General features: G+C 37.8%; 1 protein-coding gene across 3 annotated transcripts; it reads left to right on the top strand.

Annotated features, from left to right (window-relative positions):
* Nucleotides 1-51,304: 51,304 nt before the first annotated feature.
* DEUP1 (deuterosome assembly protein 1) lies at nucleotides 51,305-132,762 on the top strand. Of its 3 annotated transcripts, XM_036028691.1 has the most exons (15): nucleotides 51,305-51,425; nucleotides 52,547-52,619; nucleotides 71,106-71,277; nucleotides 72,613-72,708; nucleotides 79,971-80,105; nucleotides 85,553-85,666; nucleotides 87,661-87,906; nucleotides 95,538-95,683; nucleotides 98,835-98,940; nucleotides 104,658-104,855; nucleotides 106,463-106,549; nucleotides 114,046-114,069; nucleotides 116,937-117,133; nucleotides 125,528-125,642; nucleotides 131,478-132,762. In XM_036028691.1, exons 2-15 carry the CDS (start codon nucleotides 52,573-52,575, stop codon nucleotides 131,652-131,654), a joined length of 1,860 nt encoding a protein of 619 aa, XP_035884584.1. In that variant the 5' UTR covers nucleotides 51,305-51,425; nucleotides 52,547-52,572; the 3' UTR covers nucleotides 131,655-132,762. The 3 variants fall into 3 exon arrangements, with proteins under 3 accessions (XP_035884584.1, XP_035884585.1, XP_035884586.1); XM_036028692.1 differs by lacking the exon at nucleotides 85,553-85,666; XM_036028693.1 differs by lacking the exons at nucleotides 85,553-85,666; nucleotides 87,661-87,906.
* The last annotated feature ends 11,417 nt before the right edge of the window (nucleotides 132,763-144,179 follow it).

The raw sequence follows: 144,179 nt of genomic DNA, 5'->3' as shown, positions 1-144,179 counted from the left end.
TTCCCTTAGCTACCCAGACACTTGGGTGAGGAAGCCAGACTGCCTCCATTTACCCTACAGAGCTCAACTAGGGTTGGTTTATTTATTTATTTATTTATTTATTTACTTTTTAAAAAGTTCATCCTCTCCTCCGAGCATGTTTTTATAGATAAGATGCATTGGGTTCAGGTATTCTCAATTAGAAATTACCAGTGTGTTCTGAACATGAGGGGCAGACAAGCAGCCCCGGGTAACCTGCCATAGCTCTGAGTGGCAGGAAGAGTCCTGACCTGGTAAGTGCAGCCTGCCCAGGCTACTGCCACACCCTGCTGTTGGGCAGACATCCATCATCCTTACCAAGGAGATGTCTCCTCTGAGTGATATGTTCCAACCCCTTCTGAGGGCTCCATGTGAAGATACACTCATTCTGAGGGGGATCCCCGTGGGGTGATTTAGACTTTTGCTTCCTTTTGTTAGGTAGCAGCCGCCAGAGGGGAAATAAAGTCAGAGCCCTCACCATTACAATCTAACATAACTTAATACAAAAGGCTAAAAGCAAAAAGAAGATATGTCTCACCAATTAACTCAGCAGTCCTGAGATTGGTTTGATAAGATGGCCAGGTGTCCTGAGCAGCACAAGCAAAATACCACAGGAGGAGGGGAGAGTCCTCGAGACTGTGCTGAGAAGAGGGGGCTTCTGTAACAATCTCATTAAGATTGCCAGAGTTCTGAATGTCACCAGTGGGCATTGCACAGGAGGAAGAGGAGGGCCTATGCTGGGTAAGGGGACTCTGTAACAATTCCACTAAGACAAAGAGCCTTTACTAACTGAGAAGGAAAGCCTTTGTAGCTGTACATTATTCCAAAATTTACAAGGGGGAAAAGGAGAATAGCTCTGGAAGCCAGCTAAGGTACGTCCCTTGAACCCTAATAATTGGCATTCTTAGACTAGCTAAGAACCCACGTGTATCCTTGGCTCAAGTGTATAGAACGAACTTGCTAACAAACTTAGTAACGACTTTATTTCTTTTATATGTGTGGCATTTAGACTAGCCATGTGCCCACTTGCAGCTTCTGGTTTGTATGTGTTTCACAAATAAACTTGCTATCTCATTTCCACTCTACGTACGTATTATCTCTCACTTGGATTATTCTCTTGCGAGCAAGACAGGGACCAAAGTCAGGGAGAGGGGCCCCCTGACTCAGGTATCTCTCTCCTCTGCAGAACACTTTCCCTGCTCCTGGCCACCAACAGGCTTGAATCCCAACAGTAATCACACACCAGAGCAATGTCTATAGTGTGGTCCATGGACCACCTAAGTCAGAAAGACTCAAGTGCTTGTTGAAAATGCAGAATTGTAAGCCTAAACCTGAATATATAATATCACAATCTCTGGGGTAAAAAAAAAACATTTTCATAGGCTCTCAAATTATTCTTGTATCCGGTAAGGTATGAGGTCCATAGCTTTAGTTTTCAAAATATTTTCATATATACAGGGGTCGCAAAAATAGTTTCACAGCTGTTTATATGTAAAATAATACAATTAATGAATAATAATACAAGAATAAACTGTTTGGCCTACTCACAACTGTAGATCTGCCCTTGCCTACTCCCTGTGTTATCCCTTTTAAAACTCACCTCAGTGCTGCTACTAGCCTTGTTCTCACTAACCTCATTTTGCAGGCTAAGAAGTAGAAACATTGTATTAATTTCCTAAAGCTGCTTTAAGAAATCACTGGCACACCTAGTAGATTAAAACAACACAATTTATTCTCTTTACAACTTTAGAGGCCAGAAGTCTAAAGCAAGGTGTGGGCAGGGCTGGCTGCTCCTGGAGGCTCCAGGACAGTCCGCTCTTGTGTCTCCCAGCTTCTAGAGACCAGCCTGGCTGTAGCTGCGTCACTCCAGACTCTGCTGTTGTCTTCACATTTCCTTCTCCCACTCTATTTTCATGCCTTCCTCTTCCAAGGATTCCTGTAACTACATTGGGCATACCTGATAAATCCACAGTCTCCCCCTCTCAGATCCTAATGTAATCACAGCTGCATACAAGGAATCACATTTGTCATACAAGGCACCACTCTCACTTAGGTCCCAGCGGTCAGGATGCAGACATCTTTAGGGGGCATGACTCAGCCTACCACAGGCACTAAATGACTTGCTGAGATCTATATCTGGTGAATGCCAGAGCAAGGTTGCAAACCAAAGACTTTTGTTTTCAAGTTGAAATTACCACATAAAACCTGGTTTTCTACTAACACATTATTGAGCATGGATTGCTCAGATTAGCTTCAAGTGGGAATTTAAATTGATTGGATGCCTGACAGGACAACATGGAGTCCGGGGCAAGGCTGTGCCCAGGTGGAATGCCACAATGAGAATCCTGGGCTTCCATGAGGTGCTTCACAGAGTGCGTGTGGAAGGATGGAAGGGGCTGGAGAACCACCAAAAACTTCAGCTAACCTGCAACACTGCTCAGAAGCGATGCCACCAGCCTGTGGAACTTTCACATTTACTAGAGATGGGCCCTCTTCCAACTACAAATTAGAAAACTCAGAATACCCAGGACTACACAAGAGGGCTTACAGTCTTTCTGTTTCCAGACTGGCAGCACCAGCTATACCTGGTTAGAATGCAGAACCTCAGGCCCTGCCCCAGACCAAGTGAATCAGAATTCACTTTTTAACAAGATTCCCAGGTGACTTGCATGTAAATTAAATTTTAAGAAGCATTGCCCTGGCTGGTGTGGCTCAGTGGATTGAGGGCAAGCCTGTGAACTAAAGGGCCATTGGTTCGTATTCGCAGTTAAGGCACATGCCTGGGTTGCGGGCCAGGTTCCACAGTGCGGGGCATATGAGAGGCAACCACACATTGATGTTTCTTTCCCTCTCTTTCTCCCTCCTTTCCCCTCTGTCTATAAATAAATAAAATCTTTTTTTAAAAAAAGAAGAAGAACTTGCTTTTATCACAGCCTATTTGCCTCATGCATATGGGAGAGTAAATGTGTTGATGCATTTCAGGCTCAGGGCATCGTTTTGATTTTAAATTGGTCATTCTTAAAGGATGCTGTAAACTCTACACAGCTGACTGATGTAAAACAGAAGAAAGCTCTATCAAAATGCCCTCAAGGTTATCTGCTGTAGGATTCAGGTAGATACTGGGTTCATTAAAAGAAACAATTCCAAGCCAGAAAGGACAAGAGTGAAGGACTTCCTTTGAACATAGCTTTTGTTCGATTTGAGAAATCTGGAAAACATCCAAGTATGATCTTAAAGCTATAGCCATGCAATGCTGAAAGCCACTGCTGGGTCAGAATACACACACACACACACACACACACACGCACAAACACTCACATATATCACCTGAATATAATATAAGAATGTATGTTATCCAGCGATTGGCACATAATAGAAGAAAAAGATAAAAAATACAAGAAGTCATTATAAAGCTTTATTTACTTATTTTTAGAAAAATCAATTACCTAAAATCAGAAATAAATTATGTTCTGATTTGGTTAAGCCAGAGATTGATACATTTATTCATTCAATTGAGCAAACATTTGTTGAATCCCTCTTCTGTGTCAGGTATAGTGAATATAAAGATAAGCAAGACACAGTATGTGCTCCCAACAAATTCACAGGAAAAACACACTTTTTTTTAAGGTGCTACACAGATTAGTTAAGCACAGGGTAATAAGGCACAACCTGTGATGGAAGCAAAGAGGAAGAAGTATCAATGTTGGTGAGTAAATTAGAAGTAATAGAAAATAGAAAAAGCAGAAGGAAGAAAATAAAAATCTTATATAGCCCCACCACAGGATCTCACCATTAAAATTTTGCCACATGCCCTTTGGGACAGTCCCTCATGTGCATATATTCATCTTGCATTTACTTCTGATTTACAGGTCGAACCACCTGGAATGGCTCCTTTAAAAATTATTGACCATTGGCAACTCAGATGTTTCGAACTAGCACTTTCAAACATCTGGGGATAATTTACAATAATAAAATATACCAAAGAGTTCACTTTTTTCAAAAATGAGAATGAAAAGCACTTGAAACAGCAGATACATGAATGGTCCCAGGCAGCTGAGATCCATTAGTTACTGGCTTTACACTTAACACTGTGTCTGCGAGTTTCCTGGCAGCTAAGAAAGGCAGAAAACCTATTTTGTTATTAAAATTCTCTTTGTAATTAAAGGAAGCATATGTTCTTCACCTGGAAAAACGAACTTTTCCTCCCAATGAAACAAAAGGAACTTATTATTTTAAATGATGCCCTTTACATGACTCCATTAGAGCAAAAACTATAATACTAAATCTTTACTCAATGGTAATTTAAGCCTAATTTAATGCTGGAAGAGAATTTCAAGAAGCTGAAGGTCTAGAAAAGTAATAAGTCTCTCAGACTTAGTCTTGGAAACTGCTTCAAGTCAGCTTTCAGCAGGTCTCAATTCATGGTCAGATTAGTTCCTAAATTCTCTTCAAGGGCTGGTAATCTATGTCATTAATTAAAGAGTACTCCATGTGGCTCTTTAATTAAGTGCCAGGAATGTTGTCAGAGTTAACTTTCTGAGATGACAGTTTATTTAGGAACCTGATTCCTGCCCAAGCAAAACATCATTTCCGTGGTAGTTAGGTTTGCTCAGGGAGAAAGAGCCAGAGAGGAAATGTCACATCATCAAGCCTAATGAGAGCTGGAATGTTGAATATCCTTTAGGGTCATTTAGTGTGTCCAGCATTTCTGTGACCCTGCCGTTAGTCCTAGTGACGTAGCCATCACCTCACCCTTCCTGGTCCTGCTGATGCCCATTCTCCTGAGTCTCTTCTCTCTGTTTTTACTTTTATATTTCTGCGCTTCCATCCTCTGTCTCTATAGGTGTCACATTAAATACCCTTCGAAGGGAGACGATTGGATTGAATCATAGTCATGCAATATGGAGCACCTTAATAAGTGAATAAGGTGACCACGTAGGCTGTGGGTTAAAAGTAAGGGTTCTAGAGTCAGGAGGAAAGGAAGACCCTGGGTTCAAACCCCAGCAACTCCTCTTATTAGCCTGTGACATGTGACCAGTTACAAAGCCTCTGTGATAGTGTGAGATGGTCATGAGATACATGGTTAACCTTGGGTGATTATTGAAAGCTTTTCTCATCCTGTCAGGGTATCTCTGTAACTGTATGTGTATTATTACTAACATGTATTTGATAATATTCCTGCCAACCTCATAGAACTGTTGTGAAGATTAAATAAAACAATCAAGTAAAGATAAGTGCTCATTAAATATTTAGATTTTATTACCACGTTCAACTTTTAACAGTTACTTTTGACCCCAATTTCTGGTTCAATGAATTTTGGCCGGGTAACAGGGTTAACATAACAGTAATCCTGGTAACTTTGTATACAAGGAACCACCTTTCTCCTAAAAGGACAATGAACATGGCATGTGCTTAGTGGTTTGCACATTGTTCAGGAAAATCTCATTTCTGCATAAAATGAGATGCAATTAGCATCATAAACCTGGAAGAAATGGTTTGAGCTTTAAATGATTAAAGATGTTATTACAAACTGTCCTCTTTGACCATAAAAGAAAAGAACCACTAAAATACCATCCTGAGAGACTTCCGGGATTTATCTAGTTTTCTTTCCTAATCATTTCCTAGATATAAATCTTGATGCACAGCTGCTAGATTGGGAGCTTGAGAGTAGAAAACCATGTGTTTTAATTTCTTTCTTATTTCCCCAAATTCCTAGGCAAATAAATAAGAGACTCTCAAAAAGTATTTGTGACCTGTCTTGTTGAAGACAAACATTTACTCAGTGGTCAATGGACATAACCTGCATTTTTTCTTTTCTTTTCTATTTTTTTTACAACTTTCAAGGTAGGACTGAAGGAGAAATTCTCTTGGAGTCCTTTGGAAATGCTGTGCTCTCCTCATTCCATGTGTCTCTCCTCACTACATCCATCACAGTGGTGTAGCAGATCTCTACGGCTGTTTGGAAAACAAGAAGGGCCCAGGTCATTGCCATTTGGGGGAGTTTTCTGCATTATTTGTAAGACAATTAAAAGATATATACAGATATTAATTAATGGAGCAAATGTGAAAAATAATTTTAATGGTCAGTTTACAGTCTTTTTATAGTTTAAGTTTTCTCAAAATTATAAAAGGGAAAAGAAAAACTATAGTAAAATAAACACACTAAGTCTCAGTGTCCTGCAGATGGTGCGGTGTGGCAATGAGATGCACATGTTTAGACTGTACGATCTTTGACAACTTCTCTGAATCTTGTCAGCATCTCTGCAACTACATGTGTGTTATTTGTAAACAATGTTTTGAGGTCCGGCCCTGACTCCCAGCCAAGTGCAATCATTTCACCGGTTGTGATATGCATCGTGTCTACTTGAAGATGCTCAGAATTTGAAGGTCCTTAGAAATCGTGCCCAGTCCCCATTCTCCCACACAGCTTTCTTCTCCCTCCGGTCCTCACCCTACCAACATCTGCTTTTAGTATTCCATGAACATGGGTCAACATTTTTGACAATTAGCAAAGTGATCTAAAATGTCTACATCAAATCTATAATATGATCCCTCCTTGTATTCCAAACACTGTGCAATGCAGAGGGCTTCTGGTCCTACAGGAACATATTCTAGGAGGCCTTCAAGCTCCCATACGATTCTTAATCCATTTTACCTCCCACACCAGAAATCTTGGAGTCCTCTTTCTCCTACTCCTTCTCCTTTCTGCTTCTCATTATCAACCTGACATTAAGTTTTGCCTATTCTTTCTTTAAAGTACTGATTTTTATCTTTTGAGTAATAGACCCTTATAGAATTTTTTGATGGGTAATAGGCACTTTACAGTATACTTGTTAATTTATTATCTTGAGAAGTTTAAGGAACTTGTCTATGTTTTGAAAGCTAGTGATAGCAATGATGTTTGAGCCTAGATTATCTAACTCCATTGTTAGTGATCTTAAAACACTCACCCCTGTTGCCCACACGGAGGTTGGTTAGTGAAACATATAAAACTTATTGTCCATAGAAAAATACATAAAGTTTACATTTGAGGGTTCAAAAAGCCTAACGTTTATTCTTGTATCCCCAGATGGACCCATGGTCCACACGTTAAGAAATTTTGCTTTAAAGTATTTCTTGGTTCTACTTTTTTTTTTTCTGTTCCCATTGCTGTCACCCATGCCCAGGCTCCTCACAACATTTGCCCTTTTCACTCCATCTGCTGCCAACATGATCATCCTCAGCACTGCTTTCATCATATCGTGCCGCCATTGAGTCATCCACAGCAATAGTGGAGATGAATCTTTGCACATTGTAATCATTTACTTAACAATTTATAATTTTTAGATGCTGTTTTATCCACTGCAAAATCCATAGAAAGCCGGGATAATATCTCTTTTATTTACCACAACATAGCAATTCTTAAGCACACAATAGATATTTGTTGCTTGACTGGATTTTTGAATGCTCTCCTACATGATGAGTGAGAATATAAATTGCAGGAAAATTTGCCAGTGTGTTTATATGCATAGAAAAACTGCTGGGAAACACACAAAAATGTTAACAGTAGATATCTCTAAGAAGTGAAATTATAGAGGGGGTTTATTTTCTGGGTCATCAAAATAAAAACCCAGCTCCCATGTTTTCCCTTAAATATATATTTTCTTCCTTCCTTCTCCCCTCCCTTGGCTTGTCTTTTAAAAGGTCCTTCCATATCTGGTCCCATTTCACTAGATCTTCCCCTGCTCTCTCATTAGAAAGATTTCCTCCAGTTAATTGACCCAACCAGCCATGCAAACAATATTCATTGAGAGCTCACGACTTGCCTGGCACTGTGGAGTGGGGAAATGGATACACAAACAACTCCTTGTGCTCCAGTGTGGCTAATGCTGCCTTATAGACACACACAAAATCTGGGACTGTGCAAAGCATCAGTCACTGACTTGTGTCCAGGTGCCAAAGGAGTAGGGAAGGCTCCAGAAAAGGAAAGCATATTTGAACTGAACCTTGTAAAGGGATTTAGCCAGGAAGAAAAGGAGAGAAAATAAATTCTGGACTGAGTAAGGAGACCATGAATAATTTCATGATGCTTGTAATTTCACAGGAAATACACGTGTGTACTTCACATGAAGTGAAATACTGTGTGCCAGGATCACAGGAGTCTGTGTGCAGGACTGGCTGTCCAAACCCAGACACCTCAACTCCTGCATCCTCCAGTGAGTCTTTCTGGATGCTTTTGGTATGCTGGGGGCTTCCAGGGGTGCCCAACCTTTTGGCATCTCTGGGCCACACTGGAACAAGAAGAGTTGCCTTGGGCCACACATTAAATACATTGCTGCATGTAATCACAAAAAAAATCTCATAATGTTTTAAGTAAATTTACGATTTTTTGTTGGGCTGCATTCAGAGCCATCCTGAGCCTGATGCAGCCAGCGGGCTGTGGGTTGGACATCCCTGTAAGAACTTTTGCCCAGTTATTTGGCACTTGATTCAAGACTTCTTTTATTATTCTCTTATATTTTCCCATCTGGTTTGCATCCTTCTTAAGAGTGAGAATATGGCTTATGTTTGTTTCTCCAGTATCCACTTCAGACTAATTAATGTACTCTTTGCTGCATAGTCAGTTCTTAAAACTCATTGCTGATTGATAGACAGGTAGTCTTTTAGCTTCTCCACTTTCAGCTGCAAGGCTCTCTGAAGAGGCATACAAAATGGTTAATCCTAAAGATGACTGCCTGGAGCAATTTGGTAAACCCTTGGGATAAGTACTGATGTGCAATCACCCCAAACTATCTTCAAATTTTCTGTCGCAGTAGAAATGGCAGACTCACCACTGGTGCAGAACCAGAGTTTCTCTAAGTAAGGCTTGCTATGGCCCCATCAGACCTTTCAATAATGACTGAAGAGCTTGCAATGTTTACAAAACTCTTGAGATCACTGAAGTCTGGAGTAATCTCTCATGCCTCATTAATCTCCAATGTTTGAAGTAATCGCTAATGTGTAATAAATCTCTAGTCTCTGAAGGTTTAAACCACACAGATGTGTTTTCAGATGAATAATGACAGACAGGATTTTGCCGTTTAGTCATCCAACCCACACTTAGGGAAATCTACCACGTTCTAAGCACTAAACTGGGTGCTTTCTCTGTTCTATGCCCTAGCTGCTCTGTCTCCATGAAAAATGGCCTATCTCGCACACAAAAAAACCCCAAAAGTTCTGTGAATGCAAATTAAAGGATTTTTTAGTAATTAAATATATCAGAACTTTACCCATTGGTGTAAGGATAAAGACTTGGAGACTCTTTCCTTTCTTCTTTCCTCCTTTCCTTTCCCACCTTCCCTTCCCTTCTTTCCCTCCTCCCTCCTTCCCTCCCTCTCTCCCTTTCTTCCTTCCTTGTTTCTTTCCATCCTTGTCCCTTCCCTTCCTGTCTTCCTTCCTTCCATCAATAAATGTTTATCAAGAGCCTCTAATGTATCAGATACTGTACTGAAGCTAGAGAAATAATGATAAAAAAAGATACAAAATATACACATTTCCAGTTATAAAATAAATAATTGTGGGACTGTAAAGTACAGCATGTTGACTAGTTAATGATAATGTGTTACATCTTGGAAAATTGCCAAGAGAGTAAATCTTAAGTGTTCTCATCACAAGAAAATTGTAACCGTGTATGGTGACAGATGTTAACCAGACTTATGGTGATCATTTTGCAATATGTATATGTATGTAAATATCAATTCATTATGTTTTATATATGAAACCTATATAATGAAAGATATATGTCAAAGATTATGCCTCACTAAAAAGAGAGAGACACACACAATTTCTGCCCACATGGAGCAGAAATAGCTTGTGCATGGAAGGCAGAGTCACCTAGAGTTTTACATTTTACCATTGTTTGCTAACTACTCATTTTATTGCAGGCATTACATGATACAGATATTTTGAGTGAATTATATTATGTCCATTATGTTAAAGTATGTCTTTTATTTGGATGATGGCAAGTGTTTAAAACAGGGAATATGAAATTCAAAGGCCTGAGGTCTACTTTGCCTTGCGTTAGGTATATAACTTGAAAAAATCATGTTCTTCCTTATGCCTCAGTTTCCTTATCTATGAAATTGGAAGAGTGTTGAATGAATAATTTTTGAGAGTTTGGGAAAGGCCTGTAAGACACGAGGGGGGGCCCCAAAAACAGAATTTACTTATTAAAAATTGTGTATTTATTCTTACATTAAACTCCAGTCACCTTCAAAGTCCTCTCTACTTGATGCAATAAAACTATTGAGACTTTTTCCATTGCTCACAACAGTTGTTGATGCCTTTTAGTTCTTCTGCCATTTTTTGTTTCACCTCTTCCACAAGCAAAAATAAACATTTCCCTTGGAGGAATTTTTTCATCCAGGGAAACAAAAAAAGATCACTTGGGATGAGATCAGGTGAATGGGGAGGGTGGGGCACAGGGTCATGCCATTTTTGATAAAAAATATTGAGCACTCAGCATGGTGTGGGCAGGCATGCTCGTAAATCATCCAGCATGAAATGGGCAAACACATTGACAGGGCCTTCAGAAAAATTCACTGAAGCCAAATAAAAGCCTCTCACAACAATGCCAGCTGGTAGACTGACACAGATAGGTTCCTAGAACACTCACCTAGTGGAGGAAGCCAGTTCTACAAGGATCTTGCCCTCTGGAAGATAATTATAGTTTTTCAGGGTGAGGGACGTGGGAGGTAGTTTCCCTCATAACTCTCTGTACTTTTATACATGCATTTCTCTCTCCCTAAATTGTCTTTCCTATTTGTCTTACAAACTCCTGCTTTTCTTTGAAATACTGGCTTAAGTAAGTATCACTTCATGTAAGAAGTTTCTTCTTCTATCCCTGATGGTACTGAGAACTCTCCCCTCTCAGCCATCATTGTGCCCATCCAGATTTCTATATTGCAATAACCACATGATATGGCTGTGCAGAAAGGCAGAGCCTGTGTCTTACTCACATGTTCTGTACCTAGCATAGCACTTGGCCCATAATGAGTGCTCAAAAATCTGCTGAATAAGTGAATACAAATATGTTGGGAAAATGCTTCATAAATTCCAAAGTATTAAACAAAAGTAAGATATTCGTGTCATCATTGCACTTCTCACTCAAGAGGGACTCGATTCATTTTTACAAAATATAAAATTGATTTTGGCCTAATTCTAATGTGTAACTGTGGTGGACACTATGCTGTTCACTCATATATCAGTTCTTTCCCTCTGAACTTATAGGAGAACTGGACTTTTTTGAAGGCAAGAATAAACATGTGATTTTTCTTAGCCAGTGAAATGCATGGCATGGTCCCTGCCATGGGGGAGCATTTTGTTGCTCCTGTTTGACTGTCCAGCTCACTGTTCCCTACACTGGTGATCACAGAAGGGCATGTTGACACTGACATTGAAGCAGACCAGCATGGTAACCTTGTATCACATGGAGAACGTGAAACAGAGGCACAGTCTGCAGAGGCACAGAAGCCAAAACAGACTGGCATGACTGAGCAATAATGTGTATTCTATTAATCCTCTAAGATTTTTACCATTTTTATTACCATAGCATAATCTAATTGACCTGTTTGATAAAGTCACCAACTATCTTCTGGGAAACAAAATATGTCAATTTTCTGGGAATATAAAAATGATAATAATCAAAACCAAAATGCATGAAGAAAAAAAAACTTGTCTAAAAAGTATACAGCTGAGACTCAAGCCATAATACAAGGAATCTGGTTTACAGGGGTGTTAAACCTCTCTTAACTTGAGTCTCCTCAAAATCTAGAGAAATTTCTTTCCTAGTCAGCATGGAAACAGGGGCCAAATCTCATACTTATACCAGAAGGAAATTATATGCAACAAAATATTTTTAAAATAAGGCATTTGGCATAACTTGTTTTAAAGAAATGTGCTTCAGATCCTCCACCAACATGATCACTGCTAACATGGTTCATTCGCTGCACCCCATGTATATACTTCACAATACCTGTAGGTATGTGCATCATTTAGAAGCATACAGCTCAGTGAGTTTTACAAGTTTCTCTACCTATGTTAGCATCGACCCAGTCAAGATAGAGAATTTCTATCACCCCCAAAATTTCCTCAGGTCCCTTTGCAGTAAAGCCCCCAGTCCCAGCTCTAGGCTGCCACTAATCTGCTTTCTATCACTATCGGTTAGTTTGGCCTTCGGTAGACTTTTATATAAATGGAACCAGACAGGATATACTGGCTTCTTTCATGTAGTATAATTTATGTCTGAGTTTGAGCTGAATATAAACAGAATCATAATGTATGTTATGATTCTTTTGTGTCTTGCATTTTTGTTCAACATTATGCTTATAAAATTCATCCACAAACTTCCATGTACCCTATAATTCAATTCATTTTTATTGCTGTATATACACCATTGTATGACTACAGCATAATTCATTTATTCATTCTGTTATTAATAGACATCCAGGCTATTCTATAGTTCCACTGCTGCTATGTGTTGATTTGGTAGAGTTTTTATGTCCAACTAGCTCGTTAATCCTTCTTATTAATAACAACCCCCTCTGTAGATTCTTTTGGATATTCAGGGCATATATTCATATTATCTGTGAATTTTTAATCCTTAAAAATTTCTATATTTTTATTTGCTTTATTTGTTTAACTGCTCTCCCCAAGACCTCTAGTACAAAGTATTGACAGCAGCACCCTCGTACTGTTCCTGATTTCAAGGAAAAGCTTTTTAATCATTAGGTGTAATTATTAAGTATAGTGTTTACTGAAGATTCTTGTGGTTATTCCTTATCAGAATATTCAAAATAAAATTATTTTTAATCTCTGAAGTTTTAGGAGGAAAAATCATAAATTATGCAAGTTTACTAATAGTTCCAACATGATTGAGAAAGGAATTTTGTCATATGTTTTTTCCTCATCTATTGAGATGATCATATAAAGTGATATTCTATATTAGATTAGTATCTTATTCTTTTTTTATTGGTACAGGGTATGTTTTAATTTTAATTGTTGTTCAAGTACAGTTTTTTGCCTTTTACCCCCATCCCAGCTCACCCCCCAGCCCTCCCCACCTCCCTCCCATTTCCACCCCTCCCCTTGTTTTTGTCCATGTGTCCTTTATACTAGTTCCTTCAAACTCTTCCCCCCTTCCCCTGAAATTCCCTCCCCTCTCCCCTCTGGTCACTGTCAGCCTGTTCTCTGTTTCGGTGTCTTTGGTTACATTTTGCTTGTTTGTTTTGTTGACTAGATTCCTATTAAAGGTGAGATCATATGATATTTGTCTTTCACTGCCTGGCTTATTTCGCTTAGCATAATGCTTTCCAGCTCCATCCATGCTGTTGCAAAGGGCAGGAGCTCCTCCTTTCTTTCTACTGCACAGAATTCCATTGTGTAAATGTACCACAGTTTTTTGATCCATTCATTTACTGATGGGCACCTACGTTGATTCCAGCACTTATCTATTGGTAATGGCATAAAAACAGGCACATAGACCAATGAAACAGAATAGAGAGCCCAGAAATAAACCCAAGTGTCTATGGTTAACTAATATTTGACAAAGGGGGCAGCAACACAAAATGGAGTAAAAATAGCCTCTTCAACAAATGGTGTTGGGAGAACTGGACAGCTACATGCAAAAAAAAAAAAAAAAAATGAAACTCAAGCACCAACTTACACCATACACAAAAATAAATTCAAGGTGGATAAAAGATTTAAATATAAGCTGTGACACCATTAAAATCCTAGAGGAGAACATAGGCAGGAAAATCTCAGATATTTCATGCAGTGATATTTTCACTGATAAGTCCCCTAGAGCAAGGGACATAAAGGAAAGAATAAACAAATGGGATCTCACCAAAATAAAAAGCTTCTGCACAGCTAAAGAAACAGTATTAAAATAAAAAGAGAACCAAACATATGGGAAAACATTTGCCAATGATACTTCAGACAAGGGTTTAATCTCCAAAATATAAAAAAAATAGTATTTTATTCTTAAACCAATCTTCCATTCTTGATATAAACCAATGTGGTAATAATATTTTATCCATTATACATTTTGCTTATTTTTGTTTACATCCAGCTTCATGAGTGAATTGAACTCTAATTCTCTTATTTTATTCCCTCCTTGTCAGGTTTTGGTTTCAAAGTTTTGCTAATCTCATAGAACCATAGGGGAGTGTGCCTCCTTTTAATATGCAATCTTGTGTAAGATTAGACTTATTTTTTTTCCTTCAATGTTTGGTAGAACTTACCAGTGAAATCATCTGGGCCAGCAATTATCTTTGTGGGAAACTTTTGATCACACATCTAAATTTAAGTTTTTAAATTTTGTCCTATTTTGAGTAAGTTGATATATTTTTCTAGGAATTTCCTCATTTTTCTAAATTTTAAAATATATTGGTTTAAAGTTCTTCATAAAAATGCCTATATTAACACTTAATAGCTATAACATTCTGCAGTGTTCTATATACTTTGGTTAGATCTAGTATGTTCATTATATTCCACAAATCTGTATTCTTGTTTTTTCTGTTTGTTGATTTATTTATTTGTTTATTTATTGAGATAAGTAGATTAAAATTGTCCACTCTGATTGGAGTTGCGTGTATTCTCTGAGTGTTCCAATTTGAGCATTATTTATTTAGAGGATATGTTTGTTGACCAGCCATATACTTTTATAATTGTTAGATATTCTGGAGAACTGAATATATTTATCAATATGAAATTACCCTCTATCTTTAGTAGTTGTTTGGCTGAGTAGTTGTTTAGTAGTTGATTTTTAGTAGTTGTTTTAGTATTTTTAGTAGTTGTTTGGCCATAAAGATAATTTTTTCTGATATTAATGTAGCTGTACCAACCTTCTTTGGTAGGTAATTTTGCAAAGTATAGATTTTCCCAAATGTCTGCCTTAGGCTTTATTTAGATTGCACCCTGAAAATAATAGTCTGAATATCTTTGCTTTTCAGTGCATTCTTTTGTGTATTTATAATTAATACAACTACTGATATATTTATATTTAAAAATGTTATTTCTCATTTCTAATGTGTATTTCCTATTCAATGCTTCTTTTTTCTTTCCTTCCTTTCTTACATCTGTTGATCAATAGAATACTTTTTTTATTTTATTTTTCTCCTACTAGTTTTCAGTTCTTACAGTTTATTTCTATTCTGTTCCTGATTAACTTAGAAAGGTGTTCTCCATACAGTAGCCACTAGTCATGTGTGGCTATTTATATTTTAATTAATTAGAATTAAATAAAATTAAAAATTTAGTACAGTAGCCACATTTCAAGTACTCTAAAGCTATATGCATCTAGTGGTTACTGTACTGGTCTGTATAATGGAACATTTGCATCCTCTCAGAAAGTTCTGTTGGAAAGAGTTGCCTTAGAAACTTCAATATACACACAATATCCATATATATCAAAGTCTAAAGTCAATCAATACCTTCATTTACCTCCTAGATAATTCAAGGATTTTAGAACATTTTAACTTAATTAAACATATCCCAATTTGTATGTTGTGGTTGCCTCATATGTTAATTCATTTAAAAATCTCACTAGATCACATTATTATAGTTGTATACTGTTTATATTTTTTAACATATGCCCATATTCTTCACTTTATTTATTCTTCATCCTTGTATGGTAGTGATAAATTCTGTTTTTGTTTGTTTGCAAATATCTTTTCTTAAAGATTTTTATTTTATTTATTCTTAGACAGAGGGGAAGGGAGGGAGGAAGAGAGTAAGAGAAGCATCAATGTGTGGTTACCTCTTGTGAACACCCAACCGGGGACCTGGCCTGCAACCCAGGCATGTGCCTGATTGGGAATCAAACTGATGGCTCTTTGGTTCACAGGCCAGTGCTCAATCTACTGAGCTATACCAGCTAGGGCTGCTTGCAAATATCTTTATTTTATCCTTATTCTTATTTTTCTAATCCTCATCCAAGGTTATGTTTATTGATTTTAGAGAGAGAGGAAGGGAAGGCAAAAGAGAGAGAAACATTAATATGAAAAAGAATGTCCTGTACACTCCCTGACCAGGAATCAAACCTGCAACCTGGGTATGTGCCCTGACCAGGGATTGAACCTGCAAACTTTTGGCATATGGGTCAATGCTCCAACAAAGTTAGCCACCTGACCAGAGCTACCTTACATATAAAAGGTTTTTTTAGTGTTCTAGGTTGTCAGTCAGTTAATTAATAAAAGAAATATTTTCTTGGCTGGCATAGCTCAGTGGATTGAGTGCAGGCTGCAAACCAAAGCATCGCAGGTTCAATTCCCAGTCAGGGCACATGCCTGGGTTGCAGGCCACGGCCCCCAGCAACCGCACATTGATGTTTCTCTCTCTCTTTCTTCCCGCCTTCCCTCTCTAAAAAAAAAAAATAAATAAAATCTTTTAAAAAAAGAATGTTATAAAAAAGAAATATTTTGCTAACTTTTTGTCATTCTTCAGGCATGGTTCAACAAAATTTGTGTTTTTAAAATACTGTGACTTTGCACACATACATCCCTAGCATTTGAACACTACCACAACTTTTATGCCATATGAACAACTTAGCCGCTCAAAGCCACAGCACAGAAGGAAGCGTGACAGAAGAGAAACAGGACAGGAAAGAGACAGCAATCTTATCAGCTCACAGTCAAAATATCTTTTGCAAACTGCACAAAAACACAATCACATTGTCAAAGAATGAAACCACCACTCAACATGTGAAAGAAAGCACTCACACATACACACACACACACACACACGAGCTGAATTTATTGCCTGCTATAATCAGGCACAGCCTCTCCTAGCGGAGCAGAGACAGCTGATGGATAGGGGGTTCTGGGAAGGGTAGAGTTCCAGTATTGGTGATTTTCAGGGGACAAGTGGATTGACATCATCTTTAGAAGCTGTTCCTGGGTGAGTCTTGTTAATCGGCTGACATTCAGAGGCATGTTCATTGGCATGAGTCTCCGACTGGCTCACCTTCAGGAGTGAGTGGCTGACACTGTTTGGCCTACATTCAAAAGGGTGTTCATTGAGACCAGTTGACCTGGACCTATTGAATAAGGGTTTAAAACCAGTTCTCATAACATCTTGCTTCTAAGGCCACGGAACAACCAAGTTTTCCTTAGAAGTATGGAAACCTTTCTTTAGTCTCAATTGCAAACATTTCCAAGGCCTTCCCTGGGCCTTGGAAGACATTGATATAAATGAGGAGCCTTAAAGCTTAAGTTTCATTAACTTTATGGTAAATCTATTTCAGAGGCCAGGATGACAACTCTTTCACCTTTACCCCAAGAATGTAGCCTTTCAGGTCCATATTTATGTAGGGGGAGGGGCATCCTTCAGTTTCCCTAGCTCAATAGAATACATTTAAGTCTATCTCCATTGGAATTCAAGGCAAACAAAACCAAGGCCCATTTATAAAACAGTGCTGTAACAACTGCACATTCACATAAAAAAATGAATTTAGACACAGATCTTATACTCGTCACAAAAATTAACTCAGATCAGATCATAGATAGATGTTAATGTAAAATGCAAAACTATAAAACTCCTCAAAGATAACATAGTAGAAAATCTAGATGACCTTGGGTATAGAAATACTTTTTTAGATAAAACACCAAAAACATAATTCATAAAAGAAATAATTGATAAGCTGGACTTTATTAAAATTAAAAACATCTGCTCTGTGAAAGACAATATCAAGAGTAGTAGAAAACAAGCCATAGACTGGGAGAAAATATTTGCAAAAGACAATCTGATAGAGGACTGTTCCCCAAACTATATGAAGACCTCTTAAAACTCAACAATAAGAAAATGACCAACCAATTTGAAAATGGTCAAAACATCTTAAAAGATATGTACATGACATACAGAAGACATAAATGACAAATAAGTATATGAAGGGATACTCCATGAATGTCTCTCACCTATTAGAATGACTGAAATCTGGAACACAGACAACACCAAATGTTGGCAAGGACATGGAGCAACAAGAACTCACTCATTGCTGATAGGAATTGAAAATGGTACAGCCACTTTGGAAGGCTATTTGGAAGTTTCTTACTAAACTAAACATACTTGTACCATGTAGCCCAGCAATCACATTTCTGGCATTTACCCAAATGAGTCGAAAACTCATATCAATACAAAAACCAGCACATGGATGTCGATAGCAGCTTGAGTCATAATTGTAGCTTGATTCATAATTGGAAGCAACCAAAATGTTCTTTAGTAGGTGAATGGATAAATAAACTTTGATACATCCAGACATAGAATATTGTTCAGTACAAAAAAAAAGAAAAAGAACTATCAAGCCATGAAAAGACACAGGAAGCTTAAATGCATATTACCAAGCAAAAGAGCCAATCTGAGAAAGCTATATACTGCATGCTTCCTACTATATGACAGTCTAGAGAAGATAAAACCATAGCATGAAACAAAAGTACATTTGCAGTTGTGAGTATGAACAAACATGGAGTTTGTTCTTGTGTTACTTATTATTGTATTAATTCCCATACAAATAACTGTAAACCTAGTTTTGCCCCACACTGTGTAGAAATGACGAAAAGATCAGTGGTTGCTAAGGTTGGGGCGGCAGGGAGTGAGGGTGGTAGAGAAATGAACAGGCATACTACAGAGGATTTTTAAGGCAATGAAAATACAATATATGAGGAGGACCCCCCAAAAACAAAATTTATTTATGAAAATGTGTATTTATTCATATGTTTAAACTTCAGTCACCTTCAAAGTATTCTCCACTTGATAGAATACACCTATGGAGACTTTTTTCCCACTGCTCAAAACAGTTTTTTAACTTAGTGATTTTGATGCCTTTTAGTGCTTCTGCCATTTTTTTTGTTTCACCTCTTGCACATTGACAAAACATTTCCCTTTGAGGACTTTCATCATCGGGGAAAAGAAATAGTCACTTGAGGCATGACCTGGTGAATATGGAGGGTGGGTCACATGGGTCATGCCATTTTAGCCAAAAGGTGCCTAACATTCAGTGCAGTGTGGGCAAGTGAGCTCGTAAATCAGCCATCATGAAATGGGCAAATACCTTGGGTCTTCAAAAATTTCACTGAAGCCAAATGCAGCCTCTCACAACAATGCCAGTTGGTACACTAATACAGATGGGTTCCTAGAACACTCACTTAGCAAGGGAAGCCTGTACTATGAGGGTCCTGACCTCCAGAAGATAATTCTGGGGGGGTTTTTTGGCGGGGAGGGGTTCCCAGCTCATATGATATTATAATGATAAGTATATGTCATTATATATTTGTTCAAACCCATCGAATATACAACATAAAGAGTAAACCCTAAGGTAAACTATGGACTTTGAGTGATTATGATGTATAAATGTAGGTTCATCATTGTTAAAAAAGAAAGAAAGAAAAGAAAGAAAGCACAATTCTGGTAAGTTGTGTTGATAATGGGGGAGGCTACGCATGTATGGGAGTAGGGGGCATATGAGAAATATCTGTACCTTCCAGTTCACAATTTTATTGTAAACTTAAAAGTGCTCTAAAAATAAAATCTTAAAATTAAAAAAAAAGAGTTCTGGGAATGGATGTTGGCAATGATTATTCAACAATATGAATATTCTTAATACCACTGAACTGTACATTTAAAAACACTTAAGATGGTAAATTTTATATTGTATGTATTTTACCACAATTTTTAAATATCTATGGGTGAGTGGGGGAGGGCCAACCCTAATAGCCTAGTAGACTATTACCAGAAATGGAAGTTGAGAACTTACATTTATATTAAAAATACCTACTGTTCCAAGGATGATGTCATGTGTTTTACATTATTACTTCATACAATTAGTATTAATTTAAGTACTACCTACTTGCTTATTTGGCAAGCAGTCACTAAGCACTTATTATGGACTTATTATGCAGGCATTGTACACTGTACCAGAGTTTCAACAGTAAACATTAGCTCAGCCCATGCCTACAAAGGGCAGACCGTCCAGGGTTCTAGTGCAGGGTGCATACACTGTCACAGAGCAAGTGGGTTGGAGCAGAAGTAGAGCATCGACCCTTGGTTCCTATGTTCTAGGCTTCCTGAGAATCATTTACACATGTTATCTCATTTAATTCCCTCAACAACTCTAAGAGTTAGGAATTATTATTCCCACTTTACAAAGAATGACTTTAAATCTCAAATTTAATTAACCTGAGATGGCTCAGCTGCTAACTGGTAGAGCTGAAAGGCAAAGGCTGAGCCCTCTCCTCCGAAGCCCACGTCCACTACAGACATGCGCTCCCAGAGCAGCTCTGAGGGCCAAGCTGCTGCAGGGCAGAGCTTCACCATGAATAAAGGAAAGGAAAAAAAAAGAAAAACAATATAGTGAATTTTCTATTAAAACAAACTGTACTCCATTAGTAGGCTGCCCCGTATACTATAATTTGTCCTCTTTGACAGTTTGGTGCTAAATGTTTACTTTTATGAACTGAGGGGTATAATAGGTGGTAGTTGTCACTCTCTTTTAGGATCCTGATATCTAACCCAATTCCTAAATCTGGAAAATTCTGCACTTGCTAAATCTTGGTGGGAAGCAAGCCTGTCTCCAACCCTGGAAACTCAATTTCCCACCTTTCAAGGATATGAGCCTCTAAGCCCCACTCCACTAACCAGAAGTTCACCCTAGACTATGAATCAGAAAGCAGCATTAAGAAGAAGCAAGGATTGCCCAGAAGCCATTGAGAGGATGAATGGTGGCCATGGCAATGGCTGTATCTGGTTCCCAGGGCAACGTGTCAGTGGAGCCATCCAGCAGCAGTGTTGGTGATGCTAGCAGGTCACCTAGCATAGTCACTAAGCATAACTTTGTATTATTTAGTTGTTAACATGACCAAAGTTACAAGACTAACTCTTGTAACAAGTCTATCTTCTTAGCAAACAAACCTGATTGACTATGTGTCTATGTAATCGCTTCCTCAGCGGTTGTGAAATATTTGATCCAGTTAACAATATGGATCAGTTCCTCTTTCTAAAAGATTAAAACAGCATGTAATGAATTAACTAATTAGTTTATTGATTCATTATATTTACTTGCTGAGTACTGCTGTAGGTTTCCACCAAGCAAGGTGCCTGGCACGCACAAGAGACAAAGCTTACGATCTCAATTACAAACATTTCTTTCCATCTCCCCTGCAACCTCCATTAGCAGCCAACCGCTGTGACGTCTTGTCTAGGCTTTTGTAATTGCTCCCCAGACAGTTCCTTTTCTGTGAATCTTGCTTTTCTGCAATTCAGTTTGCACTGAAGAACCAGGGTATTCTTTTAAAACATTCTTTTAAAACAGCAGACATATTACTGCTCTGCCATACATCCTTCAAAAATTGTCCAATATCTTTAACTTTAAATACAATTGTTTATTTATTTATTTATTTATATTTTTATTGTTGACAATATTACAGGTTTTCCCCCCTTTCCCCTCCTTCCTTAGCCCCTACCCCTGCTGGCCTTCACCACATTGCTGTCTGTGTCCATGAGCTATGCACATAATATAAGCATAGATGTTCTTTGGCTAATCTCTTCCAGCCCCTACCCCCACCTGTAAATCCAAGGTTCTTAACCTGGAAGCCCCCGCATGATCCGCCTATATTTCTAACTTTCTCTTACTCCTGCAGCCAGCCCCATGCCACAATGCCTCAGACATATTGTCCTCTCAGTATCTAAAATGCTTTGATCTTTTTCCTGACTCAAAGCCTTTAAATACATGATTCCTTCTGCCTGGAATGTTTTTCCTCCTACTGTGCACCTGCCTACGCCCTACTTAATGTTTTCTGCTTCAGATTTCACTTCCTCAGAGACACTTTCTCTGACCACCCAACTTAAGGTGGACCCTGGATTTACCCTCTGAACACATCTAAAAATTTACTTTCATAGCTCTTATTACATCTTGTAATTCTATATTTACGTGTTTGTTTACTTGCTTAATGTCTGTCTCCTCCATGCTAGTTGGTAAGCTTTAAGGAGACAGAAACCATGTCTGTCTCTTTTATTATTTACCACCTAGCACCCAGCAAAGCATCTTCTATGGGTTCCTTAAACATTATGGATGAATGAATGAACAAATTTGCAAACAAATCCAAGGCTTATACAATTGCATGTGAAAATGGTGTTCTGGCTGTAAACCACAGAAAAGAGGGAACTCAGAGAGGCCTGGAGAGCCAAGGAAAGGAAAGCTCCTGGAAGAGGTAGCCCTTCAAGGGGGGCGCCGCAAAGGATGGGTAAGGTGTGAACAGGCTCTGATGAGACCTGTGGGGAGAAGCTTCATTGCTCAAGGAAAGAGCAGAGTCAGGGGAAAGATAGCTACTTAGCAGGAGACAGTGAGTGGTTACACCTGGGTGTCGCCTGGATCTATAGCTAACTCTTGTATGTCAGTGAGTAGTTGGCTCCCAAATGTACAGGAAGGCTGTAAGACAATTTCCTTATAATCCTATCTCCTGAATAAACACACTCATGCAGTGAAACTACTCAGGATATAGAGCTCCCAGGTGTGTGGTGTGGGCACTGTAGCAGATACTGCAGGCTGGCTCCCTGGATTCCATGACACTCTCTGACAAGGGTATGTTTGCTGCGTGCCTGAGCCCAGACAACTAAGGCTGCATTCTCAGACTCCCTTCGGTGCAAGGTCTGCACCTTATTTAGATTCCATTGGGCAGATACCCCTGTGCCAGATTTAGGAGGAAGGGAACATTGTATGCAAGAGGCCACACTTTTGTTGCTGCTTTTTGTGTTTGCTTGTTTGTTTGTTTGGAGGCAGCTGTGCCAGAGAGGCCCCAGAGTCCAGTCACAGTCTTCCCGGTTACAGAAAGGTATGACACTGAGGACCCCTTTTGCTCCTGCAGATCATGGCCAAAGTACAGTGGTTCCAGGTGAAAGCTTCTGAAAAGCCTGTGATTTGGGATCTCTTTTAACTAATACAAAGTTCAAAAGTCACTATAGAATGCAAAGACAGTGTCAGTTCTATTACTGAAAATGCTTTTTAAACTTCATTTCAACTTAAAATCTTCTCCTTTCCCACAATGAAACAGGGTCTGCTCTAGACTGACTACTTGCAGGGGGTAAAGGATGTGGTCCTTCTTTCTGTCCCTGCTGTTCTGTATGCAGCTTGCTTCCCAATTTATGATTCCTGTGGGAGTGGACAGCAGAGAGGCTGGAAAAGAAAGGGGAGAGCTTTCATTTGACCAGTAGTGTGGTAAGATGACTTCACACTTTCTGGGTCTGGCAGATATTTACTGTATTTTTTGGACTCTAGGATGCACTTTTTTTCCTTCCAAATTTGGGAGGGAAATGCAGCATTGACCCTGCTCCTGCCTCCTGTGACCCCGCTTCACCACTGCCCCCCCCACCCCCACCACAGCAAGCCAGGTAAGCTATATTCAGGCTATAAGATGCACCCCCTTCCTTCCCAAATTTGGAGGGAGTGTCTTATAGTCCAAAAATACAGTAAGTTTGACTGACTTTGGGAGAGTTCTGTAGAGACCTCAGTATCCAGTAGTCAGTCTTGCATCTGCAGTTTCTATGATCTGGGCAAATCCATGTTATTTGTGTACTCCCTTCTTCTACAAGCTTTTCAGAGTGGGTGATCCACCTCACCTTCCTTTCTGTTGAGGTCTCATTGTTCTTCCCATGATCCTAATGGAAAAGATCTAAGATGGTTCTCCTACTGACTCTCCAGTTCACCCATATAGCCCACACCCTGGCCCCAGGAAACATTCACACATTTATTGTCCCCAAAACTCTGTGAATGCAGATCCATCATAGTATAGCAGCAACCCTCTTCACTCAGCCACCAAAACAGCCTGCCAGTCCACCTCTAGATTCTAGATTTCAGGGACAAGAGTCAAGTTACATCCATGCTGAGTCCCTAACTGTAGGGGAAACAGCAGGCTCCCCAGGTGATTCCTTTGCAGCCCCTCTTACTCAGCTTATTCTAAGAGTAGACACCCTGCCCTTTAGGATGCAGGCTCCAGACTCACAGAGCACCAGTGTCTCTTTCTTTTAAATCTTTCACACGTAATCTTCTCTTCATTTCTACCCTCTACCATTTTCAGTCCTTTATAGGAGAGGTGCACCTAATCAGTTCCCTGATACCTTTGCTACCTGCTTTGAAATATCTGCAGAGTATCTGTTTCACGGCTCACTGATCATGTTGTCACCCCAGCTGATAACATGCATATCTTTTTGTGCCAGCATTCATCTCTCTCCACCTCTAAGAGGTGTTCCTAAGAGCACATTGCTCTTTTTTGGGTATCCATCTACTCTCTAGGTCCTCGCATGGATCCTGACTAATATAACCCAATCATAGTACTTTTATTACTCTTACCAATGATTGAATCAGGACTCAAGCTTAAGTTAATCAGAAAAATATTCTTACAGTCTGTTATTGGCTCAGGTTGAGCATATGACCTAAATGAGCCCAGTTGTATCAAAGGGCAAGAGGCTTCCTTTCCATTTCACCCTCTTAGTCTAAGACAAGAATGTGTGTCATCCTAGTTGCTGCTGGCAGCCTTCTTATGGTCATGAGGAAGGACATCCTGAGGACAATGCCAAGCCATCGGAGAGGGAAAAGCTGGGACCAGGGGCATTATGATGCTATGGCTAAGATGGCTCTACCTTTAGACTTCTTACTGTAAAAGAAAGTAAATTTCATTATTTTAGCCAAGTTAAGTCAAAATCGCTATTGTTAGTAGGCAAAAGCTAGTGATCTTCCATAGATTCCCTGTGTCAGGTCGTGAGTCCTGAACCATTCACTGTGGAAATGGAAACATTGGGTGATGGAAAGCAAATGGAAACATGGAGTAATGAAGAGCATTAATTGACATAACATGGATCACTTGTTTCTTCCATGGAATGGGGGTGATTTTCCAGGAGTCAAATACTCCTCCATACTTGGGGGGAAATAAGATAAAATGAACACAGAAGAGGCAAACACCTCATTAAGACTATAGGCAAATGTTTGTTTGTTTTTTATCCTCACCCAAGGACATGCTTATTGATTTTAGAGAGAGGAGAAGGGAGGGAGGGAAGGATTTGTTGCCTCTGGAATGAGCCCCCACTGGGGACCAAACCCAAAACCTAGCCATAAGCCCTGACTCGTAATGGAACCCATGACATTTTGGTTTACAGGAAGATGCTCCAACCAACTGAACCACACCAGCCAGGGCAGCAAATGCTTTTTAAAGGTCTTGAAACCATTCTCCTTAGTAGCTAAAGTTTCAACATCCCAGTGGCTTGGGCACTGTTAACAGCACCTGAGCAATTAGTGTTTTTCTAGATAATTGCTTCACACACATTACAGAAGTCCACTATGCCTGATTATTTCCTCCCCAGTAAAATACTTAACTTAAATTTTATTAATTTATGAGGCTAGTAGGTATTTTGAAAAACAACTACAAATGTATTTTATAGAAAGATACAAGCAGATCAACACATGAAATTATGACTTTCATTTTAAATTAACTGTCTTTATGAGTAGTTGCTGTTTCCAGCCAACAAGTCTCTAGTTAACCACTTTGTTCTTATTCTATTAGAGAATTTCATTCTATCAGAGAATTTAATTCTATCTCTTTGTGAGTATTTTAATGTATTCAATGTGAAGAAATGTGATCATGCTATAGCAATACCACTTTGCTTCTAGGTACCTACAACAACAATGATGAAAACAGACAGAAATGAGACACTGAGAATGGCATCATCTGCATGATGGGTGGAGAAACGATCGATAACCTCCTGCATCTTCCTCCTCTACCAGTTTCATTCAGGCTTTCATTATCTTGCTGGATTACTGCAAACCTGCTAAAGTAAAATCTTTTTAAGTGCATGTCTTTCCCCTCTTCAGATTAGACTTTACACTGTCTCCAGGTAAATCTTGCAGGCACACAGTTCTCATCACATCACTGTCTCACTCAAGAGCCTTCAAGGACCCTCCACTACTGGCCAAAGTCCATGGCATTCAGATCCATGGTATTCAAGGGCCTTATATATGACACAAATGCACCTTTTAAGCTTTTCTCCCAGTCTTTCCCTGTGTGTGCTCCATAACTCAATCAATTGGCTTGTTTGCTATTTCCCAAATACCCCTCATGCACTCACTTCTCTGAGTCCCAGCTGCAAAGTTTTTCCTATGATGACTGTTGTCTTCTGTCTGTTCAGGCTGCTATAACAAAAATACCATAGACTGAGTGGCTTAAACAACATTTACTTCTCACAGTTCTGGAGTCTGAGAAATTCAAGATCAAGGTTCCGGCAGATTTGGTGTCTGGCAAGGGCTTGCTTTCTGGTTCATAGATGGCTGTCTTCTTGTAGTGTCCTTATATGGATAACACCTGGACAGGGATGCATGGGCAGGGGAGTCCCTGACTGCATGAAAATGTCCAGTGTGAGGGTCCCCACTCGGGAGGAGAAGATCACAAGGAAAATCCAAAGGAAGAGAAAGGTTGGAGAGGAGGCTTATGTGATAGGTCACATGTGTCTGGGTCAGAGAGCTACAAAGGACCATCATAGCTTGGGGTCTTATAACCACAAACTCTATATTATCAATGACCAGTGGATATAGGGTTAAGTTTCACAGGGCATGAAAAGCAGGTAGTCTCCAAAAGGCTAAAAAATATGCTTGTTTAGGATATTTTTTAAATAATTGGATGTGTCAAATTTTGAGTTGATGCTGGTAGGATTTTGAACTAATAGATCTCAAACTTCAGTGAAGTAATAAAGAACCTAGGGGTCAATACCAGAAACCATCTTTGGCTCATTTATATAACACAATGGGTGGGAACTAGCAGCCAGTGCTACAGCAGCCATTTACAAACTGCATTAAGTATTAAACATGCACAACATAGGAGACACTCCAGCAACAAACAAGACAATCTTCAGAATTACCAACTAGGAAAGAACAAAACCAATTTGATTGCTGACGGCAGTACTTGGGAATGGAGGGTGGGGATGCACTTGTTGGCTCAAATAATAATGTATGAAGTCAGCCTTCCTGTTCTACTGTGCTTTTATTTAGAGGGAAAAATAATCACTCACCCTTCCCCTTTTCTCCCAAATAAATACATGGGAACACTAATCAGTGCCCAAGCTGAACATTGGCCATGGTGACAGGGAACAGAGGCCTCTAGTGTTGCAACTATGCGAATGCTGCCCTTTTGTGGCTGCTGTGTAGGTTGTTCTCATGCAAGTATTTCCCTCCCAAATGGAAGAGGCGAAAATCTTGGTTAAAATGTGTCATTCTTCCATGGGGCACTGTACTCCTGGAATTGTTTATGTAATCACAATTAAAGCGTCCCACAATTTATATTGTTCCCCTCAGAGCCCATCTCTTTTGTTTTAATATAGGAAGCACCTACAGCTTGGACTCATTTTCTACAGTCCAGAGTTAATAAATATCCCTCAATTACTTGTTCATACATAAATCCAAAAGCACAGAAATTCTTTACAAAGTGAGAGCTCAGCATATTACAAATTCAGAAATCCCTTAAGAAGTTTCTGGGAAATGAGTCATGATATAAGATTTTAATTACTGCTTAATACTCCCCAAGCTGTTTCCTAAGGTAATTCAAATCAGTAGTTTTAATCATGTGACCCTTGATATCTATGTTTTTGTTCAACAAATACTTGTTGAGTACCTGCCATGAGCTTGGCACTGGGCTGGGAAGTGGGAACACGGCAGGGAACGAGCTCAGTGTGACTGCTGCCCTAATGGTGTGGGGGCTGATGCAGTGTCATGGAGCTGCCCCCCGCCCCAGTTGAAGATTCTGACAACGAAAGACAAAAATAAGTTGTTTTACACTTTTATTTTCTGCTGGTCTGGGCTCTTCTGAGGCTGAAACTGATTAACTTCAGTTACGAATCCTACTGGAGAGAAAAGTGCTTTTTTAAGGGGAATTAATAGCTATGTAAGCATATCACTGGTCTGAGGGCCTGAGCTAGGCTCCAGTTTGCTTCACCAAGGTTCCCAATCAGCCTCAAAGAGGCACGTTCATGGAATCCCACATTCTGACTTATCAAAATATCCATTTAACCCTGAAAACATTCTTCCTGGTGCTATACAGCTAGAAGACAAATAAAGTATTTGAACAAAATATTTGCATCAGTGACTTCAAATTGACAAAAACCCTGTAGGTTGTCTAGGCTGAGAAACCTCTGGAAGACTCAGTCTATTTAGTGCCTACAGGGTTTTGTTATTCTCTACGCCCACAGATGACAAGCTGCATGTTAATTAAAGAACTGACATCTTTCAATTTACTCTTTTCTCAGTACTTGGATTATTCCTCTTTCTCCCACAATGCCCACCCCCACTCCTGCCACTACCAAAGACATGTAAGTGAAAGGTTTCACAGTTTTTACATGAGTAATTTGGGGGGCAAATACTGTTCTTCTCATGAACCACTTTACAGCAAAGTCAAACTGTGTGCCCTGTTATGTCAAATTTTGATCTTTTTAACACAAGAAAATATCATTTTGATAAAGGTTAATGCTTCCTTAATATTTATACACTTGAACCATATTAAGAATGCATTTTTGGAATTCTGAAATCTTGAATTAATATCACAAGGTGAAAAGACTGTGTGACACCATTTATAATTTATTAGCACGTACTTTACAATATGTTAGCACCCAATGTTGAATGCTCTGTCAAGTCTGGCAAGCCTGTGAGTTCCATCCCAGTCTAGTCTCTAGCACTTTAGGGTTTTGACATGGATGCCCAGAGACAACTCCAAGTGATTCTTGCAGATCAGGAAGAAATTAACTTTCCAGCAACCTGCTAGGGATAATATATTACTCTGAGAAACATGCTTATCTAACAGCCATACAGCATATGTTTGTCTAGTTTTGAGTAGATTTTGAACACCAGGCTGCCATAATGTGAATGAATGGTGATGTGATTCTGGTAAATTGGGGACCCCATCTGCTGCTCCACAGCGGGCACATGTCCTCCTTGCATAGTGAGCCCGCAGATAATTGAGAGTCCCTACAACTCATTTTGAAATAGTGCTTGGATAACTCCACATGTATTGTTAAGGGGTCCTGGAACAAATGAAAATCTAATAGTGTCACAAGTGCCATAGGTTTGTCCTTTGATGATGCTAAAACCCTCCAGAACATTTACTTTAATGGCCTGATCTCCTGGGAATCTGAAACCCAGTCTCTGACTGACAGATATACACAATGTCCAAAATGGTAATTTAATGGCTATATTTATTTTGGCCCTCAACTCAAATACTTAAATCTTAGCTCTTAAAAATTTCCAAATCTTCAAAATCCTTTGGCATCATAGAATATTTGGTTCCCCTGAGTTTGAAAACTTCTGTAAGAAGCATAGCAAAAGAGTTTATGTTTTAAAATATTTGTAGGAGTGTTTCTAGTTTTATTATTATTAAAGAGAAAGCTGAATCATCTGCATTTTAGAATTAAGTCTACTTCACAGTTATTGTTAATCTCTGTAACCGAACTATTTAGAACTGTAGGACAATATTGTATAGTGTGTGCACATAAGACTGTGTGTGTGTGCACACACATACAGATCTTTCTGGAACTCAGCAAATACATGATTGGATGCATGAATGTGGTCTGTCTTTGTGATCACTATTGCCTGTGCAAGTGAAATTGTTCTCACTTCCTCCCTTTGAGCAATGACAGACTGCTTGGCTCCTAGCCTCATCCCTACCATGATGCTTCCTCCCAGGGATGGCTAATTTCTTCCTAATATGCATTTTTCCCTTCTATAGTAGTACAATGCTGGGTGTTAGCTGGACACACTGCTGCCCACCCAGATACACATATTCCAGTCTTCCTTGAAGCTAGATGTGGGGAAATAACCTCATTTTAGACAATAAGACATAAATAGAACCTCCTCAGACCAACTCTGTCAACTGCTGCTTGGAACACCAGTTCAATGTCTTGGTATCCAGCAGCCATCTCATGCAATATTGAGTGAGGTTCACACTGTGACCTGAAAAGAGCCTAGTAGTCTGACCACTGGGGGACCTCACCAGTCCCACACTGCCTATCTCAGCTATTTTATGTAAGGAAGAAATAAACCTCTATTCCATTTAAGACATTGTTTTCCCTGATGTTGTGTGTGCACACTGAAGCCTAACCAATAAAAAAGTGTCCTGGCCATTTCTTTCACACCTGCCCTAGATGCCATCTGTCCCCTGCTCTGAGCCCCGCCATCCAGGCATGTGTTGTGCTCCAGAGTCATTTCTTGATTGTCCACTTTCCTTGACACGTGAGGTCTGCTAAAATCTGAGGACTGCCTTTCTGTTCAGCCTCACATCTGCCCTTCCTCCTGACCTCCAAACTCCATGTTCAGCAGTATTGCCAGGCTCCCTCACACTTCAGGTTCATAGCTCCTCTGTTTAAAAGTCTTCTTGTGTTTAGCAACTTGAGAAACTCAACTCTCAACTCAAATACTCTCCCTCTCTTTAAAATCTCTCATGGCTCCCCCACACAGAGAAAACTCATGTGTCCTTTCTCTTACATGCCCCTGCACAGGGTTAATTAACTGCATTGAAAAACTTTGTATGTCTGTCTCCATATTAAACTATCAGCTTCTGAAAAGCAAGAACTCAGATTTTCTTCCTTGTATATCTTTAACAAGCACATTAGAGTCTCTCAATGTATATATGCTAAGTGGAAAAAATGAACGAATGAATGAATGAATGAATGGTGGACCTAAGGACCCATTTTATTAGGAAGCAGTCCCCTTACTTTAAACAATTACTTCAACTTCTAGGTGACAAAAAGCCTCAATGATTCTTTAAACCATACTAGAACTTTATAACATACTGTTTTAATTTTTGTTTTATTTTCATCTTAAATCTTTTTAGAGTAAAAAATAGCAGAGGTATAAATAAGTATTCTATATTTAATTAGTTTTAACAATGGCTATTGTATATTTAATCCCATGTTACAGTAGCAACTTGGCCTTGCCAAGCACTGTGCTAAGTGCTTTACATGCTTCATATTATTTAATTTTGGCCTTAACCCCATGAGGTAAGTGCTGAGATAAGTGCTGACTCTTTCGGTTGTAAATGATAGGACCTCGAGTCAATATAGTTTAAGCAAAAGAAATTCATTGGTTCATGAGTCAAAATATTTGAGGGTAGTTGTTCAGCTGGATCTAGGGCTTAAACAATGCCGTTAGGGTGCTATCCCCAACTCTGCCTCTAACTCTGTCCTTGACCCTATGCCTATCTCTAACTCTGCCCTTGTTTCTAGCCCTATGAATACCTCTAACTCTGTCCTTGTCCCTGGTCCTACCTCAATCCCATCCCCATCCCTGTCTCTAACTGTACTCCCATTCCTCTCCATAACTTTATTCCTTTCTCCATCTCTATCTCTATCCTCACTTCTATCTCAATCTCCATCTTTATCTCTATCCTATCATAACCTCTATCCCTCCAAAAGACTCCTCATTAGACTCAAACTTATATTCTACCCCCTTAGTAACCCAAACAGAAAGGAAGCATCTTCCCCATAGCTCTGGGAATAAAATCTCAGAGAGCTGTCTGGCTGCCTTGTGTCATACACTTGCCCGTGAAGTTGAGCTTGATTAGGGAGAAGGGTGATGTGGTTGGCCAGGCCCAGGTCATACCCAACCAGCGAATAGAGCAGACTGTTTTCAGCCTGTACCTGAACTAATCACATGGAAGGAGTGCCCCTACAGGAAAGATGGGTTCTAAGAGAAGGTGAAAAAATATCAGGCAGGCAAAAATGGAAACTTTCTAACACAGATATGCTCTCCTTACAGATGATTGAAACTGAGCTGAGAGAGATTATTTCATTTTCCCAAGAACACACGAAGTAAGACATGGAGCTAGGATTCAAATCCACTTCTGTTTATCCCTAGAGTCTATGTTTGCTAATCATTCTGCTCCATTATGTCCCTTTATAAAGTACTAAAATGTAAACACTACACCTTCAATATTTAACTGATGATTACCAGAAATAAAGAAAAAAATAATTAATTTGCCCAAATTTGTTAGGCAGGGCTAATGCTGTAATCTGCACTGCCACCCAAAATCCTACGCAACCAAGTCATGTCACCTTACCAAAAAAGTACACATTCTTTTTCATACAGTGTCCATAAACAAGCAAACAAATAGAAACATCTGAGTCACTTCATGTCTTTAGGGATTTTATCGTTTCACTTTTTTTGAAGCTTTATTTTTGGCATGGATAGTTTCTACTGAAATATTTTCTAACTGATCTTTGGCTTTTTAATACCTTTGCCTGACCACACATCATCATAGCAACCTTAAACCACCCAAGTGGATTTGTAGGTCCACTGCATTTGTCTTGGCATCGGTCTTAACACTGGTTATGCCTTTTTTTTTTGGTGTCCCTGAGAGAATATAGACTACCCCACCTACATACTTTCTATGTTTAAACACTCATCCATAGAAATCCTGAAAGAGTAAAGCTTGCCACATCAATATTAAGGGATCTGAATGCAAGAAAGAATCTTAGAGATCATTAAACCCAATCATCTCACTTTACAGATGAGAGAGATGAGATTCAGAGGGCAAGTGGATTGCTCAAAGTCACTCCACTGGCTTGACAGAATTTGAGGCCCTTGACAGATTTTCTGATGCTTTGTTTAACATTGTTCCATTACCCACATTGGCCCATATCTCATTTACCATGCACCATTAGGTCTTCCTCTCCAGGGACCTGAGTTACAACGTCCTCTGAGACTTTGTGGGCCAGAAAATTTAAGCTATAAACTTTTGTCCTTGCACACTAGCCATGTGGTTAATATAAAGATGAGGCAGAGACAATCAAATTCCAAGGAATATAAAAATGCCATTGAAAAATGCCAGGAGATTTTAGCAGCTGCTGTACTTGATACATTTAAGTATGCTCCTTGAATTTGTATAGAAACTCATTTTCATTATAGAACAAATAATCCCACCACTGTAGTAATATAAATGGAAAAAAAGAATGTAAACTATGATAAAAGAGTGACAAAAAGCCCTTGCAAATGACTGTTAAAAGTTGTCCAGATAAATGTAGTACTCTATTTCTATCACAAAGCATTTCTTTTCTCTTCCTTTTAATAATCCCTTTTATGAAGCTATTCAAACCTCATTAAATTGTCATGTTGTCATGGTATCCTCATCTCCAAATGTGAATTAACTATATGCTGACTTCAAGGAACATAATTTTCTTATTAAAGTGTTATGCCACTATCACTAGGGGAGTTATTTATGTTACTTTGAAAATTCTCAAGGACTTCTGGTCAAGATGGTGGTACAGGTAAACACTGTTTGCCTCCACACACAGTAACATCAAAATTGCAACTAAAGTATAGAACAACCATCACTCAAAACTGTCAGATATCAAGTTGAATGGAAGTCTGACAACTATGGAATTAAAGAAACCACATCCATTCAGACTGGTAGGAAGGCAGAGGAGTGGAACAGGCTGGTCCCACATCCATGTGTAATGGATAAAAATCTCAGAGGGTATCTTGGAAGTAGGAGTCCCAGCCCCACACCAGGCCCCAAGCCTGGTTCCAGTGCCAGGAAAATAAGTCCCTACAACTTCTGGCTGCAAAAACCAGTGGGGATTGAGTTGGTAGAAGAAACTCGTACAGTCCCAAGCAGTTCCTCTTAAAGAACCCACATAAAAACATATTCAGCTCACTCTTTCTGAGCTCTAGCACCAGGGTAGCAGCTTGAAAGGCACCAGTGGCACACAGGGAGTGTCTGGCATCAAGGCAAGAGCTGGGGTACAGCATTTTCCCAGACAGAAATGCAAGCAGAAGCCAATGTCCCTTTTCTCAACCCTCCTCCCACAGAGCCACAGAGCAGGCAGGCTGGTGCCAATCTGAAACTCCATCAGACTGGCTAATACTGCCCTACCTTGAAGATTTCCCAGAGGAGACTCCTTCACACCAAACTTACATGTTCACCCAAGCTGCTTTTTCATATGAATGGCTGGTCTTGGATTATTCTTCTCAACTTCCTAAATCCTCTCAAACAAGGAGCAATCCTCTCCAAGGGATTAGAATCTCCAATCCCTGTACCACTTGCTAAGTGGCCCCAGGCCTGGCACCAGCAGCAGCCAGTCTAGATTCACAGCTTGGCTTTACCTGGGAATTTCCAGGCCCAGCACAAGTAGCAGCTATCTCAGATTGCCTTATAGCTCAAGCAAGGTGGCCCTGAGCCAAACATAGGCAAGGGATGACCTTTGCCTGCACCACCCAGGAAACCCCAGAGCCTGTGCACCCAGTGAACAGCTACAGACCACATCAGAGCACCACCACCACCCTGCCTCTGCACAACTGATCCTCCATGGAGCACAGAGGTTGGTGGTCAGTGGTCACAGCCAGTCCTTGCAACTGACTGGTCTGAGTAAATCCCTCCCATTGACCAGCCAACAATGCTCAACTACTTTGTAGGAAAGTATACTCACCACCACGGGAGCTGCACTTTGAGTACCCAGCTTGGGTGATAAGAAAGGATGTGCCATTGGAACCTACAGGACACCTACTACATTAGGCCACACTACCAAGACACAGAGTCAAAGCAGCTCTACTAAACACAGGGAGGCTGCCAAAACAAGGAGACAAAGAAACATGGCCCAAATGAAAGAACAAAACAAAACTCCAGAAAAAAGAGCTAAACGAAATGGAAATAAGCAATCTATCAGATGCAGAGTTTAAAACACTGGTTATAAGGATGCTCAAGAAACTTAGGACCTCAACAGCATAAAAAAGATCCATTCAGAAATGAAGGATACACTAATTTAAATAAAGAACAATTCACAGGGAAAAAAAACAGTCAAATGGATGAAGCTGAGAATCAAATAAATGATTTGGCACATAAGGAAGCAAAAAACAACCAACCAGAACAAGAAGAAAAAAGAATTCAAAAACATGAGGATAGTATAAGCAGCCTCTGGGACAACCTCAAGAGGTCCAACACTCACATGGTAGAGGTGCCAGATGGAGAAGAGAAAGAGCAAGAAATTGGAAATCTACTTGAAAAAATAATGAAATAAAACTTCTCTAAGTTGGTGAAGGAAATAGACACACAAGTGCAGGAAGTACAGAGTCTCAAACAAGATGTATGCAAAGAGGCCCACTCCAAGGTACATCATAATTAAAATGTCATAGGTTAAAGATAAAGAGAGAATCTTTTTTTAAGGGAAATATATTTTTAAATATTTTATTTATTTTTTTAGAGAGGGGAAGGGAGGGAGAAAGAAAGGGAGAATCAATGTGTGGTTGCCTCTCACATGGCCCCCACTGGGGACCTGGCCTACAACCCAGGCATGTGCCCTGACTGGGAATCAAACCTGTGATGCTAAGAGAGAATCTTAAAAGCAGTAAGAGAAAAGAAGTTAGTTACCTACAGGGGAGTTTCCATAAGAATGTCAACCAAATTCTCAAAAGAAACTTTGCAGGCTAGAAGGGATTGGCAAGAAATATTCCAAGTCATGAAAAGTGGGGACCTACAGCCAAGAGTGCTCTACTCAACAAAGATATTGTTTAGAATCGAAAGGCAGATAAAGACCTTCCCAGATAGAAAAAAAGCTAAAGGAGTTCATCATCAACAAACCATTATTATATGAAATGTTAAAGAGAATCATTTAAGAAAACTATGAACAATAAGAAGAAATCAAAACTATGAACAATAAAATGGCAAAAAATACCTATCAACAATTGAATCTAAAAAACAAACTAAGCAAACAAGAACAACAGAGGCAGGATCATGGATATGGAGAGTATTTTTATAGTTGCCAGATGGCAGGGGGTGTGGGGGAATGGGTGAACAAGTGAGGGTATTAAGAAGTACAAATAGATAGTTACAGAATAGCCATGGGGATGTAAAATACAGTAGGAAATGGAATAGCCAAGGAACACATATGTGTGTCCAATGGACACCAACAATGGTGAGGAGATTGCCTGAGGCTGTGGGGGGCTGCTGGGTGGAGAGGGGCAAAGGGGGGAAATTTGGACTGTAATAGTATAATCAATAAAATGTAATTTAGCCCTGGCTGGTGTGGCTCAGTGGATTGAGCGCCAGCCTGTGAACCAAAGGGTCACTGGCTCAATTTCCAGTTAGGGTACATGCCTGGGTTATGTCAGGTTCCCAGTAGGGGGTGTGTGAGAGGCAACCACACATTGATGTTTCTCTTCTTTTCCTCTCTCCTTTCCCCCTCTCTAAAAATAAATAAATAAAATCTTTTAAAATATATATAATTTAAAAAAGAAAACTCTCAAGTAATTAAATTTTACTAATCATAGTAATAAAGTTTGAAATTATATCTTCATAGTGTTGAGAAACCTAAATGTTATTTTTCAACTATAGCAATTTCACTGGAATATTAGAGTTCTACAGTGCTGACTTACTTACCTATATCTTTTAATTAAGTCACTTCTCAGAATTAGGTATACTGAGGTAAATATTCTAATTTGGTATACCAGAAAACAGATTCCAGGCTTTCTTTCACTTAAATTCAAAAATCCAGGGCCAGGCCTATAGGAGATTGAGTATTTTCTCCTAAGCCAATTGTTTTCATCTAAAGACCCAACTCTGATAAACCTAGAAATAGATATTGGGAAGGATTGTGAATCTGTTTCCAGGATCTGGAGGAAAAAAGAGCTGTTATAGTTAATAATGTTTCCCAAAGACACAGAAGGAAGAGGTAGTGTTGTGGGATGCATTTACACTCTCCAAAATACAGTTTTCATTATTTGCTTTCTTTTAGTTTCAATTCTAATTTTTATGAAACATATATACATATATGTTTGTATAATTAAAAAGCCCAGTCAGACTTCTAGCCAAGATGGAGGTGTAGGTAGATACACTGTGCCTCCTCGTACAACCAGAAGAAGGACAACAACAAATTTAAACACAAAAACCAACCAGAACTGACAGAAAATCAAACTGTGTGGAAGTCCAACAACCAAGGAGTTAAAGAAACTTTCATCCAGACCAGTAGGAGGGACGGAGATGGGCAGCCAGGCAGAGAGGATTCACAGCAAGGCGGCAGCCCATGGACAGGGCAGTCCCACATTCACATGCAGATAAACCAGGTCGAGCAACTGGGGAGTGAGACAGACCACCCAGGGCTCCAGTGCGAGGAAATAAAGCCTCAAAACCTCGGACTAAAAATACCTATGAGGCTCGATGTAGTGGGAGAAACTCCCAGCCTCACAGGAGAGTTCACTGGGGAGACCCACAGGGTCCTAAAATGTACACAAGCCCACCCACCTGGAAATCAGCACCAGCAAGGCCCAATTTGATTGTGGGTAGTGCAGGAAGTTACTGAAAACCGGCAGAGAGTGGAGCAAATGGCACTGTTCCCTCTCGGTCCCTCCCCCACATACAGCACCACAATGCAGCCACATGGGTTGCACTGCCCTGGTGAACACCTAAGGCTCTTCCCCTTTCTATGTAACAGGTACAGCTAGACAAAAAAAAAAAAAAATGGCCCAAGTGAAGGAACAGATCAAAGCTCCAGAAAAAAATAGAACTAAGTGGTGAAGAGACAACCAACCTATCAGATGCACAGTTCAAAACATAGGTAATCAGGAAGCTCGCAGAATTGGTTGAATATGGTCATAAATTAGAGGAAAAAATGAAAGCTATGAAAAGTAAAGGGAAGGGAATCAGGACTCAAATCAATGATTTGGAGCAGAAGGAAGAAATAAACATTCAACCAGAACAGAATGAAGAAACAAGAACTCAAAAAAATGAGGAGAGCCTGTCTGGTATAGCTCAGTGGATTGAATGTGGGCTGCGAACCAAAAGATCGCTGGTTTGATTCCCAGCCAGGGCGCATGCCTGGGTTGCAGGCAGGGCCCCAATGGGGGACGCATGAGAGGCAACCACACATTGATGTTTCTCTCCCTCTCTTTCACCTTCCCTTCTCCTCTCTCTAAAAATATAAATAAAATCATTTTTTAAAGGAGGAGAGGTTTAGGAACCTCTGGGACAACTTTAAATGTTCCAACATCTGAATCATAGGAGTACCAGAAGAAGAGGAAGAGCAACAAATTGAAAACTTATTTGAAAAAAGAATGAGGGAGAACTTCCCCAATATGGCAAAGGAAATAGACTTTCAGGAATTCCAGGAAGCTCAGAGAACCCCACAGAAGTTGACCCATGGAAGCACAGACCAAGGCACATCATAATTACATTCTCTGAGATTAAAGATAAGGAGAGAATCTTAAAAGCAGCAAGAGAAAAGGAGACAGTTACCTACAAAGGAGTACCCATAAGACCATTAGCTGATTCCTCAAAAGAAACCTTGCAGGCAAGAAGGGGCTGAAAAGAGATATTCCAAGTCAAGAAAGGCAAGGACCTACATGCAAGATTGCTCTATCCAGCAAAGCTTTCATTTAGAATGGAAGGGCAGATAAAGTGCTTCCCAGATAAGGTCAAGTTAAAGGAGTTCATCATCACCAAGCCCTCATTATATGAAATGTTAAAGGGACTTATCTAAGAAAAAGAAGATTAAAAATATGAACAGTAAAATGACAACAAACTCACAGCTATTAACAACCAAACCTAAAAAAAAAACAAAAAACAACAACAAAAAAAAGCTAAGCAAACAAGTAGAACAGGAACAGAATCACAGAAATGGAGATCACATGGAGAGTTATCAGCGGGGGAGTGGGACAGGGAGAGGCCGGGAAAGGTACAGAGAATAAGTAGCATAAATGGTAGGTATAAAATAAACAGGGGGAGGTTAAGAATAGTATGGGAAATGTAGAAGCCGAAGAACTTTTATGTATGAGCCATGGACTTGAATGAAAGGGAGGGAATGAGGGCGGGAGGAGGTGTGCAGGGTGGAGGAGAATAAAGGGAGGAAAATGGGACAACTAGTAGCATAATCAATAAAATATATATATTTTAAAGCCCAATAGAAAGACTTATAATGAAAAAGTAGTTTCCCCATCAACCTCTTCCATTCCTGAATTTTTTTGTTAGTATTTTTTTCAATTTACATTTTTTATTGACTTTATTGAAGTGACATTAGTTAATTACATAGGTTTCAGGTGTATAATTCTACAGTACATCATCTGTATATTGTATTGTGTGTTCACCTTGCCAAGTCAAGTCTCTTTTCATCATCATTTACAACCCCCTTTACCCTTTTCTACATCCCGCACCTTACTTTCCCCCTGTAATCACCATACTGTTGTCTGTGCCTATTAGTTTTATTTTATTTTTTTAAATTTTTGCTTAATACCTTCACCTTTATCACCCAACCCTCTCCCCTTAACAACTGTCAGTCTGTTCTCTGTACCTATGTCTGTTTCTATTTTGATTATTACTTTATATTATTCATTAGATTCCACATATAAATGAAATCATATGATACTTGGCATATTTCACAGAACTAGAACAAATATTCCAAAAATTTATATGAAATCACAAAAGACCCAGAATAGCCACAGCAGTCTTAAGAAATAAAAACAAAGTTGGAAAGAATCACACTACCCATTATCAAATTATACCACAAGGCCACTGTAATCAAAACAGTCTGCATTAAAAACAGACATATAGATCAATCAAACAGAATGAGGCCCCAAAATAAACGTAAGCCTTTATAGTCAATTAATAATAGACAAAGGAGCCAAGAACATATAACATGGTAAAGATATTCAGTAAATGGCATTGGGAAAATTGGACAGTTACATGCCAAAAAAAGGAAAAAGAAAGAAACTAGACCATCTTCTTGTACCATACACAAGAACCAACTCAAAATTGATTAACAACTTAAATATTAGACTCAAAACCATAAAAATACTAGAAGGAAACATAGGTAGGAACATCTCAGACCCTTCTTGTAGCAATATTTTTTCTGATATGTTACATCTGGCAAGGGAAACAAAAGAAAAACTAAACAAATAAGACAAATATATCTTGACTGTAAGCATCTGAGAGACAGAATCACATAGGTATGCCACAAGAAAATTCATGATCCATAAAACCTTTTAAGATAATAAATGTTTGGGCTTTTTTTTTGAACAACCAATTTTGGGGATAATTTATTACACAGCAGTACATGACTAATGTATTATGTTGTTCTCCCCATTCCTTTTTTGCAGAAATAAACAAAGCTGTAACCAGCCTTTTTGCATGTATATCTTTATGTTCTGAACATATTATTTCTATAGGATAAATTCTTAAAATTGGAATTTCTGGCTATGCGCATTTTAAACTTAGATATTTTCAAATTACCTCTCCCAAATAATGCCACAATTAATGTTCTCCCAAATGGTGGATAAGAGTCTCTATGTATTTTTACCAACTTGAAATGTCTCTAATTTTTCTCAATCCTATGAAAGTAGGATTTTTTATTAATTTGTAGTCCTTATCTTTTGGTGAGGTATCCCTACTTTTTGTTTATGGTTTCAAAAAAGCACCTTGTTTATTTCAGATAAAATTTTCTCAGGCCTGGCTGGCGTAGCTCAGTGGATTGAGTGCGGGCTGCGAACCAAAGTGTTGCAGGTTCGATTCCCAGTCAGGGTACATGCCTGGGTTGCAGGCCATGACCCCCAGCAACCTCACATTGATGTTTCTCTCTCTCTCTTTCTCCCTCCCTTCCCTCTCTAAAAATAAATAAATAAAATCTTTTTTTTTAAAGAAAGACATAATTTCTTAAAAAAAAATTTTCTTTGCATTCTTCTATGCCTTGGTCTTTCTTCTACAATGCTTAGCATATAGTTCATACAACATAGCATGATAGTTTTTTGAATGAATGAACAATGAAATAAATGAAATTCAGATATATAGAAAGTCTTTATTTAACCCCATGAGATTGACTTTTTTGCCATGTGTGACATATTTTTTCTTTATTTTTATTGTGTACACTATTACAAATGTTCTCATTTCCCCCCTTTGCCCACCTGCACCCAGCCTCCAGCCCCCATTCCTTAGGCCATCACCACACTGTTGTCTGTGTCCAGGGGTTATGCATTCGTGTTCTTTGGCTAATCCCTTCACCTTCTTTAATACAGTCCTATCCTCCCTGCATACCCTCTGCTAGTTGTCAGTCTGTTCTGTGTATCCATGCCTCTGTTCTATTTTGTTATTTTGTTTGTCAGTTTATTTTGTTCATTAGATTTCAGATATAAGCAAGAGCATATGGTATTTGTATTTCACTGACTGGCTTATTTCACTTAGCATAATAATCTCCAGGTCCATCTATGCTGTTGCAAATGGTAAGAATTCTTTCTGTTTTACTGCTGCATAGTATTCCATTGTGTACATGTATCACAGCTTTTTTATCCACTCATCTACTGATGGGCATTTGTGCTATTTCCAGATCTTGACTACTGTAAATAACACTAGTATGAACATAGGGGTGCTTATATTCTTTTGAATTGGTGTTTCGGGATTCTTAGGCTATATTCCCAGAAGTGGGCTTGACTATTAACTGGGGAAAAAATCCTTAGTAACCAATGAATTCAGTTATCTTCTTCCTTCCTCTTTATCACTACTTAATTACCATTCAAGTGTTCTATGTCTGAGCTCTTTATATTATAACTTCTTCAGGCTAATCTGTTTCTGAAAGTGGCCATATATTTTTTCTATCTGATATTGTCAACATAGCATGATAGTTTGGTAACAAATAATAATTACAGTGATAATACTAGTAACAATAATATAATGTTAATTCCAACTATTATTGGATACCTACTATATGATAAGTGCATTATATATTGACTTAATATTTGCTATAGCCTTGTAAGTATTGTTATTTCCCACTACAGAAAAGAGGAAACCAATATCTAATAGGATTAAATAAGTTAGCTACAGTCATATAGTTATTAATCAGTAGAGTTGGGATTCAAACTCTATTCAAAACTCATATACTTTCTATAATGCTCTGCTGACTTTCTTGGATATAAAGCATTTATATAGTTGATTTCTCATATTGTATTCCCAAAGGAAAAGGAGGGCTCAAGAAAAGAATTCCACAGTTTAAAATAATGAACGTTGAGGTTACATGTTTTTCCTGCCTGAAAAGGATTGCATAGTACTACTGATTTTTTTTTCATAAGAATGAACATTTTCCTTTCCTTCATGATTTACAGTCTTAATTCAGTGATCAGTAAGTAAGTGACTTATATCCAATTAAAGTGGGAAAATGCAACCAAAATGTTTAACTATGAAAACAAAAAGAAAAGAAAATGTGGTTCCCTCTTACAATGATTATCAGTCTCTACCATCTAAGGACTTATGTCAAGCTGAGAAAATTCTCCCAGTCAGTTCAGAAATAGGAGTGCATAATGAATTTTAATGCAACACCAGCATAATGGGATTGATGCCTTCCTCACAAAGCAATTTAAAAACTTTCAGAGATAATGTAGATTTCTGGATGTTGAGGTCACCATAGACTGACAGTCAGTATATTTTTCAGGTGACATCCCAAATTGTTCCATCAGGATAATGTAAATTTATTTTGAAGAGACAATAACTCCCTTAAATTGTCAAAAGTTGTTTTCTAACAAGACTTATACAACATCATCACACTGTAGAATGCAACCATCAGGGCGTTAACCACACCATAATGAGGACACTGTGAACTTGAGTTCATGGTACACATTTCACTGCTGCCTTTTCTGAAACATATCTAAGAGTTTTCATCATTTGAGTCCAAGGAAAGAAAAAGAAAACAAACGTTTTCTTTTGGGTACAACAACTCATTCAGTAGCACCAACAACAGTGTTAGAATGCTTTCTACCAGGAACAGAAAGAGGCATAATGGTGGCAACACGATGAGTGATCCTGCAACACAAACCTGAGTAATGAGGGTCCTGCAAGTCATTTTTCTCACCCTGCATGTTGTTCCACATGGTCATTGAAGGGTGACATTAAAATGGATAAAACACGGGTATCTCTCTAAAACAGGTGCACTGAAGTCTCTCTTGGTGATAACAGGATGTTTATTCATTAATATTTGTTTAAAGTTCTTTTTCATATGTCTCTCGCTCAGTTTTTATTCACCCACCTGCATGTTAACCATTGTTTATAGGACAATCAGAAAACATGACACTCAGAGATGCACAGGAACTAATTCTCAAATCACAGAAATCATTTCAATAAAATTAAACATCAACAAAGTAACAATAACAGAATTTCCTCATATAAAATTCTGTGTTATAAACATATTTTTAAAGCCATATTCTCTTATTTTATACAGAGCGATATTGTGTCAGTTTTTCAGGAATATTGCAATATATAGCAGATGGGAGTCTGATCTGGAAGCATTATTTATTTAACCCATTCATAATTTTCACCCTTTCTCTTTCCAAAGGTATAGAGCTGAGGAACTTAAAAAACATTTACATATAATGGAATACAAAATGTTTTTAAATAATATAAAAAGGAGTCCCATTTCTGATGCCTTGATTAGATACCCTGAACAACACTCATTAAACAAAAATTATTATACAAAATATAAATATTTTCTGAGTTGGAACAAAAGGACTGAACCAATAGATTTCAAAACCCAGTGAAAGCAAGAATGCTAACAAGGGGGTGAATGCTAAAAATAGCTTTGCCCTGAGTGTTTCTGTTTAGACCATGATGGCTGCCTGCCGATGGGCAACAGGGTGGGAAGCCCAAGACTAGACCAGGGGAGGATCCCAACAGAAGACTTCTGTGTAAAACTGGGACCCCCAAAGGCTCTCCTCACTATAAGAGGAAGTGAGCACAAAGAGTGAGCCTTATGGTACACACATTTTAAAAAAATTACTTAGGAGGTTGGAGGATGGCAGGCAGATTGTGACACAAGAATATTTTCATTATAAAATATTTTCAGAATAAAATATTTTCATTATTTCATTTTTTTGTCTTTCCCTACACTCTGGGAATTTTCTTTTTTCTTTTTTTTAATTTTAATCATTGTTCAAGTACAGTTTTCTCCCCCCTACTCCCATTCCAGCCCACCCACCCAACCCTCCCCCCTTCCCCCCATTACCCCCCACCCCTAGTTTTTGTCCATGTGTCCTCCAAATTTGTTCCTGTAATCCCTACCCTTTCCCCCCTGAAATTCCCTCTTCTCTCCCCTCTGGCCATTGTCAGACTATCCCCTATTTCAGTGTCTTTGGTTATATTTTGCTAGTTTTTTTTGTTTTGTTTTGTTGTTTAGATTCCTGTTAAAGGTGATATCATGTGGTATTTGTCTTTCACTGCCTGGCTTGTTTCACTTAGCATAATGCTTTCCAGCTCCATCCAAGCTGTTGCAAAGGGTATGAGCTCCTTCTTTCTTTCTGCTGCATAGAATTCCATTGTGTAAATGTACCACAGTTTTTTGATCCATTCATTTACTGATGGGCATCTAGGTTGCTTCCAGCACCTAGCTATTGTAAATTGTGCTGCTATGAACATCGGGGTGCAAAGGTTCTTTTGTATTGGTGTTTTAGTGTTCTTAGGATAGAGTCCCAGCAATGGAATTGCTGGGTCAAAAGGCAGATCCATTTTTAGTTTTCTGAGGAAGTTCCAAACTGCTTTCCATAGTGGTTGTACCAGTCTGCAGTCCCACCAACAGTGCACTAGGGACCCCCTTTCTCCACATCCTCTCCAACACTTGTTGTTTGTTGCTTTGTTTATGATGGCCATTCTGACTGGTGTGAAGTGGTATCTCATTGTGGTTTTAATCTGCATCTCTCTGATGGCTAGCGATATTGAGCATCACTTCATGTGTCTTTGGATTTTCTGTATGTCCTCCTTGGAGAAGTGTCTGTTCAAGTCCTTTGCCCAATTTTTAATTGGGTTACTTGTCTTCTTAGAGTGCAGTCATGTAAGTTCTTTATATATTTTGGAGATTAAACCCTTGTCTGAGGTATCATTGGCAAATATGTTTTCCCATACAGTTGGTTCTCTTTTTATTTTGATACTGTTTTCCTTAGCTGTGCAAAAGCTTTTAATTTTGATGAGGTCCCATTTGTTTATTCTTTCCTTTATGTCCCTTGCTCTAGGAGACAAGTCAGTAAAAAAGTTTCTGCGTGAAATATCTGAGATTTTCCTACCTACGTTCTCCTCTAGGACTTTAATGGTGTCACCGTTTATATTTAAGTCTTTTATCCACCTTGAATCTATTTTTGTATAAGGTGTAAGTTAGTGCTTGAGTTTCATTTTTTTGCACGTAGCTGTCCAGTTCTCCCAACACCATTTGTTGAAGAGGCTATTTTTATTCCATTTTATGTTGCTGCTTCCTTTGTCAAATATTAATTGACCGTAGAGGCTTGGGTTGATTTCTGGGCTCTCTGTTCTGTTCCATTGGTCCATGTGCCTGTTTTTATGCCAGTACCAGGCTGTTTTGATTACAGTGGCCTTGTAGTATAGTTTAGTGTCGGGTACTGTGATTCCTCCTACTTTACTCTTCTTTCTCAAAATTGCAGCAGCTATTCGGGGTCGTTTATGGTTCCATATAAATTGTTAAAGTGTTTGTTCTATGTCTGTGAAATATGCCATTGGTACTTTAATAGGTATTGCATTGAATGTGTAAATTGCTTTTGGTAGTATGGACATTTTAATGATATTAATTCTTCCAATCCATGAACACGGTATATGTTTCCATTTGTTTGTGTCTTCCTTGATTTCTCTCCTCAGTGTTATGTAGTTTTCTGAATACAGGTCTTTTACCTCTTTGGTTAGGTTTATTCCTAGGTATTTTATTTTTCTTTTTGCTATTTCAAATGGGATTTTTTTCTTGATTTCTGCTTCTGCTGTTTCATTGTTGGTGTACAGAAATGCCTTTGATTTCTGGATATTGACTTTGTATCCCGCTCTTTTACCAAATTCATTTATTAGGTCAAGCAGTTTTTGGTGGAGTCTATAGGATTTTCTATGTACACTATCATGTCATCTGCAAACAGTGACAGTTTTGTTTCCTCCTTTCCGATTTGGATTCCTTTTATTTCTTTTTCTTGTCTGATTGCTGTGGCTAGAACTTCCAGTACTATATTGAATAGAAGTGGTGAAAGTGGACATCCTTGTCTTGTTCCTGTTCTTAGTGGAAAAGATTTTAATTTTTGCCCATTGAGTATAATGTTGGCTGTAGGTTTCTCATATATGGCCTTTATTATGTTGAGGAATGCTCCCTCTATTCCCACTTTACTGAGTGTTTTTATCATAAATGGGTGCTGTACCTTATCAAATGCTTTTTCTGCATCTATTGATATGATCATGTGGTTTTTTGTCTTTGCTTTTGTTTATGTGATGTATTACATTTACTGATTTGCGTATATTGTACCATCCTTGCATACCTGGAATGAATCCCACTTGGTCATGGTGTATGATCTTCTTAATGTACTGTTGGATACGGTTTGCCAGTATCTTGTTGAGGATTTTAGCGTCAATGTTCATCAGCGATATTGGCCTGTAGTTTTCTTTCTTTGTTGTGTCTTTATCTGCTTTTGGAATTAAGATGATGTTGGCCTCATAAAAAGAGTTTGGGACTCTTCCATCTTTTTGGATTTTTTGAAATAGTCTGTGAAGGATAGGTGTTAGTTCTTCCTTAAATGCTTTGTAGAATTCTCCTGTGAAACCATCTGGTCCAGGGCTTTTGTGTGTTGGGAGTTTTTTGATTACTGCTTCAATTTCTTTTGCTGTTATTGATTTGTTCAGGCTTTCTGCTTCCATTTTATTGAGTTTTGGAAGGTTATATTTTTCTAGAAATTTGTCCATTTCATCTAGGTTTTCAAATTTCTTGGCATACAGCTCTTTGTAGTAATTTGTTACAATCCTTTGTATTTCTGTAGTATCTGTTGTAATCTCTCCTCTTTCATTTCTGATTGTGTTTATTTGGGTTTTCTCTCTTTTTTTCTTGATGAGTCTGCTTAAAGGCTTGTCGATTTTGTTTATCTTTTCAAAGAACCAACTCTTGGATTCATTGATCTTTAGAATTGTGCTTTTAGTCTCTATGTCATTTAATTCTGCTCTGATCTTGGTTATTTCCTTCCTTCTGCTTGCTCTTGGCTGTCTTTGTTGTTGTTCCTCGAGTTCTTGGGAATTTTCTTTTGACCTGTTTTCCAGGTCACAAATTCTCTCCACACCTGTGTCAAGTCTACTGTTACACATATTTGTTGTGTTCTTTATTTTGGGTTTTAGTAACTCTTAGTTTTAAAGTTTCTACTGTTTTTTTTTTCAAATATGCTAGGTTATTTTTTATATTTAGTGCTCCTTGCAGATTTTTTCAATCTTGGGTTTTATTGCTTTAAACATACTAGCCATATATTTTTATGATCTTTGATCCAACATCAGAAACTTCTGTGGTCTGTTCCTGCTGGTTTTCCTCATTCCTCAGTCATATGTGCCTCACACACTTTTTTTTGGTTATATCCTCCATATAATAAAAAATTCACTTTTTTTCTGGACTTCCGGCCAAGATGGAGGCATAGGTAGATGCACCGTATCTCCACGCACAACCAAGATTGGAACAACAACAATTTAGAGGCAGAATAACACCCAGAACTGACAGAGAATTTATCTGAATGGAAGCCGGACAGCCAAGATGTTGAAGGGGCACCAGTAGGAGGGGCAGAGTTGAGCAGCCAGGCGCAGGTCATGGCATGGAGAGCAGAGAGAGTTGGGCACATAAGGCAACCGGGGACATGTAAGGCATCTGGGGCATGCAAGATTGCAGTGGGTGGACCCTGAGTATGCAAGTGGCAGCTGGCAGACCCAGTGAGGCAGCGATTGTGGAACAGGACAGAGCGCACAACCCAGGATCCCAGAGAAGGGACTGAGGTCCCATGGAGAACAGAGCTACCACCATTGTTCCCTCCCAAACCTGCCCCCACATACAACATCACAATCTAGTGACTGGGGTGCCCAGCCCTGGTGAACACCTAAGGCTCCACCCCTCACCATAACAGGAGTGACCAAAAAAAAAAAAAGAGAGAGAGAGAGAGATGACTCAAACAGAAGAACAAATCAATGCTCCAGGACTTATCCTTTTAAGGAACTGAGAGATAGCCAATCTATCAGATGCACAGTTCAAAACGCTGGTGATCAGGAAGCTCACAGAATTGGTTGATTTTGGGGGCAAATTAGATGAACAAATGCAGGTTACCATAAAAGAAATGAAGGAAAATGCACAGGGAGCCAATAGTGATGGGAACAAAACTGGGACTCAAAACAATAGAGTGGACCAGAAGGAAGAAAGAAACAGGAAAGAATGGAGAAATAAGAATTTAAAAAAATGAGGAGAAGCTTAGGAACCTCCAGGACATCTTTAAACATCCCAACATCCGAATTATAGGGGTACCAGAAGGGGAAGAGGAAGAGCAACAGATTGAAAACGTATTTGAACAAATAATAAAGGAGAACTTTCCCATTCTGGCAAAGGAAATAGATTTCCAGGAAGTTCAGGAAGCTCAGAGAGTCCCAAAGAAGTTGAACCCAAGAAGAAACACACCAAGGCACATCATAATTACATTAGCCAAGGTAAAAATGAAAGAGAGAATCCTAGAAGCAGCAAGAGATAGGGGGACAGTAACCTACAAAGGAGTTCCCATCAGACTGTCAGCTGATTTCTCAAAAGACACCTTGTAGGCAAGAAGGGGCTGGAAAGAAGTATTCCAAGTCATGAAAGACAAGGACCTATATCCCAGATTGCTCTATCCAGCAAAGCTTTCATTCAGAATGGAAGGGCAGATAAAGTGCTTCCCAGGTAAGATAAAATTGAAGGAGTTCATCATTACCAAGCCCTTATTTTATGAAATGTTAAAGGGACTTATCTAAGAAAAGAAGATAAAAAATGTATAGTAAAAGGACAGTAAACTCACAATTATTAACAACCACACCTAAAGCAAAACCAGAAGAAACTAAGCAAACAACTAGAACAGGAGCAGAACCACAGAAATGGAGATCACCTGGAGGGTTAGCAACAGGGAAGTGGGAGGAGGAGAGAGGGAGAAAAAGTACAGAGAATAAATAGCATAGATGGTAGGTAGAAAATGGACAGGGGAGGGTAGGAATAGTATGGGAAATGTAGAAGCTAAAGAACTTATAATATGATACATGGACATGAACTAAAGGGGGGGATGTGGGTGGGAGAGGGTGTACAGGGTGGAGGGGAGTGAAGGGGGGAATGGGACAACTATAATGGCATAATCAATAAAATATATTTTTAAAAAGAAAAAGAACACTTTTTCAGAAATAATCAGAATAATCATTTATATATCAGAAATAATCATTTCTGATTATATCTTATATCTTATTCAGACTTTGCTGAGTCCTCCAGCTCCTGTTCAGGACTGAGCTCTCACCACTACCCTGGTCACACTCATGCCCTCCTTCCCACACAGGGACTTTCTGCTCTCTTCATTAACTTCACCCCAAAAGATATAATAATAGGCACATTTCAGGGTAAAGTCCTCTTGGACATTACTGCAGGGGTGAGGATATAGGCAGGCCTTTGCATTTTAAACCTTGATTTTCATCCTGAAGCAAAAGCCTTCATTCCTATTAAATCAAAGGGGAGGTGGGGAGGGCCTACTCTATATTTTAATTTTCTTAAAATCTGTCACCATGTTCTCTTACATACTTAGGCTTTGAAAGCCCTGCCCACACCCATTCTTTCCTGTGAAAATGTAGTTTTAAATACATCTATAGTTACCTATGCAAGATTCTGACTGCCAAAGAAACCTACTCAGCAAAAACTTTGGGGACCCCAGAGTTCGAAGACCACTGGACTTGTAGTGAGGTGATCTAGGTTCTTAGCTGCACTTGAACTAGATGTGTCATCTTTGACAAACCCTTTATTCTCTCTAACTAATAAGTTCCTAATCTGCTAAAAGGAGCTATAACACCTGTTCCTCTAGAGTCACGGGGTACTTCTAAGCATCTAAGGAACTAATGGACATGAAAGTACTTACCAACAGTAAAGAGCTACACAGTGTGAATGATGTTGAGCATTCTGAAACTTCATTAAACTTTGTTCCTAGTTCCATTTTCCCTACTTTAGGTCAGAATAAATACATTGACCCATTCAATTTAGACAAGAACAAAGAATAAGACTGAAGTTTCAGAATAATTGAAAGGTTCAAGTTAAGGTAAAATGATTACTCTCTTCAATCATAATATGAGATCTGTGAAACACTTATTAGAACTAATAACTTGAGTGGCTTTTACACAATTCATCTGTAAAACTTAATTTGTCAAGAAATAGCAAATTTTTTTTGCAACCCGAGTGAAACCTGAATGGGGGGATTGGCGCTGGTTTTGAATTGATGTCATATTGAAGTAGCAAACTGTTAATGGTATGGATGTGGAGTGCAAATGAAAGATTTTAGGAATTAGAAATTAATCGATTGTATGCATTGAGAAGGAATTCTGTTCCTAAAATAGATGTGAGACTATTTTCCAAATATTATACAAAATTCCAATGCTTAAAAATATCACTCACTATATGTAATACACACAAATACACGCACATGTACATATTCTTCCTATCACTTCTTTGAAATCAGGACTGTGAGACAGCTCTGTCATCAATTATTCTTGGAATTTGATGAAAAAATGGAAAGAATTTAGAATCAGTCGCTCTGGGTTCCATCCCACTAAGGAGCTATTTCCTTCTCCCGAAAAGGGAGGCAAGACTGCTCACCTAAGGCGCCTGACTCGCAGACCTGTTCTAAGGGCCCAGTGTGCTGTATGGGAAAGACAGGTACAGTCGTGTGGGAAAGGAAAGTACAGTTTTGCTGCTGTCGCGACCTGAGTAGCTGTGCACTGAACGAAGCAGTTAAAAGAAATCAGCTCTTCCCAACCGGAAAGCACTTTAGTGAATAGAAAGGCCCCTCTTTCTACTCCAAGTCTATTTTTTTCATACCATTTCAAATGTGGGTGAGAGGAAGGAGGGTCAGGGGTGTTTTAGAACACGCGCCCCCCCCCCCCCCCCGCTGTTTACATTTTGTTATTTCGTTCGTTCATTCAACAAATATTTCTGAGACCCTTGCTGGGTGCAGGACACCGTGTTAGGCGTGGGAGCCACAAATAGAAAAGGACTCAAAACGCGGCTTCTGGGAGCCCCTCGTCCAGTCTAGCGAGCAGACACTAGACGTAGAACTTCTGGACAGCGATACCACGCTCGTGTAGGTGAAGCTCCCGCAGCAGTGGAGCAACTGCTGGCGGCTCCCGCCGCAGCCTCCCGCCACCCTCCTGGGCACCCGGCGTCCGCGTCCCCATGGCAACCAATGGGAGAAGGCTGCCAGGCCGCTGGCACTGAGAGTGAGGCGGGAACCGCCGAGGCTACGCGGGCAGGGAGGCCCAGTTGGCGGGAGCACAGCGGCCAGCGGCGGGGCCCCTGGGGCGGGCGGGCTGGGGGTGACCCCGGTGTTCTTGTTCTCCGGCAGCAGACCTCTCCAGGGAGTGCAGTGCTGTGCCGCTCAGGTAACCTGCTCTGGCCTCCCCTGACCCGCCTCTCTCCGATACCCTAGCCCCACCGACCAGACTTGCCTTGGAGGGGTGGGGGACCCCAACTAGCTGGCTGCCCCTTGGTGGCTGGGCTTGAACCCTGCGCAAATCAAGGCAGGAGGCTGGGGCGCGCGGAGGAGGGTGGGGAGAGCCCGGGACACCAGGATGGTCCTTGCAGAATCCGCAGCCGAGGTTCTAGCTGTGTAGCCTTGGACAAATCACCTAGGTTCACTGTGCCTCAGTTTCCCTGATGTTTAAGTGAGGAATTGAGAACCTACGAAATGAATTTATTCATTTGTGCATTTTTCCGCATCCCTGCTCCTTGCCCCTCTTCAACACACACTATTCCACGGCCTCTTTTTAGATCCTTTGATTTCAGAGGGACAGGAGCGCAGGGGTTGGTCGCCTTCTTCCTCTTTCTACCATCTTGAAGGCTATTTAATTGACTTTTATTCATTAATTCAGAGGAGTTGAATACCTTCTCAATACTTTATCCAATTATTCTCACAACAGCTTTTCAATGAAAACTTTGTTGCTAGGAAAAGGGTTTTTTGTTTGTTTGTTTGTTTTACTTAGGCAAATACTAATACCCCTGTTTTGTCAAAAGGGTGAGCAGGTGCCCACAGAGCCTTTGAGGAATTGTAAGATTTCTAGTTTTAGGAAATTCTTAGTCTTTTTGTCCTAAATCTCTAACAAAACCCAGATAGAGCCAAATAAATGCTTTACTCAAATAAAAGCAAACATTTCAAGAATCCACAAAAAAGTTTGAGAGCATTTAGCTGGAACCTCTCTTGAATAAGAATTCTATTTTACTTATCTCGTGTACCTGGCACAAGCTGCTGTTTTGTATACAGTGAGTGAATGCTCCAGCGAGTAAGTACCACATATATCTACCATCACTAAGTCAATGTGTAAATGCATGGGGAGACACACGTGTGTGCGCACACATGTCAAAGTTTCTACATTTTTGTAGAACCGAAAGCTACTTCACTCAGAAAAACTCTTACCAAATGGCTTGACAGAAGCAAAATTTTCTAGTTTTATAGATTAATAAATGTTAGCATTTTAGGAATCTAGACCATTTTTCCCCCTTACAGGTTAAAAACCAAGAAATATAAACCAGATGCAGCAGTTTTTCGACATGGAGAACCAAGCCCATAATACAGTGGGGTAAGTGATAAAAAAAATTCTATTTAATAAGTTGGCACTTAACTATGCTCAGAACTCACTGATGATGCCTGAATTTTGAAACTTAGTATTAATAGAAGGATATGCCCATTATTTCTGGTGAGGAAGGTGGGGGAAATTCCAAGGGACTTTAAGAATATATAGTTTAAGTCCAATTTTGACTATAGATCTACAATTGAAAAATCACCATTTTCCAACTTTCAGTGAGTTTTTTTAGTGTTGTAGGGTGAAGGATGCACACACAGGCCCCATGTGCTCTTGGGTTTCCATAGTGTCGCAACTCCAGGCCAGCTTGCTCCTTTTTCTTTTCTCTTCTCTCTCCTTTCTCTTCTCTTTTTTTCTTTCTTCTTTTCTTTTCATCCTCACCCAAGGATATGTTTGTTTATTGATTTGAGAAAGAGAGAGAGAGAAATATTGATTGGTTTACCTCCCACATGCACCCCGAATGGGGATCAAATGCACAACCTAGGTATGTACTCTGAGCAGGAATAGAATGTGTGAACTTTTAGGTGTACCAGATGGTGCTCCAACCAACTGAGCCACACAGCCAGGGCCACCTAGCTCCTTTCTTGCTGTACCAAGTGTGCGATCAACTCCACACTCATCCTTAAGACTGAACTCAACACAGACATAGCCTCAGAACAGATTTAGTTCCTCAAAACAGCAACAAGAACTGGAAATTTTGCCAAAAGTTTCATGGAGAGATAATAAATATAGTTTGTATAGTTTTTGCCATCATAAAAAATTAAATTCTTTTTCACAAATATCTGTCCCCTCCCCCCTTTCCTGCCACCTGCACCACAAAGGTTTGTCTTCCTATTGCTTCATTAGCTAACTGGCCACTGGCTGACCCCAGAGATAAATGGGGGTGTGGGAAGGGCAGTACCACAGGGATGGGACTTGCCTATTTTGACTGTCACTGATTTTGTCCTAGTCAGACCACTGCAGGTATTTCACTTTCAGTTTTTCTGCTCAGACCACGACTTTGACATCAGGCCATAAGAAAGCTGCACAAGTGATAACTCCAGCTATCACTTTTTTAAGTCCTACTGCATACTCCCCTGACCTACTAGGCATTATTGTCATTGCATAACTAAGAACTTGGGCATACTAGTTAGAATATAGTCTAAGCTCTTTTTTACCAAAAGATCTCAAAATGCAGTGGTTGAAATAAGATTGAAGTGCATTTCTGTGTCATGTACAAGTCCAGATATAAGCAGACCAAGGCTGGTAGAGCAGCTCTGCCATCCTCACTACAGGATTTCCCTCTCTGGGCCCCAAGTGATTGCTTCAGCTCCATCATCATGGGCTGTTCCCCTGCTGGAGGAAAGGAGGGAAGGGCAAGAGGAAAGAGTAGGACCGACCATTCCTTTTAGAAGTATGACCTTGAAGTGTCAGACCTGACTTCGGTTCACTTCCCATTGGCCAGAACTGAATTCCAGAGCTATGGGCACTGTGAGGAAAGCTAGGAAATCTGGTCTAACTAGGCAGCCATATGGCCAGGTAAAGCTTAAAAGCTTATTAACAAAAGGAAGAAGAATGGATACTGGTGGACAATTAGCAGTCTCTGCCACATTGAGCTCAGCAAGTTGGAAAAAAGAGAAATAAGGCAGGAACTTGCACCTAATATACAGCTGGTTAGTGGAGGAGGTAGGATTCAGACATGTCTGGCTCCAATCCCGGCATTCTTTGCTACACCGGTAATGGATGGCAGTGAGATGTGGGAGCAGCCTGCCTAGTATCTTGATAGGATTCTGGATTGAGCAGGCATTAGGTCCTTGGCACAGGCACAGAAAACCAAGATTCAGGTTGAAGGTCTCGAACCTAAGGTTGGGTACCAGATATCACCTCCCTGCTCTTCCTCTTCATTCGTTCTTTTGGGAAAAAAGTATGGAGTACTGAATGTATGCCAGGCACAACACTAACCACTATGGATCATGCAAAGATCACTGAGAAACAGACCTTAAAGAACTTAGAGTTTGGTAGGAAACCATAGAGTTTGTTTGGGTACAACATAATTAGAAAGCAGAAGTGAATGAGAATTACTGAAAGTGTCCATGAGGAAGTGCTCCACCCTCACAGCAGACGTGGGGCCAGACACTGTCCTTCGTGGTCTCCAAAGCATAGAGCCAGGCCGGCTTAGCCTCAGTCTCACATGCTACTGAGAAATATTTAAAAATCTAGATAATGAAGACAGTCTAACATCATTCATCAGGATTTGTTATGTGCTTATCAAACCATGCCACCTACATACACAATAATGTTTTGTGGAGCAACTTTCATTTAACATACATTTACCTAAAGTCTGCTATGACCCTGTCATTGGCGAAAGCACCAGGAAGATAGCAGTGAACAAAACAGAGACCACTGTTCCCAGGGGCTGACACATCAGTGGGAAGGATGGTGGGAAAAATAAATATGTTTCATACAGTGATATGAACAAAATAAAGTAAGCTAAGGAGGAGAGGAATAGAGTGTGAATGGGGTGGTCAGACTAGGATTCCTGGTAAGGTGCCATTTGAGCAGAGATTATATCTGGGCAAAGAGAGTTCCAGACAGCAGGAACAGAAAGTGCGAAGGCCGAAGCTGGTAGCTTTTACACAGGACATTTATAATGCAGGTGAATCATTATTCTCTGACGTCTGGGTTACTAACAGGGTTTGATTTTAATTTATCCATGATTTCTCCCAACTGCAGGTGTTTGTATTTATGCCGTAATAATCAATCTAAACTCCTTATAATAGAAACTAAGTATTACTTAGTCATACTTAAGTGAGTTGTGATTCGGACCCTGGCTCATGGAATCCACCACATTGTGGATGAGACATGAAACATTCACATGGACTACTGAGTCCTGTGGAGGAAAAGGACGAGCATGGCTTTTCTCTCAAGGGGAGCAAAAGCCTCGGCCCTTGCCATGATAGGCCTTTATTTCTTTTCTGGGCATATTACATGATGATTCTCATTTACTATGCATAGGTTCGCTTTAGGTGGTTACCTGTTACAGAAAACAAAGGAGTCAGTGCCACTAATCACATCACAGAAGAGGGATATTTGCAAATGCAAAGGCAAAAGTGGTTGAACCGGTTATACTCCATACTGGGGAGGTATAGCACAGACTTTAGGAAGTTACAGTAAGCACTTGCTGCCTCAATTCAGGGTGAGGGAGTTTTAGCAAAAGCAAGTCTCATAGCAGTCTAGGTAAAATGCAGGCCTGATTCCCCACAGGAGAACCTATCTGTGGGCATGGGTCCTGTGCATCTCCGAGTGGGAGCTGGGCCCACACCATGCAGAATGGTCTCCTACAGAGTTGGTCCTTTTTATTTGTTTTTAGGGTGTCTTCCCAGAACATAACTAATTCTAGCATAAATAAAGGATTTATTTTACTGGCATTTAAAAAAGACCCATCTCCACACTTTTGATATATTTTGAAAAACTTTCCAAAATTTAAAACTTTATAAAATTTAAATAGATATAGAGTCTTGACCTGGGAATAGCTGAGGTTTTTCAAGAAGGACCCTGGAACATGTCAAAAGATTTGGTTTCTCTCCTTACAAATGACAAAGATCAAACTAATCAGGCTGATTTTGGTGTGTTGAAATTAGATGGCAAGCATCATCAATAAAAAATAACACTGAGCATTCTGTATGTATTATAGTATGTATTATCAGTGTTCCAGAAATTGCTGGAAATATGTCTCTCACCAAAATTGAGTGACACACTAAAATGATTGAACCTGAGTATCAGAGTGTGGCACGTGTGGATGAAATCCATCCTGTTTTTGCGCCAAAATACCCCTCATTGCCACACTTTCTCCAGCCTGATGTTCTTATAACATGCAACAGTTTATTCTTAATGAGCGAACTAAATGGGTAAACACTGAATGTAAATTGAATAGTTGGTACTATGGAAAACCCAAGAGAGCTGCTTGGTTAACCCAGCTTCATCCACCATAGTACATTTAAGTGGGACTTCATTCAACTGCCATTTGTTGTGGGTTATCAATATGTTCTTATTTTTATGCATATGTTCTCTGGGTAAGTTGAAACTTTCCCCTCCCACAAGACTGATGGTCTCACAATGGCAAAGAAAGTTAGAAAATGTGTTTCCCACATGGGGTACACCTTCCACAATCTCTAGTGTGATTGGGGCGCCCACTTCACTGAGCAAATCATACATACCTTAGGGTTCTTGGCACGTGGGTCCTTAGGCAAGAGGGTCACTTTAGGTTACTTGTTAGCTGGACAAGGAAGTGTTTGTGCAGTGGCCAGCTCATCATGGTTTGAGTCCTGGAAAACATAGTAACTAAAGTTACTCTTTTTTTTTTTGGTCTTAAACACCCAAAATTCCCTCTCTAAGGTGCAAGGACCACTGTGGAAGAGGTAGGCATGTGAGGTAGTAAAAGCCAGGTAAGAGCAGCACAACGAGCAGGCAGATCTGACTCCATCTTAAAGCTAATCCTCCCTCTCAATTGAACCTGGACCCAGTTGCCCTGTTTTCCTCAAGAGTGAGGAATGAACAACAAAAAGGGGGGAATGCTCTTTTGTGACACGCTCCACCTTTATGACTCCACACATTTGTTCAATAGCTTCTGCTTAGTCTTGCATATAGACATGCTAATCATTAGAAGAATTCTGCTTTTGGCTTGAGTTTTACAAACAATCCATACTTCCTTGGGAGATAAGGGAAGTATACATTGTTTAACAAAGGTTTGCAGGAACCTAGTAATTAGACTCACATCATCTAGGGACAACAGACTAAGCACAACCCTCCTTGGACCTCTGCTGGCACCCAGATGTCTCCTGTAGTCAATTATCTCTTGCCACTCTTGTTTCCCCCTTCCCTTGACATAAAAGAAGCCTGCATTTTGTACTTTCTTAAGATGGATTTGAGCTACCTGTAAGTCTCCTATCCTCTTGGTTGGTGCCTTCTCAATCAATAAACAAAACGTTTTTTATAAGAGGCAGAGAGGGGGGAGGGGAGGGAGGCAGGGACGAAGGGAAAGAGGAGAGAGAGAGAACCATGTCTAGATTTTGCTTTGTTTTTATTATTCATAAATTTCTACTCATTAATTTGTTCTTTTTTTACTTTTTTACTTATCTTGTTCTTCTAATTTTAGAGTTGAACAATATGATTCAGTTATTTTCATGATTCCTGGGTTTCATGATTTCTTTAAATAATAAAAGCATCAAGCTAAAGTTCCTGCTTAGCACAGCTTTACTGTGGACTATAGGGTTAGTGTTCCCACTGTCATTTTCTACGTAGCTTTTATATCTCGTAAACAGCCACTATTTCAATTTTTATTTCCTATTTGGCTTAAGAGATGCTTAGGAGGTGTAACTCCTGGTGGAAAGGCATAATTATCTTTTTGTTATTACTTTGTAATCTCCCTACCACCATGGCTATAGAATATGGCCCAAGTGATATTTCAGTTTCATTAAGATTATTCCTGTGATGTATTGGATGATCGACTTCTATAAATGTTCTTTGGGCATTTAAAATCAAATGTATATTCTCTGTTGGTTAAGTTAAAAGGTTAAAAAGGGTTATAAATATATAATCAAACCTTTTCATTGTTATTATGTTAAAATATTTTTAAAATCCATTATTATTTTTGTCTATTTGACTTGTGAAAAGTCTTAAGATCTTTACTATAATCATGGTTTTGTCCAATTTTTCTTGTATTTCAAGCAGTTTTTGTTCTACATATTTCAATGTTCTGTTTAATGTATTGAGATCCATGGATGTTATAACTCCCTAGTATATTATATAAGTTAGCTTTATAAGATATCTCACAAGTGTATGTTAATGTTCTTTTGTTTGTGTTCTACTTTGCCTGGTACTGATATTGCCAACTCTACTCTCTTTTTAATTTACTTTAGTCTGTAGTATCCTTGTGCATCCCCTTGTTTTCAATCTTTTTTTCATATCATGTTGTGTCTCTTGTAAATAGCCTATGGTTAGATTAAATATATATATATACCTCATTTGGAGGGTCTTTGACATTAAAAAAAGAACTTTACAACCATTGATATGTTAATGCTTAACCCTTTTTACTTTTGCAGCATTTGCTAGTCTGATCTAGCTTTCTTTTTCCTTTTTTATTTTAGAAGTTCTATATACTATTTTATAAGTTGTTAGTTTACATTTTTTTCAAACATTTTAAATTTGGATTTCTCTTTTGGCATACTGAATTTTATCAGTAACTTTGACCTCACTCAACCCCAATGACACTTAAGCTTTAGTAATGCCTTTGCTTCCCCATTCCCTTATTCCACCTCCAAGAAATAATCTGGATTTCCAGGTCTGGTTGCTATTAATTTATACATAAATTATTACATATAGGTAATGTTAATTATTATTTTTTCCTCTTATATTTTAAGAATTGTTCTTTAACAGCTCTAAGTTTGATTGTATTGTTTATTACTATTACTTATATACAAAATCTTCCCTGTTCTTAATTTTTAGAAATTTTTAAATTCCTTTTTAATTGGACTGAAGTATATCCTTAGGTAATCTTTCCATAAAAGCAAATATGAGTTGTAAACTTTATAACTTTTTATATATCCAAATGCCGTATTTTTACTTTTAAACACAAACTCTGTAATATTGCTTCCATTGCCTTGAAGCATTGAGAGTTGCAGAGAGAAAGGCTTATTATAATCTCTCTCTTTTTCTTTCAAGTTTTTTCTTTCCCTCTTTCTTTTTAATGTCTAGATGCTTATTTGATTTATTTTTATTCTTAGAATTTAAAAACTTACCAGGATAACTTTCTAGCTATGGATCTTTTTTTAATAATCTTTCACAGCATCTCATAAACACTTTCACTCTAAAGACTCAAATCTCTTCAACTCAGTGAAATTTTCTTCTATTTATGTGATTGATAAGTCTCCACTATCTTGTTTCATTCTTATCTCCTAGGACACTTATATCCGTTCTCTCATAATTTCCATCATTGTCTTTTTTGCTCTAGGTTATAGAGGAATTTTCATTTTTCCTCTATGTTATAGAAGAGTTTTTTCAGTTTTATTTCAGCAATAATTACATGTTTTTTTTTTCTCTGCCTCTACTGAGGTCTTTAGTATTGACAACCATGTTTTTATTTCCAAGAACTTTTTTGTATGTTTATTTTGTTGTTCCTTTACATTCTAAATTGCTTTTTAAATCGATGCAAAATACCCTTGACTCATTAATTGTTTGAAATTATGAATAAGATTGTTTGAAATTATCTCTTGATTCCTAAAGCAACTTCTTTATACTAAGTTATTCTGTGGGTACAGCTCTGGTATATTTCTCCACATCCTTGAATTTGTGCCTCTCCCTAAACCCTAACAATTTCTCCACAGCCCCTCCTTTCTCCTAGCCTCACTACTCTAAAAAAGAATTCAGTTAGGTTTTCCAGAAAAATCTGTTGGCTTACTACTGTGCAGCTGCAACACCCTGAGGGCTCAGGCATAGCCACTGGCCAACATGTTATGCATTCTAATATATTTAGATTACTAAAGCTTATATTTAATAAATTTATCTCTGAAAGTCATTTGCAAATGACAACACCATAAATGCATTGAGTAATGCTAAGATCAATCAGACAAATACATAAAGTCTCAAAATATACAGATTCTGGAGTGTTGTTTTTCAAAAATGTCCATTTCCTTATATAAGTGGATGTACATATGATGGATTACTTCATTTCTAACTGAAAAAAGGGACATATATCCAGTTTTTTCTTTACTTAGTTATACATATACAGAGTTTTAAAAGCCATGTGGTTCTTTATCAGCTACTAAAAAAACAACAATCCCCTGTTGCCTCCCCAGAGGCACTTCTTTTGGCTGATTCTTTTCGTTTTTACCTCCAGTCTCTAAATAACATACTTATATTGCTACTTCTTGATTTTTCAGTTTTAGACATCATCTATTGATGTTCACAAGTATTATTTTTTCATGCTACACATACACATACGCAGTCACAGTTCCGATTCCTCCCCTCTCCCAGTGCATCAGGATCTTGGTTGGGTCAATATTCTGTTTGCCTTGTAATGACTTTATCAATGATCTTTACCTTGGAGCTATATAATATACTGTGTTTGCTTCTTCTTTCCTGTACAACATTTTTTTCTGGGAGTTAATAACTCTAGTAACTTAATTATAAATGTTTTGAAGTTTTCTTCTTTCTGTCTAATTTTCTTGGAAAATGTCTGTTTGCATTTGACTTAGTGTGTGAACTTCTTTCTCCAAGTGTCTGTGATTCCTGACTGCTTGCTCCTATTTAAGAATGGTGGAGTCGAAAGCTGACAGAAGATGCCAGTGTACCTGGTGGGGCTCATTGACAGTACTTTTTACTGGATGGTCATCTGACTATTCTCTTTCAGTGATCTGCCTCAGGCTGATCAGAGCCAGAAAACACTCTTCCACAGTCTCCTAACTAGAGGTTATAAGTTGGGCTGCCAGCATTTACCCCCTACTTCCAGAAATACCTACTGTGGTTGTTTCTGGGGTTTCTCCACTACCAGTTCCCATTATTTTTGTCCTTGTCGGTTTAACTTTATAAGTTAGAGATATCTGTGCATTATTTTAGTGAGATTTTAGAAGGGAACAAAATATGTATATTTATCTATCTTCAACCAGAAGTCTCATTTTTCTCTACTGAATGATTTACTTTTTGTTCTATAACTTATATCTTAGCCTTTGATCTTGTTCTTTGAATCTAGTCAAATCCTTCACAAAAAATCTCAGTACCGCTACATGATCTGCCAAATTTTTTATCTGCTATGAATGTCATATTTTCAAAGAACCAAAGCAGATGAATAATAAAGCATGACTTTTCACATCTGGATTCAGAAAAATTCTTTAAAACGCTATTTTTCTATGTATGCATCTTTTCTAACCCTTCACGTGTCCTTTTCAACTCTGAAATATATTAGTTAATAATCACAACTTTACTTCCCAGTTTCTTATGAGTTACATACAGTTTTAATTATAGTTTGTAAAAGAATTCTAATATAAGTCATTATATTGGTAGTTTAATAAATTTAGTAATGTATAATTTTTGCACACTAAAAATTCTTTTCAATTTGATCAGTGATTCTCTTGCTTTCTAGTTGGCCTAGACTATACTCTATTCTTCTCTTGCCATCATATTTTGTTCCCACCAATGCACGCATACTCCTCTCCATAGTAATCAAATTTGACAAGTTCTAGTTTCTTGTTTCTCTGAAGAAGAAAAGTGAGGTAGATCTGGGGTAAAATCCCAATCTATCAAACACTGAAGGTACATTCTGAAATGTTAGCACAGTGCTGAGTGATTGTAGGAATTCAATGAGAGATTTTGAAAGGGAGGAAAGAAACTAAGAAGGGGGGAGTAGTAGAGAGAGGAAAGGGGACAAGGGTAGAGAGAGGAAGGCAGGGAGGGAGGGAGGGAGGGAAGGCACAGATTCCTTTGAGAGACTAATTAAGCTGTCCACTAGACATCAGGCCAAGTGCCTTGAAGTGGTAAGTGTGAGGAATATGTAGGACACCAACAACAATAGCTGTGGCCCTCTTTTAAAGAGCTTCATGGCAACTTCCATTATATTCCACAGGCCAGATTTTGTTTCAGGGCCATGCCAAGCCCCAGGGGAGACTGAGAAATATAGTTGAGTTTTAAGCTGGACACATTCCCACTCTTAATGACATCAGAGCTCTGTTAGTATGGAAGGAAGGATGAATGTTGTGTGGGATACTAGCCACATAAGAATCAGATACAAGTTTGGAAGTTATCAAGATAAGCTGGCATTAGAAGGTTCATTAGAAATTTCCAACATCCGGGAATCAGTATGCTTCTTAGTTTTCTAGCATTGGGAAAACAGATTTTATCAATGTTTGCCTAGCTTTTCACTGCTGGGTTTTAGTGAAATAACTGGCTCTAGTTTTAAATAGAAAATGATAAAATTACTATCCTCACTTACACTAACATTGAAGTCTCTCATCAAATAGACCTTTTGGAAAGAAGGAATTTTAATTGTCCTAGCAACTGGCTTATAGAATCCAAGCTAGTGCATGTTTAGATGAACATTTGTTTATTATTAATTATATATCTTTATATGTATTAATATGAAGTATTTCAGATATACAAGTTTATGAGGATAGTGAAGTCACTTACTCTTCTAGATAATTGTAAAAATTACCCTGAAGAAAGGTTAATGCCTGCTAATCTTCAGTCTTCTTACCTCATTTAATCTGTAAGCCAAAATGTTACTTAGAACGTGAATAGTTAGTTACTGTAGAAATGTTTATCTCTAATGTAGGTATTTTTAACAGATCTTCTATTTTCTTTAGAACATAAAAAAAGAAATTTTAAATTTGTATGTACCTAGAATTCTGATAAAATACTGAGAGGCTTGGAAGCTATCACATTGCATTTTGTTTCTATAAATGTCTTCCTTTGATGATTATGATGAAGGTTTTGAAAGAAGTCCTTTATAAGTACAATACATTTAAGCATGCCTTTATTGGATAGGGGGATTTATACCTCCTCCATACCCCAACACTGAGCTTATTGCAAATAAGAGAGAAGAATGGACTGAATATAAGCCACCATCTCAAATATGCAGTAAAAATAGGAGTGGTAATGTTGCCCAGTCAGCAAACATTAAGGATAATGTAAATAACATTTTTTGGACAAGAAAAGTGCTTGAGGCAAAGCTACTTTTAGCTATAAATGCACCAATAATTTTGAATCAGGGCAACCATGACACTATGACCTAGAAGTCATAAAGTAATAAACCCTTCACTTTACTGTTCTAGAAGACAACTAACTGAAGAGCGGGCTGGCATCACAGACACCTCTAGGATACTGGTTCTAGGACTCCTCCTGGAGTCTCTCCCATTTGGTTTCTTTTGTGTTTCTGGTGTGATACTGTATGTACTGTATGTGATGTGCAGAGCAGGGTCTGTGAGCCACCACAGAAAAGTTAAGTTATATTTATTGTAGCTAAATATGTAGTAATATAACCCAGACAAATACACATTCATACATTTTAGAATGAATTACATTAAACTCTTTTGAAAAAGTTAAGACTCAGTGTTATTGTTCATCAGCCTTTTGGAAACTCACTTCCTCAGACTATTCCATGTTGCATGAAATAGTCCCCTCTTACTATTCTCTGTGCTTCCCTTCCTCTCTCTGTCCCTTTTCTCTGTGACAACTTCTATATTTGTCTTCTAAACTTCCTCTTCTCTTTCCCAAGCTGAAGAGCCACTTCTATTCAGTTATCTCTCACAGGTCCCAAACAGAACTCACTTTTTTTTTTTTTTGCAGACATGGTTATCCACTTCTGTTTTCCAGATTGGTGATGGGTGGGTTGGCCCTACATCCTGGTTTTCCCAGAGAAATCACTGTTAACACATATTTTCGTGGCATAATTACTATTAGAGCCCTTTTCAGTTTCAGAATTGTCCTGGTTTCAATAACAGATGATATGGTCTGCTGTAGCTACCTGCCTGATGAAGGTTTGCCCTTTTAAGAATGTACATGTAAGCTCATTGTGTTAAAAAAACAAACAAACCTGGAGTCACACACTGGTCCATGTATCTTACCCAACCCCTATTTACTCTGAATGACTCTCCACATTCCATGCCCCTGCCCTCTCCCAACATACACACCACTACTAGCTCCATTTTATCATCAGCTTTCTATTTTGCTCCCTCTTTTTCTGCAAATTTCGTATCCTAATATTTTGACTCAGGACCACCAAGCAGATGGGTATGTCACACTGCAAGTCTCAGTGAGCCCCCTCCCCTCCAGTTTAAGGCATTTAGACCTCTGGCTGACCCCAGAGTCCTCCCCTCTTGAATTGCTCCCAAGGTTAAGCCTAATAAATAGTAAGGGTCATGGTTTGTAAGTCTTAGTGTAGCGTTTAGACACAATCCACCCAGTCTCCAAAGCTGGAAGGTTCAGAGGATTTTCTTTTCTTCTTTAGCTCCTCAATCAACTTTTCTAAAATTGGAATAATAACCTACTTGATGAGATGTTGTGAGGATTCATGAGAGGAAATGTAGGAAAATATTTAGCATAGTGTTAGCATTTGACTAAAGGAAGAAATGAATATATATTAGTGTCCAGATCTGAGAAGGGGACTAAGCTAAGCCCTTTGTATTTTATTTTAAAGTGCATTAGATTTAGGAGCAAACACTGATGCTACAGAGACAGCTGCTACTATTAGTTTCCTCTAAAAAACTGAGGAAGACAAAGTGTATAAGAAGATGGGACAATTGACTTTCTAAAGGGAATATTAAATTTGACAAAAATAAGTTTGATGTGAATATGAATTTGACTAAGTCCTAGGTAAGACTCTGGAACAGATAGTCGGTGGTTTGTGAGTGCCCAGAAGAGGAAGCAGTGGCCCCCAGGACGCAGCCTAGATGCATCTGACCACAGCACACAGCCAGTCTTGGTTCACAGGGTTAATATGCTGGTGCACTAGGGCCATGCAGAAAGAGTTGTATTTGGGCTTTGGTGTGATATTTTACAGGGCTTTTCATTTTTGTGGGGGAAATAAAGAAAAATGTGTAAGTTTGTTTAAGTGCATTAGTATCTCAGTATAAGACAAGAAATAATCAATAGATCACTGTCATCCTGAAGGGCTAGAATACCATAAGGCTCTGCTCTGCATCTTGGCCTTCATAACATTTTATAACCACTTGTATGAAAACACACGTGTGTATAAAACAAGGAATATTTATCAAATGTGCAGCTGACATAAAACTGGAATGTATAGTGAATTCAATCTGACAGAAACAGGATTCCAAAAAATAATTCAGATGTTACTTCATTTGGGTAACTTCTGGGATAGCCACCCTGTCCAAGTCTGGATGCTGTACCCTGACTTCCTTCCCATTAGAGTGGCATGTATTCATCAGTCTCTTATTGAACCTGCCTGCCTAGTAAGTCTCTCTCTGTCCTCAGGCAGTGGCTCTTGTGTCTCACAGTGGCTCACTGTGTCCGTCCCTCACACAGTGAACAGCAGCCACTTAATGAATGTTTGCTTCATTTTACAACCAGTCATGATGAGCCATGTTCAAAGGCTGAGACTAACCAGGTAAAATTTAATGAGAAATATAAAGCCCTGCCCTTGGTACACCCCCAGAAAACTAAACAAGCACAAGATAGTGGCTAGGTGGTTTTACTCATAGCACTTATGAAAAAGAAATGAGGTGTTTAGATGAGAATAAAGGCACCTTGAGATGGTATGATAGCACTGCTTTGCCCTACCCCTCCCCAATTCAAAGTTGATCTTCATCTGCTTCAATAAAAGTGTCTAGCACTTAAAACAAAGAACGTGACAGTATTTCTCCAAGATGATTAGGTAATACCTAGGGTATTATTATGTTAAAGTTCTGAGTGGTATATTTTAGGGGGGAAATCGACAAACAGGAGAATGTCCAGAGGAGGGCCACCTGGATTATGAAGGGTCTGAAAATCTTAGTCACTCATGCTTTCATTTATTTAACATGTGTATATTAAGCATCTAGTATTTTCCAGGCAGTATGCTAAGTAGTGAGTGGTAGAGAAAAAAATTTTCTATGATCAATTGAAGGAAATAAAGATACTTATAGAGATAAACAAAGACCAGCCAAATGAGAACAAATGAAGCCTATCTAATTCGGAGCTTGCTACAGCAAGGAAGACAGCAACCATCACTTGCATTTGGCAGAGATTCAAAGGCAGGCAGGGGAGTAGAAAAGCTCTATAGTGAACAAAAGGCTTCAGGTGTGCTCTAATTGGAGGCTGCTGGCACAGAGAAGCTGGAGGCAGGATATTAGAAGCAGGGAATCTTATGTGATTGATTTGGGAAGCATATTTGGCTTTCTCTTTGGCTATGTCCTGATTTGGAAGTAGAGGCAAAAATTAAGGAAGTTGTCAGTCATTGACCACTCTATGATTACTGCTGTAGAGGTTATGGGTCAGAGTCTATTATCATGTGTTCTGGTCATTGTCTGTTTGTATGCTCGGTTTCTAATATTGAACATTGAGAACAGAAGACTTGGGAACACTGATAACTATTTCATCATGTTGATAACTGTATTCAAATACTTTAAGATCAACTGTATTGAAAAAGCATTTGTTTTTAATAGTACCAATGGATTAAATTAGGACTAGTGGATGAAAAAACTCTTTGGTAAAAGAAAGAACTTTTAAACACTCAAACTATCTAAATACAATTTCAGTCAGTGGTTATCTGCTAAAGGAGGAATTCAGACATAGGCTGGATAACCTTTTGGTAGTGATATGGCAAAACAAATCACAAATCTTGACAAGCACCAGAATTACTTGATATCTTTGTCACCAGTACAGAATCTTGGGCTCTATCCTAGACCTGCTGTATCTGATCAGTGGGATATGATAGATGATTCTCTTAAGAAACATTTGTGGAAGATATGCAGACACTGTATGGATAGTTGGAGTAGATGACTTGCAAAAGTCATTCCACCCCAAGAGTACAATAGCCTAACTTTTGCATAGCATAGTCATAACAGGGAAATAAACCATTTATTCATTTATTTAACAATATTGATTGAGTAGCTTACATTATGCCACACTTTACTTTAGGCCTATATTTTAATTCCATTAGCATGGTGCATTCCTACATGCCAAGAAGATAAGATAGTGAGGAAAAGAACTAGCAGCAGCCAACAGATTCAGAGCTTAGCTTTGCCTGGGAATCTCCAAGCCCAACATAAGTAGCAGTTATCTCAGATTGCTTTATATCAGGCAGGATGGTCCTGGGCAAAACACAGGTGGGGGCTGACCTTGGCCTACACCAGCCAAGAAACTCCTAGGCCAATGCATCCAGTGGATAGCTATTGGAGCACTGCCACACTGCCCTTCCACTGCTGATCCTCTACAGAGGGGGGAGACTGGTGGTCAGTGGTCACAGCCAGTCCTTGAAGCTGACTGGTCTGGGTAAATCCCTCCCATTGATCTGCTAACAGCAACCAAGGCCCAGCTACAAGAGGAGCGTACTCAACCCAAAAGATGCACCTTGAGTACCTAGCTTAGGTGATAGAGGAGGATGTGCCACTGGACCCTACAAGATACCTACTATATTAGGCCACACTACCAAGACACAGAGTCAAAGCAGCTCTACCTAATACATAGAGATAAACACAGGGAGGCTGCCAAAACAAGGAGACAAAGAAACATGGCCCAAATGAAAGAAAAGATCAAAACTCCAGAAGAGCTAAACAAAATGGAGATAAACAATCTATCAGATGCAGAATTCAAAATACTAGTTATAAGGATGCTCAAAGAACTTAGTGAGGACCTCAACAGCATAAAAAAGATCCAATCAGAAACAAAGGATACACAAAAAGAACAATTTATAGGGAAACAACAGTCAAATGGATGAAGCCAATAATCAAATCAATGATTTGGAACATAAGGAAGCAAAAAAACAACCAACCAGAACAAGAATAAAAAAAATCCAAGAACATGAAGATAGTATAAGCAGCCTCTGGGACAACTTCAAGAGGCCCAGCATTTGTATGATGGCATGCCAGAAGGAGAAGAGAAAGAGCAAGAAATTGGAAATCTATTTGAAAACATAATGAAAGAAAGCTTCCCTAATTTGGTGAAGGAAATAGACACGCAAGTCCAGGAAGCAGAGTCCCAAACAAGATGGTTGCAAAGAGGCCCACTGCAAGACACGTCATTATTAAAATGGCAAAGGTTAAAGATAAGATAGAATCTTAAAAGCAGCAAGTGAAAAGCAGTTAGTTACCTGCAAGGGAACTCCCTTAAGACTATGAGCTGATTTCTCAAAAGAAATTTTGCAAGCTAGAAGGGATTGACAAGAAATATTCCAACTCATGAAAATGTATAGCCAAGGGGACTCTATACAGCAAAGATATAGCCAAGATTGCTCTATACAGCAAAGATATCATTTATCAAAGGACAGATAAAGAGATTCCCAGACAATAAAAAACTAAAGGAGTTCATCATCTCCAAACCATTATTATATGAAATGTTAAAGAGACTTATTTAAGAAAAAGAAGATCAAAAGTAGGAACAATAAAAGAGCAAAAAATACCTATCTATCATCAATTGAATCTAAAAAACAAATGAAGCAAAGAAAAAGAACAGAGACAGAATCATGGATATAGAGAGCATTTTTATGGTTGCCAGATGGAAGGAGGGTATGGGGGAATGGGTGAAGAGGTGAGGAGATTAAGAAGTACAAATAGGTGGTTACAGAATAGCCATGGGGATGTAAAGCACAGTAAAGGAAATGGAGTAGCCAAAGAACTTAAATGCATGACGCATGGACCTGAAAAATGGTGTGGGGATTGCTTGAGGGCATGGGGGTACTGGGTGGAAGGGGGAAAATGGGGCAAATTCAGGACAACTGTAATAGCATAATCAATAAAATATTTTTAAAACTCATATGTTCATTTTTCAAAGATTTGTTGAGCATCTGTTATGTACCAAGGCACTGTGTTGAGCCCTAATGAGACAGTGATGAACAAAACTGACATAGTTTTTTTTTAGAGCTTAATATAGCAGGAAAATAAAAGATATTTACAGTAAAGGGTGATACATTTTGTTATAGAAAGGAAAATGGTGTGAAAACCATTGTTTTTGTTCTGTTATTTTTCCCCCACATCATAACTCCAATTAAAATTTAATCAAGTTATATAGAGAGAAATTAGTGCTTCCTTTCTTCAGATTTGTTTTGGTTTAAGTAAAACTTGACAGCCTTTGGCCCTTAGCCTAGGAATGCTAGGAGACTTCAGAATGGCCCTTTGTATTTTAAACCTCTCTGCAGTTGAATAAACCATTCAAAGGGAAATCCTTGGTTTGGGTTTACTCTGGTTGTTTTAGTAAGTTATTCTGGAATTCTGAGTCTTTGGGTTCTAACCATTCTTTCTAATCCTATTGCAATAGAGCTAACTTGGATTATATACAGGGTCCAGCAGAAGTAACACCACTGAGTGTGGTTGATAGAGTGTGTGAATGTCTCACACGAGGTGGACAGCAATTTGAACATCTCACCTAAAATGTCATATGGTGTGTTTGAGTGTGATATTGTTATATTAAACAGTTACATGCTTATGATTTTGTAATAAAATATTTTATGTAATAAAAAAGTGGTGTTATTTGTGTCGGACCCTGTATTTCAAGCAAGTTTGTATTCAAAACACCACATGTCCTGTGTGGTCTACAGGAAGGAGCTCAAGATGGGAAGCAGCTGCTTATAATCTAGTTCTGGCTCTTCCACTAATTAATGTGTGGCTTTGACCTCACTGGGCCTCAGTTTTTTCAAAATGCTAAACGATCTTTATTAGTCCTAAAATTCTGACTCAGTGAAACTAAATGGAGGAACTATCATTTTGTACTTGCCTCTCCTCTTGCCTTCCTCCCAGCTACACAAAGATATCAGAAGCTCCATTACCACTATTGAATGGGTGTTGAAATAACGTACTTTCTAGTATGGACATGTGTGTGTTCTTTAGGCTGAAGTCCAAGGCTTCAATGTCTACCTGCTAATCCAGTCTGAATGGCTGAACTGTGCTAGGTGCCTGGGAAATGAGTCAGCTTTTCTGAAGGAGAACCCTGCCCTGGAAGCATTCAGCACTTCTCTTCTCACCACTCTCTGAGTCTCGGTAATTCTAGTTATTACCAAGGGTTTCCATTCAAACACAACAAACCCTCAGAAGCCCAAGATGCTACCACCTCTGAATGACAGTATCCCCACTATCTAAAGACTTACTACATTCCTTTGCCCACACCTGCCTGATCAGATTCCTTTCAAACAGATACCTGTCATATCACACCAAGTTCCCCTGCAGTTCCATAGCCCAAGTTGTACTTTTGGATCTGGTCCTACCTTAACTGGGCTTGATCTTCTGTCCCTGACATGCACAACTGAAGTCCCAGTTTGTCTGCCCTCAAGCCCCCTCAAGTTAAAATAGACAGAGGTACATGGATATTCACATGTGAGAATATTGAACCATTTTTCATAATTAGAATTTCCCTTAGAATTCATACACTCTGAAAATTTTATTTATTTATTTATTTATTTAGCTAACTTGTAGTACAAACTTATTTCTGACATAATCCACACAATGTGTTTTCATCCTAGAACTTGCTTGTCTAAGTCAAAACTTCTGGTTCAGGGAGACCCATGTGCTATCACCTACGTGAAGAAGAGAGTACAGACAGTGACTTTATCAATGTATTTTATTATATTATGACAGCAGCTATATTTTAGCAAATGTCATTTTAAAAAATTAATTTATATACACTGGTAGGTCTGAAATTAGCTTTTAGTTTTCATTTTAAAAATTAACTTCTGGCTTTCAGGCTTCTTACTATTTATATAATTGAACAGTTTAAGGAAATAATGATTTATGCAGAGCAATGTAATCATTGTTCTTGCCCTCACATTTAACTCTTTAAAAATGTGTTCTACTTTTCTACAATTGGCAGAACTTCTCCTTGTGAGGCCGAGCTTCAGGAATTGATGGAACAGATTGACATCATGGTAAACAACAAAAAACTGGACTGGGAAAGGAAGATGCGGGCTTTGGAAACAAGATTAGATCTTCGGGATCAGGAGTTGGCAAATGCACAAACTTGTCTGGATCAGAAGGGTCAAGAGGTACTGAACATTTGTGTTCATAAACCATTAATTCCTCAGGCTGCTCTAAATAGTATTTAGTCTATCAGCCTATGTTTTCATTACACATAGTTTTTATGAGGCATCAGCAATAGCAATTTTTGCTTGAAATTCTGTCCTAGTGTGCTAAATGTGTTCTATGAAAATAAGTGACAGAGCCTAAACCTATAAAAATGTGCTGATGCAGACGGAAACATAGTATCAGTGTCATCTAGAAAAGTAAACAAACATTCAATATGTATGTGTAATAAATATTGTGGTCAAGAAAGATGTCAGTGCTTTTGCTGCTATAGAAACAAGTCTGTAGTTGTCAAAGCTAGGTCCTTGGACAAGGCAGGGTTCAAGAGCATTTGCACTTTCTAATCTACTGAAAGAAGTGAAATGTCAAGAGTTTGGTGAAGGATCTGTGTGTGTACCTGGCACCCACTCAAGAGGCAAGCCCTTGGCCCCTGCGAGGCTGGCTAGGCCCCCATGGACTGCACAAGAGCTCCCAGGCCTGCAGGGGAGTTCGGGAACACCACATACTTTACCTACAGTGGACTTTGGTGCCTGTGAATTTTTCTCCTGGGAGAGGCTGAAATGTTTACTAACTATATCCTGAAACGTCGTCAGTCGATGTGGTCAACAGCCTTTTTTTTTTTTTTTGCCTTTATTGGCCTCTCAGCAGAACTCAGTTTTGGCTCACTTAACTGTGTTACTGTTTCGTGCAGTTACCTGTGTTACTGGCTTCTGGTTTCTCTTCACAGTTTGTATGCAAGGGACTATTCTCTCCCTTTCATACCTGGAATGACACAGATGTGTAAACAGGTGCCTCACCTGGTTTTTAAGCAGACAAATTCTGTAAGCCAAATCCCTAACAACTCGTGTTAGACATTTTTTTCTTTTTAATATGTTAATTTTTATAAAAATGTAACGTTTTGTCTACCATCCCACCAAAGCAGAGCTCCCATTGAAGACAGTGGGGCTTAAAATAAGACCTAAAGTGAGTCAGTAAAAGTTCTGCCCAACAGTAACATAAGCCTGCCAAAAAGGTAATGCAAAGTAAAGTCTAAGCCTCCACGTGAAATGTGATGGTGATACGGATCTTTCATCAAACATCCATTCCATGCTGTCCCAGTCCCAAGGTGTGCCCAGTGGAACAGTGCCAGTAGTGTTGGTTTTTGTGAATTTAATTGTTAATAGGTATTTAAAGCACTGCAGTAATCTTTCTTCTTGGTTTGGTATAGCAGCTTTATTTAAATTGTATCCCTTTTTTGCACACTTTTTTGGTCAGGCAAAATTTAGTAGAATGAAAATTAAATTGTATTCTCAATGCAGGTGGGATTACTTAGACAGAAGTTGGACAGTCTGGAAAAATGTAACTTAGCAATGACTCAGAACTATGAAGGACAACTACAAACCCTAAAAACTCAAGTAAGGGGGCTTATTTATTTAATATCGCATCATGATATATGTTTTGACCTATAAATTTGTGTTAACTTTGTTAAAATGGTTGTTTTTAATACAAACAAAAGTTCTTACATTTTAACTACAGGCTATATGTTTGACCCTGTCTTTCATTGTTTTATATGTATTGATTTTTGTCTTTTACTAGATTGTATCTCTTGAACTGTTAGCACAGTGCTAGACTAATAGCTTTCTGTTTATCAAGTGGCTTGTTGATTAATTGTACTACATAACTGTGTGAACAAAAACAAAAAAACAAAATTAGTGTTTTGTGGTCATTAGTCTCTAATAAGGAAGTCCATTTTTCTATGGCAATTTAAAATATGCACATTTGCTATTATGAATAGATAATTGAAAGAACAAAACTGGCCTTTATTATTTTGTTACTGGTAGGCTGTTTCAGAGATGATAGGGCTCTGCACATGCGATGAGAGGGATACTGATTTTTTTCTTATTTATCTCTACATTTCCCCACTGCTAGAAGGCAAAAAGTCTTCTCTCCCTTACACAGATAACACACAGGACAGTAATCATCTGGGCATCTGAGGTATAGTACATGCTATATCCTTTGCTTAACTTAGTAAATGAATCAATGTGAAATACGGTTTGACTATGAAATTGTGCTTTACAACCAACTTTCTTGGGAGTACAAAGATTTCATAAATGATAATATAATTAAAGGAGCCCAAAGTAGTTAACACATCCTCCTTAAGTACCTTTTTAGGGAGATTACCAACCATTAATATTAGAATATGAAACATTTGATGCCACATAATAGGTATGATATTTTAAGACTAGCTCTTAAGACATTTTGTCTGCAATGTTAACAGCTGCCACTACTTAGTAGCTTTAATTATGAAACATCATGTGTTTTTTTTCTTGCTAAGAATGTAAGCATTTAACAATTCATTCAATCAACCTTGCATTTTCTATAAAGGTCTAAAGTTACAATATAAATATTAAATCACTACAATTCTTCAGTATAAACAAAGAGATTATGATCTGGAATGAGTTTGAAAATATATAGAAATCTAAATGCAGATTAAATATTATCTCAAAATTATATTTAACTAGTTTAGTCATGCTTACCAAATCTTCAGTTTCTTGTATTATTTTTTTATTCCTGTTGTTAAAAAATGTTGGGGCCTTGTTTAAAGGTGTTGAGCAGTCACTTACTAAATGAATCTTTGCCATTTGCTGCTTTGCATGGCTGCTGGCTAACCAAGAAATATCTTTATGGCAATTTCACAGAAATTTGTTCTGTGCATCGCTGATACTGACAGTTTAGGAAATGCTTGCTCCTCTGCTCCTGGTTATTCAGAGTAATTATTAGCATATTAGAGGCTGTGAGAAGATCTGCTTTAAACAAATGCATTTAGCCTTTTTAATCCATCATTTTCCAAACATTTTTGCCATAAAACCTTTTATTTTTAAACCAAAACCTACCAATATTGTGGTTCAGTATTACAATGTAAACGTTGTAAACAGGTATTTCACAGGACACACGTTGGAAACACTACATTAATGTTGAGAGAACCTCCATCTGTTTCCACTACCATTTTCTGCCTCTCTTTTTCCCTCTGGTTACAAGAAAGGAAAGAAGAGAATTAGAGAGAGCAGAAGAAAAAGAAAGAGGGAAGGAGATAAAAACACAAAGAGAAAAAAGTACTATCAACTTGACTTGGTTTGCGTGATAGCTAGTAATATGTCATTTTTCTAATCAGAAAAATGCTGTCTTGTGGCAAACATGCTTTTGTTGCTGCCAGCTTATTCAACTGCTTCCTTCTTTGAAATTCCTAGTTTATGTACAATTTCATTTTCCTAAAATATCTTAAGGATACACTTCATCGCACTCTGCCTTGAATAATTCAATTCTGTCAAAGCTTTCATGTAGAAACTGCGTTTTTTTAAAGAAGGATGGGGGTATTTTCTTTTCCTTCTAACCATTATAGAACTCTACAAAATATGTATGTATTTGAGATTTCCACTCCTGGAAAGATGGAGTAGGTTTAATTTTCCCTATTCCTCCTGCTAAATGCAATTAGAAACCCTGGACATTATTTATAAAACAGATAAGAAGGCTCTAAGAAGTGTAGAGAAGGGAAAGGCCAATTAGAACTTGGGACCCACGGAATGACATGATAGTGAGTTCCCTGAGATTTCTATTTGCCTCATATGTCCCTGACTGCATAACAAAGAAGCAAGAAACCCAGATACTCCAGTGGGCACAAACAAACAAATAAAGCCTCACAGGAAGCCTTCCCTCCTCAGCAAAAAGACCAGAAAAAAGACAACCTAACAAAATTAAACATGAGCATTCCAGCCAATACCCCCAGAAAAACTCTACAACCTAAAACCCACCACAGTAAGGTGGACGCCCTAAGTTTCCACCCTCACCATGCTATAATGAGGTAGACCAGTAGTCCCTTCCCCATCTGGGAGGTATCAGAGAAGACTGAGTGAAGAGACAGGAATTTCATTACTATTAGGCACTAACAAAGCACCCCCCGAAAACCATGGCATCAGTGGAGACCATGTGAATGTTACATTAATAAAATTATTAATGTTATTTAATAATAACATTATTATTATGTGTGGGTGGCGATGGGTGGACCCATCCTCACCAAAGGTTGGTGAGGAAGGAAAGAGGTCTTTATTAAAATGTTGTATAGTTTGGGAGGATGGGGGATTTCCCATCCTCATCTAGGCTCATCTCTTCCATAAAACACAAGCAAAATCCAGATGTTCCCAAAAGGACCAAAGCCCAAAACAATGCCCAGAGTTTCTACTTCATCCTTATCTGTCCTTTGGAGCCCAAGGTGGCTATGCCAGCAGCTCTCCAGCTTCAGGGTCCCTCCTGGAGTCTGCATGTATTGTCAGAGTTGCCATTTACCATGAGGTTTCCAGAACCAGCTAATCCCACAAGCCCCAGCCAATGCATCTGCCAGGTGGGTCCAAGAAGAAGAGCACATTTCTCTCTTCCCTCAATTTAAATCTCCTGGTCCAAACTTCTGTGCTCTCTAGGACTGTCTGGCATGCTTCAGCCAATCCCATCATTTTCCAAGGCTAGACTGACAGGACAGCATCTCCCTTGCCTTCATGTTGACCTGTACAGTCATATGCAACTATGTCCTCTGGTCCCAGCCCCACCCAGGGATCAATTGGGAGGGAATAGGAAGGCTTTTAGCTTTGCGCACAGTGACTTCTTCCTGACAGATCTTTGTCTGGTGGTGGAGAATCTGTCATTATGCACCCACACTAGCCTCCTGCAGCCCTTCTCCTCTGCTCCTGTTTGCACAGCTCACACTTGGGGCACTGGCCAGGTTGCTGGTCCTGGCCAGGTCTGTCCAGGCCTATCTGTATCATGAAGAGCCTAGATTTCTATGTCTATCTGCTGATGATGAGGCATGCCTCCTCTTCCTCTCTGGAATGGTATCAGGAAGCATAATGAGGAATCATGATATTCCCCACCCCTCAGTGGTAACAAGGCTACCTACCCTCACTACAGTATCACTGAAGGTCATGTGTAAACAGTAGCAAGGCATGGATGCCTCTCTAATCAAGGTGGTGTCAGTAAAAGACCAGCAGGGAACCTGAGGTCCCACTCCCACTCAAATGTAGCAAGGATACCTTTCCTGGGTTACCAGCTAAGGCCAAGGCCTGGACTTACACTGCTACCTGGAGGTAATGAGGTAGCACGCCATTTTGCATGTTGGAATGTTATCAGAAGAGGCCTTCTAAAATACAATATTTAAATAAAATCCAGGGTGTCATAACACAATACTCCAAAATGTGTGAGTTTCAATAAAAAACCACTCATTATACCAAGAACCACAAAGACCTCAACTCACATATGAAAAGATAATCAAGTGAGACCAGCAGCAGGTTGATACAGATGTTAGAATTATCCACAAAGGATTTCAAAGCAGCTGATATAAAAATTCTTCAATGAAAAATTTACAAACATAATTGAAACAAAGGAAAAATAGAAAATTTTAGCAAAGAAATAGAACTATAAGGAACAACCAAAATTTATTAGAAATTGTATAACTGAAAAATACAATAACCAAACTAAAAAGAAAAAAGAAAATCAATGGATGGGCTTAAAAGCAGAAGGGTGAGGATAGAAAAAACAATCAATGAAATTGAAGATAGCAAAATAGAAATTACCCAATCTGAATGGCAGAAAGAAAATAGATTAACAGTTCCTGGCCAGTGGTTCAGTTGGTTAGAGTGTTTTCCTGTACACCAAAAGGTTGTGGGTTCAATTCCCAGTCAGGGCACACCCCTAGGTTGCAGATTCCATACCCAGTTGAGAGTGCATGGGAGGAAACCAATTGATGTTTCTCTCTCACATCGGTTTTTCTTTGTCTATCTAGCTATCTAGCTATCTATCTATCTATCCCTTCACCTCTAAAATGAATTAAAAATTTTTCAGGTGAGTATTAAGAAAAGAAAATAGACTAAGAAAATTAACCTCAAGGATGTGGATTGAAAATCCATGTCATCAGAGTCATAGAAGGAGAGGAAAAAAATGATGGGAATGAAAAAGTACTCAATGAAGTAAGGCTGAAAAGATATAAACTTACAGATTCAAGAAGTTTAGTGAAAGTCAAACATGGTAAACCCAAATATTAATAAAAAAGCAAAGGTGATATTTAGATAATTTAGTGGGAAAAGACTCATATCTTTTCAACAAACACTAAAGGGACAACTGAATATCCACATACAAAAGAATTCAGTTGGACCCTTACCTAAACCATAGACAAAAATTAATTCAAATGGATCAAAGACCTAACTATAAAAACTGAACCTATAAAAACTCTTAAAAGAAAACATCAGGAGCAAATATTTCTAACTTTGCATGAGGCAATGGTTTCTTAGATTTGGCACCAAAAGCACAAGAAAAATTAAATAAACTTGACTTCATCAAAATTGAAAAATCTTTGTGCTTCAAAGGACACCATCAAGAAAGTCAAAAGACAACACACAAAATGGAAGAAAATATTTGCAAATCATATCTATGGTAAGTGGCGAGTATCTTGAATTAAAAAATAACTTGTCAACAATAAATGACAAATGACCAAATTTTAAAACAAGCAAAGATATAAATAAGCATTGCTATAAAAAATATACAAATGGCCAATAAGCATATGAAAATGCTCAACATCATTAGTCATTGGGAAAATGTAAATCAAAACCATGAGATACCCCTTCATACTCACTAGGATGGCTATAATCAAAGAGACTGACAATAGCTAGTATCGATGAGAGTATAGAGAAATTGGAACCCTATACATTGCCAGTGGGAATTGAAAATGATTCAGCCATTTCTTCAAACAGTTGGGCAGTTTCTTAAAATGTCAAACTTAGAGTTTCCTATGACCTTGCAATTCTACTCTTGGATATATACCCAAGAGAAATAAAAATATATATCCACACAAAAACTTGTGCAACTGTTTATAGTATTTTTATAATAGCCTAAAAAGTGGAAATAACCCAAATGTCCCTAAATTGATGAATGGGTGAATAAAAAGTGATATATCCAAAAAATGGACTAATATTCAGCCATAAAAAAGGAAGGAAGTATTTATTGATCCATGTTATAACATGGATGAAGCTTGAACCCATTATGCTAAAAGAAAGAAGCCAAACACAAAAGACCACATATTGGATGACTCCATTAATATGAAATGATCAGAATGGGCAAATCAATAGAGACAGAAAGTGGATGTTAGCGGTGACCAGGGGCTTGGGGAAGGGGAGAATGTGAGGTCACTATGAATGGTATGGCATTTCTTTTTGTGATGATGAAAATATTCTGATATGAGATAGTGGTTGCACAACTTTGTGAATATATTAAAAACCAATGAATTTTGTGATTTAAAGGGTGAATTTTATGGTAGGTAAATTATATCTCAATTTTTAAGTTACACAAGAAAGAAAAAAGAAAGCAGAAGTGACTATTTAATATCTGATAAAGCTATGGACAGCTGTGTGTCCATACAGTTGTCCATACAGTTTTGCCTATACAAATACAACTGTATTTGTAATAGGCAAAAACTGAAAATACCCAAAATGTCTCAATATGTGAGTGGTTAAATAAGCTGTGGTTACACCTGTGCCATAGAATCATGTTGAGCAATAAAGAGAAATGAACTATGGGTACTCACGTGAATCTCAAGGGCATTAGGCGGAGTAAACCCAAGCCAATCTCAAAATGTCATATTGTCTGATTCCATTTTATAATACTCTCAAAGTGACCAAATATAGAGATGGAAAACAGTTGATGGATGCCTGGTGTTAGGGGTATGGGATTGACTGCTGAATGTCACCAGGGAGATCTTGGTGGTGATGGAACGGTTCTGTACCTTGATTGTGGTTGTGGCCACACAAATCTACACATGATAAAAAATGGCATAGAACTATACACGTGTATTATACTGACATCAATTTTCTGGGTTCAATATTGTTCATTAAGGTATAAGTATTGGGAGAATTACAGATTCAGTATTACAGATTCAGAACCTCTCTGTAATATCTTTGTAACTCCTGTGAATCTATAATTATTTGCAACTAAAAATAAAAACTTTTGTAAACAGTTACATAAAACTTTCATCACAGATGTTGATAGACCATGCTGCTCTTAATCTATTATTTGACAGTAGAAAAAGAAACATAAAAAAAAAATAATAGTCTAAATTGTAAAAGGAATTATTAGTAAGAAAAATATTTCAATTTTGATATTTAAATTTAAGCTTATATCAACATGAGTAAGTCATTTATGTTGTTTCTGTCTTTTAAATTAAGTATTCCATTTTCTTGAATAAAGTATAAACTGCTAATTTTATAGATTGAGATCCTGAAATTTAAATTGTCAACACAAGATGGCACTAAATAAAGTAAAGAAAAAACTTGAGTTTTTAAAAATTATAAGCTTGGCTACATATGGTTAAAACAAAACTGAACAAAACATTTATCAAGTGAAGCAGTGTTTAACTGTGCAGTTAAAGAAGTCCCAGATTTATGTGAAAGCTAAATTGTGTTCAACTTCAATAATTTAGTTCTAATAACTGGTTCTATCTTCACTAATTGGAATATTTAAGCTTTATTGCATTTTCTAATCATGACTTAAATTTTCAAAGAGGTACACAAGAAAATAATGATAGTGAAACCAAGTTAGAAATTACCAGTAATAGTAAAACATTAGCATTCTCTATTATTTACAGTTTTCCAAACTAACTAATAGCTTTGAGAAACTGAGATTACACCAGATGAAACAAAATAAATTTCGGCGAAAAGAGTTACCACACCTAAAAGAAGAAATACCCTTTGAACCGAGCAATCTGAACCAGAAACTAGAGGTGAGCTCTATTCTCTTGGTTCCTTCATGTGTGTGGAAGGTGGATTTGCATTGCTGTGGTGGGGGCAGGGGCTGTCTGTCTCTAGTGCACACAACAGCACGTGCAGTTGTGATAGCACACACACCGACACACCAACTTCTCATTGAATATATTTTCATAGGGCACCTTCACTTCAGGCACTTAGTGAATTAAAACATCACTTTGATTTATACATCTTTTACACATGTCAGCACATTTGGAGTTCCAAAGAAAAAGTTCAAAGAAACTGCAGATGTTGAGTGATGTTGAAGGACATCCCTGGGGTCTGTGAGAGTGAATATCTAATAAATCTTTGAATGCCTGTGTAACTAGTAGGTTCTTAAGTCCCAGTAAAGCCTTGTAATAGTTTTCAGAACAGAGCTTGAAATGTCAGGGTTTTTTCTTTAAAGAGGTAGTGCCACTCCAATATAGCCACCCTGTGTCACCTAGAACTTCTAAAATTTTGGTCCCTGAAATGGTTTGCTATGTCACAGGTGCACTTATTCTTATCCCCTTAACTTCCCAACCTTGGAAAAAACAAACCAGCTGTTTTTCTTCCCTGTGTGCTTGAGCATCCCTCCCATAGGTCATGGAACAGCGGACACAGATTCTACTACAAATTCCTATTCTCTAACAGTAGATGAGTTCCCAGTGCTGCTCAGTTGTTTTGTAATTGACCTCCAGTTGACCTTTACCATGTTGTCTCACTCAATTCCTTACACTGTTCTCAAGCCCTGAGCCCCAGCTCCTTCCACCAACGATTTCAGTTTCTTCTGCTTTGTTGATGTTGTTCTCTACCTCCCAATCATCCAGGTAGGAACCTGTTAGAATCTCAGATCTCTTCCTTTCTCTTATTCCTCATACTCCAGCCCAGGTTTTCTCCTTTTTTTTGGTCCAGTGCCTCTTACCTCCTTCTTCCTCCCATCTACTTTTCATTGCCTGATTTTATACTTTATCATCTTACTCTTCAATTAATAGTCCTTCTCAAACTTTTCCTCCCAAATATTTTTAGGAGCAGAAAAAAATCTAGATCACAGCCCTATAACCAACCTATAGCAATAACTTTGCAGAACTTTAGGGATTGGGCTTTTAAATTCCTGCAAATTTTGTATTCTACTGAATAATGAATATACACACTTTTTAATACAAAATTAATTAGTAAGGTTGACACTCTAGTTAAGTGCAGCATGGATAACCCCCTGGCTCTTGCAGTGCTGTGCCTAGTGTGGCATTAGAAATACCCTGATCTCACAGAGGACGGCTAAAGTCGCACACTGTTAGAACATTTGCTTTCATTGAAAGTGCAGCAGCCAAGCCACCCATTATCCATTTGATTGACTCTCGTGGGGTTTAGTGGGAAAACCACATTCACATAGATTGTTCAGACAAAGAAAAGCTTTACATTAACATTAACTACTTTGTGTGACACATCTTACATTTAGGAAACTAAGTATTTGCATAAAATATATCATAAAAGTGTAGTGGAAATTAGTCACAAAAGATGACTCTGCTTGTCTTTGATCAAAAATTATTAAGCACACTCTGTAGATAGTTTAATCTGTATAATTATGAAATCACTTCATGTACCTGTTTTTACTCAGAGCCATTTGAAAATTAATATGTAAGAGATGGGCTGTTCCAGTTTTAGTCTGTATCTAAGCTCTTTCCCCTTTGGGACAAACATTCACACATTGCCATGGCAATAGGGCCATGGGGGGCAGCATGCCGCACTGGGGAACATAAGACTGGCCCTGCCAGACTCATTTATTTACCCTGTGACCTTTGGGCAAGGTGTTCACCTCACAGAGATTCCATTTTATCACCAATAAATAGGGCTAAAAATATCTTATAGGTGACACTGTGGTTATGAAAGAAAAAAATATATAAATATACATATATATTAATTTAGGTGCATGCTAAAACATTTAGGAATAAAAATGCATGAGGTGTGGAAGCTGCTTTAAAATACTCCCAACAAATAAGGGTGAAGAGAGAGAAAGGGGGGAAATAAAACTGGACTAAGTCAACAGAGGTTAAACTGTTGAAGGGTATGTGGAAGGTTGTTTTACTCTCTACTTTTATGTATGAAAATTTTCATAATAAAAAGTTAAAACTATCTTATAGGTTGAGGTGTGTAAAGTCCCTGACATACAATAATTACTAAAGAAATGTTTGTTCTATTCTTCAATATTTAATAGAGGAATTAAAAATAAATATGTATGTATATAAATATGTAAAGTAATATATAAATAAAATAATGTAGCTTCCACTAGAAACTTTAATTTTAATAACCCTGACCCACTCTCAACTTTAAAGACCCAGAGAAGGCTTTTCAGCTGTGGAGAACTTACTCTGGGGGTTGAGGCAAGTCTACAGACCCTCTGGGACCTGGACTGACACCTCCAGTCTCTACAAAAATTCTTATAAAGCCCTCCAGGTCTCTTCTGGGACCCCTAAGTAATGGATATTTTGTGCTCACTTGCTAATCTTGAAACCAATACATCTGTAAGACCAAGCAATCCATGACTATTAAGCACTTGCTGATATATGTTGGCTCTAGTAGTGCTTAGTTGTTTTAAACTTCAGTTGAAACAATTTTGTTAGATTGTATTGTGACAGCTGTCATATCAGTGTGCATTTAAAAAAACTTATCAAAATTGGTGAATTTTTGTGCAGCCATTTTAATACTGAAGATGGAAGAAAATATGCAACATTTTTGGTGTATTATACTTTATTATTTCCAGAAAGGTAAAGATGTAACTGAAATGCAAAAAAAGATTTGTGCAGTGCATGGAGAAGGTGCTATGAGTGATTAAATATGTCAAAAGTGGTTGGCAAAGTTTTGTGGTACTATTGACATTCTGGCCAAATAATTCTTTGCTGTGGGTCTGTCTTATGCATTGGGAGATGTTTAGCAGCACCTCTGGCATCTACTCACTAGAAGCCAATAGCGAGAGATAGCCTGTGTACTCAAAATATCCAAATCAATAAAGTAATTGGTAAAAATGAAACATGTGTCTTTTATGGAAAAAATGTAATGGATTTTTTAGCCAACCAAATACGTTTCTAAGCCTTGCTTGGCCTCATTTTTACCTGTTGAAGAATTTGTGATTGAGGTGAATACTCCTGCCTCTTCCTAAAGCATCCTGGGAAATACTTATTTTCCAGATCGAGGTTGTTGGGAGGGAGATGCTAAATATTAGTATTATCTGAAAGATATAAACTAAGTCAACCTTGCCCACCTTTTGACTTCTGATTCCAATGACTCCTTTCTAGATTAAAAGTAAACAGCAATTTTCATGTGCTTTCTATTGATTTGAAACTTTGCCTATGTTTTACTAGAACTGAGTCTTATAAATTGGTCACTTACTAAAGACACTGTTCTTATGTACCCAAATTTTAAATTGTCGAATGTCAGAATCAAAGTCAATAATTTTAAATAAACTATCTCCATTTATCCTAATATATATTTGACCCTTGAACAACAAGGGGGCTACAAGTGCTAACCCCCCACCCCATGCACACAAAAATTCATGTATTACTTTTAACTCTCCCAAAAACATAACAACCAATAGCCTACTATTAACCAGAAGCTTTACCGTTAACATAAATAATTGATTAACACATATTCTGTATGTTATGTGTATTATGTACTGTAGTCTTACAATATAAGCTAGAAAAAAATGTTATTAAGGAAACCATCAGAAAGAGAAAATGCATTTACAGTATTTATTTTAAAAAATCCACGTGTGAGTGGATCCACGCAGTTCAAACCTGTGTTGTTCAAGGGTTAACTATAGTCAATTTATCATAAAGTATTATTATATATTTCAAAGGGGGTCCATCCATATTTCTCTAATCTTATTACCACCACTCAATTTCAGGTCACCTTTAGTCACTATAAAAGTCTCCTATGTTACAGCCTTTCTTCACTGGTTGTTTTGGAACTTGTGGATTTAAAAAAATAAAACTTTTTTCAAATGTCCTTTAAAATCAAATCACTATAGAAAACACAAAATTCTATATTTTTCTCATTTTAAGCAAAATACAGCAATCATTCCCTGGATAAGTATATTTATTTTCCAGCATAGCCAATCCAGTCACTTTAGCCATCTTCCAGAACAACACCAATCATTCTGGCCAGACAAACTGTTCCAATTCAACACCTTCTCGGAGAGGGCTGAAGCAATCCTGATGTTGTCTGCATGGCTTTTACGTGACACTAATATTGCACTTGTACTGTAAAATTATTTATAAAATTATTTGTTTACATTTACATTTTCCCTACTTTATTGTATATTCCTTGATTTGTATCCTTCAAAAAATTTTAAATCATGAAATATTTCCAAATTCTCTTCTATCCACAGTACCTGGTGGACACTAGGTGATTGATAAAAATCACTGAATTGATGATTGAGCACATCAATACATTCATACCATGTATCTATATGCAATGATAGCTGATCAAAGACTTAGTAGTTATAGAGTTTGTTTCCAACCATTTTGTTTTCTTGACAAAATTTAGTGAGAAATGTTTAAATTCTAGGAAGTATTAATATCTTGCTTTCGTTTGCACATTCACGGAATATAAGTGGTGTCTGGCACTTTGTCGGGCACTAGGAGGAATACAAAAGTAATGAAATGTGTTGTACTCACTCTTAAGTTGCTTGTAGCCTGGACAAGAAGAAAAGATAAAAATGTCCAGCCCTAAGCAAAACTGAGGAATAGTGAAGTTTTCTTTGGCATTCCCAAAGCCATATCCCTTCCTCAAGTTAAGTTGTGAATAGGTAATCATTCTCCCTGAGTACACTCCTTGAGCAAAATCTTGTATAATTGAGCATGCTTTAACAAGTTATTTCTACCACTTCTTCCCCAGGTTAACTCAGTTGGCACTGCCTAAGTGAGGCCTGAGATTCTGTTCCCAGGAAAGAGTTGATCTTGGCTTCACCTTGCCTGACAGCTTTGGAAACCACAGGGACAGTCAGTAATCAGTCCAAGCCCCATCCCATAAGAAAGCAGGGGAGCCGGTTTGGTGACAGAATATAGAGAATGAAAGAAGGCAAAACACTTCTGGTCTTTGCTCAGGAAACAGAAAGGAAGTACTGGATGCAGAAAGTTATTCGGAACTTCCTTATTAGTAATCAGTATTTGTTGTAAGAGAATTTTTTTTCATTTTTAACAAATAAAAAGGCTTAATTTTTATACAAGGATTAAGCTACAAATTCCATATTTCCCTAATAAAAATTAAGATATATCTAGCAATAAACCCAAGATGAGAGATCTGATACTTTTTTATTTTCCTAGTGGGGAAAAATGCACTTAATTTTTTCTCAGAATAAAGATTTACAAATAAGAGAAGCCCTGTTCATTGTACTTTAAAATGAATAATTTCCTCCAATTTATTTTTGTCCTTCCACTTTTTTTTAAAGGAATTTAGAGCAAAGTCCAGAGAATGGGACAAGCAAGAGATACTATATCAGACTCATCTGGTTTCTTTAGATGCTCAACAAAAAGTATTGTCTGAGAAGTGTAATCAATTTCAGGTACATTATCTAATTCTACCCTCAAAATTAGAATAAATTAGAGGTTAAATATTATTATCTTTGCCATTCAGCATATAATCTTTTTACAAATAGAAATGCCAACTAATAGAAAATAACCAGAGTAGGTCCAGCTTTGGTTTTAAAGTCATAAGCGCATGAGGTATCTATAATGGTGAGTTTAGCTTACATGTGTCAAAGGATGGTGTTATTGAAAGTGTGCATTGTTAGTAGTACATGTTTTTGCATTCCTGTGGGCAAGTCACTTAGAAAGTCGAGGGTTGCTTGGTCCCTGCCTTCAAGACCTATACAGCCTAGACATTGAGATAATACATGTCCTGATTTACAGGTAATAATGACAAGTGAATGGAAGGGATCCAAATCCTTTTAGAAGTCAAAGAGCAAGAGAAAAAAAATGTGCTCAACCAGGAAACATCCTCCAGCAGGGGTGGGACGGGGCCTGACATTGAAGAATGGATATGTTGTGAGACAAGAAAAAGTATGTTCTAGGTGGTAGAAAGAACACCAGCAGAGTCACTGAGCAAGAGAGCAAAAGGCAAATTCTGGAAATGGAAAATGGGTCAGTTAGCTGGTAGTCCATGCAGCAGGTGGGAAAGGGGAGGTGGTAAGCCTAGGGAATTGGATACAAATTATAATAAGCCTTTAACACTTGGGCTAAAGAATTTTGAATTTTTATTAAAGCCATTAAGAAACTATTGTTTGGTTGATATACTTTTTATTCTCTCTTAAGTCACTTGAGTTATATGTCATACTTGTTTCTTAAATTCAACAATATAAAATAATTTAATGTAAAATTAATAGCCTTATCCCTTTACTCCATTTTTACCCATTTAATATAAACACTGTTAACAGTTAGGTGTTTTTCTTTACTACCTTTTCTTTTATTTTTACAAACATGCAAAAATATGTATTTGTGTGGAAGTTGCATACTTTTTCTCTTAAAAAAGTTTTTACTTAATAATAAGCCATGGATATCTTTTTGAGGTACTACATAAAATTCTACTTAATTCTGCATAGCATTTCATAGTATATAGTAGATACACCAGATGTACTATAGTATGTAGTATATATACTGTAATTCTTTTAATCATTTCCTTGATGTATATTCAGGTTGTTTCTATTTTTATGCTATTGCAACATTATAACAAATATCATTGCATGCGCACATTTAAATACCAATACATTTTATTGTTAGATAAAAACTCTAGAAGTAAGAATGAATTGTGAGCCATAGGATATGTCCATTCAAAGTTTTAATAAATACTAGCAGATTACTACTTCAAAGGTTATAGTAATTTACAATTCATGAGTGGGTGGTGGGAATTACCCATACCCTCCCCAGCATGGAATATCACCAGTCTTTTCTACCAACTTGATGGATTAATGGTAATATTGGCTTGATTTGCTTTGTATTCTTACTGCTTATAAGACTGAGCATCTTTCTGTATTCTCCCTGGCCTTTTTCATTTCCTCTTCTGTGAATTGCCTATTCATAACTTTGCCCATTTTTCTTTCTTGTTGTTTATCTTTTTCATATGGATGTGTAGTAGTTTCTGTACAGAGGAATTATTAACCCTTTTTCTATGTGTTGACAACTTTTTTCTACAATCCAATTGCTTTGTGTTATTTTTATTTTTGGTTATGGAGGCATTTTCAACTATTGTGTAATCGAATCTATAATTTTACTCTTTTTATATATTCAAGATTTTCTTTCTTGTGAATAAGAATTCCCTACCCCAAGAGCTCTGCCCTACTCTACATCTTTGCTCTCAGGTTATGCAAATATACTTTCTTTTTATGCCATCAGAAATTAAGGTTTTAGAATAAACACAAGGCTGAATAATAAAGGGTAATGCGTCATTACCTAATAATGTATTTAAAGGTGTTTTTCTAATTGTTTTCCATTATTCTTGAACTTTATGTAAGCTTAAACATGACATTCTTCATTTAATTGACACAATTTTCATATTTCTCAGAAACAGGCACAGAGTTACCAAACTCAGCTAATTGGTAGAAAACAGTGCATGGAAGAAGACAGCAGCTCTGCCATTCCTCAGCTGATATGTGAATTAGATCCTAGCTGTGAAACCAGTGAGAGAGATGAGTTCATTATTGAAAAGCTAAAATCAGCTGTGAGTGAAATGGCATTAAGCCGGAATAAATTACAAGATGAAAATCAGAAGCTCTTACAGGAACTGAAAATGTACCAAAGACAGTGCCAGGTAAATATACATTTATTTTTCAACTGATATTGCCCATGATTTGTATAAATGATAACAGTTATATGGATCAGAAAGCTAATTTCATATTACATATGTAAATTCAGCTCATATTTCCTCTTAATGACTAATTCTCACTTAATGAGTGTATATATATATATATATATTAAACCCGTAGGTACTTCACCCACTCAAGTGCACTGCGGCTCTACAGTGGCATGATAATAATGTATTCCCCATAGAGTATCACAGAGGTCACTTAGGACCTTTAGACCTAAAAACCATAGCCCTTTAACCACACACCCCGCTCTGTCCTTACTGTTCATTCTCTGACCCTGTGCCTCTTTGACTTGCAGGAATCCTGGGTTGGAGATCCATGAAATTAGTAAGGGTTCAACACTCTAATGGCCTCAATGAGAAGTGTGAGGGGCACTCCCTGTGATTTGGCATTGTTAGCCTTACCATAATCACTTACCAAACAGTAGCTTAGAGTTTTTGTTTGTTGCTTTACTCGTGTTTTGTTAACTTCCACATTAGTAGATGGGATTGATAGTTGTTCCAAGCACTAATTTCTTAACTTGAAAATGTCATGTCTTTTCTTTCTACTACTTGCAACCTCTAAAGATACATAGCATTCATCAAAATTGCTCATTATAATTTCTTTACTAAATATGTATTTCTTATTCATGGATATCCCAGTTGCTCGTGACATTCTATGGTTTTATCTCCCATTCTAGGTCTCATCTCCCACCTACAAACATTTAGCTTCTTTCCTCCATTGGTCCATTTCATTCACTGTCTGAGCAGAATTTCACTCACTTCTCTAAGATATTCCACCACAGGATCTTCTGCCACTTAAACTCCCAGGGTCCTTTGTTAGTCTTGGGCCAACTCCTCATCCCCCCATCCTGCTACATGACATGGATTATAGAAGGGGATTTGTCCTTTTAACTTCTCTCCCCACCGCCATCTACTCTTCTGTATTCCCCTTCCCTAAGTTTGCAAGGCGGCAGATCACAAGGCTCCCAGCCTCTTGAGACTATTCCATGATATTTCTAAGAGAAGTACATCTCCCCCATCCCAAATTCCAGCTCTGTTGGGGAAAGGCTTTTATTCTAATACAAATTAGATGTAAACAAACAAAACTAAACCACAGATATTAAACACTGAGGAAGCCATAAATTCTCTAGACATAGAAAAGGTATTGATGATGTTTCCCTGGCTTCTCTATGATAATCTCGCAAATGAGATTAGCTCTTACTCCTGCTTTCCAAGTTGTCTAGGTGGCTTCTACTGTTCAGCTCACCAGTCAGCCTACCCAGTCCTGTGGAAGCTGGGTTTTCATGATTACTGGTGTTCTGACAGGATTCTCTTCTGCTCAGAGGCTGCTTCCCATTCCTCTCCCTGGGTCTGGGGCAGCCGGTCGTGCCTCTGGCACTGATTTAAAGACAACTTAAATTTTCATTATGCAGCTGTCTTTGTATTGCTGGAGCCTGCAGTGGGATCAGAGCCAATAAATAAAGAGATTACTTTTCTGGGTACTTTCTGAATATTCTCCCCCAGGTTTCAGGTTATCCTGCACACACAGAAGAGTTCTCTGTGTCTCTTCTTAAAGACTTTTGGGCTCTGGTCCCTAGAAATCTTTAGTTTGCCTGAAACATATTTCATAAGTCTGGTTCTACCCTTAAGTGAGGTTCAACTTCTTCAATAACTTAGTTCCTCTTAAACACCCCTAAAAGAATTCCATTTGGACCTGTTACAACATCCAAGAATATTCTCTTCTATAGCCTGAGCTTCAGCTCTCGGGCCTTGGCTGACATGTAGAATAGAAATCTCTGCTCTTACCCCATGTTCTAGAAAGAGCCTCTGTTGCCCTTTTTGGAAAGCATGACTGACTTTTTCTCTCAGAACAGGATCATTTCTATTTCTCCAGGAAGTAATTTGGAGAATTTTTTAAAAGAAAGAATGTTACAAACAGGAAGAGTGTACATTGGAAACATTAATAAATTAACATTCCCACTTCAGATTATAAATTCTACCCTGTCTCCAAGTAAATATCTTAAACCTGTGCTGCTCACACATATCACACTGACATGCCCTTATTGACAAGAAGAGAGAAAGTGCAACCTGAAAGTCTTAACAGGTAGCAGGAAGTTACAGAACTCAAACCTCCGTGTGGCCAAGGCCACCCTGTCCTTTAGCAATATCCTCTAAGTAGTTGACTTACCCTCCTCACCCAAGATCAACAAAATATAACTCACCCCTCAACCCCAGATTTATACAAACTTCCAGAGCCTTACACGTACACCTGAGGAGGCTCTGTGGGTTGTCTGGGCTGAGGAAAGTCCATGTTACATACTTTGACTTTTCCTTATGTATACATATGTATGTTAATTAATTTAATAATTTATTAAATGTCCCTGAATATATTCTAACAAAATAAAAACCCAGCTATTTATAGAAGTCAATATAATTATGAAGTATATATATATTGATATTTATACTAAAGGTTATAAAATAACTATTACTTATCTAATTGCTATAATTTTCTTTTAAATCAGTGGTTCTCTGCTGGGGTGATTTTGCTCCCAGGTTTCATTTGGCAACACCTGGATAATTTTTGGTCATCACTACAAGGGAAAGTGGTATGAATGTCATCTAGTGGGTAGAGGCCAGGTGTCACATCCTACAATGCACAAAACAACCCTTAGCAAAGAATGATCCAGACTGAAATGTACATACTGCTAGGTTGAGAAACTCTGCTTTAAATATTTAAATGTTCCTTTTCTCATGTTCTTCACCAGTCATTTTCTAACTTTACTTTTTGATGTTTTCCATAGTTAGTGATAAACTTAGTGATAAATGTGACTGTTACTGATCTATTGTCCTCCAATTTCTAAGGGAAAGTTACCAAAGTTACTTTTACAAATATTTGTTCATTTCAAAAAGAATTTAGTTAACCTGGGATCTAGGAACATTATGAACATTAAACTAAGAATTTTCATTTTATATTTTACAGAAGAACTGCATGTGTTAAAAAATAAATTAAATTATTCTGGTGTATGTCACACATGCACACATGATTTAATGCTAATGAAAAAATTTTTGAGAAGTAATTTGGTTCAAAAAATTCAATATAAGGTCTCAATTCCCAGAAAAGCACTATTTTTGATGCATTTAGAAAAAATGCTAAAAATACTGCTTTCATTTAGACATCTCTGTTTCATTTCCAAATGTTCCTTGTGCTTCATCCTTTTGCTTTAGAATAAATATTAAGTGATAAGATATCAACTATTTACTATTTGGTAGATGATTTGATGATTTAAAATCACAGCTTCTCTCAAACCATTAGGCAAATTTGTAACTAAACAGATGGGTCCTAAACTTGTTTTATAAAATTTATAGTTTACACAATGGGAATAATTAGAGGTAAATAATCACTATAAACAGTGTGTATATTTAGAAAGAAGTTTCTCTTTTCTTTTTGCAAAACTGTCATGTGACAGTGTGGCACATGAATTTAAAAGGGCAACCATTTCCATCTAAATTACTGTCAGTTATTGTATATAAAATTCTCTTTAGTTTACAACACACTTTAATGACATATGCATCTGAATTTTCACGAGTCACATCTTGTCACCCATCCTTTTACAACTTTGAAATGTGTCAATATACACATAAATTTCATTGTATGTATTTAATAACTATGCTGCACTACACTCACATGTATAAAATATGTGGTGTTTCCCATCGGAGATTAATGACAAATAAATTGCTCTGAATTTTTTCAAATATCTATGCTCAAAAAAATCTTGAATTTTTTTGTTTGTTTGTCAATGTGTCATTAAATACTAAAGCAACACTCTGCAGTAGAGATATAATGCAGATCACAAATATAATTTAAATTTTTCTAATGGCCACGTTAAAAATTAATAAAAATGGGTGAAATCAATATATAGTAGTAATATATTTTGTTCAACACAACATCTAACTAAAGTATTATCATTTCAACATGTTCATTTAAAAATTATTCAGATATTTTACATTTCATACTAAATCTTCAAAATCTGGTGTGTATTTTACACTTAAAACAGATCTCAATTTAAATGCTAGGTATTCATCAGAAACACCTCATCTGTGCTTAGAGTTCATATAACTTACAGTGAAAAAAGTAGATTTACATACCCAAGTTGTTTCAAATAAATCTGAAAGTGTCCCAGTAGCTAAAATACATACTGAAGAATCATTTTCCTGAATATTTGCATCCACATTAAAAATAATTGATTTAACTTTCATGCAAAAGCATGCCAGTTTTAAAACTACATCTAACTTAAATTCGCTAATTTTTAGATCAACTCAGTATTATTAACAACTTTCATTTTATTTTATATTTTTTTAAGATTTTATTTATTTATTTTTAGGGAGGGAAGGGAGGGAGATAGATAGAGATAGAGAGAGAGAGAGAGAGAGAGAGAAACATCAATGTGCGGTTGCTGGGGGTTATGGCCTGCAACCCAGGAATGTACCCTGGCTGGGAATCAAACCTGGGACACTTTGGTTCCCAGCCCGTGCTCAATCCACTGAGCTACGCCAGCCAGGGCATTTTTTTTTTAACTTTCATTTTATTGCTATCAACACAGCCTCTTTTATATTCTATTTATATACTGCTGTCATAATTAAAACTTTGCATATCTAGTCATATTAGAAAATGTATTAAATCATTACTATTGATTTGTATTATGAAGATTTTCAATTTCAACATAAATCCTCCTACTTGTATAACTAGATCACAAATAAGCTTTTTTTCCCTTAATGATGGGGGTGTCACTCTTATAGGTATTATTTTCACCAACAGTAAACAAAAAGACCCCATTATCACTACAGTTTACAGAGTTTCAGTTTGCACTAGCCCACAGTGACACTACATTTCTTTGGCCTGGAGTTCGAGCCCATTCAGCCCCACTCCCCTGAGTGAAGGCAGGGCCACTCTTCTACATGCGGCTTCACAGTAGATGGCTCCCTGGTGGTGAATTTGCAAAAAAAGAGCCCTGATACCGCCTTCTTTAATTGGCCAAAATAACAGATGACATTCACATCAAATTAATTTGTGTTAGTACTTGCTAATCTATTGTTTCATATTTCTTTTGTTTATTTTGAAATTTTAACCTCATCTAAAAAATCCCACTCTTTAAAACAGGCACTTTACCCAAACAAATGTTTATCTATTAAATCACCTATTTGAAAATACTCTTAGAGTTATCTCCAAGTCAGCCAGGAACTTCTGGGGCTAAAATATTGCAACTAGATCCTTCAATGAGCCCAGGTCTCTAGGTCTCCTGGAAAATAATGTATATTTTAAGGCTTTCATAAAAAAAGTTTATCTGGGAAATCATATGTTCTGTATTGTCTACATCATTAAATTTTGAAACTTCATGAATTTTGGGAAAGAATTAATGAATAAGGAAACGTATATCCACATATATAAGCTTGTATGTGTATTTTCAAAGCAGTATTATTTCATAATAGTTAAAAACAAGATACATCCAAATGTCCATTAACTGATTAATAAATACAAAAATTTGGTATACCCATACAAATCAATATTATTTATCAATAAAAGGAAATGGCCCTGGTCGCATGGCACAGTTGGTTGGAGCATTGTCCTGTACACCAAAAGTCTGCAGGTTCAACTCTTGGTCAGGATGCATACCTAGGTTGCAGGCTTGATCCCTGGTCAGGATACATATCGGAGGCAACTGATTGATGTCTCTCTCTCTCTCTCTCTCTCTCTCTCTCTCTCCCTCCCAGCCTATCCTCACTTCTCTTTCTGTAAAAATTGATAAACATGTCTTCAGGTGAGGATTAAAAAATTATAAATAAATAAATAAAAAGAAATGAAGTACTGGTGCATGCTACAATATAAATAAAACTTAAAAACATTATACTTAGTGAAAGAAGTTATAAAGGGCCACATAGTGTATGACTTAATTTGTATGAAATGTCCAGAATATGCACCATAGAGATAAAACATACCTTAGTGGTTGCCAGGGGCTTGGAGGAGGGAAAATGTGGAGTGACTGCTAATGGGTATTAGGTTTATTTGGAGAATGATAAAAATGTAGTGGAATTAGATAGTTGTGATGAATCACAAATTTGTGAATATACTAAAATTCACTGACTTATATGCTTTAAATGGATTAATTTTAAATACGTAGGTTATATTTGAATAAATCTTTTATTGAATATATATTAAGATTCTTGAACAAATGACTTTTAAAAATATCTGTAAGGTTTTCTAAAGCCTTCATTAGTAGAGAAACCTCCTGCCCTCTGAGCACCCCACTCTGTCTTTCCCAATTACAGGTCTACTGCACTTACTTAGCATGAAACGAGTTCCTTTGCATCTTGAATGCTCTAGCTGGACTACTAGGCAAAAGACCTAGATTTCTATTCCAAAGTCTGCCACTTTTGAGCTTGTAACTTTAGATCAAGTCTGGCCCTCAACTTCCTCATCTATAAAAATGGCTTTGGATTTAATGAACAGGGTGGGGTACACTTACTAAATGCTAGTTTCACTGTGTAATTAAGTGTCAGAGACCTGGTGTGATGGAAGGACTCTGCCCTTCCTTTCTCCCAGAAAACAGCCAAGTCCTGCTAGAGGAAATCGCTCAATATATCATGGTCACAAACCTCGAGTGACAGCTCAACTCTTCCAGGAATCCCATGCTGCTCCAATCAGCTAACTCTCCCATTACCAGTGCAGGTCATTTCAAACCCTTTTCACTCTAAAAATGACTCCCAAACCCCACCTCCACCTCCCTTCCACCATCAACACCTGACACTGCCTTTTTGTTCACAAGGAAACTAGAAACCAACAGGTAGCCACTGTCTTATCACCCATATCCACAAGCATGAACTTGGCTAGGTTCCATCTTTCTCCTTTCTTTCCTGTTGCAAAAGAGGAGGGCCTCCCTTTTGCTTTAGGCAATGCTTCCCAAAGCATGTGCTTTGGGACCCACTCATCCACCTTCTCAGGATCCTGACACCATCACTGTTACCCTTTCTCTCTCCTAACAGCTATTAAACTTGCCCAAGTCTCTCCTACTAACAAAGTAAAACACTAAACTCACAGGATTGCTGGTGTTCCTAGTTATCAGCTGAAGTGCTGGGCTGCTATTGGACAATAGTGGAACCATGATTTATCATTTACATTGTTGGCCAGCTTTAAAATTAGATTTTTCTTGGCTATTATCAGGTTTAATTTGGGAATTATTTGCATTAATCCAAATTTTATGCATTGATATTTTAGTCATACTTTAATGTTTCCCTCCTTCAAAATTACGTATGATGTGGCCATCTTTGTATGATTATTTAATCACTCTTTGTCATTATCACTAGACTGTCAGCTCATTGAGGACAGATTCTATGTCTGTTCTTGGTGTTGAGTATATAATAAGAGCTTAGTAAATATTTGTTGAATAAATGAATGAAGAAATGAAATTCTATAGGACAGAGCCAGCAAAGGGCTATTGGTTCATTTGAATTAGGCTGGTTCATAGATGTTAAACATTTTTAAATGTATTATTATATATCATGATACCCAAATATGAGCACTGAAATTTTTTTTTATTTAGGCCATGGAAGCAGGACTCTCAGAGGTGAAAAGTGAGTTACAGTCACGTGATGATCTCTTGAGAATTATAGAAATGGAACGATTGCAGTTGCACAGAGAATTATTAAAAATAGGAGAATACCAAAATGCTCAAGAAAATAAAAAAAGGTATATTCTTTATATTCAGCAGCCTGAGAAAAACTGCTCAAAACATGACTTTTGAGTGTTTTATATTTGAAACTAAAATTTAAAGTCTTTTTGTTTTATATTTATATGCTGTTAATTGTTAGATATTAGATATTAAAATGAAATTTATGATTATTTTATTTGAAAAATTAATACCTTTACTTACCTAGAAAATTATATCTTGTTCTGATCTATGGACACTTCTGTGTTATACTGAGTCAGAACTTTTCTTAGAACTTTTATTCTTTAGGATATTGCTAAAATAATATTATAGAGCTGATATTTAATTAAGTAAGATGTATTCCATATTTTTGAAATGCTTTTATTTTGATTGCCTGTAAACCTGTTAACTTTTTCACCTATAAATGTTGTACTCATTTTGATCTCCCCACTTACACCTTGTCGTTTCCATTAAGAGTTTCGTTAGAACATATTTTTTCCTCTTTTAAAATTAGATAGGTATTACATATTCCATAACCACATAAAATTATTAAATGTTTATGCTTGTGAATGAATGGTGTGACTATTCCAACCATTCACTGATGTTTTCTAGTTCTCATTAGAATTTGAATCCTTCTCAAATCTGAAGGCAATGACAGACCAATGACAGGGTTTCTAAAATTGAATAGCCAAATTGTGAGGGATATTTTATTGAAAGACAATTACATTGTTTTAAAGGTAATAATTATTTCTTCAAAGTTGTGGCATTTGCTAACATTTCCTTGAGGTTTATCCTTTGCAAAAAGTGGCAAATTAAGGTTCTTAAAAATTATTAAGCCTCAATTATAAAAGAATTTTTTGGAAAAAATGACCTATTGTATGTCTCACCGAGGGTGGTAGAATGCCTATGAGACAGTTAGCGTTAATGAAAGCTCTGGATACAAGCTATATACCATCATCACCAATCATTAATAAATGTATTGGAAATATATTATGTGCAAGGCACTGTTCCAATGTAGAGAGTTGCTGAGAAATGTCCTCACAGAAAGAATGTATATGCCTAAAAGCATAAATTTCCTAGAAGAGCCAACCATTCAACTATATCTCTTTGTATTTTTGTGAAGAGTGTCGTAGGTGCTTTCTGTGGAGCTATTTCACAAGGCTAATGCTGAATTCCAAACATTACCAATTGTCCTTTGATACATGATTTAACTTAAAGTCTTATAATTATTCACATATCCAGCCAATGCAACTCTTTTGTTATGCCTAGTTGCCATCTTCTATTTAAGTTGGTATTTATTTTGGTCTCCAGACTACATCTTTCTCAATTGAAGGGTATTACTCAGTTCTAGTATTCTGAGATTTGATGAGCAGGTATTTTACTTTTCACAGCTTCTATTATATTTTAGATGCTAGGCATAGTCTTCTCAACCTTCCTCTTTCCCATTGCAAGTTTCTAATCCTAATTTGTTTTTATGTGAATGTGGCTCTGCCCTTTATATTGTTTTGGTTTCTTTTGTTTGGATTTTGTTTCCTCTTTCTAATTGTGTTAAGGTGAAGTAACCCAGACTACTGGATGTTGACATACAATAGTTTTATAGAAGTAGCATGGTAATGCTTTTATTCATTATCAGAACTTTTCTCAATAATGCTAGGCTTTTTCTTTTTTTTTTTTCCAGTTATAGCAGCTCCTTGGGATGATATGTTCTGAGTTATTAAAAATAATTCCAACACTCCTTTCCTACATGACAAATGATAGTTTCCTGATGTTTTATATTACCCTCTTACATTAGCGTGACTATTGTTCTCTTCTATGAACTTGTCCACATTGAAGTTTGATATTCGTTCTGTTCACTAACTTAAATTTACAAGATCATCTTGAGGTTCTTAACCATTTAGTTCAGCATTCCATTCCCTGACATTGCTTAGGAAAAATTAAAAACAGGAAATTTCATTTTCACCTCTTCCAAATCATAGCAAATAAGAACATTTCAAGGTTGGTCTTGAAATGTTTTAGGAGAATAATGGGTAAAATGTTCACAATGTGTTACTGAGTGGAAAACAAAAAAAGACTGAAAAATAGTATGTAAAGTGCATTCTAATTGTATGAGAAATGTGTATGCATTTATAAACACACAGGGGAAAAAAGACAATATACACAAAAATGCTGACAGTGTTTTCCTTGGAGGACATTATAGGAGTATATATTCTTATATACTCTGTTTTCTACACTTAACATATATTTGACAACAAATATATTTGTTAACAAATAGTAATATTAATATCACTATTAATTTATACCTTTTAAAAGATCCTCTTATTTTTAATCTCTTCATTAGTTATTTTTCTATCGTCACTCAGATGGGGGGGTTGTTTGTCTATATAATTTAAGATTTTGATTTAAGGAACCTTTTAAAAAGTTCTTCAGAAATCTAAAAGTGTACTTAGTTACAAGTGGGCACCTTCCTCAAAACTCTGGACTCTACCTATTAGTCAGGCAATAGGAAGCATGCTGCTTTCCTTGCCTAGTTATCTTATTTCTTCTGTTTTAATTTTTATTTTACCAACTTCCCTGGTGTAAACAGTACCTGCTTATACTTCTCCACACTTCCTATGGAAACTATGCTTTTTATATTAATTCTCTGTTTTTCCCCTTTAGTATCTATATGTGGTTGCCATTCCATTTTATAAATTGAACAGTCAAAGAATAGGTATAGTTGAGCTCTCTCAGGTAGACTCTCAGAATCACTTGTGTTTGGGACACTTTTATGGAGTGGTTTCTCCTTCCTCAGACTTCTCCTGACGTAGTTTCTTTCCATGATGTGGATGCAGCTCAGGTCTGTTTCCTTTTTTGAATGGGTTCCCAAGTTATTTTATTATAGGAGACAGTCTTCTCTTCTTTTACAAAAATCTTATCTTCATATGCAAACCCAGTATTCTGCCAATTTTTAATGTATAATTAAAATTCCATATTAATTACTACCTGGGGTTTTTTTTTCTAAAGCCATTTGCACTCAGTTAAATAGGTAATTAGTTAAGGGATCCGAATGTATTATAACTTGCAATTTCTGTACCTAGAAATGTTTCCAACATGCTAATAATCTATCTCTGTTCTCTACAATGGTCCAAATTAACAATATAATCCTAACAATTTATCAAATTAAACTTGATTTTTACTCATTTGAATTTGTAGATTTGAATCATCTTATTCGCCTTGTGTTAAAGAACCAGAAAGGAAAAAGCAAGAGCTGTTTTCAGTGACTCCAGATCAACCAAATCATGAAAAAGAATTGAATAAGGTATGGAAAATAACAGGCTCCATTCTTCCAGGCAGATCTGAAGTCTTTAAATACAAAGGGGGAAAGTATCTTTCTTCTCACTCTCTTCTTTTTCCTTCTATATTTTCTCCAAGCTGCTAAAATTGACATTCTTCTGTGTGATGCTATAAAAACCACAAGCTTTAGGATATATCTCTGTTATGAGGAGAGTGTGTGAAACGTGGAGGGCTGTGGCTCCATGAAAGGTAGCTTAAAGTAAGAAACACGAGAGCACAGACTTGGGCTCAACCATATGTTAGGTGCACAAGCTTGGGGAAGTTGTGTATGCAAGTTGCTCAGGGTCCCTGTTTCCAGGATAGGGCTGGGATAATTAGTACCTGCCTCACAAAGTTGTGATGAGGGTTTAACGAGAAGTAAATAGCTGCTACTCAAATAGCACTTACCATGTGCCAAGGAGCTGTTCTAAAGGCTTAACAAATCCTAATTTATTTATTCCTCACAACCATCTTGTAAGGTAGGTACTAATATCATCCTATTTTAATTATTTGAGGAAATTAAGACATGGAAAATTTAGGTAATTTTTTCCAGTATTATAAATTTAATCTGGCAGAAGCTGTATTTGAATCTAAGCAATCTGGCTCCAAAGCTTATACTCTTCCCATAAGTTAAAATCCATAAAATAGTGCATGTGAAGTGCTTAGAATAGGGCCTACCCAGCTCAGAGGGAGCTCTTACAACATTGGCTGCTATTGTTGTTGGTCACATCCACATTTTGTCACTGAGCACCTAACATGTGCCAAGTGCTCTCCCAGGAGCTAGAAATACAAGGAAGAATAAGACCTGGTCACTGTGGTTCTCAACTCCAACAAAAAGTATATTCTCTTCTCTTTCTAGGAAATGCAGTAGTATTTTCCATGAGTTTGTCAGTCTACTATGCCCTTCTCTGATCCTTCAGGTTTGATGATCTCACAGAATATACAGTGCTATATAATCTGAACAACTGTTAAAAGTAGGAAAAATATATGGTAGGGTATGACTTTGAATTACCATCTAGTGCCTGGAACAGTGCTTGACATATGATAAGTGAAAGTAAATATTTAGAGAATTAATTCATATTAAGGCCAAAGTCCCCCATAATTATATAGGATCATAACTTCAGTTATTGTTTGTAGAAATTCAACAAACATTTATTGAGCATCTAGTAGAACTATTGGCTATTCTGCTTATTTCTGCAGGAAATATGATTATGTGAAAGATAAATCCTGACTCCCAAAGAGTTCACTGTCAGGCAACTATTAAGTGTAGAAGAGGTGACGTAAATTAATGACTGTTTTTATTATATTTTTCACATAATCCCATAAAACTGATTTTACTGATAGTTAAAAATATAACTTTAAAACACTGTTCTTTACTGGTGTGCCTAGTGAATATATTATGATAAAATGTTGACTAAAGCCACCTGAAGTATAGTTACACTATTCTTAACCTCAGAGACTTACAAAGAATAATAAACCTTTGAGTAATACCAGGAATATACTGATTCTGCACAGTTTTGACATGAAAGGAGAGAATACAAGGCACAAATCTCTTTATAGGCTCTTGGAGACCTCTAGATAATGTATTGCTGCGCAGGAAAAGGTAACAAATGAATTGTGCACTAACAGCGATAGCTTCCAGGATGTGTTTGTGGAGAGCATTTTCATTCTCTTGTAATAAAAGCAACAAGAGCCATGTATTACATATCTTCTTTTTTCAACATAGAACTATTTTTAGTCATTTGTTTGTTATAAAATTGACATTTTTAATAAAGCCAAAAGTCATTTGCAGCTAGGCAAATTAATCTCATTTAGAAGGAAGTTTTGCAGTGTATAGCATGCCACTTTAATAACTAAATGTTGTGAAAGTAACAAAAAGAGTTTACTCCATTTTCACAATAGCATATTCATTTTCTAGCATTTGATAAGTTCCACTTTCAAAAAACATGTAAACTGTACCTCAGGGATGCAAACAGCAAAATTCAAACTGGCACCAGCTAGAGAACAACCCAGTAGTTTCATCAAATTATAAGAAAAAAACTGGAAGAAGATTGGAAGTGAAAAGAGACTTAAAATATTGTCCTCAGGGTGAGGATGTTGTACTTCACTTTCCTAGTCTCCTCTTTTGCTAGTAGGAGATGGATAGCTTAAATTCAGTCAGTTCCCTGCTCTGAGTCTTTATTTTTTCTGTTAAATGATGGGGTTAGACCATGTGATTTGTAAGGTCATGTCCAACCCTGAAATTATAAAAGTGTTAGTAATAAGAATATAATCAGAGGAGGTAGTATAACACCTGGGGATGGACAGAGTTTGCCTGCTGGATGTGCATAATTTCTATGTCAGGTGATCCCAACATGTGAATCACCTTCTAGGGCTCTGCTCACAGAGGTTGTACAGTACAATGTGTAAGGTCCTGGAATCAGACTGCCTGTCACCAGGAATGTGACTATGAGCAGTTATGTGACCTCAAATTTCTCATCTGCAAAATAGAGCGATGTATGGGGATTAAATGAGATGATACATGTAGAGTACTTACAACACACACAATCACATATGAAAAGAGAGACTTTAAAAAGATACAACCTAGTCACAATGCGTGGCTCATATTTAGATTTTCATTCAAATAAACTTTAAAAATTTCATTCTGATATAATTTTAAATTTGAATACTTCCTGGATATTTGATGACAGTGAGGAATTGGTGTTAATACTTTGAAGACACTATGATGATATAATATTCTGGCTATGTTCAAAAAAGAAAGAGAGCAGATACCCTTATTCTTTCAGACATATATCCTGAAAAAACAAATCTATTTTCAAAGTAAGTGCCCTGGGTACATTCATACATGTCTCTTGTGGATGGCGCCTAAGTAACTCTCCAGCCCTATTTCTCACAACATGCTAAGTCCCAGCCACTCCATACTCCCTTCGGTTCACTGAGTGTGCATTCACCCTGTGCCTCAGCTGCATTATTTGCCTAGGAGCCCTTCTCCCCTCTATTTTCCATGTGGCTTCCATTTATTCCTCAATATTTGGTCTGATGTCCTCTCCTCTGGGAATCCTATCCTGAATCCCCAGGCTGGGTTTGGTACCTCCTCCACTGCATAATGCTGATGCTGATTGCTACACTGTCACATAACTGTTAATTTTCTGTTTCCCCCAATGAACTATGATTTTCTTTTAGATCAGTGATTGTGTACTCTACCTCCAAACCTCAAAAATTAGAGACAGTAAATGATTCTTAAAAAGATGCTAAGAGGCTGGACTAAGACAGTGGTGGTAGGAATAGACTGTAGGAGTAAGATTTAAGGGAGACTGAAACAGAAGAGACAGAATTGGCTGCTTAACTGGATTTGGGAGGATGAGGGATGGGAGGGGTCCGAGCTGCTCCAGAGGTCCCTAACACAGAAGGCTGGGCTAAGGTTAGGAAGATGAGACTCCACAGGCTACGGAGAGGAGGTTATACGTTTTCATGGACACATTAAGCTTGAAATTTATTATAACATGATTCTGAAAAACATAGCATTTAGGCACAAAAAGTGCAACACAATTTAGTCAAAGAAAAAAAAGCACTGAATTTAAAGCTGAGAGTCCTAGGATCTAGTCCTAGCTCTGATAGTTAGTAGCTTTATGAACTTGAGTAAGTCACTTACCCTCTCTAAGCCATTTTTCCCCTAAAAAAGTCTTGTTCTGGGTTGTAGGTTCAGTGTTCTTCTACCACACCACTCTAGGGTGCTTATTCAATGGATATAGAATCAAGTTAAGCAACATGAGTAAGTTCCAGAATCTTCTGCACAATGCAGTGCCTATAATTAACAGAAAGGGGATGTGCACTTAAAAATTTAAGAGGGTAGATCTTATGTTAAATGTTCTAACCACAAACACACACACATACATTAAACAGCAAAGGGATCCAAGGAAGCTTTTGGAGCTAATGGATATGATTATCATCTTGATTGTGGTGATAGTAGCACAGGTGTAGGTCTAAACTCACAAAACTGTGTACATGAATTATGTGCAGTTTTTTTGTATACCAATTATACACATACGTCCATAAAGCTGGAGGAAAATCTTTGATAATACTGTTACAGACCCCGCTATTGCTGTTCTTGAACAGCTGTGGGGTTCAATGGCCCACTGCCAAGAAGCGTGACTCCTGATGCAAGAGTTTGGTGAAAAAGGACAAGGGTTGTGTATAAAGGTTTTAAGATTTAGAGTAATGGCAGATTTCTGCTGTTAAGTCCTCCTCCCTTTAAAAACGCCCCAAAACACAAAGTCCTGTCTCACTTTGCTAAACCAGGCCAGTTTCAGGATATGCCGGTCAGAGATACCATCTTTCAGAAAAGCAGAAGTCTGCAGATCAGTCACAGTTCATCTCCAAGCATCTCTCATGAATCATGGTGTCTAGGCAGGGCCCCGGCAGCTCCATCAGCCCTGCTGCTGCCTTCTCCAGGCAGACTCGAATCTGAGTGGGTGGACAGGTCCCCCACTGCACTGCTAGCTCTGGTAACTCACTGAATTTATGGCTTTTAGACCTCCTCTCTCTCATTCCAGACCACGCGGTTTCTCTCTCTTACTCCAGACCCCCTGGGTTTTTTTTGTTTTTTCCTCTTTCAGCCCACCCTCATTTAAATGCTCAGCCTGGAACTTTCTACTGACCTCATATCTGATCCCTCTTATGATGTGCTAGTGTCCACCATTTTTGCCAGTTCCCCCATATCTTTTACCTTTTTTGGCTGCCATTTTTAGTCAGGGCAAAAGTTCCCAATGACACATGGATATCCAGGGTGGGCATCTGCCCCCTGTGTGTTGTGCAGGTGCTATATGAGTGCTATGTGTGCTATATGAGCTCCCCCTACCTCTGTGTCACCAGGCCCTGAACATTTCCAGTCACATGCACAATTTGCCCTGGGCAGCAGCCCTCTTTCCTTCAGGAAGGTGTGGCTATTAACCTGCTACTGTTATGCAATGTATCATCTACTTCCCCCTATCAAAAGTTGTGGGGAATACACTCTGCACCCCGTTACAATAGGTTTTTTTCACCTTTCTGTCAAAGTAATTAAAGTAGTGTCAGCAATAGGTGATGATTTATGTACAATAGAAAATACTAGCCCTGGCTGGCATAGCTCAGTGGATTGAGCTCGGGCTGTGAACCAAAGTGTCACAGGTTTGATTCCCAGTCAGGGTACATGCCTGGGTTGCAGTCCATGACCCCCAGCAACCGCACATTGATGTCTCTCTCTCTCTCTCTCTCTCTCTCTCTCTCTCTCTCTCTCTCTCTGTCTCCCTTCCTTCCCTCTCTAAAAATAAATAAATAAAATCTTAGAAAGAAAAAAAGAAAATACTATAGAAGTGAGAAATGAAAATTTGAAATTGGAGGGGACAAAGTAAATGAATTGGGCCAGAGGGAGAGGAGGGTGGGGCCTGGGTGGAGGTAAGCAAATTGGGAGGAAATTGGGGACATCTGTATTATTATTAACAATAGAAATAAACATTTAAAATAAAATCTTTGCAGCAGGAAAAAGTAGATGAATCATTATTGTAAGTATCTGTTTTTAATTTAGCATTAATCACAAAAGGGGGGTAGATTGGGCCTGCCAAGTTTTAAGATAGGATAAGAAGACTGAATGTGGCCAATAAAAGCTTTAAGTTGCTTTATAAATAAAAGGATTTGTTAATATTTTCTGGAACATATCTGCTGCAGATAAGAAGCCACCTCTGTGAGGAGGAAGAGGACCACAGCTCTGCACAGGAAAGAATGAGGAATGAAATCTCTGACCTCACAGAGGAGCTTCATCAGAAGGAGATCACTATAGCAACAATCATGAGGAGAGCTGCCCTTTTGGAGAGACAGTTAAAAATGGAGTTAGAAATAAAAGAAAAAATGTTAGCAAAACATCAGGTATGGAAGCAGGCAGGTCCGCACCTGCCCAGGTCACTGTCTTGCTCAATGCAGACTGTAGCCTTTGGTACTGACTAATACAAGCATTGCATTTTTCAGTATCATCTCTGAAACAAGCATAACAGAAATGTCTTGTGGAGTCACATAAAACCTTTGTCAGATCATGCAAAGTGTCATCCAAAGAAGGGCCAGGGAAATAAGTGACAGTGCAAGATAATTTCATTAACTCTCATCTGAATATTTTCTTGTGACCTATACATTTTGATCACCTCCCACAGCACACCATAGTCAAAGATTTTTTCCTGAACTTGTTTTCTATAGTTTCCTTCCATGAATATTTTTATCTTTCTAAAAAGCCTCTATTCCAGTCTTTCCTATATACTTCCCACCCCCATTTTATATGTTTATTTTCAGGTTTTAAAGAATGGACATTGAAACATGAAAATTAGTTCATATTTACTAAACATTGACCCAATGCACAGCATGGCTCATGGGGGGAAAACAGCAGTTATAACATTCTACTGATAAAATACTGCAAGGAAATCCTGAGTCCTCCTTCTCTTCTTCCTAACTCCCTCCTTTCCATCCTATTTATTTTGAAATTCCCTCAATCCCTTATCCACCATCAAACTGATGGCCTGCTATTCGAGGCGTAGGATTGATCTGCTTTTTTACTCCAAATCTAGGGGATTTGAAAGCACCATTCAATAACTTTAAAGGCACTTAAGAGTCACTTCAGAAATAACACAACCATTTAAATCTATGTATTATAAAAACAGAAAAGATTCAGCCTTTGCCCAATTATAAGCCTTAAACTGATTAATTAGTACAATACCCAGGAAAACAGCACAAATGGGACAGTAGCATTGGGTGTACCTGTATAGGAAAGGTTATTTTACACATTAATAGTGATCTGGATAGTTGAATTATGAATTTTTATTTTCACCATTATATTCTTACATATTTTTAGGTTTTTGTCAAGGAGAATGAATATATTTTGTAATTTACAAAAGTAAATGTTTTTGAGGAAAGTGTTTTATGTAAAAATGAGCCCTAGATAAATTAAAGGGTAGATATCGTGTTCTCTAAGTACTGTCAAGTAGAAGAAATCAGGGGAAAATAAATTAAGAGACAAAAATGAAATAGTCACCAAAAAAAGGAAACTTGGCAGAAAAATCAGAAAGAACAAAATTAAACATGAAAGTCCTATTTGCATATTGTCAAAATTAATCAGGTAATAAAGAAATTTAATGGATAGTGTTATTCAAATGTCCTTTTAAAGTTGTGATTTTCTGATAGTAATTTGCATATGCTAGAAAATGGAACTGAGAAAAGGAACTTAGGAATTGGGAAGAAAAATGTAAATGAATCATTACTTCGGTTGACTATTTTTATCTTAGCACTGATCAGAAAAGGAGGGTAAAGTGGGGCCCACCAAAAATAGAACTTAATGAGAATACATGATTTATGATAATCATGCCCAAGAAGTATTTCCTTTCACTACCCTTAGAAAATATTTATACTAACAAAATAAAATTAATTGGAAAAGAATTATGAGCTTTTATTATGAATTTTACATTCATTTTCACCTACTAATGTCCTTTCAGGTCTCAGATATAAGATATAAAGCTGTCAGAGCTGAAAATGCACACCTAAAAGGAATGATGGGAGATTTAGACCCTGGACGGTACATGGTAATATGCTGAAATTATTCAGTAAATTGCACAGAGATGACTTAGTTGGTCAGGATTTAGCCAGACATTATTTACTGAGAATTTCCTATGGGGTGGCAAAATATCTTGCACATGGATTGAATTTACTTTTATCTTCAGGCTAAAACACTTGATTTGAATTTTGGTTTTCTACCTTGTTCTTTTCTTGGGTTGGGCTCAATTCTGATCATTTCCTCAAACACACTACTTCCTTGCTTTTGCTCTTGCTGTTGCCTCTGAAATCCTACATCCTGCATGGCCTGACTCAAGTGTCACAGTTCCCTTGAAGAAACCACCCCTGAAACTCCAGTCAGAACGAATCATTCCATCCACACTTGGTTTGTATTTTGGCCTGATTTATTTCACAGCTTCACACTTCCCCATTGAACGGTGAACTCCTGTTGCGGTGAGGTGCTGCAACATTAATAGATGTTTGCATCCCCAGCACCTCACTGCATCAGGGGTGTAATAATTGTTTAGTGAATGTTGGTTGAAAAGATAGGAGGAGTAAATGAAGGAGTGAGAACTTGCCTTGTGGCTTTAACCAGTGACTCTTCAGGTTTACACAAGGCAACTTAAACTGGTTCTGTGCCTATCATCTCAACTGTTTAATATAACAGTTAAGGGCTGGTTTTTATATGTAAATGGGATAATGCTTACTTATCAAACTAATGAAATAGCTTTGTTATTTGTTTACCATTTATTTGCTCTGAAAGAAAATTCTGAAGAAAAATAATCTTTCTACTATTTGGGGAATGGAGAAGGTAAAAGATGAGTATGGTCATTGCTTAACCTGGCTTCAGTTTCCTCAGCTGTGAAATGAGGAAGTTGGATTAGGCATTCCCCATGGTCTTAAGCCATAATACTGTATTTCTTTTTTACTTAATTTTATTTTTTCCATCACCATTTATCCCCCAATACCCTGTTCTACCTCTACCCTACCTCCCCTCCCCTGTGTATTTCTGTAATAGTATGTCATTGTTCTCATAATAGTCCACATTCTAGCACCAAAGAGTAGAAGCATTCTGGAAGCATTTCGGCCTCTTCTGTGGGCCTTGTCATGGGTCCTGTGATTGGAGTACTTGAGGTGGATAAGAAGTAAAGTATATGTGGTTTTCCCATCTGTTACTTAAAATCTTCGTGACACCTAGGACTTTCATTTCTGAACACTGGAAACACAAAGAGTTAAATTGGATCCTGCCCTCATGAGTGTCTTTTTTTTTCTTTCACAAAATGGTTTTGTGTTATTTTTTTAAATATTTTTAGGTGTATTCTGCATCTTCACAATGCCCACTGAGCTTGCTTCACTCTGGCTTCACTATGTAGGCATTTAGCTTTGCTCATTTATTTGTTTTTTCAAGAAATAAAACAAATAAAGATGTGTAAAAAAAAACTAATTATCTCTATTTCTATCCCCAGTTCTAGTTTGGATTCCTGAGATATCCAGTGTAGTGTTCTAGAATATTTTCTTTGCTCACACACACATATACAGGGGATGAGTCAAATGTTCTTTTACAGAAATAAATGTACACTATACATTAACCGCCTTTTGACTATGTATCATAAATATCTCTACAAGTCAGTAGAAAAACATCTGATTTTCTTTGAATTTCTTAGGAAAAGATACATCCTTATGTAAAATATATATAATTTTTAATAAAATTAATCATAACTTACATACTTGTGATTTTAGTGGTCTTTTCTTGCTTCTCCCTTTCCCCTTTCTTCTATTTCTCCTTGCCACCTCACACCACATCTACCAGATAACGTTAATTATGTAGTATGTATCAATTTGTAATTTTTCATTTTTATGAATTCATATGTGTATGTGAATATACATACATACATATATGCATATATGTGTGCATACATATGCATATATGTATGTGGTCATATATAACTAGGGGTTTTAACTTTTTTGAAAAAATGGATCACATTATACAAACACACTTTTCTGTGTCCTGTTTTTGTTCACTCAACAAAATCCTTTGCAAATCCTTAAAAGTCAGCTGGTTTAGGTCTATGTCCTTCTGTATAATGGCTTAGTAATATCCCATGATGTGAATGTATCAAAATTTATCCAACTATTTTTCAGAATTAATTTACTCAGAATTAATTCAATTTTGTTTCCAGGTGTTTGCACAAATAAACAATATTGTCAAAAATGTATTTACACATATAACCATAATAATGAAACTGCTGATTCAAAGGATATGTATCTACATTTCAATTTTAAAACATTTGTTTTCAAATTATAGTTCTACCTTTCTCTTTTATCCTTACCAGCAGTATATGTTATAGCTCTTTTAAATTTTTGTCATTCTGATGGGTATAAAGTGATTTCTCAATAGTGCTTTAATATGCATTTCCATGACTATACTGTGTACATTTTTTAATATTTATTTAGCAATGTACTATGAATTAGTTGTATTCTTTGCTCATTCTTCTGTTGGGCTGTCTTTTTCTTGTCAATTTATACTAGCACTTTTCTAAATTTATTGTTTGTAATTTTATTTATAAATTATTTTGCCATATAAAAAGTTTTCAACTTGTATTTTTCAAACATGTATATCTTTTTGTTTATAGCTTCTGAATTTCCTTCCTTGAATAACAAGGTTTTCCAGTGCCTACACAGTATATATAATGTTTAGTGTTTCTTCTAAGATTTCTACATTTTTCATCTAAGTCTTTAATCCATTTGAATTGTAATATTGCATGTGATAGAAAACAGGAACCCAATTTAAATTTTTATATCAATGTGAAGTTCAATTTATCTAGTTCCTCCTGGTAATTTCCAGTTGATTCTGTTTGGAATTAAGTTTATATATTAATTTTGAAAGAACTGTTATTTTTATGCTAATATGCCTTCCCATCCAAAAACATGGCATGGCTTTCCATTTCTTCATTTCTTATTTTATGCTCTTCAATGAGATCTTGCTATTTTCTTTGTATAGATTCTGTGCCTTTATTTTTAATGTAGTCCAAGTATTTTATAATTTTATCCTTTTTGTAAGTGGAATGTTTTCTTTTTTTCATATGTAAGAATTTATTGCTAATATACAAAAAAGCCAAATTATCTGTTAGTTTTAGTAGGCATTTTACTTGAGATTCTTAAGTTTTTTGAGATATATAATTGTTTATCAACAAAAAGCTTTATCTCTTTTTTATTGTTCATATCAGTTATTTTTGTCATATTGCAAGAGAATATTAAATAATAATATTGCCCAACCAAATATTAAATAATAGTGATTACTGACAAATCTGTCTAATTCATGATTTTAGATGAAATTGTTTGAGTGTTTTACTGTTTAGGATAATATTTTGTTCTTGATTTATGGTCTCTATTATAGCTTTCTTTCTTATTTTTATTGTTGACACTATTATTAATGTCTCCATTTTCTCCTTTGCCACCATTCCAGCCGCCATTCGCCTTCCCTCAGGCCATCACCACAGTGTGGTCTGTGTCCATGGGTCATGCATACATGTTCTTTAGCTAATCCCTTCACCTTCTTTCCTGCAGTCCCCCTCTCCCACCCCTCTTATATCTCTATATCCCTAATTTACTTAGAGTTAAGATGTGCTGCTGGTTTTTAGTCAATGTCTTTTTAGTGTATATGATATCATGTGGTTTTGTTCTTTAATTTGTTGCTATGTAATAGACTATGGTTGGCAGATATTTTCTACTATTGATCTACCTTTGAATTCCTGGCATAATTCTTCTTGGTCATTGCATTCAGTACCTAGGGCTAACAAACTACCACAAAGTGGGTGGCTTCGAACAACAGAAACTTACTGTGGAGTTCTGGAAGCTAGGAGTCCAAAGGTGTCAACCCCTAACAGCCATACTCTAACAAGTTTGGTATATTACTGAATTCTATGTGATAATATTTTATTTAGAAATTAATACCTGTATGTATAAATGAGATTTGCATATAATTCTCTTTTTTCTACTTGTTTTAACATTATGCTGGCTTTATAATATAAACTGGGAGCTTTCTATCTTTATGAGTGGGCTAAAAGTGTTTAAATAATAGGGAAAATATCAGTCCTTTAAAGGTTAGAAAGAACTTAGCTGTCAAACCATCTGGACATTGAAGTTTTAATAAAGTAAATCTCAATTACCTTTTTGTTACCTCAGTATATTCAAATTTCCCTTCTTAGGTTGTTTTGAGGGTTTTTTTGTAATTGGTATTTTTCTAGGAAATCTTTACCGATAACAATTTGTTTCCTTATTATCAAAGGTAGTAATATCCTACAATTCTTTTCATCTCTTCTATATTCTGTGTTTATGTTCCTCTCATTCCCAAGCTTGTACACTTTAGTTCTCACTCTCCTTTTTTTAAGTCTGAGCCACAAGGGGATTATTTATTTTATAGTATTTGCAAGTACTGGCTTTTGGATTTATAAACCTAGATTAAATTTTATTTCCTCCATGAATTTGTCTCCAGCTACTCTAGGCCCCATTTATTTCTCCTTTCTTTGACTTTATTTAGCCCTCTTAGTTATAAAAATTTAGCACTAACTTTTGAATTGTCTTCTTTTTTCAACTTTTATGTAAGTATATGTATTTTTAGCTCATCAGTCATAAAATTCCATAGAAAAGAAATGATTATATTTCATACTTTTTCTTCATGCAGGGTTTAGTATAGAGTACAGCTCAATAAATACTTGTGGATCTATGAATCTCACCTGTAGTCTAAGAGACATGAATAAATTACCATGGAAACCATTGCTAATATCTTGAAAGAGATCAGCAAAGCCTGTTTTATCTTACTTCCTGCGTGATCTCAGTCCAAATGCTGTTCTTATTCATTGATTAAAAATCATTAGAATTCCTACTTGGTGCAGCATAATTTAACATACAATTACATTTTATATTATTCACTATTTTTTTCATACATGTTAGTTTAATCAACTCAATTGTAGGTATATTTTTAAGTATATTTTATTGATTTATGCTATTACAGTTGTCTCATTTTTTTCTTCCCCTTTATTCTCTCTGCCCTGCACCCTGCTCCCTCCAGCATTCCCCACACCCCTTAGTTCATGTCCATATGTTCTACATATAAGTTCTTTGGCTTCTGCATTTCCTATACTATTCTTAACTTCCCCCTGTCTATTTTGTACTTACTATTTATGCTTCCTATTCCCTGTACCTTTCCCCCAGTCTCCTGCCTCCCCCTTCCCACTGATAACCTTCCATGTGATCTCCACTTCTGTGGTTCTGTTCCCATTCTAGTTGTTTGCTCAGTTTTTGTTTTTGTTTTTTAGGATTGATAATTGATAGTTGTGAGTTTGTTGTCATTTTACTGTTCATAGTTTTGATCTTCTTTATATTCTTAGATATGTCCCTTTAACATTTCATAAAATAAGGGCTTGGTGGTGATGAGCTTTTTTAACTTGACCTTATCTGAGAAGCTCTTTATCTGCCCTTCCATTCTAAATGAAAGCTTTGCTGGATAGAGCAATCTTGGGTGTAGATCCTTGCCTTTCATGACTTGGGATACTTCTTTCCAGCCCCTTCTTGCCTGCAAGATCTTTTTTGAGAAACCAGTTGAGAGGCTTATGGGAAGTCCTTTGTAGGTAACTGTCTTCTTTTCTCTTGCTGATTTCAAGATTCTCTCCTTATCTTTCATCTTGGGTAATGTAATTATGATGTGCCTTGGTGTGTTCCTCCGTGGGTCCAACTTCTTTGGGGCTCTCTGAGCTTCCTGGACTTCCTGGAAGTCTATTTCCTTTGCCAGATTGAGGAAGTTCTCCTTTATTATTCGTTCAAAAAGTTTTCATTTTCATGCTCCTCCTCTTCCCCTTCTAGCTCAGATGTTGGTACATTTAAAGTTGTCCCAGAGGTCCCTAAGCCTCTCCTCATTTTTTTGAATTCTTATTTCTTCATTCTGTTCTGGTTGAATGTTTATTTCTTCCTTCTGTTCCAAATCATTCATTTGAGTCCCAGTTTCCATCCCTTCACTGTTGGTTCCCTGTATATTTTCCTTTATTTCACTCTGTATAGCTTTCAGTTCTTCCTCTATTTTGCATCTCTACTCAGTCATTTCTGTGAGCATCCTGATTTACAGTGTTTTGAACTCTCTGTATCTGATAGCCTGGCTATCTCCTCATCACTTAGTTCTTTTTCTGGAATTTGTTCTGTTCTTTCATTTGGGCCATATTTTCTTTGTCTTGGTGCACCTATTACATTGTAAGGGGCAGAGCCCTAGGTATCTGACAGGACAGTGTAACCCACTTCACTGGGTTGTGGCACTGTATGTGGTGGAGGGGACAGAGAAGGAACAATGCTGCTTGCTTGGCTGTTGGCTGACTTTCAGTCACTTCCTGCACTATCCATAAGCAAATTGGGCCTTTCTGGTGTAGATTCCTAGGTGGGTGGGCTTGTGTACATTCTAGGATCCTATGGGTCCTTCCAACAGACTTTCCTGTGAAGCTGGGAGTTTCCCTCACCACTTCAACCCCCACAAGTTCTTATAGCCAGAGGTTTTGAGGCTTTATTTCCTCACACTGGAGCCCTGGGTTGCATGGTCTGTCTCACCACCCCACCCACCCATTGTTGCCTTCCAGTTTATTTGCATGTGAATGTGGGACCTCCTGGTCCACCGGCCACTGACTTGCCACACATCCTCTCTGCCCTGGCTGCCTGTCTCCACTGTTCCTACTAGCCTGTATAAGTGTTTTTTTCTTTAACTCCTTGGTTGTTGGCCTTCCAAACAGTTTGATTTTCTGGCAGTTCTGGTTTTTGTCTGTTTTTAAATTGGTTGTTGTCCTTCTTTTTGTTATGTGAGGAAGCAATATATATCTACCTATGCTTGCATCTTGATCAGAAGCTCTAATTTACTCAATTTTTTATTGTATTATCATGAAGGGAAAATCTCTTTTTCATATTTAATTACCTCTGTAGCACTTAAAACATATACATACAATGTACATTTGTTTAGAGATTGGATAATTGTATATCATAAAATGGAATACCATTGAGATATGGCCTTCAGTGTGATACTTACTGAAATAGGATTTAGTTATATATATTTTATGTATGATTATAATTCAGATTTGAAGTTTATAACTGCTCTATTTTTGTATGAAGATTTAGAATTGACTTTGATAATTGAAACAGTCAAAGCACTCCCCAAATATGAGAGAAAAATCTCACATCTATTAAATTTAAAAAGACTTCAGTACAATTCTTTGCTCTTTGAGAGTTTACAATCTATTATGTCACTTATTTAGGACTCAGTTTAAAGGTTTCATGAAGAAAACTCATATCTGTTATGTGTTAAATTAATTACATAGCTAGATAATTAGTTACTTCCTTCTGAAGTATTTGGATGAGCAAATATGGAATTAAGTCACTGGTGCTAAAATTGTACCTCAGAGAAGGAGAAACAAAATATTTACATCATTATTGTTGTCTTCTAAAATACATGGTATTCATATAACATTAAAATAACAATTTTTTTCCTTTCTAGATAAGTGAAGTCACTGATATTAAGGTAAGTTATTCCTAAATAGTTAGAGCTTTGAAAACTTTTCTGCTTGCCTGACTGAGGCTCCTTGCTGACTGATACCTAGGGAAAGACAGTGTTAAAACACACCCACCAGTGGCAGCCACAGCAGCCCTGCACACAGCATTATCCAGTGATGCAGTGTGGGGTGCTGGGGCAGCTCCCATTGTCCTCCAAAGGGCACACTGATGGGACTGACCGCCTCGTATGTGAGTTCCTCACGTCTCAGTGAGATTCTTACACTAGTAATAGTGCTAGAAAGAGGTTCTTGGCTCTGAAAAAAATATGTTTTCCTTGGATTTGTGCAAAAATTTAACTGCATGGAGAAAAGTGAGGGGTTTATCTTTATTCTGCTCCTGGGGAGCTCACAAAGAATCCAATCTATCATGATAATTTGTATAATTTCATATTTACTCTGACCTGTATTTATATTTATTAAATTTTCTTTCATTTAAAGGAAGTGACATAAAATGAGATTTAATCGGATCTCAGAATTTATGGTGATTTTAAAGACTAATTTGCCTTTTACTATCCATAAAGTTTGCTAAATAAAGTAATAGCATAAAAAGTAGTATCCTCACAAGTATCTAAAACATCCATTTACACCCTGAAAATCAGCATACTAACCATAAGGCATGATTAAAGCCAGTCCTGTATAAATACCTTCTTAGCACAAATGTTATGTTTGAATATACATGAATTTAAAAGAGTAAGTGCACATACAAAATACTATTATTCAGACACTTCATTAATTCAACTGGTCTAATGCTAGTGTGTTCAGGTAAATAGGCACCAGAGGTTTTGCCATTTCAAGAACAAAAAAAAATGGATTAAAACTATGGAACCTTAAAATCTTAAAGAAAAAAAATTGAGCTAATAGGCCTATAAAATAACCCATCGAAAATACAGAGGCAAAATTTAATCAATGTCTATTTTCAACATGATAACTATCTAGCAGAGGATATATATTCCTGATTTTGCTTGAGAAGTATTTTAAAAAAACATGAAATGAGAGAGCTCAAAAAACATTGTTGTCAAGGAAAATGGAATATGCTTATAAATATAAATCATGTAAGTACATTAGCTGTGTAATGCTTCCAGGTCATGCTCACAACACTTATTTTATTATGGTACATTTAGAAAAGTGTAGGCTTTTAAATAAATCATTACTATTATTCTTAATTACTTTAACACTAGGCCAAAAAGAGTCACAGATAAAATCTAAGAAAAAGCTTGAGTGAAATATAATTGAACAGCAAACTATCAAGAAATTATACATTTTGAATAGTAGGTATCTTTGGGGGACTACAATTCTGAATCCATGACCTTTTCCAACCAGATCTGCGCATATGAGTATTTTCCTAAAAGGGCAGAATTTTATAAGACTCTGCCACCTTTATACACATCACAAATCTAATTTTAGAATAAATGATCCTTTTTCTCTTAAAGCAGACTCAGATTACTCTTATCCACACTGGTGTATCTCAGACGAGCAACTGTTGAGACATAGTGCACACAGCCAGGGACTTAACAAGTGGAGAAATACCTTCCACGGTCCTTTTCCAAAGGGCACTGTAGTCAAGAGACATACAAGCATATAACCCTTTCTGTGTTATTTTGAGGAAGTTTGCCCTCCTGGACTCTTTCCTTTCATTCAAAAGTGAGATCTTTCTAAAGATTTATAAACTTCTGTAATACATTGGACAGTGAACAAACAATGCAGTATGAAGAGTTATCCTTTGAAACAAAAAGTAAAACAAATAAGTGTTTTTAATACCTAATGTGTATTGAATTTTAGCACCTAAGATGTAATGCCCTGAAATGACACTGAAAGCCTTAAATTTAGAAACTTCACAATCGAAGTTCTAGGCCATACTCATCTAATGGTCTTACAGGCTTTTAACCATAGAAATTTGGATCTTCAAAAAAGAAATTTCATACACAGTATGCTTTTTTGTGCTGAACTACGTGTATTATCCTTCTGACAGTAGAGAACTATTGTTCCCTCAGCAACTACACAATTCATATGTATTCAAATCATAGGACCACGAAGGACTATGTGGAGTCACTTAAAGCATTTTCATGTGAGAATATATGTTTTTTAAAACTTTGTGAAAAGAGAAGTTTAAACTTTCCCTAGGAAACTTCTTATACCATTAAACTCAAAAAGCACCAGAAATCTTTAATTCTTGCTCTATACCTCTCATTTTGTGCTTTAAATGTGTTTCTTATTCTCTTCTGAAGACATGTTAAAATTGGGTGGCACATACCAGTTAGTAAAATTTTATCATGATGCTATGTTGCTGAAAACTGTGTGGTACTAGCACAACCTCAGCTGTTAGATCATTGTTTTAGAATGGTCCAGAATGTATGGATTCAGTATTTGTCACATCACCAAGAGTGGAGAAGCAATATAGGATTTTCTATAGTGACATGTTTTATTTCAATCAGAAAAGAATATTTCAAATTGAAACCTATGTTAATTCTGGTTCCATTATTAATCAACTCTAGAAGATGTGCCCTATAAACCCCAAAACTCTTAAATATAAACTCTAGAAGTTGGTTACACAGAGAATGCTGGGCATGCATGAGCCTTTTTCTGTACTGGAACATGAGCAACAGTGTATGCATTGCTTGTATTGCAGTGTGTTCAGTGGCAGCTGAAGTATCAGTCACCAAGTATTGGTGTCCCAAGGAATTGAGGGTGTGAAATGGCATTTAGGAGGTACACAAGGATAGAGCCACATCAGTTGATGCAAATGAAAGGACCTTCCAAGACAGGGGTCCAAAGGCACAGAAAATATGCATCACTTACAAGGAACAAATTTTCAGTGATGGTGTATTTTATTCTGCAGAGTATGGACTGCACTAACAGGGAACACTCAAGGCACACATCTGTTAACAAATTGGAATATGAAAATGAAAGGCTTCGAAATGATCTTGCAAAACTTCATGCCAATGGGAAATCAGCATGGGATAATCACAAGACCTATGAGGAACCGGGACGGTATGCCTATCAAAACAAAATAAAAATGGAAAAAAATGAACATAGGTATGTTGACTACATTATATAAGGATATAAATGTATAAACATTTAATTGAAATTAATTTTTAAACAATTCAAATTATAACTTTATACATTTTCTCTTCAGTTTAAATTTTATTTTGTAGTGGCAATATAATAGTATAGCTACTTTGTTTTCTATGAAATTCTGTGCTGTTAATAGCTTTCAAAATATACTAGTGAAATGGGTAGAGTGTTACAGTAAATTTTAATAATTTCAGACTCTTCTTAGTAGCTAACATGGTGTACAGAGTATACAAATATATAATATTACTTTTTATGTCATTGGAGTAGAAAAACTAGATTTTAATGTTACATATATTATTCAAACAAAATAGAAAATATAGGAACTCCATGCTCACTTCTGACTTACCTGCAGTACACTTTATATTGACAACAGCATTAGTAGAACACCACCGGTTATTCATAGGGAAAGAATGGATTGTAAGAAAGGTTTTCTCTGAGCGAAGAGAAGCATATGGAAAATCATCATCTGCTATCTATATTATCCCCATGCTCTTTAAAAATGTCTTAGTTCAAAATTTAAGTAAACATAATCATGAAATTAGACTAATTTATTCAACTTTAATAAAACAAGGAGTCAAAACCTTCTCTGGAGGCTTTCAGTGTTTTGCTAAACTTGGAAAATGCTCAGTAAAATAAACAAGTTTCTTTTCTACAGGATCTCTCAGTCATTACTTTGCTGATGTACATTGTGAGTTTTCAAGAAGGGGGATGGTGTGTAACATTTCCCAAACTTATTTGATATCAGCTTTATTCACATTCCATGGTGCTGAGGAATGGTGAATTAATAGGTCCAGGCCCAACTTCAATACAACTTTTGCTCAGAAGTTTAGCATACTTAGCATGAAAATTCTGTTTTCATACAAAATAATATTTACATTTTTAGGAAATTCACCTAACCTTTGTAAATCTCAGTTTCCCATATGACACATAGGGATAATACTTATATGGTTTTTGTGAGGATTATAGGAGAAAATATAGAGTTTCATGTGAAACAACTGTAGCAGTTCCATAGATTTTAGCCATTATTATTATTATTACTAACAAAATCGTTAGTGTTTGTTATAGTATTAATACTTCTACCACAACTCACATACCTAGAAAGTATGTTTTGGTGGATATATAAATGGCTGAATCTGACATTTCCTCAACAATAGTCCTGTGAGGATGTCCTATGAGGACAAGGATGAGGGGCAATGCCAAGCTCATCCTTGTAATTAAGCATGCCCAATTTTCAGGTACGTAAATCCAAAAATCCAAGGGACACACTTAAAAAATATGCCTTTTCAGCATTCTTGTGGATGTAGTTATAGCTCTCCTACTTTCGCCACTTCAGCCCTGTATGTATTAGGATATACTTTAATCTGATGCAAGAAACAGCAACCACCCAAAAATGCTAAATTAATTATCCCTCTTCAAGTGGTTAAAGAAGGAGATGAGGGAAGACTAGTTGCTACCCCCAAAAACCCCTGGTTGTGGGGTGCTGTGGTGGGCTAGGGGTGGGGGGAAGCAGTATGGGAGGATGGGAGAGATCACTGAGAAAGCCATGGGCCAGTTCTCTGGTGAATGTGCCCATGTTAACTGGCCACTGCAACTGAAAAGCTGTCTAAAGGGGTCTAATCTTGATTTAGATGGAAGAATATATTTTCTAATATAGAATAAACCCTTTACAAAGTGCTTCCCTACTCTGTGGATTCATTTCTGCATGGGTCAAATCATGACCCCATGGCTATAGTATTTTCATTGTAAGAGAAAGGAAGGCCCCTAAAGATATTACAAAGGGTCTTCCTAGGAATGTTAGTTAGTCTTCGGCCTGTACAGAGCACCCATTAGGTGCAGAACCTTGTTTTCTGTCCCTGCTTGTTGGAAATAACTTTGAAAGCCTTAGATGAAGACAACCAGGTGTTGTTATTTAAGCAAAAATCAGTTATTCTGCCTTTTATTTTTTTAAGAATTTTATTGTTCAGATTGCCCCCTTTTTTCCCTTTGTCAAGAAGTAAAGAATGTGTTAAAAGTGCCTGACAAAAACAAGGTAGCCAGGGACACAGAAAGCAGCATAAGAGAGAAAATGCTCAGCAGGAGATCATCTTAACAAGCAGTGTGAACTAGTACTCCTGCTGCAAAGCCTGTGTCCTGCCACTCTCATTTGTTGGAAGTTTCATTAAATTTGTTTTAATGCCTTGTCTGATTTCACTGTTCTCCTGTGACCTGGTTTTTAAGAGAAACAGCATTTCAAATGTTCTGAATAAATTATTGCTGTGTAAAAGCCACTGCGGGAAAGAGTTGTTGAGATGCAAGGGCACTGTGAACTCACCACAGAGAACTGTAAAGTACATAGCCATTAAATTGAGCAAGTGAAAAATAAAATATTCTTTTTTTCTCACAACACAGCTCAGCAAAGTCAAATAGTGAAAGCTACATATGTATTTGTTAGACATAAAAAAATCCAAAAATACATGTTATATTTACATATCAGTGGCTAATACAAAAAGGTCTTATTAAACTATTTGAGAAAGGAAAAAGATTTTAGGTAAAAATACAGGAAGATAAAATGCCACAAAATGTTAAAGCCTGTAATCTAATCTTTAGCCATGTCTTACTTTTAATTAAACACAGTTTGTATCTCTTCTGGTCAGGATGGAGGTGTAGATAAACAAAGCTTGCCTCCTCACACAACCACTTCAAAATTACAACTAAACTATAGAACAACCATCATTCAGAACCATCAGAAATTAAGTTGAATGGAAATATGGCAACTACAGAAATTAAAGAGACCACATCCACCCAGACTGGTAGGAGGGGCGGAGATGTGGAGATGCAGAATGGGCTGGTCCCACAACCACATGTGGTGGATAAAAATTTGGGAGGAAAACCTTGGGAGTGAAGAGTCCCAGCACCACACCAGGCCCCCGAGCCCAGGATTTCAAGTTAGGAAGATAAGTCCCTATAACTTCTGGCTGAAAAAAAAATGGTGGGGATTGAGTCAGTGGAAGAAACTTCTGGTGTCCCAAGCAGTTCCTCCTAAAGAACCCACATGTGTATATACTCAGACTTATTCCCTCTGAGCTCTAGCACCAGGATAGCAGCTTGAAAGTTACCAATGGCATACAAGGAGGAACTGAAGTTTCTGGCATCAATGCAGCACTGGGAGATAGCTTTCTACCAGACAGAAATGAGGGCAAAGGCCATTGTACTTATTCTGAGCCCTCCCCTCACAGAGTTCCAGGCTAGCGGGTGGGTGCCACATCTAAGACTCCATCAACCTGGCTAATACTGTTTGTTCTGCTCTTGAGATCCCCTGAGGCTCTGCCCCACCCAACTTAACTGCCACTCAGCTGTTAACAGTGGCTTTTCCACATGAATGGCTGATCTTGGCTTATCTGGCTAAGTGGTTCCAGCAGCCAGCTTTGGATGACAGTTTGGCTTCACCTGGAAACCTACAAGCCCAGCACAGGTAGCAGCCATCTGGAGATTGCTTTGTAGCTCATTCAGGGTGGCCCCAAGCAACACACAGGGGCTGAACATGGCTTGTACCACCCAGGAACCCCCAGAGCCTGTGCACCCAGTGGACAGCTACAGACCACATCAGAGCACCATCACCCTGCCCCTGCACAGCTGATCCTCCATGGAGCACAGAGGTTGGTGGTCAGTGGTCACAGCCAGTCCTTGCAACTGACTGGTCTGAGTAAATCCCTCCCACTGAGTACCCAGCTTGGGTGATAGGGGAGGATGTGCCACTGGAATCTACAGGACACCTACTACATTAGGCCACACTACCAAGACACAGAGTCAAAGCAGCTCTACCTATTACATAGAAATAAACACAGGGAGGCTGCCAAAACAAGGAGACAAAGAAACATGGCCCAAATGAAAGAACTGATAAAAACTCCAGAAAAAGAGCTAAACAAAATGGAGATAAGCAATCTGTCAGATGCAGAGTTCAAAACACTGGTTATAAGGATGCTCAATGTAGTGAGGACTTCAACAGCATAAAGAAGATCCAATCAGAAACAGAGGATACACTAATTAAAATAAAGAACAATTCACAGGGAAAAAAATAGCCGAGTGGTTGAAGCTGAGAATCAAATAAATGATTTGGCACATAAGGAAGCAAAAAACAACCAACCAGAACAAGAAGAAAAAAGAATTCAAAAACATGAGGATAGTATAAGCAGCCTCTGAAGCTCAACATTCACACAATAGGGTTACCAGAAGGAAAAGAGAAACAGCAAGAAATTGGAAATCTGTTTGAAAAAAGAATGAAAGAAATTTTCCCTAATTTGGTGAAGGACATAGTCATGCAAGTCCAGGAAGCACGGAGAGTCCCAAACAAGATGGATGCAAAGAGGCCCACTCCAAGATGCATCATAATTAACATGCCAAAGATTAAAGATAAAGAACCTTAAAAGCAACAAGAAAAAAGGAGTTAGTTACCTACAGGGGAACTCCCATAAGACTGTCAGCTGATTTCTCAAAATAAACTTTGCAGGCTAGAAGGGACTGGCAAGAAATATTTGAGGTCATGAAAACTGAGGGCCTACAGCCAAGATTGCTCTACACAGCAAAGATATCATTTAGAACCAAAGGGCAGATAAAGAGCTTCTCAGACAAGAAAAAACTAAAAGAGCTCACCATCACCAAATCATTATTACATGAAATTTTAAAAGGACTTATTTAAGAAAAAGAGGAAGGTCAATAGTAGGAACAATAAAATGGCAATAAATGCATATCTATCAACAACTGAATCTAAAAAAACCCCACAAACTGAGCAAACAAGAAGAACAGAGACAGAATCATGGATATGGAGAGTGTTTTGATGGTTGCCAGATGGGAGGGAGGGGGTGTGAGGGAAATGGGTGAAGAGGTGAGGGGATTTAGAAGTCCAAATAGATAGTTACAGAATAGCCATGGGGATGTAAAGTACAGTACAGGGAATGCAGTAGCCAAAGAACCTATGCATGATCCATGGACATGAACAATGGTGTGGGCATTGCCAGAGGGAATAGGGGATGCTAGGTGGAGGGGGGCAAAAGGGGAAACATTGGGGCAACTGTAATAGCATAATCAATAAAATGTAATTTAAAAAAGTAAAAGAAGGCATCAAGCATTAAAAAAACCCAAATAAACATGATTTGTATAATACATTATTAAAATAATCTTTGATTTTCTCAGAAACAACTCAGTTTTTGTTTTTCCTCCTGTTAGAAGTAATTTTTGTAATGCCCATTGACCTAAATTGTGAAGCATTTAAGGATATTCCAAAGGATTTGTTTACCGATAACACAGTAATTTGGCATTTTAACAAAAATATGAATGAAATGTAATTGAATTGGATAAGGATGCATTGAATATTTTTAATGTTTTTAATAGTTAAGAGTTTTGAAGTTTAGGATAATTTACAAACTAATTTGGAGTAATGGTATCCACAGCTAGTAATATATAACCAATTTTAACGACAAATCCGTTATAATAAATGAAGTTTTGTCTTTATTTAAGATACATACTGAAAAGTGAATTTATGGTTTGAAAAGTTATATGATGTACTAGAACAATTTTAGCAATCACAAAATTTATCATTAAAATTGCTTCGAGTCTAGTTAATAAAAGTTTAAATATTAAAAAAACACAAAGTCAGAAAGTTTGTCATAATCACTCTCATGGGATCCCTTATCAAGAAGTCAGCTAAGAAGTGAAGTAAGTTGAAAAAATTTGCACCATGGTGTTACTCATAAGGAGCAAAACAGCAGGCTGAACAATCCTAGGCTGGGAGATAATAAGGAGTCTATAGAACTGGGAGCATTATGTGGAGTGCTAGAAGGTGAGGCCAGAAGCAAGTAAATTAGCATAGTTGGGAAGGGATCCTGTTCTATGCTGAGGACATTGTCCTGCAATGTGGGGAAAATTAATGGAGGGCCAGGGCCGGATGGACAGTCAGACAACTCTAAAAACTGTGCCAAGAGTTGACTCACATCTGAAGTGGGTACAGTTCTTCCCAACAGAGTGATCAGATCCTGCCCTGCTGGCAAAAATAGACAGAGGCCTTGGAATAGTGCCCATGGAAAAGATAACTGAACAGACTAGCTAATGAGAGGATATTAAAAGCCTTCTGAAATAATTTTTGAGATGGCTTTTAAATTGATATACTTAGCATTTTATGCAAGGTGGTTTTATGAAGTATGTGAATAGCTGTATCCTAGAAGAAGGATGTATCAGATATAAAGATGATTTAAAGCAAAAGTACTTTACTTCATAATGCAGTCTTTCCTTTCAGTCTCTACATTTTATTGATCTTACCATAAAAAGAATGTTCTTATATAAATTTTAGTAAATAACACCATAAAATATCTCTACATCCAAAGGAAAATGGGTAATTGAGATAATTATTTAGATAATTTAGAACAAAAAAATACTTTTCCCGAAATCTCTGTATACTTGAGATTACAAAAAGATATATATATTTCTTGAATCACTTCTATAATTATCTTACTTTTGCCACTGTGCTTTGAAATATAGATGGTAGCCTCACTCAAAAGGCTCAACAGAAGATTCTACACAGATGTATGTACTTACTATGCAATTGTTATAATTCTATTTGATTGAAGGATATTTCATCTGATTGTGCACATCACAAACCATGTTATTTCAGCTTAATTTGTTGTTTTGTTTCCATGGTAATTATGGTTTGGGAGAATGAATTCAAAAGAAGATATATTTCAAGATAAGTAAAAATGGAACACATATCACATTTGTTTTTATGAACTAATTTACAGATGCCTCACTTAACTTTTATTGCTGTTTGTATGCATAGCTTTGAAAATCTTTGCATAATGAGAAACAAGTATATGCAGATAGTCTTTGGATAAAAATAGAGAAATAATGTAAGTGTTTTTGAATTGTGTGAGATTAAAATATGAAGACTTTGAAAATGGTTAATCAATACTCACAGAGTTCGAATGAGAAGTAAAAACAAATAATTTTAAATTAAAGAGATTTTTATGTTTCTGTGGTCTTTGATAATTTTTATTAAATTTAAACACCATTTTCATGGTTTAATGCTCAAAAACATATTTAGACCTACATGGCCCATCCTGTTGGGACTTTCTGGGTAAAATTTTAGGGTAAATCGGTTTGTTTCTTGGTTTTATCACTCATTTGTTTAGTCAGTATGCCAAAATTAAAAACCTCACTGGCATTTTATTCAGCCTCATTTCTACCCTATATTTACCACAAACAGCAAATTCTGCACCATGCCTTTCATACGAGTTGTGGAGTTCAATTCTCACACAGCCTTCTTTACACATGAAAACACTTGAGTGACAGAAAGATAAAGTCACCTGCTCAAGGTCAACAGACAGTGTGGAGGAGCTTAGGATATAATAGAAATTTAAAACCTTATAAATTATTAATTCCTATAGGAATGAGAATTATTATTATTATACAAAGCCTTATTCTAGAATTTTTTAAAAGTATAATGCTGTTAAGAAAGACAGTGAGGCAGGTGAAATAGAAAAAGAGAAAACAAGTATCTATTCAGAACTGTGAAGACAGCATTGTTCACTGTTTTGAGTTTTTCTCAAACTGGTTTCACGTTATTTATTTAAGTGGCAGAGATACAAAAGTAAAAGAGAGGAGAGCAACGTAAGTCATAAGGATAGCAGAACATTTTTAACAATTATAGCACAAAGTTTTCTGCTTTATTGTTAATCATTCTAAGTCTTTTAAGTAGAGTAGAAATTATTTTTAAACAAATACCTTTTTATTTCTTTTTATTTTTTTATTGCCCTTAATTGCTTATTTATTTGTACTGGGCCCCCTATCTTGGCAGCCCCTTTCCTCCCATCTGCTGTCACTTGCGCTCTGTCTCCCTACCTCCATCTCCCCTCCCTCCAGTTCCACACCTCTTCTGTAGCCCTGTATGTCTCCCATTGCCCCTGTCTCCTCCAGGTTGGGGGTTTGTTGTTGTTTTTTTTAATTTATTGGAGTGACATTGGTTCATAAAATCATACAGATTTCAGGTGTACAATTCTGCAATACATCATCTGTATATTGTATTGTGTGTTCACCACACCAAGTCAAGTCTCCTGTCACCATTTATGCCCACCTATACCCTCTCCTACTCCTCCCCAACCTGTTTCCCTCTGATAATCACCATAATGTTGTCTGCATCTATGAGATGGGTTTTTTTGTTTGTTTTTTGTTTTGCTTAATCCCTTCACCTTTTTATCAAAGAGATATCTAGATAAGAAGCCCAAACATTTGGTGTGTTTTCCCCAGTTAGACATCAGAGAAATTAAAATCATTAGCCACATAAACAGGTGTCCTGCATAGCAACACTGACAACAACTCCTTGTCTTTTAGACTCAGACAAGACTGTGAGCCAAGTGGGAGCACAACATCTCCATTGCCACCTTTGTCACTTCAAATGAAAGAAATGACAAGCCCCCTGGTTAGTGATGAAGAAGTATTCCCACTGGTGAGTCGCTGGATTTTTTTCTTTAGAGGTGATTTCTCTTACACTGATACCAATATACTGATATATACATAGCTGTTAAAGAAAAATGTTGGTGCTTGAGTCATTTGGCCACACCTATCTACAGAAGGAAAAGAGATCCATAATGTGTCACGAAGTTTTGCAATCAATATTATTTACCTCTAGTGCAGGCCAGAATTCCAGTGACTTTTTAAAAGTGCATGTGCTTGGGACTCTCTCCTGGACATTCCGAAAGCCCTCAAGGATCTCTGTATTTTAAAGAGCCATAGGTGATGTTTTGTGCCTGTTTTAAAAAACCTTTTCTATTGCTCTGACATGCATACAAGTCCTTGCACACAAATCAGAACTCAGCAGTTTGATGAATTGCCATGAAGGGACAAGTGAATGCAGCTATCACCCAGGTAACACATACAACAGCTGCAGCACTCCAGAACTCCCCTCACATCCCCTTCCCGTCACTCCTTCAACTCGCTCCCAAGGTAACCACTATCCTGACTTGTAGCATCATAAATGAGTTGTGGCCATTTGTAAATTTTGTATAAATAGTATCATAATCTCTGTGTTCTTTTGTTTCAGCTGCATTTGCTCAAAACTGCCAATGAGATGCATCCATGTTGTTTCACACAGCTTTTGTTTATCCATTTTTGTTTCTCCGTAGTGTTCCATGGTATATAAGTACTACATGGAATGATACTACAAGTTAACCATTCTACTGTTGACAGACATTTATATCCTGTTTGGGGCTGTTACGAATAACATTGCTAAAAACACTGTATGTTTCTCTTGGTGCACATGTGTATAATTTCCATTAGGTATACACCTAAGAGTGGATTTGCTTTGTAATAGGATATGCATAAAGTCCACATTAGGAGGCTCTGCCAAGCTGCTTTCCTAACTATTTGAGAAAATTAACACCCCAACAGGAAATGTGTGTTTTCTTTGTTCTATATATTTTTCAACACTTAGTAGTGATTGGCCTTATAAATTTAACTTTTATGGTCAGTGATTAGTTACATCTTAATTACAGTTTTAATTCTTATTTCTCTGGTGTCTAAGGTTTAGTACCTTTTCATATGTTTATTGGCTACGTTAGTATTCTCTACTGTGTCTGTTCACTTTTCTTGCCTAAGTTTCTATCAGATTGTCTTTATTCTTATTAATTTGTACAAGTTCTTTATATATTTGGGATATAAACCTGTTGTTGATTATATGTGTTGCAGATACCTTCCTCCACTCTCACTTGCCTCTTCACTTAATGATATCTTTTGATGACCACAGTTCTCAATTTAATATATTCAAACTTATGAATCTTTTCCTTTATGGTTAATATTTCAGGTGCCCTACTTAAACTTTTGCCTATCCCAAAATTATTGAAATATTATCCTATGTTTTCTTCTGGAGGCTTTGGCTGTTTACTTTTCATATTTAGATCTACATCTGGAATTAATTTTCGTATATGGTACAAGGTAGGATTCTCAATCCTTGTCCCCATCGAAATACTCACTTGAACTTGCACATATGTTCCAGTCCTGAAGATTCTTTTGAATTTTTCTGTATTCAGAATCAAAATAATGGCAATTTGTACTTTCAAATCTTTCTACCTTTTTTATTCTTGCATTGTTATACTGACCAAGAAAGACCCTACAGTAAATGCTGAGCAGTAACACTGGTATTGCCATCATCCTTCTCTCAATTGCAAAAGGACAGTGTCCAATATTTCACCATTGTGTATGACATTTGCTGTAGACTAAACTAAGCCGGAAGGATAACAGGTAGTTTGCTTAAAATATTGATTAGTAAACAATGCAGTTATCATTGATGACAATGTTAAGAACACGACCACGGGAGTGAGTGCCTGAAATGAAATGTCCCCCAGGATTCTATTTTTTAACTTCTTTTATTTGCATATCTTGGATGTTTTCAGTGGTACTTATGGCTTTACTCATTATAATTTCCAAATGTGTATCTCTGATCCAGATCTATCTTCTGAAGTCTGGACTGACATATCCCACTCTCTACTTGACAATCTGAGTCCCAAGTCACCTCTAGCTCAGCTTTATCCAAAATCTAATGCATTTTTTGTTCACAAATTAATTAAATATTCAGAATCTGTGCTAGAACTGGAAGGAATCAAAAATAAATAAGACCTTACCCTTACTGGGCTCCTTTTACCCTTTTTATTTCTCAATAAATGGCACTGATGTCACTCAGTTACTCAAACCAGAATCTGTCTGAGGTCAGTCAGGTTCCCTAGGATCTGAAATGGAGGGTCTTATGAGAGGATTTATTGAGGTGGTATTCTCAGCAGAAGAGTGAGGGAAGTAGGTGAGAGGAGGGAAGGAAAGCTGAATAAGGATGAGGTCTGAGCTAGAGATTAGTTCAGCCTGGTCTCATCAGGAGCTTGGAGCATGGATTGCACAATAGAGTTGGTTCCCTGAGGGTCAAGAAGCCTGGTGTTTTGTGTCCCTGTGTCAGTCAGTCTTGCCTCTGAGAGGAAACAGGCTGAAGGAGGGGTTGCAACTTCTCAGATGCAACAGGAGGCTCTGTTCAGCCGAGGGCAGGTCTCCAGAGAAGTGGCCAGCTGTGAGCTATTAGCAGTTGACACTCACAGCTGCTGCAGGATAGACACACCAGCCCAGTGAAGGGGATCCAGCAGCATCCACTACAGTCCCCCTTTTGAATCACTCAGATCTATATTCTTTTCATCTTGTTCATTCCTTTCAGGCATAGCTTCTCCAAGATTCTGGCTGGTCACAATTTCTGGGAATACTTATAAGAGGAGGGTTAGTGGCACATCCTTTGATGCTGCAGTTGGTCTCAAGGGCTTAACTGATATTCACCATCTTTTCACCTGTTCTAAATTCCCTTCCCCCTCAGCTGGCACTTCTGTTGGTCCAGGTGGCTTGCCTTGTGGGGTGAGCCCTTTGTTCCCATGCCCTTATCAGGATGTGGTTTGCCATTTACAGTTAAAACTAGGCATGAGAGTAACAAAAGGCCACCTCAGTGGGTTACCTGAGTAAGTAAGTAAATAAGTACCAAACATATTTCTCACTGTCTCCGTTATGTAGTAGTAGTCTCACCTTTTAGCGATGATTATGGTTGATTACCTCTGCCAGTATAGAACCTCATTTCTGTGCCTCTGATCTGTCAGCATGAGAAGCCCAAAGCAACTGGGTGCCAGTCTGAGCTTTAAGTTCATTGAGACTCTTATAGGTTCCTGGTGGAAGCGTTCTCCCTCTAGACCCTTGACCTGTAGACAACAAAGCCCAAAAGTACAGAGACAGAAGGCACAAATTCTCTAAGTTGGCCAATACAAGTGGTAGAGAGTAGAGCCATTCCTCCATCCACCCTTGTGTTCCCAGATCCATGTATTCCACAATCCATGTATTCCACATATCAGAAACACAGTGGCAAATAGCAGCAATTGGTGTACAGTCTCTACCACATCCTTAAGGATGGCACCCTGTCCTCACAGGATATAATTTCCAAGCTGATGCCTCAGCTGTGCTTTCAGGAAGCCTATCAGGATAGTATCCTCTGGATGGTGCTGTATGTGGTATGACCCGTGGATACCATGGTCATGTCCCTACTCCTGTGCTGGAAAGTAGGTTCCTTTAGTATCAGTTAATGTCTCATGTCAGTATATCAGTCACTCAGAGAGCAATAGTGCTGTTGGCCAAGGCAGGAAAGAAAGAATACATGTCACTTCTGACAGGGATAAAACATTGCCCTTTCCAAGATGGAAGGGACCTGATGTAATCTAATTACCACCAAAAGATGAGACTGGCGGGTCTCCTTGAGGAATGGCCTTGGTCTTTACCACAAGCAGATCAGACATTCAATGGCAATAGTAGCTAGAGTAACTTTGGTGAAAGGGAGACTGCCTGTTGGGCCCATGCATAATGTCCGCTGACATGGCCAAGGACAGAGGCTGGATCAAGTCACCCTGTCCACTTTCTGAGATGCTCTGTCCCAACTAGGGCTCAGTCACATGACAGGAACTGTTTTGCAAACAGGATACAGTTTTCTGCCGTAGATGGTGTGGTCTTGCTCTAGAAGTTTAAGGGTCTGCAATGCCACTTTCCAACTGAGACTTGCTAGAAGCTCCATGCGACATCTTTCTCTGCCAAAGATTATTCTAGTAAGTCATTTGGCCTGGGTAGCAGAACTGCTTGTATGCCTTTCCCAACCTACTGCAGAGCCCTTTCTTTCTCTGGGCCCTGCTAAAAAACAAACAAACAACAACAACAACAAAAAGAGCAGTTTGTGTTCCCCAGTAAATGAGTCAGATTATTCCACCCAAAAGTAGAACATGCTACCTCCAAAACCTGAAGCCTAAAGAGACCTATCAAGCTTTATGCTTCTTTCATAGTGATAAGAAATGCAAGATGCATTAATTTGTGTTTAAGAGGAGATAATGTTGACATGGTCCACATCACTGGACACCTGAACACACTTTGTCAAGCCCCTGAATCGTTGATGGGTTTTGTCTTTCACTCTCTGGAGCACATGTCTTGCCACTTCTTGTTCATCAAGTCTTAGTGTTATGTTAATGTTAATATATGATTTGATGTTTTACAGTCTGGAGTCCTTGGCATATCCAGATGACCCAGGCTCCTTCAGAATTTATTGTGACAGCATCAGTAACATAACACAATGTGGGGCAAAAAACATGGACACGTACTCTTGTCTGCCCGTGAGAATGCTAATGGCTTCTGGCCATACTCCTTACTCGGTATTAAAAAGAGCACCTTTTCCAGATCAACAACAGCATCCCATGTACCCACAGCTGTGATATTCCACTTTAGTAAAGGTGCTGTACCTGGCACCACAGCGACAGCTGGGGCTACTGCTTCAGGAAGTGTGCAGCACTCCGCCATCATCTGCCACGATCCATATACTTTTGGCAGAGACCAGACTTGTGAACTAGACCCCCTGTAACAAAGTCCACCTGCATACAAATTGTTGACTCTTCAAACCCTTTACAAAGTCCCATTCTTCCTAAAAAAAGCAAAAGTTGAAGAAGAGCCTAGGGACCACAGAACTAGGAGATTTAAGTACAATTTCCCCAACTTACATTTTTAAATTAACTTAAAAATAATTTTGAGTGAAATGCTATAAAATTATCTAATATTACCCATTATTCCTCAGCCACTGTGTGTGTGTGTGTGTGTGTGTGTGTGTGTAAAAGTAAGCACTGAAAAGTAGGTCAGTTAAATGAGCCCTTCCTCATCACATGAAGGGTCGAACTGGGCACTCATCACTGAGGCTCTCTCAGCGATAACTGGACAAACAAGATCCCTCCCAGCATATGGGCCCCCCACTTAGAAGCCACTCTTCCCCCTGAGATAGATCATACCACCAGCCCTCCTCACCTGACTAACTCCAAGCAGCAATTAGCCCCCTTTTACAGCCAGTCTTGATTTTTCCTATATAAACATTCTTTGCCCTATTCTATTATAATCTTCACTTTAGCATTTCAGAGTTGCCTATTTTCAGGTGAAAATCATTGGCTCTGCAAATTGGCGGAGTATGTTTTAGGTAGCTTTCATGGTAATTGTGTTGTCCCTGCGTATGAGGTTGGCCACTGTAATAGTCAGTTCTAGAGCGTTTTAATGTAATGGGGCTGTGCTGCTTCAGTTCCTTGAGAATTTCATCAGAGGCTGCATCGCACTAGTGGAGGGAATTCAGCTTGAGGTATATTCTTTGCTTACGGGTTACAGTACTTGACCATATGTCAGGGATGAGGAATGCCTGGGAACATGAAGATTTAAAAAAGCTTTTTGTTCCTCCTCTAACTTCTCTTTCTTTCCTCAGTCTCCCCCAGATATGTCCTTCCCAGCGTCCTTGGCTGCACAGCATTTCCTTCTGGAGGAAGAGAGGCGCGCAAAAGAGCTTGAGAAACTTCTAAACACGCATATTGATGAACTGCAAAGACATACAGAATTTACTCTTAATAAATACACCAAGCTAAAACAAAATAGGCACATATGAGCATTTAAACTTTTTTTATTTGTTTCCCCCATCCCAAGAAAAAAAAAAGCTCTGGCAAAATATTTACAAAGCTGATTAATGACACTGAGAAATTTGTTCTGTTTTCTTGAGTAAATAATTTCTGTAAGGCAGCTAGAAAATAGTAAGTATTTTATTTGAAAAAGCTGTTTATATATCTGCATTGACATAATAAATTGTTTGGCTATAGAGTTACTATAAAATAAACATCACTACTCCAAAAGAGCTTTTTTTCAGTCTGTGAATATTGTGGAATTAAATATGCAGGGGTTTTTTTTTTTCACTTGAATCATGTATACTGAAACCCATGTCCTCTATCACAACACAAAATGAGGGAAGGGAAGCACTGTACTCCAAATATTAATGAATCAAGTGCAGTTCAGTTGTACTATTTGAAAACTCAAGGATTTTTAAAAATGAAAAATATTCAGTATTTTGAGCTATGTAAACATTCTACAACCTCTTTTAGGAAAAAAAAATCTAGCCTTACTGTTTCTGCATTCATCGTTGTAATGTCTCTCTGTTTTAATACAATGAACTGTGCTGTTTATACACTTAAAATATATGTGCAAAATATGAATGCTCTCCTGTTAATACCAACTACTTCATGCACATGAACAAGAGAAGTAAAATGTAAAGCATCGCTGTTGCTACCTTCTCCTTTGTGATACCTCTGTTTTTAATCAAAGAATGCAAAATTCTATGGACTTAAAACTTAAGTGCCAAATCTGTATGGAACAACAGTAGCATGGGAGTAAATAATAAAATCAAGTTACAAATATACACACATGATAGCCCATTATTCTTTCTCTTAAAATGACGTTTCTATAAATAAATTGTGAAAAAATCCCTATGTAGTTACTCAAGGTAAGTCCCACAGTCTTTATCATTTCTTTTTCTCTTGAAAGAAATTCAACCTCAAATTACTAAAGAGTAAGTCAAGGTGTCTTTAAATAACAAGTGTCCTTGTCACGTGAAAAACGCAGAAACCGACTCCCTTTGGGAGACTTGACCATGTAGATTTGTGTAGCTCTTACTCTCTGTTGAAACGCCTTCACATGGCATTGTAATTCATTTCACTTCAGAACAAGCCTGTGGAGCCAGCCAGGCTCATGTTCTTACTCCTGGAGATCAAGCTGTTGAGAAACTTCCTAGAATCATGGTGAGCAAGGGAGGCAGAATGGCCTGGCTTCTGATTCCTGGCTCCAGCTATGAGAAGCAACCAGATGGTGAACCCAGCTGGATCTACAGAATCTGTTTCACGACAAAAACATTAGAGTAGTTCAATGCCTTTAGTGCCCAAAAAAAGCCCCACAAGAGAAAAATTTAGAAATCACAATCCTTTAAAATTATTTAATAATTTCTCACCTGGATGCAAAGAAAATAAAATAATTTTCAGTGTTACTTTAAGAAGATAGGAAGAAAAAGTACATTTAGGGAAAATTCAAAAAGTTTAAAACCTTTGTACAAAAGTTTAAAGATACATAACTTTCTAATCCCCTAAATCTGAATACCACTTGATTCTCTTCAGGATTAAGACAGGGTTGAAAGTCGGGTGGTGAAATAAAGCTCTAGACTACAGTGTTCTCAGAACTTACAGCGAGAGGGCACACACACAGGGGATGTCCAGGACTAACAATAAACTTGCCTCTCTGGATTGTTATTTCAAGTTCATAAGCACACTTCTCTTTAAATTACTAGATACGACTTAATACCAGCTTCCTTATAAGAGTGGTTTTCAATAATTTTGTGCTTAACAACAGGATTTGGTGTCCAGAAGAATTCATATGCTGAAGGCCAACAAATAAGCAAGACAAAAATGACGCAGCTCTGGTTGAATGCTGGAAGGGGAGGAGGAGTAAGGCCCACTCGCTGTCCACCCACACTCCACTCCCCTCCCTCCCCTCCACAGACCAAAGGGATTCATTCCACGGAGCAGTTGCCCCAACGTCGTCGTGGGAGGAACAGAAGGAGAACCAGAGTTGCTCTGTTATTAGGACAGAATACATTTTCCTGCAGAAACCATGTCAATGGCCCTGACTTCCATACTACAAAGGCCGGTTTAGCACATAATTTAGCTAAAACGTGATGGAAGGAGTATAAGGAGGGAAGCAGGAGAAAGCCCAGACCTTTGAACACTGGAAGTCAGTGCAAAAGGGAGTGAGCTTTGAGTTAACTTCTGCCTCATAAAGGCTTAGATATATATGTTCACTTCTCAATTATCCAGGAGCATATGAACTGGAGTGGGAATTAAGGCAATTTTGGGGGATGGAGAGCTGCTGAAAAATCATGGATAACCTCCAAATTTCAGTTAAAACAAAATGAAAGATAAGTCTTGAGTATCTGTCAACAGAACTGCTCTGAGACTCAGCCCAACCTGGCCCCTGACTGTCTGCTCCCACTCGGGGAGAGCAATCAGAGCTGTGCAGCGTCCACTTAGAGAGGCCTGCCCTGGAGATGTGTTTGTCTAGGTCCCTGCTAAACCTCACCCATGATTAATCTGACCCAGGTAATCTAGACTCAATTGCAGTTTAACGATGTGGAATTATTCCCTCCCCATTCCGTTTACTCAATTAATGTAAACTTCCTCTTTCTGTATGTGCTTCCTGTCTCTTCAACCAGTCTGAAATCTCCTAGAGGAAAGGAGTATTCTTAGGCTTCATTGCCTCCCCTGTGCACCTAGCCCAGGGCCTCGCCATGGGGGCTAATTGATTAGTGATCAGTGAGTGGATTGAATCCAGACGTGGGGGATGCCTTTAGCAAAGACAAAGAGTAGGAGAAATTTAAGGTAGTTTAGGGAATAATGACAAAATACTAAATATATCAAATGGTCAGCTGCAGAAAATACACAAACTGTGAATTTGTCTGAATGCTTGTGGGTATGGGGGAGATTTTTCACTCACACCTGACCTCAGCTAATATCTAATAGGAATCTAGTACAGAACATTAGCCATGTGTTTAATGGTTAGAGCCAATGAAACCATAAGAATTCTAGAACTAAAGCAAGGTGGTAAAAGTGTGATAAAGATTTGGGCCCAAGGACTTAAAGCCCATCTAGCAACTGAAACTCTGCCCAAACCTTCAGCCCCACAGAATACAGCATCGCTGGGAGCTAAATCCTAAACAGATAAAACATTCCAAACTCTTTTGTCCTACAGTGAGGCTGCACTGTGGCCCAAGGAAAATAATGAACAGACCATGAGCCTACTGAGTTCTGGCTGAGGGAAACCCCTGGGGAAAGTTTTCCTGACCTCCAGGGACCTCCCGGGGCAGGAGGAAGGTGGAAACTCTGGCCCCAGTCACAGGAGTCAATCAGGCAATGTTCAGAAGTGGCTCACGTCACCATCCTCCACTTTGGGGCAAGAGAGGTCACAGTCTAATAACAAGGGTGAACATGAGTTTCAAGCAGGCAGATAATTACCTTTATGGCAACTAACAGTCTCATCACACAGCTGAACTGCCAGGAGACCTCTAATACTTGTATCAAGATTTCAAACAGGGAAAGATTCATCAGGGCCAAGCATAGAACGAAGAGATGCTCAGAGCCACCTGGCAGGCCCCATGACCTGACTAGAAATTCCTAGGTCTTAAAGGCTCTCAATACATTAGAACAAGTTAAATCAGTTGGAGGCAAGGGGTTCTCCATGCCTTGGCCCTGTGACCTTAACAAAACTTCCACCTCCTTATCTGCAGAACAGGCATAATAATACTACCTGTGTCAGAGGACTTTGGAGGACTAAAGGAGGTAATGTGCACAGAGTGGTTAGCGAGGAGTAAGTGCTGGCTGTTAGCACTCCTTACTGTCCTTGCCTTCTGAGGCATCAGGTCCGAGCTCAGATGAAATAAGTCCTCAATAAATAATACTACCACTTATCAAGTACCATGTGCCAGCCACTATAATATAAATTACACTTGTTTAATCATTAACACTTTATTAAGAAATATTTATGCACCATAAAATTCACTCATTCAAGGGGATAACTCCATAACTTTTAACAAATGTACAACGCTGTGCAACCACTGCCACACCTCAATTTTAGAACGTTTCCGTCACCCAGAAAGACCCTATTTGCAGTCACTCCCTGTTCCCACACTCAGCCCCAGGCAGCTGCTAAACTACTTTCTGTCCCTGTGATATACCTGGATATTTCACATAAATGGATCCCTATAATATATGGGGCTTAGCACCTGGCTTCTTTCATTTAGTATGTTTTTTGTGGTTCACATTGTAGCATGTATAAATATTTTGTTCTTTTTATTGCTGAATAGTATTCTGCTGTATGAATAAATGACATTTTATTTATCCATTTCACCAGCTAATGGACATTTGTTTCCAGTTTGGAAGTTGTTATGAATAAAGTTGTTACAAATGTTTACATTCAAGTCTGCATGTGGATGTTTTTGTTTCTGTTAGTAGACTTCTAGGAGTAGAATTTCTGAGTTACATAGTAAATGTATGTTTAACTTTTAAAAGAAACTGTCAAACTGTGTTCCTAAATAGCTGCACCATTTACATTCCCACCGGCAATGTATAAGGGTTCTAATTTCTCCATATCCTCCCCCATTTTTATTATTGTCTACCCTTTCGACAATAACCTTTCAGTGTGTGTGGAGTGGTATTCCATCCTGGTTTTAATTTGCATTTAACTAATGACTGACCATGTTGTGCATCTTCTTATCTGCTTTTTGACCATTCACATATCTTTTTCGGTGAAATGTCTATTCAAATCTTTAGTCCATTTTATAATAATTTTCTTTATTGAGTTATAAGGATTCTTTATACATTTTGAAATAAGGCCTTTATCAGTTATATGATCTGCATATATTTTCTCCCAGTCTGTGGCTTATCTTTTCATTTTCTTAATGGTCCACTTTGAAGCCATACATTTTTAATTTTGCTGTAGTACAATTCATCATCTTTTTCTTTTATGGATGGTACTTCTGGCATAATATGTAAGAAATTTTTCCCTGACTCAAGGTCACAAATATTATCTCCTGAATTTTCTTCTGAAAGTTTTATGATTTTAGGTTTTACACCAGGTTAATAACCCATTTTGAGTTAAGCTTTTTGTATGGTATACGAGCCTAGATTCATCTTTTTACATGTGGATAGTCCATTGTCACAGAATCATTTCTTGAAAAGACTATTCTTTCCCCATTGAATTGTCTTGGTGCTTTTGTTAAAAAATATCAATTGACCACAGATGCAAGGGTTTACTTCTGGACTCTTTATTCTGTTCCATTGACTTGTATGTCTGTCCTTGTGCCAGTACCTCAGGGTCTTAATCACTGCAGCTTTGAAGGGAGTTTTGATACTGGACAGTGTAAATCCTCCAGTTTACAAAGCATTTTGGCTATTTTGGGCCCTTTGTATTTCCATATAAGTTTTAGGATTAGCTTGTCAGCATCTCAATTTTTGCAAAAAAAAAAAACAGACAAACAAACAAAAAATGTGCTGGGATTCAACAGGAATTAAAATGGTAATTCTCCCCAAATGTAGAGTGAATTACCACTTAATAATACAGAGTCTTCTAATTAATCAATGAACATGAAATATCTATTTATTTGGATCTTTTTAAGTTTCTCTTAGAAATGCTGTACAGTTTTCAATGCGTAAGTCTTACAGTTCTTTTAATAAATTTATCCCTAGGTTTTATTCTATCTGATACTATTATGAATGAAATTGTTTTCCTAATTTCATTATTATATTATTCATTGCTAATAAATAGAAATTTAATTGATGTTTGTATATTGTTCCTGTATTCTGTGACCTTGTTGAGCTCATTTATTCTAATAAGTCATGTGTCTTTCTCAAATTTTTTTTATAAGTAATAATACTATCATTTAATTCACTTTTTTTAAAGATTTTATTTATTTTTAGAGAGGGAAGGGAGGGAGGGAGGGAAGGAGAGAGAGAGAGAGAGAGAGAGAGAAACATCAATGTGCGGTTGCTGGGGGTTATGGCCTGCAACCCAAGAATGTACCCTCGCTGGGAATCGAACCTGGGACACTTTGGTTCCCAACCCACCCTCAATCCACTGAGCTACGCCAGCCAGGGCTTTCTTTCTCAAATTTTTAAAAATTTTTTATTTATTTATTTTTAGGGAGCATGAGAGGGAGAGAAACAATGATGTATGGTTGCCTCTCCCATGCCCCCAACTGGGGACCCAGCCCACAACCCAGGCATGTGGCCTGACAAGAAATAGAACCAGTGATCCTTTGGTTCACAGGCTGACATTCAATCCACTGAGCTACATCAGTCAGGGTTATTTTTAAAAATTGTTTACATATAGGATCATATTGTCTTTCAGTAAAAACAGCTTTTGCTTCTTCCTTTCCATTCTGGGTTTATTTTATTTCTTTTTCTTGCCTGATTGCACTAGTTAACTCTAATACCATGTTAAATTGAAGAAGTGACAACAAGCATGTTTCTGGTCATAAAGGAAAGATTTCAGTCTCTCACCACTGAGTAAGATTTTAGCTGTAGGTTTTTGTGGATACTGTTCATCAGACTGAGGAAGTTCCCATCTACTTTGCTTAGCTCATTGAGAGTTTTTATGATTGGATATTAGATTTTGTCTAATGCTTTTTGTGCATCTACTAAGATGATCATGGGGTTTTTTTTGTCCTGTATTAATATATAGTACATTACTTTAATCTATTTTTTAGTATAAACTGATTTTATATTCTTGGGATAAATCCTACTTGATCATGATGTATATTCCTTTTTATATGTTGCTCGATTTGGTCACTACTTTCTTTTTCTTTTTTTTTTTTGCTGTTTATAAAAGACACACTGAATTTTTTTATTTTTAATTAGTTTGTTTCTTTTCAGTTACAGTTGACATACAATATTATATTAGTTTTAGCTGTACAGCACAGTAGTTAAACATTTACATAACTTATGAAGTGATCACCCCTGATAGGCTAGTACCCAACTGACGCAATAGGTTTACTACTATTTCGTCAAAGGTCTTTGTGTCTATATTCATGGGGGATAGCGGTCTGTAATTTTCTTGTCATGCTTTTGTCTGGCTCTGATCTCAGGGTTAATTCTCACCTCATGGAATGAACCAGAAACTTTCCCCTACTCCTCCATTTTCTGAGAGTTTTTAAAGAACTAGCATTATTTCTTCAAATGTCTGGTGGAATTCGCCAGTGAAACTACCAGGGCCTAGACTTTTCTTCATGGCAAACTCTCCTTGCTATAGGCCTATTCAGATTTTCTATTTCTTCTTTAGTCAGTTTCAATGATTTGTGACTTTCAAATTCAATTCAATATTTATAATAACTCCTTGAAGTAAGAATTAGACCCAATTAATTTTGAGACCTAAAAGACTGCGTGATCTATCTCAAGGTCAGATATGTGGAAAATGGCCAGTCTGTGGGGTTCCAAAGTCCATGCTTCTTCCATTAGGCCACATTGCCTCTAAACAGACACAGGGCTTTTTACAGTGACCCTCCCCCATTCTCCAAGAGTCACCACTAAACACAGTCCTCTTTTGTACATCCGAGTCCATCCAAGTTTTTTTTTTCCTTGAAAGCCTGATGCTGCCCACAAGCCAGGGTTCTGCTTCCTTTACAGCCCCATTAAGAATCTCTACCTTAACACTCTGTGTGGTGCTCACAGATAAGCCCTCTAGGGAAGGCACCTAATGACAGAGGCTGCACTTTAGACACCCTTTTGCTCCCTTGCCTACCAAGGAGGAGAAAAACAAAATGCCCAAGGACCTATGTGGTTGGGATGAACCACACTAACCACACTTGCTTTGACGTGGACAGCAGACAACTGGCCATCCCGACCTCTGCTGGATAAGGAGGACCTGACTTACACAGAAATGATAAGGTTGCTCCCCAAGCAGGAAGAACCCATCAGAGGTAAAATTTATTTGGGTTTATGTGTGTTCCCACAAAATAAAGAATTGGGCTTTTAAATTATTTGGTCAATATGTCTATTATCAGGTATAAAGAACTGCTTTAAAAAAGTTATTACATGAGATGAGGCCAAAGGGCCCGCACTAACTGCACTTCCTGCTGTACCTGCGGTGTGAACACCAGAGCTCCCTTCATCAGAAAATTTCTTGCATACAAATGACAAAACAGAAACGAAGCTAACGTTATTCCCATTTGGTATAATTTCTTTTGTTTTTCTGTTTCTGAAGACAAGAATATTGCAACTTTGAAATTTCTCATTTTCATCAGCTTGAGGAAAATCTTCCAAAAGTAGGTACTGTTTGAGCTAAAACCATTTTCAATTCCAAACACATCTCTTGGCTGAGATAAATTATTTGATGAGTCATTCTCAAATGATTTTGATAGGTAAAATTATGAGTAAACAAACTAAAACACCTCTTTAGCCTCAAACATAAAGTCTGCTACAAAGCTCAGTTTATAACCAAAGAGTTTTATTAACAAAAGTTGCACCCAAGAATTTGAGAAAATAAATATATGTACACATATATGTGTGTATACATAAACACATACATATACATATATACACACATGAAGCTTAGAAACAATAAAACAATAAACAGGGAGGAAAAAAACTTTGGGGGTAACAGATACATTTATGGCATAGATCATGGTGCTAATTTCATGAATGTATATTTGCCTCCAAATTTATCAAGCTGTATACATAAATATGTACCACATTTTGTACATCAATCGTATTACAATACTGTGGTTTAAAAAAAACAAATGAATCAAGAGCATTCTTAGAGCTTGGGAAATAAACACATAGTTCAGTCACTAGTTTTAATATTAAAATACATGCACTTAAGAAAATAAAGGATTTCATGACCAAACATACAGCTTCATTTTGGAGGAATGCATTTATTTCATTGAAGACACTATGCTAGATGTGTAAGACACCCCAAGTTTTGGGTCTGCCATTTAAGCCAAGCAATTTGTAATGTTTTTTTTTATGGAAGCCCTAGTGAACGAATACACTCATATATTCCAGACTAAAAAGGGGGACAACTTGAAATGGCAGTGTGTGCAAACCGAAAGGCCCCCAACAAAGGCTGTTGTCTTTAGATGAAAGACAAGGAAGGAGGCAGCATAGAAAGGCAGAAAACTTTTAGACCATAACCACTCTAATTCATCCAAATGTGGCCCCCACCCACAGCAGCCTGGATTTCCACCCTCATCCCAAACTCCCCACCAAAGTGGTGTCAGAGAAGGCTGAGCAGAGCAGCAGAACCTGCATCCCTGCCAGCAGGTAATGAGGCATCGCCCTCACACTATTGGTGGAAACTATGTGTGGAGTCCTCACAAGGCAACATCAAGTCAACCCTCGCCCTCCCCACTAGGGTGGTGTCAGTGGAGGCCTAGCAGAGAGTCAGCACATTCACCACAGTGGAAATGAGGTCCCCATTCTTGTCACAGTGTCACTGGAGTCCATGTAGGAAGCAGTCATGAGACACCCCTGACCTCCCAGCCAGTGTGATATCAACAAAACTCTGCCAGGCAGCTGGAGCTGCCATCCCAACCCAGCAGTAATGAGAAGCCCCTCTGCTCAGGTCTCAACAGGAGCTGAGTCCAGAACACGGGCTGCCACTACCATCTAGTAGTCATGATGCTGCACCCCATTTCCCTGCTTGGACTTTGTCAGACTAAGCCTGTAAAAACACAAAATTTAAATAAGATCCAGCATCTCATAATACAATGCCCAAAATATCCAGGCTTCAATCAAAACTCACATGTCATGCCAAGAGCATAGAAGATCTCTGGTTGAATGAGGAAGACAATCAACAGAGGACAACACTAAGATGACACCAATGTTAGAATTATCTAACAAAGATTAAAAGTAGCCATCATAAAATGATTCAGCAAGCAATGAGAAACACGCCTGAAAAAGTGAAAATACAGAAAAGTTTCAGCAAAGTAATAGAAGACACAAAGCCAAATGGAAATCTCAGACTAAAAGGTATAGTACCAAATAAAAATTCAGTGGATAGGCTCAACAATTGGCTGAAGGAGACAGAGAAAATGACCAGTGAATAACAGAAACTGCCCAATCTGAACAACCAAGAGACAATAGAATGTAAAAAAATCAACAGAATCTCAGGAAAGCACAAAACTATAACAAAGGATCTAAAAACTGTGCCATTGGAGTCTTGGAAGAAGAGGAAAGAAAGGGCAGAGGTAAAATCGAATTCAAAGAGCCCTGGCTGGTGTGGCTCTGTGAATTGGACATCGACCTGACAAATGAAAGGTTGCTGGTTTGATTCCCAGGCAGGTCACATGCCTGGGTGGCAGGCCAGGTCCCCGGTTGGGGGCACACAATAGTCAACCACACATTGATGTTTCTCTCCCTACCCCTCTGTAAAAATAAATAAATAAAATATTTTTTAAACAGTACTCAAAGAAATAAGGCCTGAAAATTCCAAAAAGCTAAGCAAATTCAAAACAGCCTAACCCTAAGGAAATTCACATATGATATATTACAGTCAAACTTCCAAAAACTTTAAAAAATCTTGGAAATGGCAAGAGAGAAACAATACCTTACCTATACAGAGACAACAATTTTTATCAAAGCAGATTTGTCATCAGAAACCACAGAGGCTGGAAGTATATGGCACAATATGGTCAAGTGCTGAAAGAAAAGGGCCATAATCCAGACTTTATACACAGTGAAAATATCCATCAGGGATGAAGAAGAAGGCAAGACATTCTCAGATGAAGGAAGATTAAGAAAATTTACCCTCACTACATTTACCCTAAAGGATTAAAGTTCTCTAAAAAAAATAAAAATAAAAATAAAATAAATAGAAGTAGGAATCTTGGAATATCGGGAGAGATAAAAAACACAAGAAAGAGTAAAAATATGGTTAAATACAGTAAACTGTTTTTCTCCTCTTGTTTTCAAAGTTATGTTTGATGTTTGTATGCAGAATTAATGTTTAATTTATAATTATGTTATAATTTTAATATATAATTGTTATAAACAGGGCAGGGTTGAAGGGACAGAAGGAGATAAGGTTATTGCACCTCATTAGAACTGGCAAAATAACACCAGAAGATTGTGGTAAGTCACTGTATATAAAATGTAACCTAGAACAACCAATAAAAAAAAAAACTATACAAAAAGATACAGTCGAAAATGTTATAGAGACTTCTTGCCAAGATGGAGGTGTAGGTAGACACACGGTGCCTCCTTGCACAGCCAAAGTAAGGACAACAACAATTTAGAAACAAAATAACAACCAAAGCTGACAAAAAATTGAACTGTATGGAAGTCCGACAACCAAGGAGTTAAAATAGACACATTCATCCAGAATGGTAGGCAGGGCGGAGTTGGGTGGCCGGGCAGAGAGGGGTCGAGGCATAAAAAACAGTGGCACCGGGTGTGCAAGATGGAAGCAGGTGGACCCTGTGCGTGAGGTGGCAACAGGCAGACCCAACAAGGAAGGCAGCAATTGTGAAGCGAGGCACTGCACGATAGGCGGCTGACTGACTGGGTGGTCCCACATTTGCATGCAGATAAGCCAGGTGAAAATGGGGAGCGAGACAGACCATGCAACCCAGGGCCCCAGAGCCAGGAAATAGAGCCTCAAGGCACCAATTGAAAACACCCATGGGGATTGAGGCACAGGGAGAGACTCGCAGACTCACAGGAGAGTTCGCTGGAAAGACCCACAGGGTCCTAAAATGTGCACAAGCCCACCCACCTGGGAAGCAGCACCAGAAGGGCCCAATTTGCTTGGGGGAAGCAGCTGAAGGGACTGAAGTCCAACAGAGAGTGGAGCAAGCACCATTGTTCCCTCTTGGACCCCACCTCCACATACAGCATCACAACCAAGGAGCATAGGTTGCCCTGCCCTGGTGAACACCTAAGGCTCCACCCCTCATATGTAACAGGCAAGACAAGACCAAAAAAAAATGGCCCAAATGGAAGAACAGATCAAAGCCCCACAGTGAATACAACTAAGTGACTAAGAGATAGCCAACCTATCAGATGCACAGTTCAAAGCACTGGTGATCAGGGTGCTCACAGAATTGGTTGAATTTGGTTGCAAATTAGATGAAAAAATGAAGGCTATGATAAGTGAAATGAAGGAAAATGCACAGGGAACCAATAGTGATGGGAACAAAACTGGGACTCATATCAATGGAGTGGACCAAAAGGAAGAAAGAAACAACCAAACAGAAAAGAGTGAAGAAATAAGAATTCAAAAAAAAATGAGGAAAGGCTTAGGAACCTCCAGGACATCTTTAAATGTTCCAACATCCGAATTATAGGGGTACCAGAAGGGGAAGAGGAAGAGCAACAAGTGGAAAACCTATTTGAACAAATAATAAAGAAGAACTTCCCCAATCTGGCAAAGGAAATAGACTTCCAGAAAGTCCAGGAAACTCAGAGAGTCCCAAAGAAGTTGGACTCAAGGAGGAACACACCAAGGCACATCATAATTACATTAGTCAAGATAAAAATTAAGGAGCGAATCCTAGAAGCAGCAAGAGATAAGGGGATAGTCACCTACAAAGGAGTGCCTATGAGACTCA

The sequence above is a fragment of the Phyllostomus discolor genome, chromosome 6 (assembly GCF_004126475.2).
Source record: "Phyllostomus discolor isolate MPI-MPIP mPhyDis1 chromosome 6, mPhyDis1.pri.v3, whole genome shotgun sequence".
Lineage (NCBI taxonomy): Eukaryota > Metazoa > Chordata > Mammalia > Chiroptera > Phyllostomidae > Phyllostomus > Phyllostomus discolor.
This window is presented reverse-complemented; position numbering and strand designations above follow the sequence as displayed.

Coding starts and splice junctions, on each gene's coding strand:
- DEUP1 (XM_036028691.1), top strand. CDS start 52,573: ATGCAGCAGTTTTTCGACATGGAGAACCAAGCCCATAATACAGTGGG. Junction 117,134..125,527: donor ATGGAAAAAAATGAACATAG/GTATGTTGACTA, acceptor CTTGTCTTTTAG/ACTCAGACAAGACTGTGAGC. Junction 125,643..131,477: donor ATGAAGAAGTATTCCCACTG/GTGAGTCGCTGG, acceptor TTCTTTCCTCAG/TCTCCCCCAGATATGTCCTT.